Below are 144,179 nucleotides of genomic sequence, written 5' to 3'. Positions count from 1 at the left end.
CCCCAAACAAATTTCCGTCCTTTACCCGTAAGGAGATGCAAGGGCCTCGCAATCGTCGCAAACCCCGGCACAAATCTTCGGTAATACGAGGCAAATCCCAAAAACCGCCGAACATCCCCTACAGAGGCCGGAGTCGGCCAATCCCGGACACACGCCGTCTTTTCCGGGTCCGTGGACACCCCCTCTGCACTCACAATGTGCCCCAAATAACGGACGGACCGTTGCAGTAGGTGGCATTTCTTTGGTTTGAATTTCAAATTGGCAGAGCGCATCCTCGTGAACACTGTCTCCAGCCGCGTTAAATGTTCCTCAAATGTGCGGCTGAACACAATAATATCGTCCAAATATATAAGACACGTCTCCCACTGCAACCCCGTCAAAACGAGCTCCATCAATCTTTGAAATGTAGCAGGGGCCGCATTCAATCCCATCGGGAGGCAGTTGAATTGAAATAACCCCTGCGGCGTACGGAATGCGGTTTTCTCCCGTGAGGACTCGTCAAGGGGAAGCTGCCAAAATCCCGAAGAGAGGTCCAGTGTGGAAAAGAACTTAGCCCCCGACAATGCGTCAAGGGAGTCGTCCATACGCGGCAGGGGGTACGCATCTGCCACCGATATCTTATTCAATTTCCGGAAATCGACACAAAATCGCAAGTTGCCATCCTTTTTCTTAACCAAGACCACAGGAGCGCCCCATGGGCTGTTAGATGGCGATATAATGTCCGCAGCCAACATGTCTTCCACCGCCCCCCGAACGTGTTCTCGCTCCGCTGGACTCATCCGATGCGAATTTAACCGAATAGGGGCAGCGTCGCCCGTCTCAATGTGATGGGAAAGCAACGATGTGCGTCCCAAATCCAAATCGTCGGAGCTGAACACATCCGAATACATCAGCAACAATTTACGCAGCGCATCACGTTGGCCCACGGACAGGGAAGAATTTTCGTCACATAAGGTAGCGATCCAACGATTATCCGAACCCCTTGGCTCGGAAACACCAGCGACCACTCCCCGGCGATGCGGACAATCGTGCGTCGCAAACGCCGTAGTGGCATGTGCCACAACCGTACCGGCCGGAACACGGATGTTTTCCACCCCCGCATTAAGCACCTGTAAAACCGGTAATTGATCCGGCCGGACGATGGTCTGTGCCCCAACTAACGCCAATCCCGTTGTTATCGTGGCGGATGGTGACAACAAGACCCCTTGTGCTCCCAGCCGATTGGGCAGGGGCTTCCGATACCGCAAGGGTATAAGCATCTGTGAACCAGGTGGGATGTCCACAGATGCGACGGACAGCGCCTGCACCTGTACGGCCGAAGCAGGTCGCCCCCAGGGCGACGGCAGAAACGAGATTCGACGGCCCCCCGGCAATTCAATACAATTCTCATTGATTTTAATCAAAATGGGCATCTTAGCCAAAAAATCCGTGCCTAGTAAGCAAGGAACCGCCAAAGATCTCGATATTAACACAACGCCCGAAGCCGACACATCCCCTATAGATATCTTAGCATCCACCTGGCCCACGATACCCATACTACCCCCGTTCACAGCGACGCAAGACCCATAAACCGGACGCACAGCCCCCGGCGGAATGCCCAACAGATGGAAAATGACATCCGATATAATAGTCGCAGACGCTCCCGAGTCGACCAAAATGCGCACGTCCACACCTTGTATGGACCCCGGTACAGTGGACGAACCCGTAGCGGCCGCGACAACTCTCCGTGCCAATTTGCGCCACTGCGTAACTGAATGACAAGGCCCCGTCGATGGCCTTTCTTTAACAACAACAATAGGATCGCGCAACAAAGGTGGTGGGTGAGGTGTAAAGCCTTGCCGAGTGTCTGGTGCGTGCCGACATGCCTGTTTCGGAGGCTCCTTGGTCGGCTTGTCAGGTGTTGTGGGATCCTGCTGCGGCGGACCCGGGAAGCGGGCCCAGCAATCTTTGGCGTAATGGCCCCTACGGCCGCAGCGGAAGCAATCGGCCTCGTTGCGCCGAAGCGCAGGTCTTGCATCCCGGCGGCCCCGTCCCGATGGCGTAGCGCGCGGCCCCGGCCTTCCGCGTCCCGACCATGGAGAGGAGGCAGCCGTCAGCTCCTGTGGACCCCGCTCATCCGGCACATAGATCGCCCTTGTGGGGTCCCACCCCATCGCGCCTCCTTCCTTGACGGGCCCACCCGTCCATGCCGCCACTTGCTTCCAGCGACGGAGATTAAACTGCGCATCCAGACACTTTGCTGCCGCCCGGGACGTGAGCTTCTCATGCCCACACACAGGCATGGGGATCCCCAGATCCCGAGACAGCTCCAGCATTTTTCCCAATATGAGAGGCTCGAGCAGATCCTGTGGCGTGTCAGGATATGCTGCCATGGCCAGCTCCAACACCGCACCCCTGAACGCCACGGGCGATTCTTCGGGTGCTCGTTGTCGTTGAGCGAATCGCCGATGCGCGTCGTCAGGTGGCTCATAGGCGTCGGCCATTTCCTCAAAAACTCCACATAAAGTCTTCTTCTTATCGGCCGTTATGGAACGGAAAAATCGAACAGATTCGTCGTCCAGTAGAGTCGGCAACACTTCCAAGGCCTCCGCATCGGTCCATCTTGCTGAACGAACCGCCGCCAAAAATCGGCAGGCGAAAGCGCTCCAATCGCCCCCGATAGAGAATTCCTTAACTGTAGTAAGGTGGCGACTCCGACTCCTCTTTACGCCGTCTTCCAATGATGGTTGTTCTGGAGGCAAATTCAAAATGGCGTCGGCCCGCGGCGTGGCCAAGATGGCGGTTTGGCGCCGCGGAGCGCGCAAGATGGCGTCTTCTTGCCGCGTGGCCAATGGCGGCGGCAGGGCAGGCAACGTGGCGGCCCGTGGAGCACCTTCTCGTTCCATCGTCGTCCTTGGCGTAACGAGGTGACATAGATGCGCCAGGACGTCCTTGAGTGTCTCCAGTTGTTCTGCCACCTGTTGCCATCTTTGGTCAGCGTCCGATGTTGTTGACAGACCCGCCATCGCGCCGACATCTTCCACGCCCGTCCCCGTGCTCGCCTCAGCAGGGCTCTCCTCCACCACCCCAGCAGAATCCGTGGTCGGAGGGAATTCGTCGTCGTCGGACGAAGAAGCCGATGCTGGCGCCGGGGGAATTTTCTTCCTCACTTGCTTAGACATGCCGTTTCACTTCTGACCCCAGTGTAATAAAAGACTTGACCACGATCTCTGGCTCAGTGTCCTTTATTCGGTCCGTACTGCGTTCCCACACGGCTGTCTCTCTTATTCTCTCTGTGCTGGTTCCGATGTCACTCCAGTCCACATCAGCAGCCCCGCTGCTGTTCTTGTCGCTCTTGCAGCCCCACAGCAGCTCCGCTGCTGTACTCTCACACAGCTCCCTTGGCTGTTCCTGCTGCAGCTCTGACAGCCTCGTGCTGTCTCGCCTTCTCGTTGCTCCTGCGACTCTTGGCAGCCACCTCGCTGCCCCTCACACACAGCCTTACTGCCTATCTCTGTCTGCAGCTTTACACCTCCCAGTAGCTCCCTACTGTTCCCAGGGTTGGCTCCCGCTTCTGACGGTGCCCCCTCGGCTCGTACGCCCGCGTGGCCCCACACCTTTCCATTCACACCCCGACTGCCTTCTCCTTCCGGTTTACCCGCTTAAGGACCCCCTACCTTTCACCCACGTCACCTGGCTCCGCCTCCTCGTGACGTCACATCCGGAAGGTCGCTTTCGCCCGCATTACATAGGTAAGAGTAGGGGGAGGAGGCAAGGGGGGAGAGAGAGAGGGGGGGGTGTGGGGTAGGGGGGGGGTGTGGGGTAGGGGGAGGCAGGGGGGCCGCGTGAGCGCTAGGGGAAGAGGACGTGAGGCTGGGGGGGGGGGACGTTGGTGGGGCTAGCAGTATCCCGGCAGGTAATGATGGAAACAAAAACAACAAGTTAAGGCATTACCTGGTTGATAACATCCTTCCAATGATTGTTCAATTTGTATCCGTATCCATCTTCTCGGTTGAAGTTGTGTCTGTTTATATATCTGGATGGCTTCATGAACAAACCTTTGATAGTAGCCCAAAGGTTTGCAGAGTACCTTGGTCTCGGAAAAAACAATATCATGCGAGCCCACAGCGTTATGACAATGGCCAGCTATGGCAGAGGTATTGGTTCTGCCATGTTTCAGATCTGCCTTGTGTTCGCGAACACGGTCTGAGACATGTCGTTGGAAGGATGATATCAACCAGGTAATGCCTTAACTTGTTGTTTCCATCATTACCTGCCGGTTTACTGCTAGCCCCGCCCACGTCCCCCCCTAGCTTCACGTCCTCTTCCCCTAGCGCTCACGCCCCCTCTACCCCAACCCCCCTCTCTCTCTCCCCCTTTGCCTCCTCCCCCCTCTCTTACCTATATAACCTCTTGTCACAGCAGCTCTCCCGCCGACTTCAGGATTTTTTTTCTGTGATTGTCCCACCTGATGAAGATCGCTTGTGTTGCGATCAAAACGTCGTGATTTGTTTTATTTTATTTCTACCTACGTGACTTTACCGAAAGAACCAAAGAGTATGGATTCCTTATGTCACGAAAGCTTCAAATCAATACGTAACATGGTTGAGCAATTGGGAGCCATCCATTGACTGCACCGGGCATCGATCAGCCTCCCATTGTATCTGTACCAGATGGAAATTCCTCCAGTACAGCTATTGAAGGCTTCATGAACTACGTGGTCGAAATAGATGTTAAATAATGTTGGAGCCAGAGGACATCCCTGTCGCACCCCAAGATGTACAGGGAATGGTTCCGACTCCCGGCCATGTAGTTTTACCCAGGCCCGCTTACCATCATGAAGGTCCTTAATGATCGTGAGCAGAGGGTCAGGGACTCCGAAAGCACGAAGAACAACCCAGAGCCCTGGCCTACTGATGGTATCACAGGCCTTGACCAGGTCGTGTTGGAATTCCCTACACCTCTGCTGTAGCAGACGTACAGAAAATATGGCATCTGTGCAGGACCGCCCTTTCCTGAAACCGCATTGGGGCTCCGCAAGCCTCTCCTCAGCGTGCCTAGCAAGGTGATGTTGAATAATCCTTGCCAGGACCTTTCCCGGCACACTGAGGAGTGAGATGCCCCTGTAGTTATTACAGTCTGTGCGTTCCTCCTTCTTAAAGAGGGGGATCACCAGGGCATCCCTTCAGTCCTGCGGAACCCGTCCAGTATTCCAGACTGTTGTTATCATCTCATGTAGGGCAGTCTGTGCACAAACGGCACCCTCCCTCAACATTTTGCTTGGGAGATCATCTCTGCCCGGTGCCTTTCCTGGTCTCTGGATCGCCTTCAGTACTTCTGTAGTGATTTCCGACGTTATCTTGGGAGCGACACTATTTATTCCGCATTAACACGTAACACAACACGATCTACACTCGGGTCTCGAATGCCCATCTAACTACGATACGGCCGAACTAGTCACAGTTTTCTATCCCGGTTCGGACCACAAATGGGGTCCCGGACTGTGTGGCTAGAGGCATCTTCTCCTCGACGTCAATCTTGGTAACACCAGCACACGAAGAACCCCGAGCTCCGAACGGAGCCCTCGTTATATGCTCCTGGGCTGGGGCTGGCTATGCCCTTCGCCCCACCCACCTTCCAGGCCTCTCGAGCTCCTTCTCGAAGGTTCACGAGAGCTCCTTTTGACCACGTGACCACCCCACAGCCCCGGTTCACTGGTGGCCCCCCTTTAATATCGTCCGGTCACGTGACAGCAGGTCAACCAGCGTATCATGCCCCAAGATAACTCTGGCTGGCTGACGCTCCCTCACCGGGAGCCCGCACCGCACACTGCTCGCGGTGCCTCCGCGCTAACCAGCGCTCACCCAAACCCCGCTAGGGTTGGTACTGCATCCCGTAACCCGGGCTGCCCGTAATGACAACACATTACCGGCCGTGGCTTCGCAAGTCCCGGCACCATACAGTTACAAGCACAGTCACTACACTTCCTCAACAGATGGCACCTCAGCCAGCCACTCACAAGGGGTGACTTCTTCCAATATTTGAGGCACCGCAGCCTCGGCAGGGTCATACCCACTTTGTCCCACGTTATCTAGGCTAAGGGATGACAACACATTACCGGCCGTGGCTTCGCAAGTCCCGGCACCATACAGTGACAAGCACAGTCACTACACTTCCTCAACAGATGGCACCTCAGCCAGCCACTCACAAGGGGTGACTTCTTCCAATATTTGAGGCACCGCAGCCTCGGCAGGGTCATACCCACTTTGTCCCACGTTATCTAGGCTAAGGGATGACAACACATTACCGGCCGTGGCTTCGCAAGTCCCGGCACCATACAGTGACAAGCACAGTCACTACACTTCCTCAACAGATGGCACCTCAGCCAGCCACTCACAAGGGGTGACTTCTTCCAATATTTGAGGCACCGCAGCCTCGGCAGGGTCATACCCACTTTGTCCCACGTTATCTAGGCTAAGGGATGTCCCCTCCCCCAGGACCTCACAGAAATGCTCAGCAAATCAGCAAACCCGTTCCTGGGGGTCAGAGATTGGATCACTGTTCTTTCCCCTAATGATGGTAATATGTGTGGCGCTGCAGGTTACTTTTTTTATGGAATTAAAGAGCGATTTGTGATCGCGGGCCATTGAGGCAGAGTCCATCTCCTCAGCAACCCGCGACCACCACCCATCCTTGCAGCGGCTCACGGCTCTCCGAACCTCTGAGCGAAGGCTGCGGTAAGCCTCCTCATTCTCCGACATGGGATGCTGTAGCCGATGAGAGTGGACCTGTCGCTATTTCTCAGCCAGCTTGTACACCTCCTCTGTCAGCCAGGGTCTCTGGGGACGTCTGGACCGTGTACCCAAAGCAGCCATTGTAGCTGCATGAGCCACAGTCCTAAACCTCGCCCATTTCCCCTCGACATCAGGAGGAGTGGGGGACGATGCCAACCCCAGCTGCAAGCGATGATTCAATTTTCGCTTGGAACTTTCATCAGCTAGCTGAGACCATGCCACTAAGGGTTTGAATAGGGTCCTGGGTGTACACCCACCACTGGTGTGGAAGAATGGCAGGCGCATCTTACAAATGACAAGTCGATGGTCAGTGGGCAGATCAGCTCCACGGTAGGTCCTAGTCTTCTTGGTTCTTTCGGTAAAGTCACGTAGAAGGGAAGTAATAAAATAATAAAAATAAAACATAATTAAATAATTCTCACGACGTTTCGGCCACAACGCAAGCAGCCGTCCTCAGGTGAAGAACATGTCTGTCGATAAGACAGAGTCTAAATGACACGTCTTAGGCTTGGAGTGTCTATTTAAGCTGTGAGGGAGGAGGAAGAGAGCCTTGACAAAAGAATTTGCATTTGAAGAGGAATTTAGCATATTTATGGGAAATGCAGGAATGCGAATAGTGCTAATTGTGAAATGCGTGGGAGGTGGGCGGGGGGTTTTCAAAGTCATATTATGCCCATGCATTGTGCAGGATTAGCAGCATCAAAGGGAGGGGCAGGGGCAGGGGCAGCACCAACAAAGGGAAGGAATGTGAATAGTATGCAGTTGCAGCAACCAAACAACCACGTAAAAAACTAAAGTATAAACTTCATAGTATCATCAGTATACGAAATATACTCTCCAATAAGCTGAGCTACTAACAGTAAGTAATACATTACAATTCTATGTCGCAAAAAATATAATATGCTTCCAGCTAAACTTTTTTCCCTTACATCAAACAGGTCTACCCCGTACTATATGCTGCCATAGACAAACCCAACATTAAATTACATACTGTATTACTATACACCACCCTATACCTTATACATTGTTATATTACACTATGTATTATTCTACCCACCCTAATGTATATCACACTGCTATATATTCACTATACAATTACGATACTATATATTACTTTGTACATTGTATTAAGCATATAAATGTTATACTATTTGTTATTATACACTGTACCATTGACCATCGTGTGAAAGATACTAAGAGGCAGCAACGAAATATGACAATGGGAGAGTAGCAGAGCAAAGAATCCATTCCCTGCGGAGAATACAATGCCAGTGAGTGGAACGCGGTCTGAGAGTCACTGTAAACGTGAACACAATCAGTTAAGATCCGAAATGGTTTATTACGTCCTTCCAATGATTGCTAAGCCAGAATCCATCTTCTCGGTTGAAATTGTTTCTGTGTTTGTATATGTGGATCGCCTCATGAACGAATCTCTCATGATAGCCAGATGGCTTGCAGAGAACCTCTGTCTTGGAGAAGTCAATGTCATGTGAGCCCACTGAATTGTAACAGTGATCTGCCACGGCTGAGGTGTTTGTCCTACCGTGTTTCAGGTCTGCTTTATGTTCACGGATGCGGTCCGAGACATGTCGTTTGGTTTCTCCAATGTAACTGCTACCACAGAGGCAACTTAGTTTGTAGACGCCAGGGTACTGTATGTCTGGAACCACATCTTTTACAGACGGGACCAGATCACGGATTTTATGTACTGTGTTGAATCGGACCTGGATCTTGTGTTTAATCAGGATTTTGGAGATCTTTTTTGTGACCCCAGCAATGTAGGGTAAGGTGATGGTCTTGAAAGGCTCCTCAACAGGATCCTTCTTGATGGTTGGAGTGATGGCCTTGTGGATTGTGTAGTCGGAGTAACCATTAGCCTTAAGAGCTTGGCGTACGTGTTTGAGTTCACTGGCAATGTGTTCCTGGTCGGAAATGCATTGGGCTCTATGGTATAGAGTCTTGATGAGGGAATTCTTCTGGGATGGATGGTGGTGGGAATCCGGTTTTAGGTAAGCATCCGTATGGGTGGCTTTCCTGTAGACAGAGTGGCTCATTGAACCATCAGGTCTCCTTTTAATTAGGACATCTAAAAAGGGTAGCTTGCCATCTTTTTCGACTTTCATGGTGAATCTGATGGCTGGGTGTATGGAATTGATGTGGTCGAGAAATTGGTCTAGAGCAGGCCGGCCATGTGGCCAGATGACAAAGGTGTCGTCTACGTACCTCTTCCATAAGGTCGGGCGTAGAGTGGCAGTCTGGATGGCGTCAGTCTCAAATTTCTCCATGAAGATGTTGGCTACAACCGGAGATAGGGGGGAGCCCATTGGGGTGCCCTCAGTTTGCTTGTAGAAAGTTCCATTCCAGGTGAAGTATGTATTGGTTAAGCAGTGTCTCACCAGGGGGGGGTACCCCAGCATTCAGTCCTTGATGAACCAAGTCTTCAATGATTGCGATGGTGTCAGGTACAGGAACTTTGGTGAATAAGGAAACCATATCAAAACTGACAAGCAGGTCGTCTGGGGACAGGGCAATCCCCTTGATTGTCGATACCAGGTCAGTAGAGTTTAGTACCGCAGAGGTGGTTTTTCCAGTGAAAGGCCGTAGGATTTCAGACAAAAAACGAGCCAATTTATAGGTGGGCGAGTTGATAGTAGAGACAATGGGACGAAGAGGTGTATCTTCTTTATGTATCTTTGGCAAGCCGTATAATCTTGGTGGCCTGGCTGCAGAAGGTTTCAACGAGAACTGTTTGGTCTGATCAATTAATGCGGTTGAATCAGAAATGATTTGCTTGGTTTTAGAGACGAGGCTGTTGGTGGGGTCTCTTTTTATTTTTGTATAGCTGCCATCGTTGAGTAGTTCTTGGATTTTGTTGTTTTCTGTTTTGTCCATGATGACAGTGGCATTGCCTTTGTCGGCTGAGATGATGACAATGTCATCCCTCTTTTTTAATTGAGCTAATGTTGCTAGCTGGCATCTTAGCGTTTTTGAGGGTTGCAGAGATTTCAGATCTTGCTACGTCTGCAGCGATGTGACTCAGGCCCTTGAGAGCTACATCTACTCTAGCAATTATATCATTAACTGGTATGTGTCTAGGTGTGACTGCAAAGTTTAGTCCTTTAGCTAAAACGGATTTCAGACCTTCAGAAATAGAACTGTTACTGCGATTAATTACGACTTTGTTAACATCTAGCTTTTCAATGTGTGGGTCCGGTTTCTTGTTTGAGAGGCGGTTGAATTTGGAAATCAAGTTGTTCTTACATTTGGTCGACATAGCGTCAGCTGAAGAGGCAGTCATTTTATCTACATGTTCCCAATCCGATGTGGACATTGTTGCACTCAAAGATAAGTGTGATTTGTAGAGTGTCTTGTCTAACTGATCTAGTTCGGTGCGCGTAAGTTTGATTTTCTCTGAGATAAGAGCTAAGCTAGTTCTAGACAGAATTCGTTTCGCATTAGAAGAAGTTACAGCAGCAGATGTTAGTGTAAATGCGTTTGGTATTACCTTAGAGTCGCGGCATCTCTTCAGAAAGGTGAGAGACTCGATTAGCTGAGCCTTCTTATCCCGGAGCTTGTTGAAGGATCTCAAAGTTATGTGGAAACCCTCCCCGTAGAGGCGGTTAAATTTCGATTTAAAGCTTTCGTGACTGCAGGGATTCATCTTCTTGGTTCTTTCGGTAAAGTCACGTAGAAGGGAAGTAATAAAATAATAAAAATAAAACATAATAAAATAATTCTCACGACGTTTCGGCTACAACGCAAGCAGCCGTCCTCAGGTGAAGAACATGTCTGTCGATAAGACAGAGTCTAAATGACACGTCTTAGGCTTGGAGTGTCTATAGGCGCATCCACACATCATGGATGCATGCCGGGTCCAAGCAAGAACATCTGCTGGACTACATAGTGACGGATCAGCGGATGCGAGCCCATGTCCTTGACACCAGGACCTACCATGGAGCTGATCTGCCCTCTGACCATCGACTAGTTATCTGTAAGATGCGCCTGCCATTCTTCCACTCCGGTGGTGGGTGTACACCCAAGACCCGATTCCAACCTAAGGTGGTCTGGTCTGCTGATAAAAGTTGCAAGCGAGAATTTCATCATCACTTGCGGCTGGGGTTGGCATCGTCCCCCACTCCTGATGTCGAGGGTAAATGGGCGAGGTTTAGGACTGTGACTCATGCAGCTGCAATGGCTGCTTTGGGTACGCGGTCCAGACCTCCCCAGAGACCCTGGCTGACAGAGGAGGTGTTCAGGGTGGTTGAGAAAAAGCGACAGGCCCACTCTAATCGTCTACAGCATCCCACGTCAGAGAATGAGGAGGCTTACCGCAAGCCTTCGCTCGGAGATTCGGAGAGCCGTGACGCGCTGCAAGGATGCGTGGTGGTCGCGGGTTGCTGAGGAGATGGAGTCTGCCTCAGTGGCCCACGATCACAAATCCCTATTTAACTCCATAAAAAAAGTAACCTGCAGCGCCACACCTATTACCATCATTAGGGGGAAAAAACGGTGATCCAATCTCCGATCCCCCAGGAACAGGTTTGCAGATTTGCTGAGCATTTCTGTGGGGTCCTGGGGGAGGGCAAATCCCTCAGCCAGGAAAACATTGTGGCACAAAGTGGGGATGACCCTGCTGAGGCTGCGGTGCCTCAAATATTGGACGAAGGCGTCACCCCCTATGAGTGGCTGGCTGAGATGCCATCTATTGAGGAAGTACTGAAGGCGATCCAGAGTCTGAGACCAGGAAAGGCACCGGGCAGAGATGATCTCCCAAGCGAAATGCTGAGGGAGGGTGGCGTTTGTGCACAGACTGCCCTACATGACATCATAACAACAGTCTGGACCACTGGACGGGTTCCACAGGATTGGAAGGATGCCCTGGTGGTCCCCCTCTTTAAGAAGGGGACCGCACAGACTGTAACAACTACAGGGGCATCTCACTCCTCAGTGTGCCAGGAAAGGTCCTGGCAAGGATTATTACACATCGCCTTGCTAGGCACGCTGAGAAGAGGCTTGTGGAGCCCCAATGCGGTTTCAGGAATGGGTGGTGTTGTACAGATGCCATATATTCTGTCCGTCTGCTACAGCAGGTAGGGAATTCCAACAAGACCTACATCTCTGCTTTATTAACCTGGTCAATGCCTATGATACCATTAGTAGGCCTGGGCTCTGGGTTGTTCTTCGTGCTTTCGGAGTCCCTGACCCTCTGCTCACAATCACGAAGGACCTTCATGATGGTGAGCGGGCCCGGGTAAAACTACGTGGCCGGGAGTTGGAGCCATTCCCTGTACACCTTGGGGTGCGACAGGGATGTCATCTGGCTCCCACATTATTTAACATATATTTTGACCACGTAGTTCGTGAAGCCTTCAATAGCTGTACCGGGGGAATTTCCATTTGGTACAGATATAATGGGAGGCTGATCGAAGCCCGGGTGTGGTCAAGGGATGGCTCCCTATTGGTCAACCACGTTATGTATGCCGATGATTTGGTAACTGCTGCTCATTCAGAGTAGGCGTTAGAGACGCTTCTGCTGAAACTGGAGTGTGCCATTAAGAGGTGGGGCCTTACCATCAGCCCCACCAAAACTAAGCACCTGCCTGGGTATTTTGTGCCATCGGACACTCCACCCCCACGGCTCCCAATCGGTGATGAGGCAGTTGTGGAGGGAGTGGAGAGTTTCCCATACCTGGGCAGTGTGCTCATGACCGGCTCCGGTTTGGCAGCGGAGGTCTCACTCCGAATCAGTCGAGCGACAATATCTTTTGATCGGTTGCGTGACGCTGTGTGGAAGCTGCGCACAAAGCTTCAGGTCTTCTCGGCCACAGTCATCCCTCCCTTCTCTACACTTGCGTAACGTGGACCCCCTTAATGGAACATCTTTGCCGGTTATAATCATTTCGACTGGCCTGCCTACGATCCATCCTGGGTTTAACCAGGCTGGATTGTGTGAGGAGCTCACAAATCCTTGAAAAATCTGGGCAAAGTCCCATCGGTGAACTCCTCCGGCAGGCAAGGCTGCGTTGGCTAGGTCATGTAGCCCGCATGCCCAGCCACCGCATGCCTAAACAGATTTTGTTTGGCCGGATCGAGGGGGCTTAATGGGCTAAATGGGCGCAGCAATGGGCTAAAGAAGAGATGGAGTGATGTGGTACAGGAGGACGTGGAGCTGAGTGGACTTGCCGATGACTGGTACCAGCGGTGTCATGATAGGCCTCAGTGGAGGAGGTCGTGAAGGACGCTACTGGGCAGTTGGAGGCAGTCGCCCTTCAACAACAACGGAGGGCGAAGGAGCGACGCTCACAACAAGGAGCGGAGTGCCCGGTGGCTAAAGCACAGCAAGTTGGCACAGTAGGAGGCACAGGTGGTGCATCAGCCACTCATCTCCGTCATCTCAGTTCGTCGACCCGTGGCACATGGGTTTGCCCCGTGACCTCCTGCATTTGGCGTTCGACACTTCACGTGGCCTCAAGGTGTACATGGCTTGGCACAAGCGTCGTGGTGATGTCACCGCCACTTAGTGGCGAATGGTGGTTATTGTGTCTCTCTATGTGCTTGTCTCTTTTTGTGGGTCTCTCTCTCTGTGGTTGTTTCTCTGTGTGTGTCTCTGTGTGTGTCTTTGTGTGTGTCTCCCTCTATGTGGATGTCCCTCTCTGTTTGTGGGTTGTCCCTCTGTGTGTGTCTCTGTGTGTTTCTCTCTCTCTCTTTGTGTCTGTGTGTGCCTCTCTCTGTGTCTATCTGTGTGTAGGTGTCTCTCTGTGTGTGTTTCTCTCTATGTGCTTGTGTCTCTTTATGTGGGTCTCTCTCTCTGTGGTTGTCTCTGTGTGTGTGTCTCTGTGTGTGTCTTTGTGTGTCTCTCTCTATGTGGATGTCCCTCTCTGTTTGTGGGTTGTCGCTTTGTCTCTCTCTCTTTCTCTCTGTGTCTCTCTGTGTGTGTCTCTTTGTGTGTGTCTCTCTCTGTGGCTCCACTCCATGCTCGCTGGGGAGAAGCTGCTGCGGGACGTGCTCCGCACCATGAAGGAGCTGCGCCTGAAGCTGGAGGCACCGGGAGATGGTGGCAGCCCTCCCCCTCCTCCTCTTTCCGGAGTTGTGCTTCTCCTGCGCGCAGCCCCCCGGCCACAGCGACTCCCGCAAGCTACTGAAGCTCCGAGGCTGCAGGAACGTGCCCCTCAAGAGTGCCCCAAACATAGCGCTCTACATGTGCTGCGTAAAGGCACTGCATTCCCGGGACCTAACCAACCTACTAGACACCAAATGGAGAGACCATTTCTCTCCCCTCATTGCGGCCACCCCTCAGTGGAAACAAATGTACAAGTCTCCCGTAGCCAAACGCTGCGGTGACCTCCAGTGGAGGTTGGCACACTGCACGTAACCATCGGCCGTGTGGCTCAGCCGAATCTCGCCAGGGGTAACAGACTTGTGCTTTTCCTGCGGTGCCAGGGAGGATCTGCCCCACCAGTACTTACACTGCCAGCGGCTCAAACCAATGTTCCGCCTTTTGGGGGACATCTTCAGGAAACTGGGGGTACCCTTCTACAACAGCAGCTTCGTATATGGGGTGCCTTACCTGGCTAACAAGCGCCATAACCTCGCCAACTTTGCCTGTGCTCAAGCGAAGATGTACGGTGTACAGAACGAGAAAAAAGATGCTGGAAGGTGACACTGACAGCTGCTCTGTGCTTCCAGTGTTCAGAGGCCTGCTTAAGGCATGGCTCCGACTGGAGCACGCATACCACACACATGTTGGTGATGTGCACGTCTTCTTCGAACGCTGGGGAGCCGGAAAAGCCCTCTGTACCAGCATGGATGGCACCCTCATGTTTACCTTCTGAAGCGCTCGCTCGTCACCGTGGCGTGCGCGATGACCACCACAACCACGTGACTTTTCTTTCGTGTTGTGTGCGGTGCTTTTAGCGCCACAGCGCGTGAATTTGTAGCGTTTATTTTCATTTGTTTGCTGGTGACTGTGTATTTCATATCTAAATCGCCTCCAGTGCTTTTGCTGCTGGTTGCAATAAAAGTTGTTTAAAAGTCAAGTCTGTGTGTGTCTTTCTCTCCATTTGTATCTCTTGCTCTTGCGGGTTTTTTGTTCCTGTTTCCCGGCTCTCTGACATTGACATGCTAATCTTCTCATTGGCACACCCCCGGTTGCTGGAGCCGTTTCACATTGACATGCTAATCTCTTACATTTACGTACAAAGTCCTTGTCTAGCTTCGCCCACTTACCCTTGGGTTGGGCCCACCAAAAGCCTATATAACCTCTTGTTGCAGCAGCTCTTTCTCCTACGTTAGCAGTTCTCCTGCTGTTTTGTTTCACCTGATGACGGTTGCCTGTGTTGCGATTGAAACGTCGTGATCTATTCATTTTCTATCTACGTGACTTGACCGAAAGAACCAAAGAGTATGGATTCCTGCAGTCACAAAAAGTTGTAAGTCAAAAACCACTTACAGTTGTTATCATTGAAATAGGACGAAAACTTTCAGCTCAACCCCCGTTATAAGAACAAATTTTCCTGCTTCAGCCTTGAATTTAATCATCAGGCATCGTACAGAAATACAACTCTTGTAGCTGCTCCCGTTTTATTGCCACCACATTGCCATGTCACATATTTGAACCATGGTTGCTTGCAGCCACAACGCAGATTTATAACCACTATACGATATCGGCGAGTTACCCGACTTGTTGTGTGGCACTACTCCTGTCTGCATGCACAACGGTGCTCACAGCTTACAGCAGCACTGCAAAGCCTCACACATGATCAATCCCTGCTCATGCTCACACAGCGCTCTTTCTACGGCGTGGCTCCAGGCACCAGGGAAATACTTTCAGGTTAGGGGGAGAGGTGGGACCATTGTGGCCCAGGTGAAGCTAAACGGAATTATTTTTAAGGCTATAATTGTACTAGTATTACCATGAATTTACCTGATTAAGCAGCACGGATTCCAGTGAAAGACTAATGTGGAATCCACTTTGTGACTCTGGCATGAGGCTTACCGAGGGCTTTTGCCAGTGGGCCATGCGCTTGCCGTGATTGTATAGTGATTCGTACTCTGCGTTGTGGGTGCAGCAGTTATGGTTCAAATCCGAGTCTCGGCAGTGTGGCGATAATGATACGGCAGTGGCTCATTAACTTTTTTTTCCTGCAATCTGTATCTGAGTTTTTGTGTTCTTCTATTTAACGATGTTGGTTTGAAAAGTGCAACACCTTCTGAAACGTTTAGAAGTATCATTGTATTTAAATTAGTAATGAAACATATATATTGCTCGCATGTGTCCATCCATCTGATATCTGGATTAATGGTTAAACCATTGTCTTCAAGGAATGTCAAAGCCAGGAGGTACGATGTTTGGGTCTCGAATGAGGTACTTATTCTGGATGTCCACAATGTTCTGCTCTGTTCATAAGCATAACTGGGTGAGATTTTAGGTTAGTAACAGCGTAATCCCAGAATCTGACGCAATCTTGAATCAACGAGGTTGTCATTGGCAAGAAAATGCGTAAACTCCATTGTCGTTTGAATGTGGATATTTGGTAGCCTGTTCATTGGTGTGCGTTTCAGGGTTCTGATTATTATGCACATTGCATTATGGGCAGTCATCGACTTACGAACTGGTTCCGTTACTGAGGTCCGTTTGTAAGTCGAATTATTCGTAAGTCAGAACACAATAATGTACTCTATTTAAATGCACATACGGTCAGTATTCATAAATGTGTTATAGTTCAACAAAAAAGGGAAGCGTCGTTAAACTCATAAATAAAAATAAATATTGAACATTTGCATGTCATACTGTAATACATATTGTATAATAAATACAACATAAAATAACACACAATTGCACACACATGGAGGCACACGTGCATGAACACACACTAACGACAATGATCTCCCATATAGCCTTAACAGACTGTTAGGGCAAGTGCTCTTAGTGAGTACCTATGAAGGCCGGCCATGACACACTAGGTGGCAGTGGCTAGCACTACGCTGGTCGCCTTTGACTGCCAGTGGAATGTTAATACACCATAGCAGGTACTCATTTATGGCTGAGTTGACCTAGGGGAGGCCCAGGACCCATTCAGATAATCGTCAAACTTGGGTCGTTAGGTTGGTAGCGCAGCGCGTTAACCGTTGCACTACCGCTCCCCCCACACACACACGTGCGTGTACACACACATGCACACTCACTTTTTAACACACACGTGTGCGTGTATACATATGTAGTGGGTTCAACTGAGTCGCACACTTAGACTTGGAGCCAGCGCATTTATTTAGTTCCAACACACGGGGTAAACTTTCCCCTTAACATGATAACAACCTAGGGTGGTGACCACCCGGCTAACTACACTAGTTACCACGTAACTGTTAACTATGGACCCGGGACCAACAGCATACTACCCGGGTCCACGTGCTGGAAGACTCGTAGAAGGAGATCGTAGTCGAAGGGTTTCTTTCCCGGGATGAACAACAACCACGATCCCTCTCGAGACTCGGCTTATATTCTTTGCAGCGTGGCAGGCTCCGCCCTTGGCCATGCCCCCCTTCCAGAACCATCAGGAAAAACCTGGGTTCTGCCCACGTGATCCTCCTAGCCCCATCTTCGGGTCCCCCCTGTCATTCAACCTGGTCACGTGTCCTCCCGGGTCAACCAGAGTGCCATGGCTTCACACGACCTTCCCCTTTGATCGGCATACACACACAGCGTGCCCTCTAGGGCCGGCACTGCACTTACAGTATGGTGCTATCCAGCGATGTCACTCTAAGCACACCGTGCCCCTCTAGGGCCGGTACTGCACCCACAGCATGGTGACATCCAGCGATGTCACTACACATTTTCACAAACATTCGCTTCCAGTGGGAGGCTGACTCAGTACATCTGAAGTATTTGAATGACGGCAGGAAACTCCTTGACGGGTAACACACTTTTTATTAAATCTTGACTTGTCACTATACAACGAGTGGTCTCTATTTCTCGGACTACACCTACTTCACTCGACACGTGTAGTTACTATTTCTCCGGCTACACACACTTCACTTGACTCGTGTAGCTTCTATTCCTCCGGCTACACACACTTCCCTTGACCCCGTAACGTCCGTGGAGCCTACAGGCCCACCCCAGCTTGGGCGTGGGCCCCAACCTCTGAGTCCCACGAGCCGGCTCTCTCACGGACGTTCGGCCCCGGGTCCCAGGGTTCCGCCTCTTCCTCCGTCTTCCGTCTTCGCTGGTACTCTCCCCCCGTGCGCCTGTGCGCATCCCCTTATATAGTCCCCGCTCACGGGAGACGGAGTGTATGCGGACCTCGACGTGAGCATCGCTCCTTAGTTGACCAATCACGCCGCGCTGTTCCTACGATCCGTTTTCCCCAGCGCGTGTTACCACTACACAACCAATCACGCCGCGCTGCCACACGATCACTCCCTCTCAAGTGCGTCACCGGCACACAGCCAATCACCACCACACAACCCATGACCCCGCGCTGACCCCTGATCCCCCACCGTCAGCGCGCGTCACCAACACACACAGCCAATCACTACGCGCTGACACACGATCCCTACCCCAGCGCGTATCACCACTACATCACCCCCTCCCACATAGCTCGCAGCCGGCCCGGCTGCTAAACAACAACACAACACAACGTCAACACAAGAAAAACCCCACCCCCCAAGTGTGCCCCGTAACGCAACAACAACAACACAACAACAACTTATGTACAAATCGACAACCAACGCAATAAAAGTCAACAACAACACACACAACACCTAGATAAGAAGCTATGTACAGCCCGACGAACAACACAATAAAAGCGAATTCCAGAAAATGAACGCGTCCAGTGTCTCTGCGACTACATGCAGTGACGAGGCGCTCCGGCCGCCTCGACTCCTCAATCGGTAGATCATAACAAGTAGCGCGACCTAGCGCGAGTCCGCCTGGCCGGTCCGTCGTATGGGACGGGACGCTGACGACCGTCCGGTGGCTCCGGCTGCTCTGGACGGTGCGGATCGGGCCTGGAATGACCGGCCGCGCCGCGAAGATCCGGCCGCCGGTGGTCGGCAGCTGTCAGTTCCGAGACACCTGGGAGCGGATCAGGCGGAGACACGTGAGGATCAGGCAGAGACATTTCCCCCCTTGGGTCGTCGGTCACGTCACATGCTCGGCCCTCACGACACAAAAGGAGGCCATATGGAGGCGAGAACGGTTTCAGTCGGGAGGGGTGGACGTACCAACGACGCTTTCCCCATTTTATTTGAACGCACTGGGGGCGTGCAACCCGCACGACCTCCACGGGTCCCCGCCATGGCTTCAACAATTTAGGCGATGTAGCCAAAGGTGCCTGAGGGCAATGCAGCCAGGCCCTATCACCTGGTTTCCAGTCGTGCCCGGACACCTTCCGTGCACGCAACCGCTCGTTTGCAATTTGGCGAGCCCGCGAATTAAGCCGTGCGGCCTCCCTTGCCTCTGTCAGCTTATGGATATTAAGTTTAATATGTTCTGCCAATTTCGAATTTGTTCGTGGTGCGGACAGGCCCAGCCGCGTTTCCATGGGCGGGTCGGCTTCCCGACCGTACATCAGATAGAATGGGGAAAATCCCGTTGCTGAATGGGGGGCCATTCTATACGCGGCGAGGACCCCCGGGACCTGCAGGTCCCAATCAACATGTGCCTCACACACCTGCTGGCACAGTATAGAAGTCAAAGTCCTGTGGAGTCTCTCCACCATCCCGTCCGTCTGTGGGTGGTACGGGGAGGTACGCACCTTCTTAGTACCCAATAGGTCGCACACCTCTTGCAGCAATTTACTTGAAAAAATTTTCCCTTGGTCGGTCAGCAAGCGTTCGGGAGCCCCCTTGTCCAGGACGTAGCCCTGGACAAAGGCGTCCGTCACAGCCGCCGCCGACTGGTTGGCGAGTGGCCACGCCATAGGCCACCGGGTAAAATATTCGACACCCACCAACAGGTACTTATTACCCCTAGGCGTGACTGGAAAAGGCCCCAAAATATCGAGCGCAACGAGTTCGTTAGTGCGCGAGACCTGAATAGATTGCAGCGGTGGATTAGATGCCACGGGTGGTGGTTTCCGTCTGGCGCAATCAACACATCCCTTTAGAATATTTACCACGTCACTCCCCATCCCCGGCCAATAATAGTCACGCTGAAGCAGAGCAAGCGTTTTGTTTACTCCCAAATGCAAGAGGCGTTCATGTGCGGCCAGGACAACTTTCCCCCTCACAGCGGAAGGCACCACAAGTGCGTGCCGCCGGGACAAACTATCCCATCTCATTAATAGGCCTTGCTTAAGTACCCAGGAGCCAGTTCGCTCCCGGCCCTCCTCGCGACCCCCCACCCTGCGGCGCAATGCTAGCAGGGAGCTGTCTTCCATTTGGAGATGGCCCCACTCAATCAGCGACAGTGAGAGTAGCGAGTCCTCTCCCTCAGGGGTAGCGGGAACATCCCCGATTGGTGCACCCGCGGTCGCAGCCAACGCCCCCATACCTTCCCCAACTGTCGGTTTACAGCGCGCCGATCCCAATAAGCACGCACATTTGTGACAAGGCGACAATCGCGACAGGGCATCGGCGTTTGTGTGGCGCAACCCCTTACGGTATGTAGTCGTGAACTGATAGTCCTGGAGGACTTCCAACCACCGTGACAATTGGCCTGAGGGTTGGGCGACCCTCAATGAATACTGAAGCGCCGCGTGGTCCGTCCGGACCGTAAAGTGACGGCCATAGAGATACGGTCTAAACTGTTGTACAAAAAAAACAATAGCAAGCAGCTCGCGACGGGTGACGCAGTAGCGCTGCTCCGCCGGTGACAATACCCTGCTACCATAGGCGACCACCCTTTCGACTCCCCCAACGACTTGCGAGAGCACCCCCCCAATGCCCGTGTTGCTAGCATCCGTGTCTAGCAAGAAGGGACTCGCAAAGTCAGGATAACGCAAGGGTGGGGCACCCACCAAGGAGGGAGCAGAACGCGGCCTCCTCCTCCGGTCAACATCGGAACTTGATTCCTTTTGCCGTTAGAGCGTGCAAGGGTTTTGCAATGGTGGCGAAATGCTCAACGAATCGGCGGTAATAAGAAGCAAACCCGATGAAACTGCGCACGTCCGAAACTGACGTGGGCGTCGGCCCTGAACTGACACAGTCCGTCTTCGCGGGATCGGTAGAGATCCCCGAAGAGTCGACAATGTGGCCCAAGTATCTAACGGACTTACGAAGAAGGTGGCATTTGGCCGGTTTAAACTTTAAATTAGCCGATCGCATTCTCAAGAACACCCCTCTCAATCGCTGGAGGTGTTCCTCAAACGTCTTACTGAAAACAATGACATCGTCAAGGTAAATCAAGCACGTATCCCATTGCAAGCCCGACAAAACCAACTCCATAAGGCGCTGAAATGTCGCGGGAGCGGAGTGAAGTCCCATGGGTAACCGGTTAAACTGGAACAGGCCCCCTGGAGTCCGAAACGCTGTCTTAGGTTTAGACTCGTCGTCGAGTGGAAACTGCCAGAATCCCGATAATAAATCAAGAGTCGAAAAATATCGCGCACCAGACAATGCATCGAGGGACTCGTCCATTCTGGGGAGCGGATACGCGCCAGCCACAGAGATTTTATTCAGGCGACGGAAATCTATGCAAAAATCGCAAGGACCCGTCCTGCTTTTTAACCAGCACAATAGGTGCTCCCCAAGGACTGGAAGAAGGCAAAATAATGTCGGCTTCCAGCATATCGTTGAGGGCCGACTGAACGTGTTCCTTCTCAGCAGGACTCAGTCGGAAGGGATTTTGCCTGACCGGTGCCGCATCGCCCGTTTCAATATGGTGGCGTAACAGGTTCGTGCACCCAATGTCATACTTATGCTTACTAAACACATCAGAAAACTCTATCAGCAACGCCCGCAGCGCACCCAACTGTACCGTTGACAAATCGGTCGAGTCCGCGCACAGCGAATCGACCCATACAAGGTCCTCCCTCGCTGTAATGTTCCGCGTGGGGCTCGGATCAACCTGCGCAACCAGCCGCTCTTCCGCAGGGACCCGTGCCGCGTGAGCTAGCACGGTGCCCTGCTGAATAACGGCCGGCCGCGACCCAGCGTTTAAAACCATCACAAACGGGTCCTTGTCAGCCCGAACCAAAGTGTGAGCCACCGACAAATCGAGACCTCCGACAGCCCTATTTGAAGGACCCAACAGCATGCCTTGTTCCGAGGTCTCCCCCACCCACGGTTTCCGCAACCGGAGGGGAATTAACATCTGTGAACCCGGGGGCACGTGCACGGTCTGTGTCGCTAACGCTTGTATCGTAGCGCACGCCGTCCGAATTTCAGTAGGGTTCGTCAAAAATGAAATACGGCGACCCGATGGTAGTTCAATGCAACGCTGATCGATGAGAATTTTAATGGGCATTTTAGCCAAAAAATCTGTGCCCAATAGACAAGGAACCGCCAAGGAAGAAGAAACGAAAACGGGTCCCGACAATTTTATATCTCCAATGCAAATGGACGCCCTAATCTGACCGATAATGCCCAACGATCCCCCATTAGCGGCGTAAAATGGCACGTCCACTGGGAGCAGCGGTCGACATTGGACGGGGAGAATGTTGTAAATGAGGTCCGATATAATAGTCGCCGACGCCCCCGTGTCCACTAACACCCTGACCTCGACCCCATCAATGAATCCCGTAACGACGGATGATCCCGCCGAGGCAGCCACTATTCTGTGCCCCAACTCCGACCATTTAATGTCCCCCCGGTCCCGGCCGAACCCCCCTTGCCGAACCGAATTCCCGAACCCTAACCGGCTCTCCTCCGCCGCAACGCGACGGCCCATGTGTGTCGTGCACGTAGGCCGAGCATGTGAGGTGCCGCGACTTGCCGGGGTTAGTAGGGACGACTTGGGGCCTTGGTCGTCGTCCAGCCGAGGTCCCATGGCGCGCTGACGTGGAGCGCGGCAACCGGACGCCACGTGGCCCCGGAGGCCGCAGTTATAACACGTGATGAGGGTCGTCGGAGATCTCGGTTGCTCCAGCTTGCGGGCCGATCGCAGAGGCGAACGACCCCCCGACCTCCAGTCCCTCGGTCGTCCCGTGGTGAACGCCTCCTCTCGTGGGCTGACAACTTGGGGTTCGGTGACCACCGGGCCCAGAGCTGAGGCCACGGCAGCGTTGCAGACGACCCCCTGTTTACGTTGAAGGACCTCGTGCGCCTGTATACTTGTTGCGACTCGCAAGGAAGAAATATCGATCTCGTCGGCCGTGTTGATGGGGACCCCCAGGTCCTGCGCCAACTTGAGCAGTTGCTCCAAGACCATCGCGTCCTGGCCCTCCTCGTCCATACGAGGGAACGCGGCGTCGGCGAGAGCCAGCAACGCCGTCCGGTAGGCGAGCACGGTCTCCGTGTCCACCTTCCGCCTTGCGTAAAAATGATGGCGGCACGCCGAGGGAGGTCCGTAGACCTTGGCCATGAGACCCAACGCGGCCTTAAGCGTGGAGCGGTCCGACCTCCGTGCTGACGTGAAGGCCACGAGCGCGTTGTCGTCCAACATGGCAGGCAGTGCCCGCAGCGCCGTAGCGTCGGACCAGGCGGACATTTCCTGATGCGCCAGAAATCTGCGCTGGAATTGGCCCCAGTCCCCGCCATCCGCCTTGAAGGCTGACAATGTTGGAAGGCGCTGTTGAAAGATGAAGGCGTCCTCTGCCTCGTGGTTCCTCTCCGCCCCTCCGTCGGTGTGCGAGATGGCGGCCCCAATGGCGGGTGTCTGATGGCGGTCCGCAGCGCGCGTTGATGATGTAAGCGGGCGCGCTTGGAGAACCGCTGCCACGTGGTGCTCGCCGTTCCCGCCAAAAGATGGCCGCGCAGTAGAAAGGGCGGGAATCCCCCAGTCATTTTGGCGGGAATCCGCGGGGCGACCCTGTTGAATGTCCGCCGACGTCCCCGCTCCTCCCGACGTGCTGATCTCTGCCAGGATGGACGCGGCGGCGAGCAGCAGCTCCGCCAGACGGGAGTGCGCCTCGCGGAGCACGGCTTCGGTCCCCAATCGCTCGTCCGGCGCCCTCGGCGGATCCTGCGGCGTCGGCATTTCTTCTTCCTCACCCCCCAATGCCAGCTGGCCCGAGTCGTCAAGGTTATCCTCGCGGTCAATCTCGTGAGTCCGACGGGTCTTCCTTGTATCCATGCTTGGAAGACTGTTTCACTTTTGACGCCAGTTGAAGTATTTGAATGACGGCAGGAAACTCCTTGACGGGTAACACACTTTTTATTAAATCTTGACTTGTCACTATACAACGAGTGGTCTCTATTCCTCGGACTACACCCACTTCACTCGACACGTGTAGTTACTATTTCTCCGGCTACACACACTTCACTTGACTCGTGTAGCTTCTATTCCTCCGGCTACACACACTTCCCTTGACCCCGTAACGTCCGTGGAGCCTACAGGCCCACCCCAGCTTGGGCGTGGGCCCCAACCTCTGAGTCCCACGAGCCGGCTCTCTCACGGACGTTCGGCCCCGGGTCCCAGGGTTCCGCCTCTTCCTCCGTCTTCCGTCTTCGCTGGTACTCTCCCCCCGTGCGCCTGTGCGCATCCCCTTATATAGTCCCCGCTCACGGGAGACGGAGTGTATGCGGACCTCGACGTGAGCATCGCTCCTTAGTTGACCAATCACGCCGCACTGTTCCTACGATCCGTTTTCCCCAGCGCGTGTTACCACTACACAACCAATCACGCCGCGCTGCCACACGATCACTCCCTCTCAAGCGCGTCACCGGCACACAGCCAATCACCACCACACAACCCATGACCCCGCGCTGACCCCTGATCCCCCACCGTCAGCGCGCGTCACCAACACACACAGCCAATCACTACGCGCTGACACACGATCCCTACCCCAGCGCGTATCACCACTACACATCTTGCAGGTGGATCGCTCTGTTGAACAAAATAGTTCTGCAGTTCAGTTTGCGAGTGCGAGTTTTCGTTTGCAAGTTACAAAAATTATCATGGAAGCTGGTTCGTAAGTGCGGATGTTCGGAAGTCGGGTGTTCATAAGTGAAAGACTGCCTGTATTTGTGTATGCGCTCCCATACCAGGCTGGAGCATTCTACTCTGCCAACAATTAGATTAGTAATAGGGTGATAATTAGCAGCAAATCAGCTAAGGCACCCCAATTTGTTCCTGCATGTTTCTGTAGCAGGACGATTCTTGATTTGGTCTTTCCTCACATCTATTTTTACGTGGGGTTTGAAGGTCAGGCTTATAACCACAACCTCAAGATATCTTGAAGTGGGGTCATAGTGCATTGAGCGACCACAGAAGGGCACATCAAGGGTGTAATCTGATGCATGATGGTTTAGGCCATGGGTCGGCAAACCTCTGGCTTAAAGAACCACAGAGCCGCATACGGTGGCTCTTTAAGGACTGCAGTTTGACTCTTGAAATTCGAAAAAAATGGCTATTATTATTTTGGTTGCCGACCCCTGACCATGGAAGTGCAGCTCACCATGGAAGTCCGGTTTTCCTTGGAAGTCCAGTTTACCATCGAAGTCCAGTTTGCCATGGAAGTTCAGTTTGTCATGAAAGTCCAATTTACTGTGGATGTCCAGTTTACCAATGAAGTCCAGTTTACCATGGGCAGGGGTCAGCAAGCTGTGGCTCCAGAGCCGCATGCGGCTCATTAAGGACTGCTTTATGACCTTATTTATTAAGGATCCTCTCGTATTCATCACGTGCATTGCGGCTCTTGAAATATTGTTTTTTTTACCAAATTCGAAAAAATGGCTCTTGTTTAGGTGGAATGCGCTTGTGGTGGTCTTGGAGGAATTTGGTCGGAGTCTTCAGTGACAGCAATATGCCTCCAATAAAATATGACTCGAGATTTGTGCCCTGTGTCATCTACATACATGTGTCATCTACATACATGAACTTGCGAGATGATGTACATGACAGATGATTTTTACGTTCAATAGTGATGGTACTAGTACCGAGCCTTGAGGGAGGCCATTGTTCATTATTCAATTTTTACTGCAGTGACAACACAATGTGCACAATGAATACATCAATTTGCGTCAAATATTATAGAACTTTGCAAAAATTATCTACATTTGAATTTTAACAAGTGCATGTCTAATCTCGAGCAAAATTTATATTTCAATGCACACATTATGGTACAATTGAAATATTTAAATTATTACCGCTCTAAAGTGCAGTACATTTATTGGCACCAACTTGTACGGTGCAACATCTGACAGGCTTGTGCGTATGATAAAAACATAACTGGAAAGGGCGTGGCTAATTTCTGCGTGGCACCGCCAGGGAAAACGGAGTCGACGCTTCCTAATGAGCTTGTGATGTCACAGGATCACGGCTCTGTGCGCTGCAAATTCGGCACTTTTTTTTAAATAAGCGAACAAGAGTATCGCTGAAAAAATATAAGTGGAAAACGGGCTAAAGTATACTGCACCATTGTGATTTCAGGTGATTTTGTGGAAAATTAGCAACCTTGAGCCACCCCTTGACTCGGTCTTAGATGGGTGCCCAGTGTGGTGTGCACATTGGAATGTATTACTGCACACCTATAATTCAGTGCTTTGGAGGCAATGTTGAATCCCCAAAAGGTGGGGGCTAGCAGCTTCGCCAATGGTGACGTCATCATCACGATCTTTCACCGGCTTCTTTGTCTTCACAATTGTTATATTCATATGTATGTTGTCTTCATCATCATTGTTTTTAAGTAATGTGAAACTGCCTGTGGCTTAGCCCTACAATTTCACACTTCTGTGAAGGGTTCATGCAATAACCTGATTGGTCGACTTGGTATGCCAAGCGTGCCAAGCGTGCCGACATCATCACGCTGGACCTTCAGACGTTCCTCCCCTGGCTGCTAACTGGCTGTGAGAATTTGCGTGTAATGGGGCCTTATAAAAGTCATGCTGAGCCGGTGGAACCGGGCTGAGAGCATTTGAACTTGTCAATGAGGACCTCTCTTACCGGTAATTGCCGAAATGGCTGTGGCCTGACAAAATGGTTTACTGGTCGACATTAATTTTATTTAGAGAGGCATAGCGCTGTTGTTTTTTAAAAATATTGCACTCACTGCAGATAACTGTAGTGTCATAAGCACACTATATGATAGCTGGCGTCAAACTATACCACACGCTCTCCTGCATGGCCTTGTGGGAGCCTTGGTAAAGTTATTTCCGTTTAGTTTTCTTATAGTTCCGTTTTGATGATGTACACGTACGTTATCGGAATGGAATCAGAAGAAAAACTAATGACGTACGTCATCGGAAGGGCAAAGGGTTAAGCTGGATGCGTGGCATGCTTGTCATTTTGAAAAAATAAATCCGGAAACACCATTTAATGGCGATTAAATGGCGCTGGTGTGTTCGGAGCACACACTTATGAAATATATCAAATCAATAAGCAGACAATACGCCTCAACATATCTGTCCATCGATGTTAAAAGACAAGTTACACACGGCCTTCTGGGAGAGCATAATTTCAGCAGCACTTGTTCAACACATGCAAACTCTGGATCAGTTTTGACATTCAGTGTCTCCTCAGCTGTCAGGCTTGCTTTAGATAGGATAATCTTGATTTGAAACTTTCATGACTGCAGGACTTCATACTCTTTGGTTATTTCGGTAAAGTCACGTATATAGAAAAAATAACGAATAAATCACAACGTTTCGATGGCAACACAAGCCATCGTCTTCAGGTGATTTTTTTAAATAAACAACAGGCGGACTGATGAGGAGGAAATGTAGCGAGATAGCTACTACAAACAAGGGTTATATACGTAGGGTAAGTGGATGGGACTAGGGATGGTATTTGCAAGTGGTGAGTATCGGCTAATTTGAGGAGGGGGAGGGGGGAGCTATCGCAACAAGTGAGAGGGTGGGGGTGAAATTTACAGAGGGAAAAATTGGGGAGGATTTCCACACTACTCAGACATGACTTCAACCGAGAAGATGGATGCAAAATGTAGCAATCTTTGGAAGGACATTGATCAACCAGGTATGGTGTTGACTGTTGTGTTGGCCGACTCTCTGAGTTGCATTACATTTCTAAGTTTGCTAAGTTTGATATCTTTTTTCGTTTCTCTCTATCACCTTTTTCCCTCTGTAGTTTTCACCCCCATCCTCCCGCCCGTTGCGACAGCTCCCCCTCCCCCTCCTCTGATTAGATGACACTCACCCCTACCCTCTCTGCGGTTACATTTATGTAGGGATGTAAGTAGAATCCCTACGGGGTGTATGCTGTAAGCACCCACGATTTATGCGAGCGAGTGCACCTACCTTTGGAGGGAGTCGACGGAGACATTACGGGAAGCGGGCCCTGCTCGGCGGGGTCCCGTCGCTGGAAGAGAGAGGGGATGTGCCAGGGAGTTAAGGGGGCCTGGAAATAAGGGCCCGAGGACATGAGATGCTGGCTTCTATTCCATCTCGAGAGACCGAGCAGGTGGTGTGACCGAGGGCGGCACGAGGCCAGGCTCGGGGGAGAAGAGGAATGGGGGTGGAGTGGAGGACTCAGTCCAGCGTGGAAAGCGATCGGTGCGGCGGCGTGGGGAGCCCGGAGAATCGGCTATAGAGGGCTGAGTGATAAAGGGACTTCTTCCAAGGGGTCTAGCGAAATCCCCTCAAGTGTTGTGTCCAAGTGTTGGGGACCAAGAGACGACCGGGATCGGCGGACGAAGGCCTACTCCAGAAAGGGATTGTCCCCCGCCGTATGCTTCAAATGCGGCCATCCGGGTCACATCGCCAAGGGGTGCCGGACTAAGCGGGGATGGCCCTCTGGGACGTCGCCTTCCTCTGGTCGACCGTCATTCGTCCCACAGGGCCTTCAGGTGAGTCGGGCTACACTGCACACCCGGCCCTCACACTCACCTCACCCATCCGATTCACGCATCGCGGTCGGATCCGCCAGGGACGGCTGTCCGGTCAGTTTGCTTGGCGAGAAATGCAAGGTAGGGAGACAGATGGGTGGCAATGACGACCCAGTCAATGGTGGGCGTTAGGCCAACGTATTGTGGCCGCGGCCATGACATGTTAATTGATACGGGGACATCTGCCACCATCATATCCGAAAAGATTTTTGATTGCTTGCCGCCTAAATTGGCTATCCTCCGTCCGGTCGAGGTACGGTGTTGCGCGGCCAACGGCGGATCGTTGGGCATTAAGGAGCAAATGGCGGCGACCGTGACCATTGGTGACATTACATTATCTGGCACGGTACTGGTTTCAAAATCGCTGGCCGTACCTTGCCTCTTCTTCTTCTTGGTTCTTTCGGTAAAGTCACGTAAAATAATAAAAATAAAACATAATAAAATAATTATCACGACGTTTCGGCCACAATGCAAGCAGCCGTCCTCAGGTGAAGAACAGGTCTGTCAGAAAGACAGCGTCTGAATGAACACCACCAGGCTTGGCAGCGTATATTTAAGCTGGGTTGGAGGGGGAAGAGCGCCTTGACAAAGGAATTTGCATATCAAGAGGAATTTAGCATATTTATGGGAAATGTAGGTATGTGATTAGTACTACTTATGCCCGTGCATTATGCAGGATTAGCAGCATCAAAGGAGGGGATATGGGAAATGCAGGTATGTGATTAGTACTACTTATGCCCGTGCATTATGCAGGATTAGCAGCATCAAAGGGAGGGGATATGAGAAATGCAGGTATGTGATTAGTACTACTTATGCCCGTGCATTATGCAGGATTAACACCATCAAAGGGAGGGGATAGGGGTAGCATTAATAAAGGGAAGGAGTGTTAATAGTATGTAGCTGCAGTAACTAAAACCACCACGTACCTTGCCTGTTAGGTACGGATTTTCTGGGGAGAATGCCCATTAAAATCCTTGTTGACCAAGGGTGTCTCGAGTTTCCGTCGGGCCGTAGAATGGCCTTCTTGCCCTTTCCGACTCGGCTGGTGAAGGCTAACACTGTCATTCAGGCCCTCGCCCGGCAGACGGTTTTGATCCCTCCTGGAGCACAAATGCTAGTACCCTTGCATCTCAGGAGGCAACTTGATCGGAACGCCACTCATGGCGGTGTTTTTTAAATCCTTTATATTAAGTTCACTTGCTTGCTTGCTTGTGCGCTTACGACCGTGCAAATCTTTCGGTCGTTTTTTAACCCACTTTCCGTGATCCAATCGAGCTGACATTTTGCACACAGACTCGTTGTGCGTGACAATTGCTTTTCGTGAAAAAAATCCAAAATTTTACACTTTTTAGGATTTTTTTTTAATATTTAATTACCAATTGCTTAATGGTGGCAGGCAATCATATGACCCATAGGTGGCAGCCATCTCAAGCCAGAGGACGAGAGGACTCTAGCCGCCCGTTTCAAAGACCAATGTCCTTATATACGACTTTCCTTATATTTAATTTAAAATACCAATGTGATAAAAATGAAACTCTTACTCAAGAAAAACAGAAATTAATAATAAAATAAAACCGATGCCACGCATATAAAGGATTTATAGTGAAAAACTTTGTTTTTACGGGTTAATTTTTTTAACACCGGCCAACAAAGTCAGTCGAAGCCTTATGTTTGTGGGGGCTCAGACGATCGTCAGGGACGACCAGCAACCCTTTATTCAGATTTTGAACACGGGTCTGGGACCCACAATCATACAGGCGGGCACGGTTCTGGCTCACGCTTCGCCAGCGGATGAACATGTCTTGGGATTTAACTCTGAAAGATTAGTCGCAGCTGCGGAGCAGAGGGAGAGCTGCGATGACGCGTGGGTGGACGCTCTGTGCACCGAGAGCCCTGATCTGTCCGAGGATTAGAGGTCTGCATTACGTGCTCTCCTTCTTGAATTCTCGAACATCTTCAGTAAATCTAAATACGACATCGGCCGCACGTCCTTAGTGCACCATCATATTGAGACGGGCGATGCGGCCCCCATCCAGATGAACTCGTATAGGCTGAGCCCAACGGAGAAAGAGCATGTTCGCCAGATATTATCGCGCCTTCCACCAGTCCGTGGGGCGCGCCGATTGTCCTCGTGAAAAAACAGGATGGCTTCTTACGGTTTTGTGTGGATTTCCGGAAGTTGAACAAGGTATCGGTTGCCGACGCTTACCCACTCCCGCGGATGGATGATTCCTTGGATGTTCTGTCGGGGGCACGGTTCTTTTCAACCCTTGATTTGCGTTCCAGCTTTTAGCAGTTGCCCCTGGATGAAAGCTCAAAACCTAAGACGGCATTTCGTACCCCCCAAGGGTTGTTTGAGTTTAATCGGCTTCCCATGGGGCTCCACTCCAGCCCTGCTACTCACAAACAGCTTATTGAATTGGTTTTGGCGGGACTCCAGTGGGACTCATGTCTCATTTATCTCGATGACGTGATTGTCTTTTCACCTACGTTCGAGGAACACCTGCCACGGTTGAGGGCCGTCTTTCTTAAAACGCGTCAGCTAACTTGAAATGCGAAGCTTTGTCGGGTTTGCCTCCTATTACCGTCGATTCGTGCCCGGCTTTGCCACCTTGGCAAAACTGCTGCATGTCTTTACCGCGGAAGGCCGGAAATTCCACTGGGGGATGGAGGAGGAAGCAGCTTTTACCACGCTGCAGAAGGGGTTAGTCGATGCACCTCCTCTCTGTTATCCGGACTTTTCGTGGCCCTTTCTCCTCGACACAGACACCAGCAACACAGGAATTGGCGCAGTACTGTCCCAGGTGGTAGACGGAGTGGAGAGAGTCGTGGCCTATGGGAGTCGGGTATTGTCCCCTGCGGAACAGCGATACTGAGTGATGCGACAAGAATTATTGGCCATCATCTACTTCATCCAATTGTATCGTCCGTACTTCTACGGGAGGGCGTTTGAGGTATAGTTAGACCACGCGGCCCTCCAGTACGCGTTGCACATAGAACAACCATCCAGACAACTGTCACGATGGCTCGAGATCTTGCAAGATTATACTTTTAAAATCTCGTATAGGAAGAGCATCCATCATAACAATGCGGACGCGCTCTCTAGGTTGCCACCTTGTGACTCTTGTGCGTGCTTTTCGGGAGCGGGTCGCTGCAAACCTCGGGGGGGTGAAGTTTTGCAGGCCATGGCAGCTTCTGATGACAGGTTACCACAGGACACGAATCACCTGCGTGATAGAACGCTTGGTCTCACGCAGGAGGAATGGGGCCGACTCCAAATGGAGGATGCCTCGCTACTTAAGCTGCGGCGCCATGTCGGTAAGGCTGGGGGTCAGGTTAACGTTGAGGGGTTGCATCGGTTACCCTCGATGGGGGGTTGTTGATGAAATGGGATGAGGAAATCCCAGCGTTATGCCCTGGTGGTACCATCTGTTCTACGGGGAAAGGCCATAAGGGCAGAGGACGAGTGGCTAATGCACCTAGGTGTCCAGAAAACGTTGGCTACCCTGAAACTATAATTTTTCTGGCCAAGCATGGCCGACAATGTTTATAACGTGCTGCAAGGGTGCACGGATTGTGCTCGCCGAAGACCTCTGCTGAGAACAGATCGTTCGCCGCTAAAATCCATCTGCGTTTTCCGGGTGAATGAACTTGTCGCGCACGATGTCCTCGGTCCGTTTCCCACCACCCCAAGGGGGAATGAATATTTATTAGTAGGGGTGGAGTATTTGTTGCGTTTGCCTATGGCTTGACCGTTACCAAACCAATCGGTAGAGGCCATCACTACCGCGTTCCTTCATGGCTATGTACTCGATAAAGGCACCCCGGACCGTTTCTTGACGGAGCAAGGGAAAAAAATTCCTCTAAACTGCTGCAGGAAGTGTGCGATCATTTGGGTAGCAAGAAGGTAAAGTACATCGCCTTATCACCCCAAATGGACGGCATGGTCGAGAGATTACACAGGACCCTTTCGTTCATGTTGTGCCGACGTGTTAACGAAACCCAGTCCGACTGGGATTTGCATGTTCCGAGCGTCCTCGTGGCATACAGTTCCGCTCCGCATGCTTCTGCGGGGTTTTCCCCATTTTTAATGTATAGGAGGTAGCGTGACCCGCCAATCGACGTACAATTGAAACCCCTGGGAAAATGGACTAAGATTTCGAACCCTATGCGCATGGTCCTGCAGCATTTGGAGGAGGCTAGGGAGGTGTCCTGGGGAAACTCGGCCAACGAACGTCTGGTCAGGCCTCGCCGGCCCACTATGGTATTGGCGAAAGGTGACAAGGCGTGGCTCCATTGCCCTCATGTCCCACTGGGCACCTCGCCCAAACTGCACAAGCCATGGCAGGGACCAGTAGAGGTAGTAGAGGTGCGGAGTCCACAGTGTGTGTGGATCCAATATGGTCGTCGTCGCTGGTTTGTGTACCCGTCGCGACTGAAACGTTTTGTTCCACCGTACGTTGGTTCTTCATTCCCAATCCACGAGGGCCGGGGGTCCGGTAAGTCTGATGAGCTGGGGCGCGCGTCACCTGATGTCCTTCCTCAGAACAGTTCTGCTATTCTGCCTGCAGGGTCCGGGCGCCTAGAGGGACCGATGTCGCCAGTCAGTCTGGGACAAGGGGTGCAGGGGAACACGGAGCTGCCATCGCCTGACCCTGCCCCGCGGGGGGATCCTCGCTTCAGGAGGTGCCGCCATCTTCCGTACCCCCTTTGCTGGATGGACCAGCAATGAGAACTCTGGCTAAGACGGCTCGATTTAAATGACCATCCATCAGCAGTTGCTTATACCTACACCGGGGTCCACGTCTGCAACCTGAGCCAGATGAGCCGTTGGCTGAACCGAGCTCATCTCGTGTGCGGTATTGTATGGACGAGGTTTAGGGTTGGCCAGTCCGGGGGGTGGTTTACCCATTGTACATATGTTCTGACTGGTTTTGTTCCCTTCCTCAAATTTTTTATTTTTCTTGATTCTATATATAATGTACATATTGGCTTTTCCTCGTTCGGGTATATTTATTGTTGTTAATGGTTGTTCTTGTTTCGTTCTGTTGGAGGCCCACACTTGTGTTGCTTTTATGTTGGTCAGCCGGGACGGCTGAGTGATGTAGGGATGTAAGTAGCGTCCCTACGGGGTGTATGCTGTAAGCACTCACGATTTATGCGAGCGAGTGCACTTACCTCTTGAGGGAGTCGACGGAGACGTTGCGGGAAGCGGGCCCTGCTCGGCAGGGTCTCATCAGGGGAGTTAAAGAGGCCCGGAAATGAGGGCCCGAGGACATGTGATGCTGGCTCCTGATCCGTCTCGAGAGACCGAGCAGGGGGCGTGGCCGGGGGAGGCACGAGATCAGGCTCAAGAGAGGAGAAGAGGAACAGGGGCGGAGCGGAGGACGCAGTCCAGCATAGGAAGCCCGGGGAATCGGCTATAGGGGGCTGAGTGATAAGGGGACCTCTTCCAAGGGGTCTAGCCAAATTCCCCCAAGTGTTGTGTCCAAGTATTGTGTCCAAGTGTTGTGTTATACCTAGCCCTAGAAGTTATAATAAATTGTGGTGCCTCCAGATCTCTGCGTGTGCCTCGTCTGACACACTACATCTACTTACAATTCCATCCCTATTCCCACCCACTTACCCTTGGATTTTCAGACATGACTTCAACCGAGAAGATGGATGCAAAATTTAGCAATCTTTGGAAGGATGTTGATCAACCAGGTGTGGTGTTGACTGTTGTGTTGGCCGACTCTCTGAGTTGCATTACATTACTAAGTTGTTTCTGTCTGTAAATTTCACCCCCACCCTCTCACCGTTGCAACAGCTCCCCCCTCCTCGGATTAGCCGACACTCACCACTTGCAAATTTCATCCCTAGTCCTGCCCACTTACCATATATATATAGTGGCGCAACGCGCGTGTGTTTATAACGGCTACACGTACACGCTTGGCTGCCAGGGGAAGGCAGTTGGCGAGCATTGCCACGGGAATGGGAGCGCGACGCGGCTGGGTAACGTTGGGAGCAGCCGGGTGCGGGAAGTCCGTTGGTGTAATTAAAATAGGATAAGGACCGGAATTGAAGAGACCAGTACCTGTCAATCAGATAGAGGAATATTCTGGACAAAATGTTCTGGAAGGGTTGCGAGGGCTATATAAGACGAGCAAACGAGCTCGGAGGGACAGTGGGCTGAAGACAGAAGACAAGACAAATTGAAGCCGGACCTGCATGGGCTAGCTAGAGTTTCCCTGGGTGGGAGTAGTCCTGTGTGGGCTCGTATAGGCTAGGGATAGGGACGCTAGGGGCGTGAGCGCAGTCCGTACGTCGGCACACTTAACCCCCGGGGTTGCCATGGTATCAATCCGCTGAGACGGCGAGACACGGGACCCATATAGGCTAGGGGTAGAGACACTAAGGGAGTGAGCCCAGTCCGTACATCGGCATGCTTTAATGCCGTGGGTGCCATGGTATCGACCCGCTGAGACAGCGAGACATGGCAGCCGAAAGGGGCGAGGAAGGATTGTAGAGAGTGAAACCGGGAGGCGGCGAATGAGAGCGAACGAGCGGCGCACGGCAGAATCTCGCATGCTGCAACAAGTGCTGTAAAAGTGACATTGTGAATAAAGTGGCCTGGGAAGGAAAAGACAAGAGGTCGTCTGCCTCAAATCTACAACACTACACATATATAACCCTTGGTTGTAGTAGCTCTCTCGCTACATTTCCTCCTCTGCAGTCCGCCTGTTGTTTATAAAAAAAAATCACCTGAAGACGATGGCTTGTGTTGCTATCGAAACGTCGTGATTTATTAGTTATTTTTTCTATCTTCTTGACTTTCTGAAAGAACGAAAGAGTATGTTTAGATAGGATACTTGTTTTTTACGTGGAGAGACGGATATGTGGAGGTGTATTTTCAGCCTGGAGCCCCCCTTCTACTCGGTGGGCTCTAAGTTATGGCTGCATACCCCACGCGTAGGGGCCGGACAGGTGGGGAAGCTGCCCACCTACTGGCGCGGACCCTGGACCGTGGTGCGGCAGATCTCCCCCTACTGATCCAGGGCGGGGAGAGGGGCCGAGAAACGGTGGTCAATGTCCGCCGACTAAAACCGTGGAGGGCGGCCCCGGCGGGTGAGGCACCCACTCCTCGGGTGCCCCGAAACTCCAAAATCGCCGCACCCCCAGTACCCGACGGCTTCGCGCCGTACATGGGCCCCGCTGGGCCCCAGTTCCCAGCAGGCCCCGGCCCGACAAGGAGGCGCGGCAGCACTTAAACTCCTCCACCCCTGAGTTCGTTCCCCAGCCAGTGGACGCCGGAGGACGGGAGGCGCCTCTGGAATGGAGACGGAGACCACCGCCGGAGCCTCGGACAGCGGAGCCACCACCCATGAAACCGGCAACGAGGTCCGGGCGAGTCCCACGGACTCTGCGGCGCTACCTGGTTGGAGCGTCCTAGACGAGGTGCTCCAGTCAGCTCGGGATGGGGACGGACACCTCGGGGGGCTATGTGGTGCCACGACCACAGAGCAACTCCACAAGCGCTGCGACTCCCGCCCCCCACACTAAACACACACCCGCATGCAGTGCGCCCACGTAGTGTCCTGGCGGGGGGGTTGCCTGGCACATCGGGTTTTACTCCGAAAGGCCCCTAGGGGGAGAGTCCCACGGTTTCCCGGTGTCAGATTGGCCGACCCCCACAGGACAGCTTACATTGCAGTGCCCCTAAATTGGCTTAAAATTGTATGGGCGCAAAAAGAAAAGGTTCCCTGGGCCAACCGCAATGAGTTACACATATTGGGGGGAGGACGGAGGGTGGAATATTAGGCACCCTGAGCAAGGCACCCTGAGCAAGGAACCCTGAGCAAGGGACAATGGGTGGGGGCGTGATGGACGCTCCAGGTGGGGGCGGGGCATCAGTTGTAAATCGAAATGTAGGCACGTGATTGGCTGTGCGACACGATGCCCCCCGGGCCTTTGAAGTTTAGAGTATAAAGGTGGGCGTCCCGGGACGATTAGTTCAGTTTTCTACAACCTCTGGGCCATCCAGACCGACTCCCTGCCGTCCTGCCTCCTCGAGCCGCTCGCAGCATCCGCGTGATGCCAGCGAGTGCTGCTATGAGGCAGTGATAGGTTAGGTTTTCGCTCGTCCCTCTCCCTCTGACTCTCACAGCATTCGTGCGACGCCGGGAGTACAGCTACGAGGTATGTGGTAGAACACTTGAGTGACTGGGTTCATGGGCAGAGTTACACTAGGCTCTCCTCGCGAAATATTCCTCCTCCAGGCAGTGTGTATTGGCGCCATTAATAAACTGTAGTTCAGAATATCGGTGTAGTGTGATTTCTGTGTGTGTGGTTAGAACCTCGGCGTGGTGTCTGCAATTTGTATGTGGTGCGTCTGCGCGGGGGAATCGGGGTGCCTGAGAGAGCGAGCACTGGGATGCAGAGTGTCGGCGCGGGGTTGGTGATTTGAGCGTGTGTGAGGCACGTGTGTATTACAACATATACGTCTGCCATTGGTTGCGCGTGTTTACACGCGTGTGTGGAAAATGCGAACATTCAGCGCCGCGTGAGTGGGGCGGGGGCGGGGTGCGATACACCCGCTTGCTCACGCTCGCGCGTGTTCACAGCGCGTTTACACAGCGTGTCTAGACAGTAAAAAATTGACCCGTAAAAAACTAAGTTTTTCACTATAAATCCTTTATATGCGTGGCGGCTAGAGTCCTCTCGTCCTCTGGCTTGAGATGGCTGCCACCTATGGGTCAGATGATTGCCTGCCACCATTAAGCAATTGGTAATTAAATATAATTTATTTTTTCCTAAAAAGTGTAAAATTTTGGAAAAAAATGTTCACGAAAATAAATTGTCACGCACAACGAGTCTGTGTGCAAAATGTCAGCTCGATTGGATCACAGGAAGTGGGTTAAAAAACGACCGAAAAATTTGCAAGGTCGTAAGCGCGCAAGCAACCAAGCAAGTGAAATTAATATAAAGGATTTCAAAATAGCATTAACTGTGAGTCGTGCACCCATAGTCCTAGCGCCGCCGCTCCTTTCCCTTTAGCATTAGCCTTTCTTTACACGGCTGATTAAGGCTTAACCACTGGGGGGGGGCGTGCATATTTATACAGTCCTATAGCATTATCCTTTGTGTGCAAGCGGATTAGGGTTTAACCCCCTGAGGTGCACGCGCATATTCATACTGCCGTTTTGATTAGCGCCAGCCTTTGTGAGGGAAATACGCACCTGCAGGGGCGCGCGCGTGCACGCCTCTGCGTTCGTTTTTGTGTGGTGGGGTGCGTGTGCGTGGGGAAGATAACCCCGAGCGGTGGTGAGCCAGCCGAGTAGCGATGTCCCTCAAAGAGGGCGCTGGCGCGGAGGGCCGATCACCCGATCGGCGGGGGCGCGGCGAGAGGCGACCAAAGAGGAAGAGGGGGGAATGGATGGGGTGGACGTCACGCCCCGCCCGCTCATGGGGAGCAGGGAGGTGGACGTCAGCCCCCACAAAACTCCTAAAGTTTGCAAAATGATTTTTTTTTGTTATTTAGCAGTACGATCAAACACTTCTGAGATCTGATAATCTTTTGCCGATTTCTGGAGTCGTGTGGCTGATAACACCTAAAAATTTGCAATTTTACACAAACTGTTGCTGACATTAGTTGTTCTTGCGGTGGTGCGTAGCGGATTTCGGGATTCGCCAAAAGTGGCACCCCCACATCGATGCTGATTTTTGGAATTTCACTGCATCAACAAAAAAGGGAATATGCATTTTTTTAAATCGCTTTATTATAACACATTTCGATTTTTTAAGACTTATTTTGGTTGGGGGGGGGGGTGTAAATCAAAGCAAAGCCTTTTGTTGCCAAAACCAGCAAAAGTACTCTGCAGAAACATCGCCACCACTTATGTTCCACACCTGCATTACAATCGTATTAAGTGCAACACAAGTGAACACTATTTTCTGGTGGCCCCATTCCGCTGCTTGTGACGTCGGCACAGCGACTACTCGAAGAATGGACAGGTTGTCGACCGTGACGACACACAGAGACGTGGCTGCCATAACTGAGCACTGCCACCCAGTCAATTTGTTGGCTGCAAAAACTAAGCATTGCAAAGGCTTTGCTTTGCACGTGTGGAAGAGGAATGACTCATCGGCTGGTCAGCAAAGGGACAAGTCTGCACGTGTTGTGGCCCGCGCTTCAAGGATGGTGTCACCGATGATAGAAATTGATGATGCCGATGGCGAGGGATGACAATGATAATGAGGGTGATGACACGTTGAGGGGTGGTAGGGGATGATACAACTAAAACTTTTTATTTAATTAGGTCAGGCCCACTGAGCTAGATAGCTCGTTTCCATAAGCGACCTGGCCCCAAATGATATCTCAAAGAAGTGGCATATCACGTAGACATTTATAGCAGTTGAATACTCTATAAACGCACGTTTATGTGGAGGGGAAACCGAGAGAAGCCAGAGAAAAATCAATGTGACCACGGGGAGAACATACAAACTCCAAATACAGGCGTCAGGGTCGGGATTGAACCCACGACCTCCTGTATACCAGACGAGGTAGTTAATATCTCCTAGCCACCGTGGCGCCCGCGATATTTGGGATATGGGATGACTGTAATGATGGGGTAGAGGCGCATGCCATGCAAGCTGAAGAAGGGGTTCGGGATCAGAAGAGTTATTGTGGGGAAAGAAGGGAGGGAGGAGATTGGCAGGGGAGGTGGTGTAACGCAGATTGAGGTTGAAATGAGCAATGACAAATAAGAGAGGGACATGGGGTGACCAAGGATGTGGGACGAGTAAGGAGATAATAAAAATAATGGACTGAGGGATTTGAGTCAGTCTGGTCTGGTGGGGAAGCTGAACATAGAAGATGGGAGAGAGGCGTTCAAGGAATAGGATATTTAGCAGGAAAGGTGTTCGTGGTAGTGTTCACTATAGGATTTTGGTGGAAGGAAGTGTGGGAAATAGTGATGTACGTAAGACTTATTGAAACACTATGTTGGAATAAAAGTATGGTTTGGAACAACCGTGATGATGCCAGTGGAAGAGGAGTGTAAGCAAGTGAGCAAGTCTGGCAACCAGTCGACACGTAGGTTAAAAAAGAAAACAAATAAATTAAATCACGACGTTTCGGAGGCAATACAAGCTTCCGTCGATATTTAATGTATTTGTTTTATTTTTTAACCTACGTGACTTTACCGAAAAAACCAAAGAGTATGAATCATTGCAGTCACGAAAGCTTCAAATCTAGAACCAGTCGACAGTTACATCACGTGACTTTCAAATCAAGCAGCTGACTGACTGGAAGCATGTGTAAAGTACTCACTTGGAGCACAACTATAAAACCAGCCAGGTGTTAACAGCTAACGGTGGAGCCGCTCTCCCATTGGATAGGGACTGTTTATAAAAGAAGAACTCAGAGCACAAACAAGGCAGAGGATTTGGAGACACCAACAACAGTCCGGAGTGGAGGTGCCGCGCTACCAGCAACACCCGAAATAGTCTCACTGCTGCTGTGTGTGGTGAGCAGTGGACTCAACAGCACAATGGGGACTTATAAGCTTGACACCGTGATTACAATCCTGCATAACAGCGTGTTGTTTAATAGTTTAGCTTCATGTGCTGTACACCAGGGTCCTTGAGTCAAGACTGGAGTACGGTGAAGGTCGAGGCCAAGGTCAAATCAAGGGCAAGAACTGGTGCAGGGTGGGGCCGAGCAAAGAGAGCAGAACGCTGCCTTCCAGCGCCCGGCCTGTGGCAAGGGTGAGGCAGTGCAACTGACGTGGAACCCTTTTGCTGTGGACTAGGATGAAGAACTGAATTGTGCTTCCTGTCGGGCGTTGTGAATTGTTTGTGTGGTGCCTAGCATCGAGTGAATTGTGGTGAGGTTGGCGTGAGGCGCCATCTAGGAAATTGTGGAGGCAGTGTGTGCGAGGTCAGCTCGTGATGACGAGTGGGAGTGCTGTGTAGGGGTTGTGGTTGGAGGGGAGCGTGTGAAACCCCAGTGTAATCCAAATTATTTTGGCCGATGTGGGGAGAACTTCCGACGATCTTTTGTCAAGGCTCTCTTCCTCCTCCCTCACAGCTTAAATAGACACTCCAAGCCTAAGACGTGTCATTTAGACTCTGCCTTATCGACATACATGTTCTTCACATGAGGACGGCTGCTTGCGTTGTGGCCGAAACGTCGTGAGAATTATTTTATTGTTTTATTTTTATTATTTTATTACTTCCCTTCTACGTGACTTTACCGAAAGAATCAAGAAGATGATCTAGAAGGCTGTCATCAAATTAACCTTGGTGCCTAACGGTGGCGGAGTTAACATTACTTCATAGTGTGTGTGTGAGCTTGGGAATACGCTAAGGATGTAGACATGAGCCCCTGTGCTCGGGAGTAATTTCTTTTGAGTTTTTTGAAAATTCTACTGTTCTGCTCCCTGTATAAAACTGGACTTCCTGGTACAAACAAGTGTCAACACAAGCGAGAGTTAGTCTCACGCGCGTGCCACTCCAACCGTCGTACATGCACAAGTGACCTGGCTGACCAAATGACACTTGTGCCGTCGGTAACGGATCTAAGCTATTATTATGATCATTACTATGACCACTGTGGTTGGCCCAAGGATAAAATGCAAAAAAAATACTTAGGCCTTTTGCACTTTGCAATGTAACATTTGCCACCTCTATCTCCTTACGTTCTGCTTTAGTTTTCTGATGCGTTTTCACAGCACGAATGTACATGTGCGTCGCCAAACGAGTGCCGTCAATAGGTAGGGCCACCCCTCATCATGGCGCGTGGAGGTCGGGGATATCCAGGGAGCATGCCGCCGCCCCCCCACGGAGGGTACATCATGCTTGGGTGTGCGTAGGGCGGGTAACCGTACGGATACTGCGGGTGCGCGTAGCGGGGGTAAGGGTGGCGGGATCCACCTCCACGCCCACGCCCTGGCTGCGGGGGCCCCTGCGGAAAGTCCGATTCTCCCCGCGTGGCTCGTGCCCCGTTCGGCTGACTTTGACCTCTGCCTGCAGATGACAGGATGGGCAACGTCAGAGGTGCAGAAAACCACAGACGAGCTGGATGGCAGCCAGGCGGTGGTCCAGTGCCAATAATTGCCCAAGCTCTGGTCATCTGTATATTAACATGTTTCCTGTTGATTAATGAATGTTTACACACGAGAGGAAACCAGAGTACACAGAGAAAACCAATACCAACGAGGAGGGGGGGTTACACTATACACGTACAGATGGAAAACGGTGGCGATTAATTCATTTGTTGTACTGCCACGTCCTGGCAAGCCAGGGTATGGCTCCGATTAGCAGTTGGGTACGTACGGTGCGAAAGAAGTTCAACATACGTACATACGTACAACCTCGACGCCCATGCGAAGGGAATTTCATGACATGTGTGCAATCCACCAAACCTCGCTGTCTCCACGGTGCTGGGTTACAGGTGTGCGCTACCACCACCCAGCGTGTTGTTATAAAACTGCACGCATCATTCTTGTGATTAACAAAATTACGTGATTTAGATTTGCTCTCTTGTATTAAAAGTTAAGAGACAACAATCAAAAAGTATTTATCATCTCTTTTCATGGCCAAACCCACACATATTTCACAGTTGCAATGAACTGTCGTAAAGTTCAACACAAAACCACAATATCTCAGTACAAATCGATTCCTCCGACCCAACACACAAATTATGCAAATTCCTGTAATTTATGGGTCACACCTGGACAGGTGGCGACCCTATATGTGTTGGTCACTCACAATTGTTTCAGGTTGACTGACATAGAATTTATGAAGCACATTAATGTTGCCATAATTTCCACAATTACCACCACATTGTTGCTTCATCAATATGTTACACCTATTACATCCTCAGAAGACAACATTAATAACAGCTCACTGCTCTTCGAATGTGAAGTTGTACAATAACACTGCTACTTTTCATCACTATGCATCCGCCAGCTTGTGGTAATATCTGGAAAAGTATTGCACATATGTATGTTGAACTTTTTTGCACCACACGTAGCCAACAGCACTAATCAGAGGTGCAGGATAACTACAAGGATTGTAATTTTTACTTCACTCACAATAACCAAACGTATAGAATGAAGTGTTTCTTAGCAAGATAACCTCACATCTATATAAATTGGGTTAATTTTCGGCACGTGCATGATATATCCTGCAAGCATTCTTCAGACGTACCAAGCATTTACAGTAATATCCTACAGACATCACGCCCATGAACTGAAAATTCCCAGAATTAGCCTAGGCATCTTCTTGGTTCTTTCGGTAAAGTCACGTAGAAGGGAATAAAATAATAAAAATAAAACATAATAAAATAATTCTCACGACGTTTCGGCCACAACGCAAGCAGCCGTCCTCAGGTGAAGAACAGGTCTGTCGAGAAGACAGAGTCTGAATGACAACCCAAGGCTTGGCGCGTCTTTTTAAGCTGGGTTGGAGGGGGGGAAGAGCGCCTTGACAAAATAATTTGCATATCAAGAGGAATTTAGCATATTTATGGAAAATGCGTAGGAGGTGGGCTGGGGGGTTTCAAAGTCATATTATGCCCATGCATTATGCAGGATTAGCAGTATCAAAGGGAGGGGGTAGGGGGTAGCATTAACAAAGGGAGGGAATGTTAATAGTATGTAGAAGCAGGAGACCCGCAGCGGAGCAAATAATGCATTCCCTGTGGAGAACACAAGATACACAGTCAATGCCAGTGAGTGGACTGCGGTCTGCAAGTCACCGTAAACGTGAACAACAATCAGTTAAGATCCGAAATGGTTTATTACGTCCTTCCAATGATTGCTGAGCCAGAATCCATCTTCTCGGTTGAAATTGTCTCTGTGTTTGTATATGTGGATCGCCTCATGAACGAATCTCTCATGGTAGCCAGATGGCTTGCAGAGAACCTCCGTCTTGGAGAAGTCAATGTCATGTGAGCCCACTGAATTGTAACAGTGATCTGCCACGGCTGAGGTGTTTGTCCTACCGTGTTTCAGGTCTGCTTTGTGTTCACGGATGCGATCCGAGACATGTCGTTTGGTTTCTCCAATGTAACTGCTACCACAGAGGCAACTTAGTTTGTAGACGCCAGGGTACTGTATGTCTGGAACCACGTCTTTTACAGACGGGACCAGATCACGGATTTTATGTACTGTGTTGAATCGGACCTGGATCTTGTGTTTAATCAGGATTTTGGAGATCTTTTTTGTGACCCCAGCAATGTAGGGTAAGGTGATGGTTTTGATAGGCTCCTCAACAGGATCCTTCTTGATGGTTGGAGTGATGGCCTTGCGGATTGTGTAGTCGGAGTAACCATTAGCCTTAAGAGCTTGGCGTACGTGTTTGAGTTCACTGGCAATGTGTTCCTGGTCGGAGATGCATTGGGCTCTATGGTATAGAGTCTTGATGAGGGAGTTCTTCTGGGATGGATGGTGATGGGAATCCGGTTTTAGGTAAGCATCCGTGTGGGTGGCTTTCCTGTAGACAGAATGGCTCATTGAACCATCAGGTCTCCTTTTAATTAGGACATCCAAAAAGGGTAGCTTGCCATCTTTTTCGACTTCCATGGTGAATCTGATGGCTGGGTGTATGGAATTGATGTGGTCGAGGAATTGGTCTAGAGCAGGCCGGCCATGTGGCCAGATGACAAAAGTGTCATCTACGTACCTCTTCCATAAGGTCGGGCGTAGAGTGGCAGTCTGGATGGCGTCGGTCTCAAATTTCCTCTTGATTTGCAAATTATTTTGTCAAGGTGCTCTTCTTCCACCTCCAACCCAGCTTATATATATGCTAAATTCCTCTTGATATGCAAATTATTTTGTCAAGGCGCTCTTCCCCCCCTCCAACCCAGCTTAAAAAGACGCTCCAAGCCTGGGGTTGTCATTCAGACTCTGTCTTCTCGACATACCTGTTCTTCACCTGAGGACGGCTGCTTGCATTGTGGCCGAAACGTCGTGAGAATTATTTTATTATGTTTTATTTTGATTATTTAATTACTTCCCTTCTACGTGACTTTACCGAAAGAACCAAGAAGATGAATCCCTGCAGTCACGAAAGCTTTAAATCGAAATTTAGCCTAGGCATGCTCGAGCATGTGTAGTAGGTTCAAGGAGACTTGGATGACGTAGTCGGAGGCACACTTATTTATTAACCACAGTGTATATTACAGGCCGAGATATACAACACTCGAAGGGGTATCGGCCCCTTCACCCGTCTAACAGGGAGATCCCACAATCTCTGTCCCGGCTAGCCTACTCCTAGGTCCTCCACTACAGGGCTAGGGGAGGCTAGCTGACCCAGCTCTGGTTAATCTGGGATTATGGCACCCTGAGTCCCCAGACCGGCTCTTACAAGAACATCGGCTCTGGGCTCTCGGGGCCACGCCACTGGCTTGCCCTGGTCGGTCCTGAGAAGGACAGCAATCCAGGGGAGTCCCAGGGCCTATTTAGCCGGTCTTCTTGCTTCGCTGGTTTAAGCTGAACACTGAACCCCGAGCCCTCCGGCTCACCGCCTTATATAGCAACTCCCCCACTGAGGGGTGGGGCCGTGGGGGATCCCAGTGCCGTGTTAGCCCCCCAGGCTAAATGGTGCGGACGTGGATGTAAGCATCTCTTCGCGTACGGGCATAACCACGCCCAGTGTGTTTGTTTGCCCTCCCGTAACACCTCTACATCACCCCCCCTGTACAGCCCGCAGCCGTTCCGGCTGCAACAAAATCACAATAAAGATGCATCCCCCCAACCCCTTGTGTGCCTCGCGTAATTAACAACAACAGCAACAACAACAACAACCCGATGCACCCCCCCCCCCGAATAAATACCCCATCCCGTAAAAAAACAACATATATACAATTTCCAGGACCCCCCCCCCACCCCGCAACCCCCGCAAGGGCCGCACAAGCGGCCGATCTCACAAAAGTCTGCGCGTTTTGGCGCGCATTCTTGCAGCGGGGCCGTCACAAGGGGCAGCCCCGGTTGGCCCAGTGGTGGATGTCAACAGTCCGGGTGCGAGAGTGTCTGGCTTCGCCGATGAGCGACCCCCTACCCCCCCGGGAGGGGTTGGCGGTCGTGAGCACGTCAATCCTGGTGCACCTGGAGGTGGAACAGTCGGTGGCAAGTCAGGCGAAAGCAGCGAAGTCGGACTCCGGGAGTCGGTGGACCCCTCACATGTTTGGTCATGTGTGTGTGTGCTAGGAACATGGGGCGCAACGAACGGTTTCAACCTGGAGGGGTGCACGAACCACCGACGCTTCCCCCATCGGACACGTACACATTGTGGCCGCAAGACCTGCACCACTTCCACGGGCCCCCACCATGGCCGCACCAGCTTAGACGAGGTCGCCAGTGGTACTTGGGGACAGTGCAACCACGCCTTGTCACCTGGTTTCCACTGGAGCACATGTGCCCGACCCAGCCTGAGCCTCTCATTCGCCCTCTGGCGGAGTTCTGAATTCTGGATGGCCGCCTCCCGCGCCTCTGTCAATTTAGCGATGTTGAATTTGACATGGTCGGTCAATTTTGATTTAGCATGCGGCGTGGAGATCTGCAGCTGAGTCGCGACAGGTGGGCTAGCCTCGCGGCCGTACATTAAGAAGAAGGACGAAAATCCGATCGCCGCATGAGGAGCCATTCTGTAGGCCGCCAAAACCCCCGGAATATGAAGGTCCCAATCGGTCTGGGATTCAGAGACCTGTTGGGACAGCATGGACGTGATAGTCCGATGCAGACGCTCCACCATCCCGTCGGTTTGCGGATGATATGGGGAGGTACGCATTTTTTTCGTACCCAGGAGCTCGCACACTTCGTGTAGAAGTTTACCAGAAAATTTTTTACCCTGGTCGGTCAGCAGCCGCTCCGGAGCACCTTTGTCGAGGACGTAGCCCTGGACAAAGGCCTCCGCGATGGCTGCTGCCGACTGGTTGGCGAGGGGCCAGGCCATAGGCCATCACGTAAAATATTCTACCCCGGTCAATAGGTATTTATTTCCCCTAGGTGTAGCGGGGAATGGGCCCAGAATATCAAGTGCGACGAGCTCGTTAACCCGGGAAACTTTGATAGACTGCAATGGTGGGTTGGACCCCCTCGCTGGTGGCTTCCGTTGCGCGCACTGAGTACACGACCCTAAAAGATCATCCACGTCCCTTGCCATGCCCGGCCAAGAAAAATCCAGCTGGAGCATGGCAAGGGTTTTGCGAGTCCCCAGGTGAAGGAGTCGCTCGTGCGCAGGCCACACCACTCTACCCCTCAATGCGGAAGGCACCACCAGCCGGTGGCGGCGGGATCTCCCATCCCAATGCATCAAAAGACCCTGGAATAACCCCCACGAGTCGACATTTTCCGCCCCCCGACCAACTCCCCCGATGCGACGGGGCAAAGCGAGGAGGGAGGTGTCCTCCATTTGGAGGTGCCCCCACTCCGCAACAGACAACCCCAGCAAAGAATCCCTCCCTTCTTGCTCAATAGGACCCGCAATTGAAGGCGCATCAGCGGCGGCCGCAAGGACCGAATCAGAGATCACATTCGGAGGTCTGCAATGCCCCGAACCCAGGAGGCAAGCGCACTCGGAGGTGGGCGGTAAACGCGACAGAGCGTCTGCGTTCATGTGGGGAACGCCCTTACAATATGTAGTCTCAAAATCGAAATCTTGGAGAATCTCCAACCATTGAGACAATTGTCCCGATGTCTGTTGAACCCGCAAGGCGTACTGCAGCGCCGCATGATCTGTGCGGACGGTGAAATGTTGACCGTACAGATATGTTCTTTGGTTCTTTTCGGTTAAGTCACGTCTAAAAATAAAATAATAGATGTGACTTAACCGAAAAGAACCAAAGAATAATTCCTGCAGTCACGAAAGCTCCTAAATTAAGATCGTACAGATATGGGCGATATTGCTGAATGAAGTAAACGATTGCCAATAGTTCCCGATGGGTAACACAGTACCTTTGTTCCGCCGGAGACAACACCCGACTGCCGTACGCTACCACATGCTCTACGCCCCCAACAACCTGCGAAAGCACGCCCCCAATGCCCGTGTTGCTTGCGTCTGTATCGAGCAAGAAGGGTTTTGTAAAGTCAGGATAACTCAATGGCAGAGCCCCCACTAGGGTGTCCCGGAGAGAGCGAAAAGCAGCCTCCTCCTCCTGTCCCCAGTGAAACTTGACCCCCTTTGATGTCAAGGCATGTAAGGGTTTCGCAATTGTTGCGAAATCAGCGACAAACCATCGGTAATATGACGCGAATCCAATTAAATTCCTGACCTCCCCCACCGAGGTGGGAGTCGGCCAGGAGCTGACACATTGCGTTTTGGCGGGATTTGTGGCAATACCTGAGCGTCCGACAATGTGACCCAAATACCGCACCGATTCGCGGAGCAAATGACACTTCTGGGGCTTGAATTTCAAATTAGCAGCCCGCATTTTGAGGAAAACAGCACGCAACCTCTGGAGGTGTTCATCTAATGTTTTACTAAAGACGATGACATCGTCTAAGTAAATCAAACATGAATCCCATTGCAACCCAGCCAGGACCAATTCCATTAATCGCTGAAAAGTTGCCGGCGCTGAATGGAGCCCCATCGGCAAGCGGTTAAATTGGAAAAGGCTGTGCGGCGTACGGAAAGCAGTTTTAGGTTTAGATTCCTCAGCCAGAGGGAGCTGCCAGAACCCTGACAGTAAATCCAATGTGGAGAAGAACCGCGCCCACGCCAGGGCATCAAGCGATTCATCCATCCGAGGGAACGGGTGTGCGTCGGCTACGGAAATCTTGTTCAGCCGACGAAAATCGACACAAAACCGCAATGAGCCGTCGTGTTTTTTAACTAAGACAATCGGCGCACCCCAAGGGCTGGTAGAAGGGGATATAATATCCGCAGCTAGCATGTCGTCTACGGCCGATTTGACATGATCCTTTTCGGCGGGACTCAACCGAAAAGGATTTTGGCGGATTGGCACGCTGTCACCCGTGTCAATATGGTGTCGCAGCAGTTTAGTACAACCAATATCGTATTTGTGTTGACTAAAAACGTCGGAAAACTCGCGCAGGAGGATTCGAAGCCTCTCACGCTGTGAGTCGGACAGGTCCGATGATCCCGCACAAAGCGCATCCAGCCACCCCTCATCATGGTCCGAATGCGGTTGCGACGGAGGACCGGTGCTCACCTGACCAATGACCGGTTCCTCACAGGGTACCGGCGTCGCGTGCGCAAGCACAGTCCCTTGAGGAACCACAGCCGTTCGCGACCCCACATTGAGGACCGCTATGAAGGGGTCCCCGTCCCCTTTCACAATGGTCTGGGCCGCTATCAAATCAGGTCCGTTGACCCCGGCCCTAGATGGTCCCAACAGAACCCCCCGATCCCCAATCCCCTTAGCAAATGGTCGACGCAGCCTAAGAGGCACGAGCATCTGAGCTCCTGGCGGTACGCGTACTGTCCTCGCAACCAGCGCCTGTACCGTCGCAAATGCCGTACGGACAGTAGCGAGGGAGGACAAGAACATCATACGTCGGCCCGACGGGAGTTCGATGCAACCCTGGTCGATCAAGATACGAATTGGCATTTTGGCCAAGAAATCCGTCCCCAACAGGCACGGAACCGCCAGCGAGGAGGAGACCAATATCGGGCCGGATAATTTGATGTCCCCAATACAAATTTGCGCGCGGATCTGTCCGATAATGCCCAGCGAGCCCCCATTAGCAGCATAGCATGGAACATCAACGGGGAGCAAAGGACGGCTTTGAACGGGGAGAATGTTATGAATTAAATTGGACACAATAGTTGCCGATGCTCCCGTATCAACTAAGACCCGCACCTCAACCCCATCAATATGTCCCACAACGACCGACGACCCCGCCGACGCGGCAACAACGCGATGGGCCAACTCAGACCACTGGCCTGGTTGGAATGCCCTCCCCATCATGGAACATTTCGACGCAATGACAGGCGATTTTTGACCCCCGTTCATTGCAGTGAGTGAGTGTGTCACAGGTGTGTGCGTAGGCCAAACATGTGGGGTGCCACGACTCGCCGGAGTTTCCTGGTGAGGCTTGGGTAGAGGCGCGACGTCCGGCCACATGGCCCCGGAGGCCACAGTTGTAGCAGCGCGTGAGCGCCCCAGACGGCTTGGGCTGATCCTGGTGGCTCGGTCCGTCCCGAGCTGGTCGTCCCCCGGATCTCCACTCCATCGGGTGACCCACAGCACAGACCTCTTCCAATGGGAGGGTGGTTGCAGCCACGGTATGCCTGGCCGCCGCCTTGCTGGCCTTGCGACGCTGGGACAGCAAGTTTGCGTGGATGTGCCACGCGGCCCGCAGGGAACACATCTCCGTGTCATCTTGCGCCAAGACGACAATGTCCAAATCGTCCGCCAACAGCAATATCTTCTCTGCCACCATGGCGTCCACCCCTTCCTCGTCCATCCGCGGGAAAGCCGCCTTCGCCAGGGCCAGGAGAGCTGTGCGGTATGCCAGGGGCGATTCCTTGGTGCCCCGCTGGCGATCATAGAACAGCTGTCTGCAGTCAGAAGGTGGTCCGTAGACTGCAGACAGGAGTTGAAGCGCCATTTGCAGCATGGCGCACGCCATTCTTGGCGCCGAGGTGAGGGTAGCAAGGGCGTCACTGTCGAGCATCGCCGGTAGCGCGCCTAGTGCTTCGTCATCCGTCCATTGTGACATTTCTTGGTGAGCGAGGAACCGTCTTCAGAAGGCTACCCAGTCACTGTCTTCCCCCACAAACTCTTTGAGGGGCGGTAATCGCTGCTGGAACGCGGCGTCCGCAGCCGTAGATCGCGCCCCGTCGTTCCCGCCACTCCGCACAGTATCGGCGGGAAGGGCGGGCGCCATCGGCGGTCGCTCTGCTGGTGACGCGCTGGCCGCTATTGACGACGTGGCGGCTTCTGGTTGGCGAATGTCGGTCACCTGACATAGCCCGGCCCCGCCCTCAGCACCCACTGTACTGATGGCGGCAAATCCGACTTCCAGCCCCGTTGAAATGGCGGGAACCGGCGTCGCGTGTCGTCCGTCGTTGCCCCGTGCAGCTCCTCCAGCCCCCAGGTGAGTGATTTCCTCCAACGTGGCGGCTGCCGCGTAGAGTAGCTCCGCCAGGCGGGAGTGAGCCAGCCGTAGTCCGTCAGCCGACGGTCCCCACCCGTCCTGCCGTTGCGGTGTGGGTGGACTCGGCCCCGGTTGCTTGGATTCACCTTCAGCAATCTCGGGCTCTGAGTCGGCCGAGGTTTCCTCCTCCCCCGGTTCCCTGGTACGAGCCGTCTGTCTCGTATCCATCCTTAGAAGACCACTTCTGACGCCAGTTGTAGTAGGTTCAATGAGACTTGGATGACGTAGTCGGAGGCACACTTATTTATTAACCACAGTGTATATTCTTAATTTTGGAGCTTTGTGACTGCAGGAATTATTCTTTGGTTCTTTCGGTAAAGTCACGTATAAAGATAAAATAATAAATTAAATAATAGCATACGACGTTTTGATTGCAACACAAGCAATCATCATCGGGTATAATGAAATAGCGACACAAAATCTAACCAGAAAACCACAGACAGACATATAAGCAGACAGATATCACCAAGATACACAGAGAGAGCAACACAGGTACAGAGAGGGGTGATCGTCTCTGTGGGGTGGCCTTAAATAGACAGAGGGGGGCGGAGGCAGAGAGAGGGAGGGGTTAGAGAAAAAATGTACATGTCAATGAGTACGAAGAGACACGTAGTAAAGTACGCAGGCTTAGAGGGAGAAAGAACACACTAAATTAAACAACCTAGCAAAGTATCGAAATGTTATGTGTCGTTTTACATGTCAATGAGTACGAAGAGACGCGTAGTAAAGTACGCAGGCTAAGAGGGAGAAAGAACACACTAAATTAAACAACCTAGCCACTGGCTTGCCTTATATAGCATCTCCCCCACTGAGGGGTGGGGCCGTGGGGGATCCCAGCGCCGTATTAGCCCCCCAGGCTAAACGGTGCGGACGTGGATGTAAGCATCTCTTCGCGTACGGGCATAACCACGCCCAGTGTGTTTGTTTGCCCTCCCGTAACACCTCTACACATGTTACGCCATGGTCAGTGGAGAGGTCACAAACAGCAGTGAGAAAATAATGTATAGCTTAAAGTATCCACACACCTTTGTGAGCATGCCTGGAATTAAACATAGCAATCATTGCCCCCTACTGCTCGACTACTGCCCACTTGCAGGCCAGGTGCCGAGTTGCCTTGTGCCTCCTAGGGACAGCTGCCACTGGGGGTACCCTTTCAAATGTTTGAGATGTGATGCAAGTCACTTATCGCATGAACATCGCTCTGAGATGCAGTGGCACGAAGGGTACTCCATCAAAAACAAATCCTAGTCATTAATATACCGCTATAGATGTATTTATTTAGGAGTTGAAATGGAAATGCATAAATGCCGATATGAAACATATTTGTCAAGCAAACCATGTTCACTGCTGCTTTCAAAATTAAGAGGGATGTTTTCAATTAACATGTTTAGTGTTTTGAGAAGTGTGACAACTCGCTGTGCCTCTTTGTAAGAATACCCCAGTGTTCACTTCTTCGTCAGCATGCTTGTGTTTTGATTTAACAACACACGCAGGCGTGCAGCATTGAATGGACAAAAGCTCACAGCCTTTTCCACGCCATCGGCTCAAAATAACTGAATGCGTGGCGATGTTGTAATTTAGACCAACAAACTAAAATAGTTGAGAAAATGTGTTGTGGGAAGCGGTAGTGTAATGGTTAGTGCACTACGCTACGAACCCCGTTGCACAAGTTCGATTCCCGCTTACGGCCACCAACACCAGTGGCGATTATCTGAACCGGTCTTGGGCCTCCCCTTGGTCGACTCAGCCTCAACTAAGTACCTGGTGTGGTGTGTAAACATAGCCACCGGGGAGACAAAGACGGTCGGGTGTGGTGCTGGCCACCCACCCCCTTCATCTGCCATGCCGGCCTTCATAGGTTATCGCAAACACATACCTGTCAACCCATACGGTTTACCAATATTCTTCTACAGGGAAATTGGGGGTTTTCAGGTCCATACGGCATACAGCCATTTTAATATGGGCAAAACAAATAAATACGGCCAAATAAAAAAAGTCGTGGGACAGCATCAGCATGCAGGATCACAGACCAATTATCAAAATTAATACGTAAAACTGTTTTGTAACATAATTTGTGTCTATTTGTTTGTGTTTCTCCCTTGTGATGGGACTTTGTAGGATGAACGTTGACATTTATAATGGCACGGGGTGACCAACAAGGTCTGAATTGGTCTGTAATAAGGTAGGCACTGATAAGGGGTCGACAGGTATGCAAACAGCACTTGCCCCAAGTCTGTTAAGGCTATACGGGGCGTCTTTGTTGTTAAATCCACTTGTTTGCAGCGAGTGGGTTGGTCTCCACGCACGCACCTGCTACTGCTGCCTGTCCACTCTGCTGTCCCTGCGCCGCCGGCGGTCCCTCTTGAGCAGCCGCCCCGTGTTTGGCTCCCCTCTCCGCCTCTCCGCTCGCAGCCGCTGCCGCCGGTTTGTCACCACCTCCCTTTCCCGCTCCCATCGCAGCACCGCCCTCTGCCCCCTTCTTCACGTCCACGTTCGTCTGCTCCTCCTCGAAATCTTCCATGAGTCCCGCCGCCTTGCTCTTTTTGTTTTTCTCGTCGTCGCGTTGCTGAGACGTTACAACAGGAAGGGACGGAGGGCGTTGGGGGCGCACGAACCGCGGTGGTCAAAACAAAAATGATGTTCGGCGTCTCCTTGCTGCTCAAACGAGCATTAAAGCATTGGTGCTCATCTCCTGTTTACAGCTCTGAGCCAGTGTTGGAAATTCCCTTTTTCTATGATGGGGGCCACTCTCTCCAAAGGACTCATTTATGACGGGCAAAATCAACCCCCCCAACCGGGATTTGAACTCGCCACTTTTCAATTGCGAACCGTTCACTCACTACCGAGCCACCTGGCCTTACATCCACCACCCGGTGGTCGTTCAAATCAATTCCCTTTCACTCATTGATTTCTCTGCCCATGTTGAGACTCACCGTTTTATCTCACCCACACTCTTCTTCCACCACACTGAAGATCGCAACAGCTCACTAATTCACCCACCGGCTCACTACACTTCTCTTTCTGCGTTTTCTTCTCTCACAATCCCCGACTTCGGATTTCCCTCCCATCGTTTCCTTTCCCAAATTATTTTATAAAAAACATTGCCTTTGGGCTTGTGCTCAAACATGTTAAAACAGACAGTGTAAGAAATAATAGAGCAAGGAAAGTTCTTGGGACGTGAGATAATTATTGCATTAAACCAGGGGATTTTCGACATCTTCAGTTTTCGATTATTTTTGACTAGATTGGATTTGCTGTAGGCCTTCCAGTTCTGGAAATGGATTACAAGCCCCCAACCCATTATAGTCTCAACAGCCTGAAACCTATGCTTTTATATCGATCCCTGGCTTGTGGGAGCACCGGGCAAAATAATCATGCTCGTGGCATTATGTAATTGAATTTCAAGCCAAGAGGATAGTGGTAGCTCATGGGGAATTATGGATTCCCAGTGCTTTGCATGTGCTTGAATCGAAGTTTGAAGAAATCAGGAACGCGATGGCACTTAGAAAGTTGTGATGTATTGCCAAACGTGCAGAGTCCGTACCATTTGAAGTTTCTTCTTGAGCTCCAGGTTTGCATCTTTGTAAGATTGAGACACTGCCTGTAAATAGTACAGGGCTAGCCTGATGGGCGCAGGGCAAAGGGAACAGGCCATCACAAACGGCACAGCACATTTCCTCTCTGGTATTTTGCTACAGTTCGACCCATGTTACACACGGGCTATACATGAGCACTCTAACTTAAACATCTCATACTCTTTGGGTTTTTCGGTGAAGTCACGTAGATAGAAAAATGTTAAAATAGTAAAAAATCACGATGTTTCGATCGCAACAAGCAATCGTCTTCAGGTGAAAAAATACAGCAGGCGGACTGCTGAGGCAGGAAGAAATATAGCGCTGCTGAGGCAGGAAGAAATATAGCGCTATATTTCTTCCTGCCTCAGCAGTCCGCTTGCTGTATTTTTTCACCTGAAGACGAATGCTTGTGTTGCGATCGAAACGTCGTGATTTTATTTTATTTTATTATTTTTCTGTCTACATGACTTTACCAAAAGACCCAAAGAGTATGAATTTCTGCAGTCACGAACGCTTTAAGTCAAGATTTAAACATTTTACACGTAAGTTGATACAACAGTTCCTCTGGGGCTAAAGAGGGTAGAGTTTTGAATTAAGATTATAGCGTCATCCCTCGGTTAACGTTTTAAATCCGTTCCACGAAAACTGTTAACCGAAATAAATGTTAATCGAATTCACTTATAAGTTGAAAAATAAGTAAAAAATCATTGAGTCTGCAGGAGAGCTGTTTCCACCACCAAAACAGAAAGCGTTGTATGAACAAAGGCAGTCAAGGTCTAAACGCTCATGAATGGGCGTCGCTGATTGGCTGAGGCCATGGCTCAGCCCCACTTACTAGCAGTCAGATTGCCCGAAATTGGTGCTCGCGTGCATAACATAAACACATTACCAGTCAGAATGTTAGTGTTCGTCGAAACCATGGGGTCACTATGGGAGGCGAAACGTTAACCGAAAAAAGGTTAATCGATGTCACTGTTAACCGAGGGACTAATATAATTTGTTTCTGTTTGATGCAAATTAGACTTATACTGTATTACCAGCACATTGTGATATGCAGTGGGTGCAGAGACATCAATCTCGGAGATTAAGGAACTACTCTCTGGGATTTAACTCCAAGAGACCTTGTTTCCAGCATCCTATACACTTTCAGGAATAGTTTAATGAATGGCGACACGATAGTCCAGTGGTAGTACTTGTGGCTTACAGCATGAAGGTCCCGAGTTCGATTCCCAACTCGGGCGAATTTGTGTGTGGTTTGCATGTCATTTCCCTGTTATGCATGACAACAAAAAATGACATGCGATAGAACTAGTATTTGCCAAACATCCCAATGCTGAAAAGTGACCTGCAAATTACTCAATTGGGATTACACGCAGCAACGTTGTCCCCGACTGCGAAAAAATGGCAGGATCCTCCTCAAAAAGAGTATTTTATGTGTAAACAAGCATCAAAATAATAACTGTGAATGAAAACCTCAAAGTGATGGGTTCATCATCATTATGACAAAAGGGATGTGAGAAACAACATATCGAGGTGCTGATACAGTGAGGGATAGAAGTATTTGATCCCCTGCTGATTTTGTACGTTTGCCCACTGACAAAGAAATTATCAGACTATAATTTTAATGGTAGGTTTATTTGAACAGTGAGAGACAGAATAACAACAAAAAATCCAGAAAAACGCATGTCAAAAATGTTATAAATTGATTTGTATTTTAATGAGGGAAATATGTATTTGACCCCCTCTCAATCAGAAAGATTTCTGGCTCCCAGGTGTCTTTTATACAGGTAACGAGCTGAGATTAGGAGCATACTCTTAAAGGGAGTGCTCCTAATCTCAGCTTGTTACCTGAATAAAAGACACCTGTTCACAGAAGCAATCAATCAATCAGATTCCAAACTCTCCACCATGGCCAAGACCAAAGAGCTATCCAAGGATGTCAGGGACAAGATTGTAGACCTACACAAGGCTGGAATGGGCTACAAGACCATCGCCAAGCAGCTTTGGGAGGAAGGTGACAACAGTTGGTGCGATTATTCGCAAATGGAAGAAACAATAAGAACTGTCAATCTCCCTCGGCCTGGGGCTCCATGCAAGATCTCACCTCGTGGAGTTGCAATGATCATGAGAATGGTGAAAAATCAGCCCAGAACTACACGGGAGGATCTTGTCAATGATCTCAAGGCAGCTGGGACCATAGACACCAAGAAAACAGTTGGTAACACACTACGCCGTGAAGGACTGAAATCCTGCAGCGCCCGCAAGGTGCCCCTGCTCAAGAAAGCACATATACATGCCCATCTGAAGTTTGCCAGTGAACATCTGAATGATTCAGAGGACAACTGGGTGAAAGTGTTGTGGTCAGATGAGACCAAAATGAAGCTCTTTGGGATCAACTCAACTCGCCGTGTTTGGAGGAGGAGGAATGCTGCCTATGACCCCAAGAACACCATCCCCACCGTCAAACATGGAGGTGGAAACATTATGCTTTGGGGGTGTTTTTCTGCTAAGGGGACAGGACAACTTCACCGCATCAAAGGGACGATGGACGGGGCCATGTACCGTCAAATCTTGGGTGAGAACCTCCTTCCCTCAGCCAGGGCATTGAAAGTGGGTCGTGGATGGGTATTCCAGCATGACAATGACCCAAAACACACGGCCAAGGCAACAAAGGAGTGGCTCAAGAAGAAGCACATTAAGGTCCTGGAGTGGCCTAGCCAGTCTCCAGACCTTAATCCCATTGAAAATCTGTGGAGGGAGCTGAAGGTTCGAGTTGCCAAACGTCAGCCTCGAAACCTTAATGACTTGGAGAAGATCTGCAAAGAGGAGTGGGACAAAATCCCTCCTGAGATGTGTGCAAACCTGGTGGCCAACTGCAAGAAACGTCTGACCTCTGTGATTGCCAACAAGGGTTTTGCCACCAAGTACTAAGTCTTGTTTTGCAGAGGGGTCAAATACTTATTTCCCTCATTAAAATGCAAATCAATTTATAACATTTTTGACATGCGTTTTTCTGGATTTTGTTGTTGTTATTCTGTCTCTCACTGTTCAAATAAACCTACCATTAAAATTATAGACTGATCATTTCTTTGTCAGTGGGTAAACGTACAAAATCAGCAGGGGATCAAATACTGTTTTCCCTCACTGTATGATCAAACCGAGCTGCTTTACCCCTCCTACACTCATGTCGTAGTTTAGGCCATCAACTCTGAGAGTTGATAAAACGTGACCATCACATGAAAGCAAAGCCGTGAGGCTGGTGGTGCAAGACAGGAACAAGCAGATGTATTTCACTTGGCCCCATTGTCTCTCGAAGACAACAGAAGGGAACTAAAGCAGAATAAGATCTTATTTCAAGCCACGTGATGTATAAACAAAAGACTTGTAGTTCAATAACAAGCCATCCATTTTGAGGGAAATGCAACCCAAAAAATGAAACAATTCTCATAACGCTTACCTTTTGCAAAGAAAATGTAAGCTGGTAAAAGCAGCATGAATGTAAAATAAATAGACTTCACAGTAGGGCAGCATTATGGTGATGAAATTTCATCATTGCGCTTGAAATATGGGAATTATACTTTGGTTCTTTCGGTAAAGTCACGTATAAAGATAAAATAATAAATTTAAATGAAATACTAGCATACGACGTTTCGATTGCAACACAAGCAATCATCATCAGGTATAAATTAAATAGAAACACAAATCTAGTATACTTAGAAATGTAATGTAATACAACAGAGAGTCGGATAACATAACAGTCAACACCCTATCTGGTTGATTACGTTCTTCCTGAGAATGCTAAATTTGAGAGAGAGATTAAACACAGAACCAGAAACATAGACAGACACATAAGCAGACAGATATCACAGAGATGCATAGAGAGAGAGCAAACATAGGCTCTCTCTCTATGTATCTCTGTGATATCTGTCTGCTTATATGTCTGTCTATGTTTCTGGTTCTGTGTTTAATCTCTCTCTAAAATTTAGCATTCTCAGGAAGAACGTAATCAACCAGATAGGGTGTTGACTGTTATGTTATCCGACTCTCTGTTGTATTACATGTGTAGTGGTGATACGCGCTGGGGTAGGGATCGTGTGCCAGCGCGTAGTGATTGGCTGTGTGTGTTGGTGACGCGCGCTGACGGTGAAGGATCAGGGGTCAGCGCGGGGTCGGGGGTTATGAGGCAGTGATTGGTTGGGTATCAGTGACGCGCGCTGACAGCGATGGGATCCTGGGGCAAGCGCGCGGGGATTGGTCAACTAAGGGGGATGCTCACGTCGAGGTCCGCATACGCTCCGTCTCCCGTGAGCGGGGGCTATATAAGGTGGTGCGCACAGGCGCACGGGGAGCGAGTGACCAGCGAAGACTGAAGACGGAGGAGGAAGAGATAGGGCCCTGCGGTACCTAGTCCCGCTGTCCTGTAGGGGCCGGGGCTCTGTGTGACCCAGAGGCGGAACCCTGGAACCCGGGGCCGAGTGTCCGTGAGAGGGCCGGCCCTTGGGACTCAGAGGTTGTGGCCCACGCCCAAGCTGGGGTGGGCCTGTAGGCTCCACGGACGTTACGGGGCGGAGTGCAGTGTGAGCATGCAGTGTGAGCCATAGTAACTACACGTGTCAAGTGAAGTGTGTGTAGTCAGAGGCATAGTAACTACACGTGTCAAGTGAAGTGTGTGTAGTCAGAGGAATAGTGACCACACGTGTCAAGTGAAGTGTGTGTAGTCAGAGGAATAGTGACCACACGTTGTATCGTGACAAGTCAAGGTTTAATAAAAAGTGTGCTACCCGTCAAGTGGTTTCCTGCCGCCATTCCAATACTTCACATGTTTGCTCTCTCTCTATGCATCTCTGTGATATCTGTCTGCTTATATGTCTGTCTATGTTTCTGGTTCTGTCTTTAATCTCTCTCTCAAATTTAGCATTCTCAGGAAGAACGTAATCAACCAGATAGGGTGTTGACTGTTATGTTATCCGACTCTCTGTTGTATTACATTACATTTCTAAGTATACTAGATTTGTGTTTCTATTTAATTTATACCTGATGATGATTGCTTGTGTTGCAATCGAAACGTCGTATGCTAGTATTTAATTTAAATGTATTATTTTATCTTTATACGTGACTTTACCCACGTCCTTCTTCATTAACCACCACTCTTCTTACTTTCATCTTCCACTACATTTTTCTTATTATTTATTTCGTTTGATTATTTTCATTATTACTTTGGCGTCGCCCGAGTTCTGGGTGGTGGCAGATCCCTGCCTCCAACCCCGCCTGCCTTTGCATTCACTGCATACGCCTCGCGGCGCTACAACAGCTGGAAATGCCGGCTGCTGCAGTGTCACACAACCCGGCTTAACTGCCGCATCGCACAGCTGAGGGGCAGTGCGGGTAAACGAGGCCTGCTGCTCCGACTCACGAGGTTGGAGGACGCTGGCTGCATTGTTCAAGCAGTGCGGCTTAACAGCCGCCCTGGGTCCGGTTCCTGCCAGCAACGTCCTCACAAGGCACCTCTTCCGGCACTATCAGTGAGTGGGAGCTTGGCGTGCCCCAGCATCGCCAGCAAGTGGGAGCTCGACGTGCTCCATCCACTGTTCAACACCATCAGCGAGTGGGAACGTGAAGCAGACTGTCCTCTCCTCAACACGAGAGAGTTGGTTTGCCTGCTACCCAGCACCACCAGTGAACGGGAGCTCTGCGAAGTTCGTCCACCCTGCTGTATCATCAGCGAGCTGGAGCACAGCGTGTGGTCAGCCAATCCACTGGACCTCGTGTTCTTCTGGCTGCTCCATTGTATACCCCACCTGCGTGGTTGTGTCCCCCCGTGTACGCGCTCAACGAGTGTTTACACGGACGTGTATGCATCCGCTACGTATGGGGAAGTGCTTGCTGACGGCACGGAGCTTGGACAACGCTACCTCGACTTGTTGCTACCATTGGTACAGAATGGGCTGATATAATAGGGCTTCGACATGCACCATATCTTCATCACCTGCACCTGGAACCCGCGCTCCTGAGGGCGCTCTCTGGCCTCGGGCTTCTTCGAGGTAAATGTCAGAGACTGCATCGGCACCGTGGTTGCAGAGGTGGTAGGGGCCGCTGTTCACAGGTCAACATTCAACCAGCCATCTCCTCAAATCTCTCGACGCCTCGCCACTACAGATCTTCACATCCACCTTCACACATCCGCCTCGGCCTACTCAACTCAGGCTCCATTACCAACAAATCAGCCCTGGTTCACGATACCATCTCGGACCACCACATCGACCCTTTTGCTCATTATTGAGACCTGGTGCAGGCAAGACTCCCCGCCAGCCATCTTTCTGGAAGTCGTGCCCTCGGGATACAAGGTTCTTCATAAACCTCACGCAACTAACCAGCGGGATGGTGGCTTAGCGGTCGTTTACAATGCACAGTTGAAAATTAAAGAGCTCTATCTACTGATGGCTCCTGCCACCTTCGAGGTCCAGTCCGTATCCCTCACTACTAACGAGTGCTTTTCCATCATTTCCATCTATCGCCCTCCAGATGGCAGCATCACTACCTTCTTAAACAAGCTTTCGGAATTCCTTTACCTCATTCCTAACCCATCTCACAGGCTCGTGCTTACAGGATACTTTAATTGCCCCGGCAATACCCCTGCCTCCATTGATAGTCACCTTGAGTCAACCTTGGCCTGCCATAACCTAGTCATCACAAACTCAGGCCCCACCAGAGCTTCCTCAACAAATGTTGAGAGCATGCGCGACCTGGTTCTGGAACCTGACCAGCATCGACGCATCATTGCACTGGGAGATTTCCAAACTGGTTACTCCGACCACCGCCTCATACTTTTTTCCCTTCAAATTCCCAAGCCAATCACCATCAAATTCACCCGCCACTCCCGTAATTTCAAGGGTATCGAGTTTTCTGCTTTACACCACCTCCTCGCAAATTCGCCTGCAATGTTATCCCCATCATCGGATCCAACCGTCTGCGCTCTCCAACTAGAAGCTGACATGAGGGCGCCGCTGGACAAACTGGCTCCATTAAAATCACGAACCGCTAGGCAGTCTTCCCACGACACTCACTGGATAAGCAAACCAGGAGGCGCCTTGAAAGTATCGCGTCCTGCAGTGGTCTACCTGCTGATCGACTTGCCTACAGAGTTGCCTGCAGGAAAACTAACAAACGTATCCTTGTCTCACGTTCCTCCTGCATTGAAGAATGCATCAAAACAGCAACCAGAAAACCGCGCATTTTATGGAAAACCCTCAAGGATCTTCTACATCCTGGTAGCACCATGGTGCCTCACCTTAGCGATCCCCCGGCCTCACTGAAACTTGCCACCTCTTTTAATACTTACTTCACCAACAAGCTGATCACCATCACAAACTCCTGCACGTCTACCCACACATCGCACCATTGTACACCGCTCCAGTTTTCTGAAATTGTAAGCATTCACCCAGACACCTTTCTAACTATGCTCAAGCCGGTGTTTACAAATACGTTTTCTCTTTAATTGAATCACTTCAATTGAAGTAATCTCCACTCAACGTACTCCCAGCTTCCTTGTTCAAGCAATGTGGTCCGGAACTCGCCATCATGATCAGGAACATCGCAAATGCCTCATTCTCTATGGGGTGTTTTCCGTCCAACCTCAAATTTGGCCTGGTTTCCCCTTGTTAAAGAAACTAAGTCTCGACCAGGATGACCCATCTAGTTATCGTCCCATCACTAATCTCTCAAACCTCTCTAAACTCCTTGAACGACTAGCCCTCGCCCAGCTAAAACCGCACATCACTTCCTCCCCAAACTACTGCTGCTTCCAGTCAGCTTACCGTCAAAACTACTCCACAGAAACAGCACTCACTAGAGTGCTCGATAGTTCCGTACCTTACTGACCGGCAATCTTCAGTCAGGGTGGGCACGTCTACATTGCCTGAAACAAAAGCATTATGCGGGGTTCCCCAGGGCTCCATCCTAGGTCCCCTGCTCTTCACAGCCTACACTTCCCGGATCGGCCGGCTCATCGCAAGCTTCGGTGTTAAGCACTACTCATACGCGGATGACACTATTATATTCACAGCTATCTATTCTAGCAATGCATCTGGATTCGAGAGGCTCTCAGAATGTACCACCACCTTGCAACAGTCGTTCACTGCACACAACCTAGCCCTTAATCCGAAAAAGTCAGTGGCCATCATGTTAGGTACTAAGCAACGTATCAACTCATCAGCACTCCCAACACAATACAAATCTTTGATCACAGCATCTAGTTCACCGATCACTTCAGCTACCTCGGTGTCATCCTAGATTCAACTTTTTCCTTCGACCGTCAAACCAATCATATCATCAGTTCATGTAATTTTCACCTGAAGGCTTTCAGACACCTATGTCCTCTCATCTCCACTTAAATTGCCAAAACATTGGCATGTTGCATAGTTGGGTCTCGCCTCGACTATTGCAACTCCGGCCGAGTCCGGACCTCCACTGGCAACCTAAAAAAACTTCAAAGACTACAAAACAACCTAGCACGCATCGTCATTGGCCGCACTTATCCCCGTCTCGACTCACTTTCTTGTCTCCGTGCCCTTAACTGGCTACCCATTGCCAGTAGGGTCATATACAAGATCGCCTGCCTCTGCCACCATGCCTTCACATCTGCCTGCCTGCCGTACCTTTCTCCATTATTGACGACTTGCAGCTCAGCACATGGCAGATGCCTGCGCAGCGCGACTCACGACCTCCTCTTGATACCAAGATCCAGGATGGTCATGTCTATGTGCCACTTCTCGGTGGCAGCCCCAACAGTCTGGAACATTATCCCTCTGCACATTCGCAGCATCACCTCAATCGTCTCCTTCAAGAGACACTTAAAAACTCACCTCTATAACCATGCTTTCGAGCGACTCTGAGCTTGGCTCCGCGCCTCTGAGTTGCGGCTGTTATGTCCATAAATTTGCTCGCGTTATAAATTGCATTATTATTATTAGAGGGAAAGCCTATGGGAACTTCAATCTGAAGACATTCGGATCGCTCACAGCACGTGTACTCACTTAGTAATGCAGGTGCTTTCATTGTGCACATGGGTGACAGGCCATTCTTTTCCTCTGCTCCAAGATTGTGGAATGATTTATCTAAAGCTTTGAGACTCGGATACCAATTGGTATTTTAAAATCTCATCTCAAAACTCATTGTTATTAACTGGCCTTTATAAATCGATTGTTTTCTAGATTACATTGTCCGTCTTGTGACATTCATTATCGTTTTATCATTCTATTGTTTTGTATTGTACAAAGCAATGGGACATTTGTTTTGTGACAAACGCTACCCGCCACAAATATGCTCGTCTGGCCGATGGCAAAGGGAATGCATCTGGGATTCGAGATGAAAATTGCAGCACTGTGATGCAGCACTGTGGTGCGGCGCTGTGGAGTGGCGTGTGGTGCGTACACCATGAGGAGGATGAGCGGCAGGATGAGGCCCGGGTTGGCCGCGTAGCTGAACACGGTGCTGAACCAGGCTGGGAAGTCGGCTTCAATGGTCTCCTGGATGACCTCGTACATGCGCGTTTTTCCACTGGGGTCACAGGGTCAACAGGTAGGGGTTTGGATTGGGAGGGGTTTGCAATGATTGATCCAAACTCATTCACGGTTTGTTATTTTCAGTAATGTACGTACAATGCACACGCAATCGCTGGCAGGGAATAAGCTCTCTACGTAGATGTAAGCACAAAATTAACAAAATGTAATGCCACTACTCTGTCTGCAGAATAGATTGTAGCAGCCCCTGTCATGTAAAGTACATAATTAAAGGTTATATCCTATGTGTGTCCATATACTAAAACAATTTCATCCATTTACTAAGAAATTATGTCTTGGCCAATCCGGCCCGGTGTCTCAATGGTAGAGCCAACAGCTCACAATCGAAAGGTTGCGACTACAAAGCCTGGTTGGGGATTGACTCATCCCATCAATGCTCTGGGGTTAATAAAATGAGTGCCACATTGTGGGGAAGTCAAAAGTGAGTGTGTTATCAAAAGACTCGTCTCCACCCATAGGAATGTGGATTTTTCCACCACTGTAAATAGGAGCATCAATGCTTCATTGATAATTTTAGCAGGAAACCCCATTTTCAGGCCTGTATATGGGACCGGTAAAGAGCCTATGGTTCAACGATACCCTCAAGTCCTCCCTGATGAAGCGCGGAAACATCGGCCATATCCATCGGGATGCAACCCATTTCGAGACCCAACGTCACAATGGCGAAGCGGATCGCCGCCAAAAAAGAAAGGAAAAGGATGCTAACCCGGCACTGCGGATGCCACTCCATCTGGGACCGCATGCCATCTCAAGAGCCACCTCCAAATCTGATGGATGTCATCCTCGAACCCCGAGGGACTGTCGACGAGGTAGAGAGCCACTTACCTGCCCCACCGTGGCCTCCCAGGAAATCACTTTGATTTTACCCTGAGTATTAATTTATGGACGTTAAGAAGATTGGTCCAGCCTTTGTGTAGCACTGTAACTTGAGCGCCGTGTCCTCCTGTCGATGCTGGGGAACGGTTGAGTGGTTGGCCAGAACAAGTCGTGGGAGCATCGCCCACGCACCTAAAGGGACCGCAGTCGAATGAGGGCGGCAGGGACACGATGGTGTACGCTGTGGGCAGCAGGCTGAGGAAGAGGATGAAGAGGAGAATGGCCATGTAGAAGTTGTTGGAACGAGAGGCCTTGAAGACACGCTCATGCGGGACATTGCTGCTCATCACGGCCCAGCACTGCAGGTACATGGAGGCGAGAAGTCGCAGCACGTTGATGGCTGGGAGGCAGGGCGCGTAGAAAGAGCCCATCCTGGGGTAGGGTGGGGTGGCAAGGCAGTGTTGGCGAGCAGGTGGATGTATGTTATGCGATCTCTCCTCAAGCAAATGTGGCATCATCATTTAATTTCAAACCAAAGCAGAATTCCAATAACCTATTAATCCCTGTAATTCGAGGATTATTGGCAGTTTGCAACTGTTGTTATCGGTTGCGGAACATCGCAGGTGAAGAGAAAATGCTTCACAGCAATGCAAAACGTGATTCATATAATTGAGCAGCACTAATTTGGAGCTGCAGGAGCGGAGCTGCAGGGAGAGTGGATATAAGATGTGATTTTTTTAATAATTTAGGTTTACATTGCCCAGACTAGCTGTGCTGTCACTATTTATTTTGTGGAAAAGGATTTTTTTAGACTGATTACAAAGTAAAAGAAAAATCCCTAATCATAGACCCATGTGGCAGATTTTGGCCCTTTAGGTCAGAGAAATAATCATGAACTTATAATTTACCATTATAAGTTCATGATTATTTGAACAGCCCAGATGAACTCCCTCATCAAAACACTACACCATAGGGCCCGCTACATCTCCGACCAGCGCCACGTAGCCAGTGAACTGGAGCACGTACACCAAGCCCTCAAGATGAATGGATACTCAGACCGCACAATCCGCAAAGCTGTAGCCCCAGCCATGGGGAGACAAGCATCTGAGGACCCAATCAAAACCATCAGCTTGCCATACATAGCAGGTGTAACCAAAAAGATTTCCAAAATCTTAAACAAACACAAGATCCAGGTCCGATTCAATATAGTACACAAAATCCATGATTTGATCCCATCTGTGAAGGATGTCATTCCTGACATGCAATACCCTGGTGTCTACAAACTAAGTTGTGTCTTTGGCAGCAGTTACATTGGGGAAACGAAACGACATGTCTTGGACCATGTTCGTGAACACAAGGAAGATTTGAAACACGGCAGAACCAATACCTCTGCAGTGGCGCTGTTCATTGTTATAACGCAGTGGGCTCGCACGATATTGTTTTTTCCGGACCAAGGTACTCTGCAAACCTTCGGGCTACCATCAAAGATTTGTCCATGAAGCTATCCAGATATATAAACACAGACAATTTCAACCGAGAAGATGGGTAAAAGCTGAGCAATCATTGGAAGTACATTTATTAACCAAGCAAAGTCGTAACTTGATGTGGTGCTTCTATTCTTCCCTGCCGTTTGGCTATTATCTCCGACTCTCTGAATTGCATTACCCTGTTAGGTGCCTCTGCATTAACGGGCTGGGGTCTCACTAACATGGCCACCTCTGCTCCCTTAGCCTCGATGTACCGATGGTTCTGGCTGTGTGATGGGCTTTGTGTCTCACTGGCGCGACCACCATTGTGGTGGTTCTCTTGCGTGAACGTGCTTTGCCTCACAGTCGCGGTTGGCAGCGCTGCAGCTTTTGTTATACATAGACATGACATTAACTTACTAATCTCCCTGCCTAATCTCTCCCATCAACATAGTGCTAATCTCCCATTAACACTGCTGTTGTGCGCATATGTGGGGATGATACTCTGATGCGGCGACGGAAGCTCATCTCATGCTAATCTCTCTCCCTAATCTCTCTTTCCCTAATCTCCCCCATTAACACAACTGACGTGCTTCCGTCCGGGGATGGAATTCCTTTCCAGCTCACACCCCGCTTGCTTGCCCATCGCCACACAAATAACTCTTGTTGTAACAGCTCTCTCGCTGGTTCAGCAGTTTGGTTTTTCAGTTCCACTGCTGAACCAGCAGTGGAACTGAAGAACCAAAGAGTATTAATTTAGTAATTTGTCACATGCCGTGCTTCCCCAGTGGATTAACAGAATCCCGTGGCCAATTCCTCCCAAAATCCGCCACACAATATTCGTTTTTGTAGATTATAAGTCTAACCCCCGTGGTGTGTTGCGTATTACAAGATCCACGAAATGAGCACCCATATCAATACAGATCAATGGATTTCTGCCAATCGCTACTGTACGACAATATACATCAATAGTATAATATCTATACCTAAAGCTTTCGTGACCGCAGGAATACATATTCTATGGGCCTTTCGGTAAAGCCATGTAGATAAAACAATATATATCACGACGTTTCGATCGCAACACAAGCCATCGTTACCTGAAGACGTCACCTGAAGACGATTGCTTGTGTTGCGATCGAAACGTCGTGATATTATTTTTCTATCTACGTGGCTTTACTGAAAGACCCACAGAATATGATATCTATAATGACTGCGCAGGTCTCCATAAACTTGCAATTCCACGTGCTCCTATTCCAGAAGGTTGACAACCACTTCAGGCCACTTGGCCTTCTAAGCATAAGCTAGACAAAACAGTACTGTTTCCACGAACAAAATACTGCATTAAGTTTTCAGATGAAAACTAAACTCGTGAACATTTAAAGCAGAATCCGCTCTTCAGGGTAGCGATATGAGAAATAAAAAAAGAACAACACATGTGTGTATATAGACAAAGATCCCCCATAAAGTTTGAACAGACTGTTAGGGCAAGAGCACACAAATACAAGTACAAAGATTCCCCATATAGCCTAAACAGACTGTTGGGGCAAGTGCTCTTTGCAAGCATCTATAAAGGCCGGCACGGCACATGAAAGGGTGGGTGTCCAAACGCACACCCGGCCGCATTTATCTCTGCAGTGGCGATGTTTACACACCACACCAGGTACTCATTTGAGGCTGAGTCGACCTAGGGGAGGCCCAGGACCGGGTTTCCGGGTTCGTAGCACGGCGCGCTAAGCGCTGCACCACCGCTCCCCACATGTTTGTGTTTATACATATATACATACACGTAAGCAACCCTGTTGCATAAATGCACCATATCTTGTCGGTGTCAACTAATTGCTGTTAAAATGTACATTTATGGGAAGCAGAATTGTTCAAGAATAAACGGCCATTATTGGATTCGACCAAACATCCCAATGTAGGGCCGCAGAGCTTGGACAATTGTTGGTGCCAGCCCTGACTGCCTCCCCGCACGTGTGGTTTGCTGCACGTCTGAACCCAATGAAAACCCTGCAGTGCATTACACATTTGGGTATGAATTGATTCTTCATAATTTGTTATCGATACATTTCATATTGGGACCGAAAAGTTCCCCCATTATGACTCGTGTTTGTAAGACGACGTTCTCCATCCCCAGGAGTGCTTTAAGGCAGGGGTACTGTGTGATACTCACCAGATCATGCCCTGGTTGAAAATGAGTCCCAGAACATTCCCACTGATGTCGAACTCTGCATAGGAGGGCTATGTGTGAAAATTTAGTAAACACACACACAGACACAAGGTTTTGATACTGAAGCTGAACGCCGTCTTCTCTGAGACCACGAGAATGACTCAAATGCAGCATTTATACAATCGTGAGTGCAGTGTTGTATGTGTGCAAAGGACAGTGGTGCACAGCTGCAGATCAGCGCGTTGGAGGCAACAGTTGGTGGATCAAGTAGATTCATCACCTGTCAATCGTTTGGCTTTCTCCAGGTAGTCGTTTTCCTGCCACATGTAAAACACTTCTTTTAAGATATAACCAAACGCCCACATGCAGGGCCCTCCCAAAATGAGTTTTCAGACTCAGTGCAGCTTACCTGCTAAATTAATAAATAACATTTTTTCTTGTTTGTTTCATTGTCACTTGGTGGTGGTAGTGGTGTAAAAGACACATATCTCAAAGCCTCCCCCCCCAATGCTGCATCTTGATACGTTTGTAGTGACTGTTCTTGGCACTGTGTGGTGCCGGGACTCGCGAAGTCATGGCCGGTAATGTTGTCATTGCAGGTACCAACACTAGCGGTGGTTGGGTGAACGCTGGTTAGCGCGAAGGCACCGCTCGCAGTGTGCGGTGCCGGCTCCCAGTGAGGGAGCGAGAGAGAGCGTCGGCCAGCCAGGGTTACTCTGGGGCATGATACTCTGGCTGACCTGTTGTCACGTGACTGGACGATACTGGAGGGGGGCCACCGGTGGACGGGGGCCGAGGGGGGGTAAACGGGTCCCGGAGAGCTCTCGGGAACATTCGAGAAGGAGCTCGAGGAGCCTGGAAGGTGGGCGGGGCTGAGGGCGGAGCCAGCCCCAGCCCGGTGGCAAATAACGAGAGCTCCTTGAGGAGCTCGGGGTTCTTCACGTGTTGGTGTTCGAAGATCCACGTCGGGGAGAAGAAGTCTCTAGCCACGCGGTCCGGGACCCAGCGTGTGGTCCAGACCGGGATAGCGAACTGTGTCTAATTCTGCCGTAGCGTGGCTAGATGGGCATTCGAGACCCGAGCGTAGGTTATGTTATGTTGGTGCTGTTGTGTTGAATAGTGTTGCTCCCGAGTTAATGTCTGTGACTCAGTTGGACTCACTACATGTTAATTCTGGCGGTTTTTGCCCACACCTCACATTGACTTTGCAGGAGTGATTGTTACGCTTTTCTTTGACGTCTCTCTCCATCTGCGTCTCTGATAATGTTAGAACCGCCATTTTCCCCATGCTTACACGGAGGTTTTTTCAGCTAAGTCACTCCGAGGTGGATTCCTGACTCGTCTTTTTTCCCCAACGTCCAAAGCCCAATATAGATCAATCCCCAGCAGAAGGGGAAATATGGTTGGGCCCAGCTGTGAGCATAATCACCCCCGCTTAGAGAACTGTTCAGCCTCCTTTGTGACGTTGCAAGCACTCACATAGGGAAGAGGGGAGAGGGGAACGGGAGGGGGCTGCAGCGTGACACGTTCCCATTGTGTGTGTACTATATTGAACTTCTTTAACACCGTACGTAGACAACTGTGCTAATCAGAGGAAATGACCAACATTCAGAGAGCGTTTGCAATGGATATTAGAATTCTCGCATATCAGGGAAATTTAGTTCTGCCATCTTTTCCACAGACAAAACCCCGGACATATTTCTCAGTGACCCGAGGCTATAAAACTCTGGCAGGCTACCCTGGTTAATACTGCGAGTGTATTAGCCATGGAATTCGTGCCATCTGTTGTACAGTGGATGTTAAAGATTCTGTGAAATGTATGTATGTAGGTTCAACTTATTTTGCACCGTACGCAGCCCACCATGCGAATTCGAGGTGCAGGCGAAGGACAACAAACTAAACACAAAAAGCAGTTCTAAAGAAATTACTTTTCAATTTAGATTTAAAAGTGCACAGCTCCAGTGGCTTCCTAATATCGGAGAGCGTTCCGACGGCCGCAGAAGCGTGGATGAAAGTACGCACTAAGGTAACCGTCTTTATTCAATGGCCAGCCAAAAGCCGCTGTGAGGATGACCGGAGTTCGCTTGATGATTTATGCTCCTTGACGAGATCAGCAAGGTATTGGTCGAATCTTGCAGTACCCATTACGACATGTGCCAGAGAATTTTGTACACGCTGCAGCTTGGTGATGTTTTCGTCAGACGTGCTGTAGAGTAGACTAGCGATGACGGTGCGCTAAGCCGGCAGTCAGAGCCATCCCCTGTTCACGTTAGGGTGCGATAGGGATGTGCTCTAGCCGCAATGTTATCGACGAGTCGCGTGTGGTTGTACTGCATCGCTTCACACATTACCCAGCACCATGAAATGACCAACATTCATATTTGTGTGTGGGGTAACAAATTGGGGGTGCAAAGCCTTTTAATGTGGATGTACAGTTAGCACCTTGCCTCAATTCTAAGTACATATGTTGGCGCTGTATGCTGAGGACATGCGGTTAGCTTATGACGTACTGAAGACGTTATGCAGAGGATACAGAAGCCTTCTTGGTTTACTTGGCGAACTTTGGGATGTAGTGTGGTGCAGGATATAATGCAGATTAGGGTTGCTACCTTTTCCACAAACCAAACCCAGACATTTATCACTCAGCGTAGGTCCATCAATACTTTGCAGTAAACCGTGATAAAAAAAAGCATAACACAGGTGTTAGGTATCGGTACAAATCAATTCCTGCATCCGAACACAGAGGCGAATTCTCAGACTGTCCAATTCACACCAGGACAGTTGTCAACTCCCCAGTGCAGGTTTTCTTGCAGCGAGCTGCACGCTCGTTGTGTGGTGAGGTGCAGTGCCGGGCTGCTGCAAAGGCCCTTACAAAGCCGTACTCCAGGTCCCAGCACCAGCAGTGGTTGAAGAGGCGAACGAAGACGGCACGGCCAAAATCTCCAACGAGGATAGTGACGTAAGTAGTGAGGGTGTCCGACACGGTGAGTCGCACAAACTCCTGCACACATCCCGCACATTCAGACGTTTTTGGTTAATTGCTCACAAGCTTACCATTAGAAGCCGCATAACAATGACAGCTAACACGAAACAATTAGCACACAAGCTTGTTCATTCAAATCCAACACTCTGTAAATGCTGATGAAAATCCATCAGAACAGGAATATGCCAAAGAATAACTAAGCCAGATGTTTGGCTCTTTTGATCGAGATAAGGCAAAAAGCATTGCAATTGAAAGGTGGTGATCACATGACATGCATGTGTAGCGCTGTAAATAGGGCTATATACTTAATGGGTCGCGCTACTTACCTGCAGTTGCAGACGTGGTCCACCAGGGGCAATACCTCGGACCGCAATATGGGCCGCTAGATTCCCCAGCTCCGAGGCAAGGGTGTGCTGAGATCCCCCGGGACCCCCCTTGGAACTCTCTGAAAGGGAGGCGTGGCCGGGGGCGAGCACGCCTCCAGAGCTGTATAAAAGCCGGACCTCTGGACGGCTCGGGCAGCCAGTTGAAGACTGAAAACCAGCTAGCCAGGACCCTGGGACTCCCCTGACCCACCGTCCTTGTAAGGGCCGGGTCTGAGTGGGCTAGTGGTGCGACCCTGGAACCCTCGGGGCCTGACGTCCTTGTAAGGGCCGGGACCGAGCGGCCCAGTGGTCGGGATCTGTACCTTGGTTGGGTCAGGTCAGAATAGCCTCCCCTAGGTCACCCTTAGCCGGAGGACCCAGAGACCTTAGCCCCAGTAGTAGGGCACGTCAGTCCGGAGGCGGTACCTCCTTAGGCAGCGGGTGAAGGGGCCGTTACCCCTTCAAGTGTTAGGGTTCGCTACATGCTGTATCGTAGCCATTGTTAATAAACGTGTTGCCTCTAACCGTCCGTCTCCACTCCCGTAAAACCCACACTACACATATGTAGTAAGTATTCAGGAGGCTTGACGACGGGATCGGAGGCACACTTATTTATTAACACCAACTTGTGTACAGTAGCGGGTACACACAGTACCTAAGGGGTTAACGTCCCCTTTACTCAACTAACAGGGAGACACAACATCTAACCCCGCTAACCTAAGCCCAAGTCCTCCACTACGGAGCTAAGGGAGGCTACCTATCCCAGCCCTGGTCAAGCTGGGATCCCGGCACCCTGAGTCTGGGCTCTCGGGGCCACGCCACCGGCTTGCCCTGGTCGGCCCTGACAAGGACAGCGAGCCAGGGGAGCTCCGGGGCCTATGCTAGCTGGTCTTCGGTCTTCGCTGGTTAAAGCTGATACTCCGACCTCGAGCACTCCGGCTCACCACCTTTTATAGTACTCGGCCCCCGGGAGGGGCCCGTGGGGGATGCAGGTGTGGACGTCGGTGTGAGCACCTCCTCTGTGTACGGCCCTAACCACGCCCCTTGTGTTTGTTAGCCATCCACGCCCATACACAATTACACCTCTACATCACCCCCCCCCCCCCCCTGTACAGCTCGCAGCCGTCCCCGGCTGCAACAAAATCAGAATAAAAAGTGCATCCCTCCCCAAAACCGTGTGTGCCTCACGTAATTTTAACAAGAACAATGACAACCATAACAACAACAACAACAGGAAACAGGTAGAAGAAGAAAGAGAAAGAAAAAAAATAACCCGGCGCACCCCCCCGAATAAATACCCCATTCCGCAAAACCAACATATATACACGCTCTCTGGACGCCTCCCCCACTCGTCCGCAAAGGCCCCCCAACGGCCGACCTCACAATAGTCTGCGCGTTTTGGCGCGCGTTCTCGCGGCGGGCCCGTCACAAGGGCCCGTCCCGGCATGCTCAGTGGCGGTTGTTGACGGTCCGGGTGCGAGTCTGGTTTCGCTGCCGAGTGACCCCCAACCCCCCCGGGGGGGGTTGGTGGTCGTGGACCCGTTACTCCAGTTGCACCTGGAGATGAAACAGTTGATGTCAGGTTAGGCGAGAGCAGCGACGTCGGGGAGTCGGCGGACCCCTCACACGTTTGGCCATGCGTGTGTGTGTGCGAACCACGGGGCGGCGCAATGAACGGTTTCAACCTTGAGGGGTGCACGTACCACCGACACCTCCCCCATTTGACGCGTACACATTGCGGCCGCAAGACCTGTACGACCTCCACGGGCCCCCGCCACGGCCGTACCAACTTTGACGAGGTCGCCAGCCGCACCTGGGGACAGTGCAACCATGCCCTGTCCCCTGGTTTCCATTTGAACACATGTACCCGCCCCAGCCGAAGCCTCTCGTTCGCCTTCTGGCGGAGTTCAGAATTATGCACGGCCGCTTCCCGCGCCTCAGATAATTTGCCGATGTTAAATTTAACGTGTTCGAACAATGTAGACTTCGCCTGAGGCGCCGAGAGCTTCAGCTGGGTCGTCACAGGGGGGTTAGCCTCGCGGCCATACATTAAAAAGAAAGGGGAAAATCCGGTGGCCGCATGGGGAGCCATCCTGTAGGCTTGCAACACACCGGCAATGCGAAGGTCCCAATCTGTCTGGGATTCCGATACCTGCTGGGACAGCATGGACGTGATGGTCCGATGCAGCCGTTCCACCATCCCGTCAGTTTGTGGGTGATACGGGGAGGTCCGAATTTTCTCCGTACCCAAGAGGTCGCACACCTCGCGGAGGAGTTTCCCCGAAAAATTCTTACCCTGGTCAGTCAGCAGCCGTTCCGGAGCACCTTTGTCGAGGACATAGCCCTGCACAAAGGCCTCCGCGATGGCTGCTGCCGACTGGTTGGCCAGGGGCCAGGCCATAGGCCATCTCGTGAAGTATTCGACCCCTGTCAACAAATACCTATTTCCCCTGGGTGTAGCGGGAAATGGCCCGGGAATATCTAGAGCAACGAGCTCATTAACCCGGGAAACCTTTATGGACTGCAGCGGAGGGTTGGACTCCCTTGCTGGTGGCTTCCGCTGCGCGCATTGCGTGCACGACCCCAGGAGATCCCCCACGTCCTTTGCCATGCCCGGCCAAAAGAAATCGAGCTGGAGCGTGGCAAAGGTCTTGTGAACCCCCAAGTGCAGGAGCCGCTCATGAGCAGCCCATACTACCTTACCCCTTAATGCTGCAGGCACCACGAGCCGTTGGCGCAGGATTTTCCGTCCCAGTGCATTAAAAGACCCTGGAACAACCCCCACGAGTCAACGTTCGCCACCCCCTGACCAACCACCCCGGTGCGACAGCGCAGAGCGAGAAGGGAGGTGTCCTCCATTTGGAGGCGTCCCCACTCCGCGACCGACAACCCCAGCAACGAATCCCTCCCTTCTTGTTCGATAGGACCCGAAGCCGAAGGCGCATCGGCGGCGGCCACGAGGACCGAATCGGTGGTGACGTTCGGGGGCCTACAACGCCCCGAACCCAAGAGGCAAGCGCACTCCGAAGTGGGTGGCAACCGCGACAGGGCGTCAGCGTTCGTGTGGCGGACGCCCTTACGATATGTGGTGACAAAGTCGTAGTCCTGAAGAATCTCCAACCATCGAGACAACTGGCCCGATGGTTGTTGAACCCGCAGGGCGTACTGTAGAGCCGCATGGTCTGTACGGACGGTGAAACGCCGACCGTACAGATACGGGCGGTACTGCTGAATGAAATAAACAATTGCCAATAATTCCCGACGGGTAACGCAGTACCGTTGTTCCGCTGGAGACAGTACCCGACTACCGTAAGCCACCACATGCTCTACGCCCCCAATGAGCTGGGACAGCACGCCCCCAATGCCCGTGTTACTTGCGTCTGTATCGAGCAAGAAGGGTTGTGAGAAATCGGGGTAATTCAACGGCGGAGCCCCCACCAGGGCATTTCGGAGGGCGCAAAAAGCAGCCTCCTCCTCCGGCCCCCAATGAAACCTGACTCCCTTGGACGTCAAGGCATGCAATGGTTTCGCGATCGTAGCGAAGTCAGCCACAAACCGTCGGTAGTACGACGCGAACCCAATGAAACTCCTGACCTCTCCCACCGAGGTGGGAGTCGGCCAGGAGCTGACGCATTCCGTTTTGGTGGGATCAGTGGATATCCCCGAGTGCCCAACAATGTGACCCAAATACCGCACCGATTCGCAGAGCAAATGGCACTTCTGCGGTTTAAATTTCAAATTGGCAGCCCGCATTTTGAGAAAAACAGCACGCAACCTCTGGAGGTGTTCCTCGAAGGATTTGCTAAAGACGATGACATCGTCCAAGTAAATTAAACACGAATCCCATTGCAAGCCTGCCAAGACCAGTTCCATTAACCGCTGAAAAGTTGCCGGCGCAGAATGTAAGCCCATCGGCAAGCGGTTAAATTGGAAGAGGCCTTGCGGTGTACGAAAAGCAGTCTTAGGTTTTGATTCGTCATCCAGAGGAAGCTGCCAGAATCCAGAAAGTAAATCGAGGGTGGAAAAGAATCGCGCCCCCGCCAAGGCATCGAGCGACTCATCCATTCGAGGAAGCGGGTACGCATCTGCCACAGAAATTTTGTTCAATCGCCGAAAGTCGACACAAAACCGCAATGAGCCGTCGTGTTTTTTCACCAAAACGATCGGCGCGCCCCACGGGCTGTTGGAAGGGGAAATGATATCGGCGGCTAGCATGTCATCAACGGCCGATTTGACATGATCCTTTTCGGCGGGACTCAACCGAAAAGGATTTTGGCGGATTGGCGCGCTGTCATCCGTGTCAATATGGTGTCGCAGCAATTTAGTACAACCAATATCAAATTTGTGTTGACTAAAAACGTCGGCAAATTCTTACAGGAGAACTCGCAGCTGCGCACGCTGCGAGTCGGACAGGTCCACTGATCCCGCGCAAAGTGCATCCAGCCATCCGTCATCACAGTCCGAATGCGGTCGCGACGGAGGATCGGTGGTTACCTGACCAACGAGTGGTTCCTCATAGGGTGCCGGCGTTGCGTGTGCAAGCACGGTCCCTTGAGGAACCACGGCGGTTCGCGATCCTACATTAAGGACTGCAATGAAGGGGTTCCCCATCCCCTTTCACCATGGTCTGAGCCGCTAGCAAATCGGGGCCATTGACCCCGGCCCGAGATGGTCCCAACAAGACCCCCCGATCCGCAACCCCCTCAGCAAACGGCCGACGCAACCTAAGAGGGACGAGCATCTGAGCCCCCGGGGGTACGCGCACAGTTTTTGCCACGAGCGCCTGCACGGTTGCAAACGCCCGACGCCCCGTGGCGGGGAAAGACAAAAACGTTACGCGCCGACCCGACGGGAGCTCGATGCACTCCTGGTCAATCAAGATACGAATGGGCATTTTGGCCAAGAAATCCGTCCCCAACAGGCACGGAACAGCCAGTGAGGAGGAAACCAAAACAGGGCCGGATAATTTAATGTCTCCAATGGAAATTTTGGCGCGGATTTGGCCAATGATGCCTAGCGAGCCCCCGTTAGCAGCATAGCATGGCACGTCAACGGGGAGCAAGGGGCGACTTTGAACGGGAAGAATGTTATAGATCAAATCAGATATAATGGTCGCCGACGCTCCTGTGTCAATTAAAATCCGCACCTCTACCCCATCAATATGACCGACCACAACCGACGATCCCGCCGACGCTGCAATGACACGATGGGCGAGCTCCGACCACTGACCCGGTTGGAGTGCTCGCCGCATTTCAGAACAATCGGGCGCAACGGCCGTCGATTTGCGAGCCCTGTTCGGTTGAGCGCGTGAGTGTGTGTCGGATGTGTGCATGGGCCAAACGTGTGAGGTGCCATGACTCGCCGTATTTCTCTGCTGGAGCTTGGGTGGAGACGGCGCGGCGTCCTGACGAGGTGTCGCCCCGCGCTGGCGGGGAGCCCGGCACCCTGAAGCAACGTGGCCTTGAAGGCCACAGTTGTAGCAGCGTGTGAGCGCCCCAGATGGCCTGGGCTGCTCCTGGCGGCTCGGTCCATTCCGAGCCTGTGGTGCCGCCGATCTCCATTCCCCCCGCCGCTCCACCCCGCAGACCTCCTCCGATGGGAGGGTGGTGGCCGCCATGGCATAGCCGGCCACCCCCTTGGCGGCCTTGCGACGCAGGGACCGCAAGCCCCCGTGGATGTGGCGCGCAACCAGCAAGGACGACATCTCTGCGTCGTCTTGAGCCAAGACGGTGACGTCCAGCTCATCCGCGAGAAGCAGCAGCTTTTCAGCCACCATAGCGTCCACTCCCTCCTCGTCCATCCGCGGGAAAGCTGCCTTCGCCAGGGCCAGGAGAGCCGTCCGGAAGGCCAGGGGCGATTCGTTGGCGCCCCGATGACGATCGTGGAATAGCTGCCTGCAGTCCGAAGGCGGCCCATAGACAGCTGATAGCAGCCGCAGCGCCAATTGCAGCGTGGCGCGCTTTTCCTTAGGTGCCGAGGTGAGAGTAGCCAGGGCGTCGTTGTCCAGCATCGCCGGCAGCGTGCGTAGTGCTTCGGCGTCCGTCCAGTTCGCCATCTCTTGATGAGCGATGAACCGCCTTTTGAAGCCGCCCCAGTCTCCGTCCGCGCCCACAAATTCTTTGAGAGGCGGCAGTCGCTGCTGTAACGTGACGTCCGTGGCTGTGGATCGCGCTCCGTCGTTCCCAGCAGACGTTACAGTGTGGGCGGGCTGCGAGCATGGCATCGCCGGTCGCTCTGTTGTTGACGCGCTGGCCGGTGTTGATGATGTTACGGCTTGTGCTTGGCCCTCAGCAGTCACCTGACGCAGGCCGGCCCCGCCCTCTGCTCGCACTGTAGTGATGGCGGGAAATTTAACCGCGAGCCGCGTCGGGGTGGCGCGTCGGCTGCTGTCATCGTCCCGCGCAGCCCCTCCAGCCCCCAGCCGCGTGATCTCTTCCAACGCGGCGGCCGCAGCGTAGAGCAGCTCCGCCAGGCGGGAGTGAGCCAGCCGAAGTCCCTCGGCCGACGCATCCCCCCCTTCCTGTCGGAGCAGCGCGGGTGTACTCGGCCCTGGCTGCTCCGATCCGACCTCGGCCATCTCTGGTGGCGATTCGGCCACGGTGTCCTCCATCTCCGACTCCCTGGTACGTGTCGTCCCTCGTGTGTCCATCGTTGAACGTTTTACTTCTGACACCAGATGTAGTAAGTATTCAGGAGGCTTGACGACGGGATCGGAGGCACACTTATTTATTAACACCAACTTGTGTACAGTAGCGGGTACACACAGTACCTAAGGGGTTAACGTCCCCTTTACTCAACTAACAGGGAGACACAACATCTAACCCCGCTAACCTAAGCCCAAGTCCTCCACTACGGAGCTAAGGGAGGCTACCTATCCCAGCCCTGGTCAAGCTGGGATCCCGGCACCCTGAGTCTGGGCTCACGGGGCCACGCCACCGGCTTGCCCTGGTCGGCCCTGACAAGGACAGCGAGCCAGGGGAACTCCGGGGCCTATGCTAGCTGGTCTTCGGTCTTCGCTGGTTAAAGCTGATACTCCGACCTCGAGCACTCCGGCTCACCACCTTTTATAGTACTCGGCCCCCGGGAGGGGCCCGTGGGGGATGCAGGTGTGGACGTCGGTGTGAGCACCTCCTCTATGTACGGCCCTAACCACGCCCCTTGTGTTTGTTAGCCATCCACGCCCATACACAATTACACCTCTACACATGTGTAGTAAGATGCAGGAGGCTCGGACGACGTAGTTGGAGGCACACTTATTTATTAACACCAACTTATGTACCGAGACGGGGATACACAACACTTGAAGGGGTATCGGCCCCTTCACCCGTCTAACAGGGAGACCCAATGTCTAACCCGGCTAGCCTATGCCCAGGTCCTCCACTACGGAGCTAGGGGAGGCTATCTATCCCAGCCCTGGTCAGGCTGGGATCCCGGCACCCTCAGTCTGGGCTCTCGGGGCCACGCCACCGGCTTTCCCTGGTCGGTCCTGACAAGGACAGCGAGCCAGGGGAGTTCCGGGGCCTACTCTAGCTGGTCTTCACTCTTCGCTGGTTAAAGCTGACACTCGACCCCGAGCCCTCCGGCTCACCACCTTTTATCGCAATCGGCCTCCCGGGGGGGGCCGTGGGGGATGCAGGTGTGGACGTCGGTGTGAGCACCTTCTCTGTGTAGGGCCATAACCACGCCCTTGTGCTTGTTACCCATCCGTGCCCATACACCTTCACAATTACACCTCTACATCACCCCCCCTGTACAGCCCGCAGCCGTCCCCGGCTGCAACAAAATCCCAACACGATGCCTCCCCCCCCCGAAACTGCATGTGCCTCGCGTAACATCAACAATAACAATAACAACAACAACAACGAAGAGAGGAAAGAAATAAAAAATAAATAAAAAAAACCCGACTCGACGCACCCCCCCTGAATAAATACCCCATCCTGTAAAACCAACATATATACACGTACCCAGGACGCCCCCCCCCCCGCAAGGGCCCCCCAACGGCCGACCTCACAAAAGTCTGCGTGTTTTGGCGCGCGTTCTTGCGGCGGGCCCGTCACAAGGGGCAGCCCCGGCTTGCCCAGTGGCGGGTGTCGACAGTCCGGGTGTGAGAGTGTCTAGCGTCGCCGCTGAGCGACCCCCGACCCCCCCGGGAGGGGTTGGCGGTCGTGAGCACGTCACTCCTGGTGCACCTGGAGGTGGAACAGTCGGTGTCAAGTTAGGCAAAAGCAGCGAAGTCGGGGAGTCGGCGGACCCCTCACACGTTTGGCCACGCGTATGTGTGTGAGGAACATGGGGCGGCGTAATGAACGGTTTTAACCTGGAGGGGTGCACGTACCACCGACGCTTCCCCCACTTGACGCACACACATTGCGGCCGCAAGACCTGTATGACCTCCACGGGCCCCCGCCACGGCCGTACCAGCTTCGACGAGGTCGCCAGTGACACCTGGGGACAGCGCAACCATGCCCTGTCCCCCGGTTTCCATTGCAGCACATGTGCCCGCCCCAGCCTAAGCCTCTCATTCGCCCTCTGGCGGAGTTCAGAATTTTGTATGTCCGCTTCCCGCGCCTCCGTTAATTTCCCGATGTTAAATTTGATGTGGTCGGACAATTTAGAGTTCGCATGCGGCGTCGAGAGCTTCAGCTGAGTCGCACAGGCGGGTTAGCCTCGCGGCCATACATTAAGAAGAAAGGCGAAAATCCGGTGGCCGCATGGGGAGCCATCCTGTAGGCTTGCAAAACACCCACAATGTGAAGGTCCCAATCGGTCTGGGATTCAGATACCTGCTGGGACAGCATGGACGTGATAGTCCGATGCAGCCGTTCCACCATCCCGTCAGTTTGCGGGTGATATTGGGAGGTCCGAATTTTCTCCGTACCCAAGAGGTCGCACACCTCGCGTAGGAGGTTCCCCGAAAAATGTTTACCTTGGTCGGTCAGAAGCCGCTCCGGAGCACCTCTGTCGAGGACGTAGCCCTGGATAAAGGCCTCCGCGATGGCTGCTGCCGACTGGTTAGCCAGGGGCCAGGCCATAGGCCATCTCGTGAAGTATTCGACCCCTGTCAATAAGTACCTATTTCCCCTGGGTGTAGCGGGAAATGGCCCGAGAATATCTAGTGCGACGAGCTCCTTAATCCGGGAAACTTTTATCGACTGCAGCGGAGGGTTGGACCCCCTCGCCGGTGGTTTCCGCTGCGCGCATTGAGTGCACGACCCCAGGAGATCACCCACGTCCTTTGCCATGCCCGGCCAGGAGAAATCGAGCTGGAGCATGGCAAGGGTCTTGTGAGTCCCCAGGTGAAGGAGCCGCTCATACGCAGCCCACACCACTCTACCCCTCAATGCTGAAGGCACGACCAGCCGTTGGCGGCGGGATCTCCCATCCCAGTGCATTAAAAGCCCCTGGAACAACCCCCACGAGTCAACGTTCGCCGCCCCCTGACCAACCCCACCGATGCGACGGTGCAAAGCGAGGAGGGAGGTGTCCTCCATTTGGAGGCATCCCCACTCCGCCACGGACAACCCCAGCAAGGAATCCCTCCCTTCTTGCTCGATAGGACCCAAAGTTGAAGGTGCATCGGCGGCGGCCGCAAGGACCGAATCAGCGATCACATTCGGAGGTCTACAACGTCCCGAACCCAAGAGGCAAGCGCACTCTGAAGTGGGCGGCAACTGCGACAGAGCGTCAGCGTTCGTGTGGCGGACGCCCTTACGATATGTGGTGACAAAATCGTAGTCTTGGAGAATCTCCAACCATCGAGACAACTGTCCCGATGGTTGTTGAATCCGCAAGGCGTACTGCAGCGCCGCATGATCTGTACGGACGGTGAAACGTCGCCCGTACAGATATGGGCGGTACTGCTGAATGAAATAAACGATCGCCAATAGTTCACGACGGGTAACGCAGTACCGTTGTTCCGCCGGAGACAACACCCGACTACCGTAAGCCACCACATGCTCTACGCCACCAATGAGCTGCGAAAGCATGCCCCCAATGCCCGTGTTGCTTGCGTCTGTATCGAGCAAGAAGGGTTGTGAGAAATCCGGATAACTCAACGGCGGAGCCCCCACCAGGGCGTCCCGGAGGGAGCGAAAAGCAGCCTTCTCCTCTGGTCACCAACGAAACCTGACTCCCTTGGACGTCAAGGCATGCAAGGGTTTCGCGATTGTAGCGAAGTCAGCCACAAACCGTCGGTAGTACGACGCGAACCCAATGAAACTCCTGACCTCCCCCACCGAGGTGGGAGTCGGCCAGGAGCTGACACATTTCGTTTTGGCGGGATCAGTGGCTATCCCCGAGTGTCCAACAATGTGACCCAAATACCGCACCGATTCGCGGAGCAAATTACATTTCTGTGGTTTGAATTTCAAATTGGCAGCCCGCATTTTGAGGAAAACAGCACACAACCTCTGGAGGTGGTCATCGAATGTTTTGCTAAAGACGATGACATCGTCCAAGTAAATTAAACATGAATCCCACTGCAAGCCCGCCAAGACCAGTTCCATTAACCGCTGAAAAGTTGCCGGCGCAGAATGTAAGCCCATCGGCAAGAGGTTAAATTGGAAAAGGCCGTGCGGCGTACGGAAAGCAGTCTTAGGTTTAGATTCGTCATCCAGAGGAAGCTGCCAGAATCCAGAAAGTAAATCCAAGGTGGAAAAGAATCGCGCCCCCGCTAAGGCATCAAGCGACTCATCCATTTGAGGAAGCGGGTACGCGTCAGCTACTGAAATTTTGTTCAACTGCCGAAAGTCGACACAAAACCGCAGTGAGCCGTCGTGTTTTTTTACTAAAACGATCGGTGCGCCCCAAGGGCTGTTGGAAGGGGATATGATATCGGCGGCTAGCATGTCGTCAACGGCCGATTTGACATGATCCTTTTCGGCGGGACTCAACCGAAAAGGATTTTGGCGGATTGGCGCGCTGTCTCCCGTGTCAATGTGGTGTCGCAGCAATTTAGTACAGCCAATATCAAATTTGTGTTGACTAAAAACGTCGGCAAACTCCCGCAGGAGAACTCGCAGCCTCTCACGCTGTGAGTCGGACAGGTCCACTGATCCCGCGCAAAGCGCATCCAGCCATCCGTCATCACGGTCCGAATGCGGTCGCGACGGAGGATCGGTGCTCACCTGACCCACGAGCGGTTCCTCACAGGGTGCCGGCGTCGCGTGTGCAAGCACGGTCCCTTGAGGAACCACGGCCGTTCGCGATCCCACATTAAGGACTGCAATGAAGGGGTCCCTGTCCCCTTTTACCAAAGTCTGAGCCGCTAGCAAAATCGGGTCCATTGACCCCGGCTCGAGATGGTCCCAACAAGACCCCCTGCTCCGCAATCCCCTTAGCAAACGGCCGACGCAACCTAAGAGGGATGAGCATCTGAGCTCCCGGGGGTACGCGTACAGTCCTCGCCACGAGCGCCTGCACCGTCGCAAATGCCCGACGCTCCGTGGCGGGGGAAGACAAAAACATTATACGTCGGCCCGACGGGAGTTCGATGCACCCCTGGTCGATCAATATACGGATAGGCATTTTGGCCAAGAAATCCGTCCCCAACAGGCACGGAACCGCCAGCGAGGAGGAAACCAATACCGGCCCGGACAATTTGATGTCCCCAATGCAAATGTTCGCGCGGATCTGCCCAATGATGCCCAGCGAGCCCCCGTTAGCAGCATAGCATGGCACGTCAACGGGGAGCAAAGGACGGCTTTGAACGGGGAGGATGTTATAAATCAAATCAGATATAATGGTCGCCGATGCTCCCGTGTCAATTAAAACCCGCACCTCAACCCCATCAATGTGACCGACCACGACCGACGACCCCGCCGACGCGGCAACGACACGATGGGCGAGCTCTGACCACTGGCCCGGTTGGAGCGCTCGCCGCATTTCGGAACACTCCGACGCAACACCCGGCGATTTGCGAGCCCTGTTCGTTTCAGCGAGTGAGTGTGTGACAGATGTGTGCATAGGCCAAACGTGTGAGGTGCCACGACTCGCCGTATTTCTCTGCTGGAGCTTGGGTGGAGGCGGCGCGGCGTCCGGACGAGGTGTCGCTCCGCGCCATCGAGGAGCCCGGCATCCTGAAGCCACGTGGCCCTGAAGGCCACAGGTGTAGCAGCGTGTGAGCGCCCCAGATGGCCTGGGCTGCTCCTGGCGGCTCGGTCCGTTCCGAGCCTGTGGTCCCACAGATCTCCACTCCCCCGGCCGCTCCACCCCGCAGACCTCCTCCGATGGGAGGGTGGTAGCCGCCATGGCATGGCCGGCCACCCCCTTGCCGGCCTTGCGACGCAGGGACCGCAAGCCCGCGTGGATGTGGCGCGCAACCAGCAAGGAAGACATCTCTGTGTCGTCTTGTGCCAAGACGGCAACGTCCAACTCGTCCGCGAGTAGCAACAGCTTTTCCGCCACCATGGCGTCCACTCCCTCCTCGTCCATCCGCGGAAAAGCTGCCTTCGCCAGGGCCAGGAGAGCCGTCCGGAAAGCCAGAGGCGATTCGTTGGCGCCCCGATGGCGATCGTGGAACAGCTGCCTGCAGTCCGAAGGCGGGCCGTAGACAGCAGACAGAAGCTGCAGCGCCAACTGCAGCATGGCGCGCTTTTCCTTAGGCGCCGAGGTGAGGGTAGCCAGGGCGTCGTTGTCCAGCATCGCCGGCAGCACGCGTAGTGCTTCGTTGTCCGTCCAATTCGCCATCTCCTGATGAGCGAGGAACCGTCTCTTGAAGCCACCCCAGTCCCCGTCCGCGCCCACAAACTCTTTGAGAGGCGGTAGTCGCTGCTGTAATGCGACGTCCGTGGTCGTGTATCGCGCCCCGTCGTTCCCGGCACTCGGTACAGTGTGGGCGGGCCGAGCGCATGGCATCGCCGGTCGCTCCGTTGGCGACGCGCTGGCCGGTGTTGATGATGTTTCGGCTTCTGCTTGGCACTCGGCGGTCACCTGATGCAGGCCGGCCCCGCCCTCTGCTCCCACCGTAGCGATGGCGGGAAATTTGACCGCGAGCCGCGTCGAGGTGGCGGGAAACGGCGCTGCGTGTCGGCCGCCGTCACCCCGTGCAGCCTCTCCAGCCCCCAGCCGCGTGATCTCTTCCAACATGGCGGCCGCCGCGTAGAGCAGCTCCGCCAGGCGGGAGTGAGCCAGCCGAAGTCCCTCGGCCGACGCTCCCCACCCTTCCTGTCGTTGCGGTGCGGGTGTACTCGGCCCCGGCTGCTCGGATCCGACTTCGGCCATCTCTGGTCGAAGAGATGGCCGAGTCGTCCCTCGTGTGTCCATCGTTGAACGATCACTTCTGACCCCAGATGTAGTAAGATGCAGGAGGCTCGGACGACGTAGTTGGAGGCACACTTATTTATTAACACCAACTTATGTACCGAGACAGGGATACACAACACTTGAAGGGGTATCGGCCCCTTCACCCGTCTAACAGGGAGACCCAATGTCTAACCCGGCTAGCCTACGCCCAGGTCCTCCACTACGGAGCTAGGGGAGGCTATCTATCCCAGCCCTGGTCAAGCTGGGATCTCGGTACCCTGAGTCTCCAGACCGGCTCTTATAAGAGCGTCAGTCTGGGCTCTCGGGGCCACGCCACCGGCTTTCCCTGGTCGGTCCTGACAAGAACAGCGAGCCAGGGGAGTTCCGGGGCCTACTCTAGCTGGTCTTCACTCTTTGCTGGTTAAAACTAACACTCGACCCCGAGCCCTCCGGCTCACCACCTTTTATAGCAATCGGCCCCCCGGGGGGGGGGGGGGCCGTGGGGGATGCAGGTGCGGACGTCGGTGTGAGCACCTTCTCTGTGTACGGCCATAACCACGCCCCTTGTGTTTGTTACCCATCCGTGCCCATACACCTTCACAATTACACCTCTACACATGCAAGGCATGATGAGAGTTGAGATTTCCTGCTGTCTGTTAGTACACCCTTTGTGTGTTGTTAAATCTCACAGGCTCTCCACAATTCAAGTCGATGTCAAAAAGTGTCCTTACAGTGGCTTGCAAGAGTGGTACACGTATATATACTCTATTCCACAAGAAAACATGTAAACCAGTAAGTGTAAATTCTGGACACCTCATGACAATTCTTTCTTTGAATTGCCATAGTGTGCCTTCTGTTATTATCCAGTTCAGCATTTGGCTGTGGGTAAAGGGTCATTTAACCATCCAGATGGAATTAGCAGCAAAGTCAACGACTCACAATTGGAAGCTTGCAAGTTCAAATCCTGGTTGGGGGTTGACTAAGCCCACCAGTTGAACAATGCATCCTGCACAAAGTTTCCGTCGTCTGTTACACAGCACAAACATGCTGGGCCAACCGACAGATTTAGCTTCTGCTGTATCCGATCTGCCTCAAGTGGCCTCCAATCTCCGATTTGCCTTGTGACCTCCTCCTCGTTAAGCCCATTATCTCTGGAACCGGACAAGGTAACTTTCGGTTCTCTGTCACAACTGTGGTTGTCTGGAGTTCACTCCCTCCTCTTCTCTCACGGCGTCAGTGTCGACTTTTTGTCAGAATCTGAACACTTATCTCTATCTTTCATTTATTCTCCTGCGCCCCTGAATGTCCTTTTTGCGTTTAATTTGCGTGTGTTATAAATGTAATAATGAATGAATCATCCCTGCAAGGTTTATAAAAACGAGTACCACTTTGTGGAGTCAACACTGGTTGTGCTCTGGATAGACTGACCCACCACCATAGCAATGTGAAATTTCCACCATCGGCTCAAGGCTGTAAGCAAGCAGGAAATGAGCACCACCTCAACGCTCATTCGAGTGGGAAGTGATTAACCGACTTTTCCAAAAGTTAATGGAGGTCTGTATGTGGGGTCGGTAGATCACCGCTTTAACAAAAACATATTAAAAAAGTTGTATTTTACCAGGCAAGGCCCACTGAGCTTATATATCTCTTTTTCAGAAGCGACCTGGCCAAAAACGATAGCTCAACGAAGTGGCTTATCATCACGTGGAAATGTATAGCAGCCAAACACTCTAAACACATCTTCTTGGTTCTTTCGGTAAAGTCACGTAGAAGGGAAGTAATAAAATAATAAAAATAAAACATAATAAAATGAAATAATTCTCACGACGTTTCGGCTACAACGCAAGCAGCCGTCTTCAGGTGAAGAATGAGACACTACCAAGCTAGGAGCTTATATATAAACTGGGTTGGAGGTGGAAGAGCGCCTTAACAAAAAAGAATGTGCATATGAAGAGGAATTTAGCATATTCATGGAAAATGCGTAGGAGGTGGGCGGGGGGGGGGGGGTTTCAAAGGCATATTATGCCCATGCATTATGCAGGATCAACAGCACCAAGGGGGGGTGCAGGGAGTAGCATTAACAAAGGAAAGGAATGTTATTGATATGTAGCTGCAGTTACTAAACAACCACGTAGAAAACTAAAGTATAAACTACATAAAACACTAAAGTATAAACTGCATAGCACCATCAGTATACTTACTATACTCTACAATAAGCTGAGTTACTAACAGCAAGTAATACATTACAATTCTACGTCGTAAAAATTATATAATATGCTTCCATCTAAACTTTATTCTCTTACATCACACGAGCATATACCGTACTATATACTGCCATAGATAAACCCAACATTAAATTATATACTGTATTACTATAAACCACCCTATACCTTATACATTTCAACATAACACTATGTATTATTCTACCCACCCTAATGTGTATCGAAATGGTTTATTACGTCCTTCCAATGATTGCTAAGCCAGAATCCATCTTCTCGGTTAAAATTGTCTCTGTGTTTGTATATGTGGATCGCCTCATGAACGAATCTCTCATGATAGCCAGATGGCTTGCAGAGAACCTCTGTCTTGGAGAAGTCAATGTCATGTGAGCCCACTGAGTTGTAACAGTGATCTGCCACGGCTGAGGTGTTTGTCCTACCGTGTTTCAGGTCAGCTTTATGTTCACGGATGCGGTCCGAGACATGTCGTTTGGTTTCCCCAATGTAACTGCTACCACAGAGGCAACTTAGTTTGTAGACACCAGGGTACTGTATGTCTGGAACCACATCTTTTACAGACGGTACCAGATCACGGATTTTATGTACTGTATTGAATCGGACCTGGATCTTGTGTTTAATCAGGATTTTGGAGATCTTTTTTGTGACCCCAGCAATGTAGGGTAAGGTGATGGTCTTGAAAGGCTCCTCAACAGGATCCTTCTTGATGGTTGGAGTGATGGCTTTGCGGATTGTGTAGTCGGAGTAACCATTAGCCTTAAGAGCTTGGCGTACGTGTTTGAGTTCACTGGAAATGTGTTCATGGTCGGAGATGCATTGGGCTCTATGATATAGAGTCTTGATGAGAGAATTCTTCTGGGATGGATGGTGGTGGGAATCCGGTTTTAGATAAGCATCCGTATGGGTGGTTTTCCTGTAGACAGAGTGGCTCATTGAACCATCAGGTCTCCTTTTGATTAGGACATCCAAAAAGGGTAGCTTGCCATCATTTTCGACTTCCATGGTAAATCTGATGGCTGGGTGTATGGAATTGATGTGGTCGAGAAATTGGTCTAGAGCAGGCCGGCCATGTGGCCGGCCTGCTCTAGACCAAAAATAAACACATGACGTTGATTGTAAATTTGGAGGGAAAAACCTGAGGACCCAGAGAAACATCCACATGACCACGAGGAGAGAGAGAGCATGCAAACTAAACATATATAGCACGCGTTTTCAGGGGTCAGGATCTAACCCACGACTTCTTGTAGCTTACCTGCCCCACCATGGTCTCCCAGCAGGGCCCACGCGGAATGTCCATGGGATCCATGGGTATGAGCGGGGGCATCGTGGCGTTCTCTGCCAGCGTGCCGTTTAGCACCACGGGGTAGAATGGGTGCAAGATGAATTGCATTTGAGTCGAATTTCGAAGCTTGCTTTCCTCCACCAGCTGCTCGCAGAGGGAGAAAGACGCAATCGGTGAATTACTACACGTGGAATGTGCATCAGGGAGCTGGTAATGGAGTGTGTTGCACGTGCCACACATTCACATTTAGATCTGCAGGAAAGTGTGGAATCTGTCATCATCTTCATTCAACTGTCCCTGAACCATAGTGGTCATTGAGAGGGGGGTTCCACTGATGCCTCCTCGGCTGTCAATTCTCATATTTGCCAGTCGCCTGCAATCTATGTCAGGTGTTGAGCTGGCTTGTCAGTCCACGTTCCCACATTTGTCGTCCATTGATAGTGGGTTGTGTCCTCTCATTCTTTTCCCTTCTACCATGCCCTGTAAGAATGTGTTGGATAGACACCCCCTTTCGTGCCACGTGTTCAAATCATGGGAATTTCCTTTTCTTCGCGGTTGTGAACAGTGGTCTGTATTCTGTCACCGTTCCCAAGATTACAGCCACAGTGGATTTGTTTTTGCGTGGAATTCCATTCTAGTTCGATGTTTTTTTGGCGATACTACGTCATGTTGTACAATCCAAGGTCCACAATAAACATACCATCCGTTTAGCAAAATATTCATACCATAATTATTGTTTCTTATAAAAAAAATTCTAAACTATTTAATTTCCTGGCAAAATAATTATGAAATAATGATTAACTTGCATTATGATTAAAGTAAAAAAAAAGTTGATACCCATTAAATGAGCGCTTTGACGTCATAGGGATGATATGATGTCATAATTTTGTGACAGAGTGTACAATATAAGCATTACAGTGTACAATTGCAATGATTAGTCGACTATTGGCAGGCTAATTTTAGGTTAACTTACGTTAAATCACTAAAGATCAAAGTACAAAAACAAGACGATAAAAAAGTGCGAAATACAACGACAAACTTACGGAGAACTTATCGTGCAATAATCATTGTATTGTGAGATGTAACATTTGTATCATGAAATGTTACATTTCGGCGATCGTTCACCGAGGCTGCGTTTGTGTCACATTCATATCAATCAGCAAAGTGCTGCGCATGATGGCTTTGTTTGTTGTGTAAGTTCGTTGCTGGACCACGAGGGCTTCCATCTGTCTGGGTTACACTTGGACAGTCTGGTAAATGGGAATCTGTGTTTGTATGGCAGGAACTGATTTGTGCAGAAATGTGGTGCCATTTAATCTAATTGTATTGCAGGAGACTGCACCGTTGTGATAGACCTTGGCTGACTGTGAAATACATCCGGATTTGTTCTATAGTGCAAAAAGTGGCAACCCCATGTGCCAAGCCCTTACCTTGTTGTTGATTTCGTCCATGAGGGCGATGATGAAAGTGTACAGGTTGCCCATGAAGAGAGCGAAGATGCGGGCAAGTTGCCACCGCAGGGCTATACGGGGGTGGTAGTTTTCCAACTCCCCGATCATGTCAAAGAGCGCCGGGCAAAACATGCTCAAGAGCGACATGACCACGTTCACCTGCCCAACATTGGTACACATCACCACCGACTCAACAAGCCAGAATAACAGCCATCGTAATAAAAATATATATACGTATAACATTTGCATATTCAGGGCACTTGCTTAATTGCCTAAGAAACCCAAAGCGCCTGACGTCACATCTTATCTCAACGATTCAAAAGGGGACCCCAATAGTGGCAGCCGTCCCTGTGCGGCACGAGGTGACTCAGCATCGGCCTGCATAAACCATCACGCAAACTCTGGTCATGCTTGGAGTAGCTGTTGGCTAACCATCAAACAAAGAAGGTTACTACGTCGCGCACTTTCAGATGCGCTTCTGCGGATGTCTGGAACGCTCTTCCTTCCGATATAATGAAGCCACTTGAGCTATGCACTTTTAAATAATTATCTAGATTGAAATCTCATTTCTTTAGAACTGCTTTTTGTGTTTATTTTGTTGTTCTTCACTCGCATATTCGATTCGCACAGTTGACTACGTACGGTGTGAAAGAAGTTCAACATACATACAAGTCACGGAATCTTTATCATCCACTGTACAATAGGTGACACCAATTCCATGGTTAATACATTCGCAGTATTAATCAGGGTAGCCTGCCAGAGTTTGATAGCATCGGCTGAATGAGAAATATGCCTGGGTTTCGTCTGTAGAAAAGGTGGCAGAACTAAATTCCCCTGATATGCAATAATTCTAATATCACTAATAATTCTAATATCACTGCATTCTCTCTGAATGTTGGTAATTTCCAATGAATCCTAAAAATCCTAAACATGCCAGGTTAGTGTAAGTTGAGCTCACAAATAACGTCATCACATCTATCCCTCTATTTAAGGAACGGAACAAGAGGGTTTCTCCACAAATCTGGCTGTCGCCTGATGAAGCTAGTTGTTATTACTGGTGAAACGTCGTACTCAGGTTGTAAATGTTGTGGATTTGCTCACAAACACACCGGTGTGCTGTACTCGTGACGAAGTGCCATGTTTTATTTACGTGACAAATCTTACTAATTGGCTGTGTCGGGTGGTGGCGGGTTTAACGACATATTTATATTTACGCGATCTAACCCCAAAAAAACCCTATATTACTCGTGTAATTTGTTTAACCAGGTGAGAACTCAAAAGCACGTGACGACTTCACGTTCACGAACTAATAAGTGATCCATCAATCCCATCGTGTCTACCAACAGAGGCTATTGAGGTATCTCTTCTTGTAAAGTAAAATAAGGGTACAAAGTAGAGTTTCCACCTTTTACGCAGACTAAACCCGGACATACTTCTCAACCTATAGAAACTGTGCGATATACCGCAATAAAGTTCAACACGATACTGGTTCCGGACTTTGGTACAAATCTATTTTTGCCACCTAAGCACAGATGCAAATTCCCGGACTGCACAGAGGCATATCTAGAAATATCCAAAGGCAAGAGTGGCCCCAACATTTCAAGCTTTTTTATAGGGCTCTACATTATGCATAAAATAAAAGCATTTAATGAAATTTTTCTCGCAATTATAAATAAAAGTACTTTTCAGGGTCTGAAGGAGGAGGCATTGCCCCCATCACTTCCCCCCGCCAGTTCCACCACTAAGAATGTCGGAACCAAACCCAGAAAGATAACAACGGTTATGAATGTACAATATTAGAATGATGCTGCTGATGACGATGAGCTGATGTGTGCTCACTTCATTGCGCTCCCACCACCCGTAGTTGTCCCATCCATTGCGTGAGAACGTTTGTGCTCGCTTGACGACGTAGTAGATCAGGTAGCCGCTGCCCGCAAGTGACCAGGCGATGAGGAAGTTGGCCAGTACTCGCAGGAAGCGCTGGAGATGGACATTCTCTTCCTTGCGGTTCTCCTGCTCTTCCACTATCGATTCCTGCATGCGCACAAAGACAAATCTGCATAACACCTACATAGTGGCAAAGATAGAAAACAAGAACCGACAGTGTGGCCTACACAGCTTGTTGCACAAGTGCTGTTTGCGAACACCAGGTTAATGCCAGAACACAGCACAGGAGGGTGTAAGTGTCCTCCGCACCCAAGTGCTGATGTTTACTTGGGCATCCGGTGGAAATCTGACCAAGGAATTTGACCAAGGGCGCTATGGTGGCAAGATCTTAATTATCTCGCCTGGTATACAGGAGGCCGTGAGTTCAACCCCGACCCTGACTCCTGTATATTTGGAGTTTGCGTGTCTCTCTCCCTGTAGTCGCGTGGACTTTTCTCCGGGTGCTCCGGTTTTTCCCTCCACATTTAGAAACATGTGTTTAGAGTTTACACCATTGGAACCTCATTTGTCAGTAAACAATATGATAATTGTTTTTTTACCCTTCTATCTGGCAACAAAACTTACACCTTTTTTACAAGGAGTCATGTTTGCATAGACCAGGCATGTCGAAAGTCCGGCCCGCGGGGCAATCACGGCCCGCGGGGCAATCACGGCCCGCGGTCAGATTTCATACGACCCGCAGCTTCGGTCTTATAATGTGTTATTTATGGATTGCTATCTCTGTCAGAATAAATAAATCATATAACTTCCTCCTTCCGCCACACGGTGGCAGCACCATTCTAATGCCGTCTGGCTTTGCATACGTGCCACGAATCCTTCTCGAATTATTTCTGCCATGGCGACTGCAAAAAAAAAAGAGAAAAGTTGACAGTGAGGGCCGCCGCTTTCAGGAGCGGTGGGAATTACAATACTTCTTCACTGGAAATCGAGGCAATTGTGTTTGTCTAATTTGTAAAGAGACGGATGCCTTGTTTAAGGATTTCAACATAAAGAGACACTACAAAACTAAACATGCTACAACATACGACAAGCTAACAGGGAGTGACCACGCTGAAAAAGTTAAGCAACTCCGTGCTGCTCTGGCATCGCAACAGCGATTCTTCACGCGGGCCTGTGAGTCAAAGGAAAACATCACCAAAGCCAGCTACGAAGTGGCCATGTTAATAGCTAAACATGGCAAACCTTTTACTGAAGGTGCATTTATCAAAGACTGTGTCATGAAAATGGTGGAGAACATTTTCCCCGAGAAGAAGCAAGAATTTATGAATGTTTGCCTGGCACGCAACACTGTGGCACGGAGAGTTGAGGACATATCGTCAGATATTCAGAGACAACTGGGGGACAGGGGAGTGGCTTTTGATTATTTCTCATCAGCCTGCGATGAAAGCACCGATGCATCTGACACTGCACAACTAGTTATTTTTTTAAGAGGCGTTGATGACAACATGAACGTGACAGAGGAGCTGCTTGACCTCAAAAGCCTTAATGGGCAAACCAGAGGAACAGATTTTTTCGTTTCTGTTTGTGAAGCTGTTGATGATATGAAACTACCATGGAGTAAAGTTTCTGGGATCATTACCGATGGTGCACCTGCCATGGCTGGTGAGCGAAGTGGATTGTCCACACTGATCTGCAATAAAGTCAGCGAAGAAGCAGGTAACGCTTTTAAACTTCACTGTATCGTTCACCAGCAGGCTCTCTGCGCCAAACATCTCAAATATGACGACAGTTTCAGCAGTTCTTGCGTGACATCCAGGCTGAATACGGTGACGTAATATATCACAACAATGTGAGGTGGCTAAGTTGGGGGTCCGCACTGCAGCGATTTTTCTCTCAAAGAGGAAATTGGACATTTTTTGGGTGAGAAGGAACAACCAATGGAAGAACTGTCCGATCCTGTATTGTTGTCAAATCTGGCTTTTTTGGTTGACATAACGAAGCATCTGAATGCGCTGAATGTTAATCTTCAAGGAAAATATGCAGTGGTGAGCCAGCTATATGCTCACATCAAGGCCTTTGGAACCAAACTGAAACTTTTCCAAAGACACTTGTCCCAAACAGAGCCCTGCACCGCGCACTTCCCAGCTTTGAAAGAGGTCATTGACAGTTTCCCACAGGACAACATCGGTGTGCAAATGAAGAGTTATGCAACAGCTATGGCATCTCTTTCTGTGGAATTTAACAAACGCTTTCGGGACTTTGCAGTTATTGAAAAGGACATGTTGCTTTTCTCTTCTCCCTTCTCCGTGGACCCTGATGATGCTCCTCCACAGCTGCAGCTGGAGCTCATTGAGCTGCAGTGTGACGAAGAGTGCCGCGGAAAACACCAGCAGTGTTATCTTGTTGACTTTTACCGGCAGCTGGACAAAAGCAGGTTTCCAGAAATGCGGTCATTCGCTAAGAAAATGCTGAGCTTATTCGGCTCCACATATTTGTGTGAGCAAACATTCTCAGTCATGAACTTAAATAAGAACCGATTGAGGTCAAGGATGAGTGACTCCCACTTTCGTGGCATTTTACGCATCTCAACCACTGCCCTCAAGCCAGACCTGGTCTCTTTACTGAAATCTATATCTCAGTATCATCCTTCTCATTAGTATCAGCAAGTTATCTATTCCTTGATACATCTGAAATTGAGTGTTTTGAACGGTAACATCTGTCACTATTAACAGTGAAAAGCCTAAAGCACACTAATGCACTTGGACTTATGGCACTTGTTTTATTAAACTCTTGAATAAGATTTGGTTATAACTGTTGATGTTATGTACCTGTAGATGCGACACAAACTATTGCTTTCTGAAAGATCTTGTAAAAGGCAAGGGCAAAATTCACTCATTTAAAAGTTTAATGATAACAGACCACTTTGCATTACTTATAACTCCTGTTTAAAATGTTCATGAGGTAAAGATATTTAACTCATGGAAATGTAAGGTATTCTATACAGTTTGTTCAATGTTATCTAACTGAATGAAAGGCAGAATTGTGTTTTTAGAGTTGTTCACGTCTGCCTGAGTGACTTATATTTGGTTACATTGTCATTTGAAAAATAAAGGTAATTGTGACAATGAAAATTGTTTTATAACAGTGTGTGTTTTCACGTAACTTTTGTGGTAAAAAAATGTCGGAAGGAACTATTGGCCCCTGGGCATCTTCACTTTATCAAATTTGGCCCTCTTTGCAAAAAGTTTGGACACCCCTGGCATAGACCAATAAACCACAATACCTGCAGTCATAATGCAAACAAAAAACATAAAACATAACTCTGATAATGTATGCACTGTCCTTGAAGGACCAATCAACTTCAAGGACAGTGCAGACATTATCAGAGTTATGTTTTTTGTTTGCATTATGACTGCAGGTATTGTGGTTTATGCAAACATGACTCCTTGTAAAAAAAGGTGTCAGTTTTGTTGCCAGATAGAAGGGTTAAAAAACAATTATCATATTTTTTACTGGCAAATGAGGTTCCAATGGTGTAAATGCTTACTCGACCTCTCATACTCTGATGGTGCATTGTCTTTGAGTTGTGTGCCTTTTGGCGTCATCTGGTCCAACCCATGTGAGACTAGGCTCTAAGGAAAGCTGTCTCGGGTGTGGACCAATCAACTTCAAGGACAGTGCACACATTATCAGAGTTATGTTTTTTGTTTGCATTATGACTGCAGGTATTGTGGTCTATGCAAACATGACTCCTTGTAAAAAGGTGTCAGTTTTGTTGCCAGATAGAAGGGTAAAAAAACTATTATCATGATAAGCCACTTCATTTGTGCTATCATTTGTGGTCAGGTTGCTTCTGAAAAAAAGCTATATAGCTCATTGGGCCTTACCTGGTAAAATAAAATAAAAAAATTGAATTTAGTTTAAACGTTTCTGTTTTCTGAGCCTATCGCATGATGCAGCCGAGGAAATCTCGGAAAGAGCCATTCATTAGGATAAACTACAGGTGAACCTATACGGTAGTTCCAATTCTTACAAGTGTACAGAACAGAAGGCATATTTACGACCGTACAATTTCTTGTGCTGGTTTGTGCAAAAGACACATACGTAAAACTAAAAAAAAATATGGGAGAAAGACAAGGATGGAGATCACCAGTGCTGCCTAATTGGCCGAAATATTTTTTCTTTTAACATTGAAATAAATTGTATAAGAAAATCACCATCTGGCAATGAGGGGGTGCAATGTCGCCACTAGCAGATTAACATCGTAGGCGGACGGCATGCAAGGCCACGATTCACCGATCGCGTCAGTCCCACCACGCGCTCTGCTAGCCTGCGCACGCTCGCACGCTTCTTGGGCATTGTTTGAATAAATTAAGTTGCACAGGTTCCACCAATTGCATCAGTCCACAAGAGTGCTATCGCTACGTACCCGAAACACTGTGGTGGTGGACGCAATCTTGCTGTCGGCGGTCTCCGGGTTTCCGATTAGGTAGTCCCAGCTGGTGAACATCTTCCAGCTGAAGTTGAAGTTATCGTCGCCCTCTCCGCCCTGGCTTTCATGGACATTGCGCGCCATCCTGAAGCACGGCACACACCGCGCATCGTGGGCAGGAGCACAGCCACCCAACAGCACGCGAATCAACTTAAGAACATACGCGTACACGTCACGTGTGTAGTGATTACAGTGGCATGCAATCGCACGGCAGTGACACACGTACGGTGAGTCCTCACTTAATGCGTGTTCACGTAACGCGTTTTCGCGATAACGTACCTCTTCCATTCGGGAAACACTTTGCTCATAACGCAGAACATGCCCTGTCATAACGCGGAACGCACCCGTTGTGACCCCGTTTCTGAGCTGTCGACGACAAACTATTTTCTTGAGCTGTGTGACTGAGCGGTACGATATTGCACGTGGAGTGATACAGTAACACGGCGGCGTACCCTCATTTATTTGTCCTGCCATCTCGCTTTGTGTGCATACACCGTCGTATCTCGCCAAACTTTATCGTTACATTATTTTGGGGGAAATAATTTTCCTTTAACACGGAACTTTTCAGGAAATGTATCTACCCCGCTCAACGAGGACTTACTGTACAGCACTGCGATTACAGAAATGCACCTGCAGAATGGTGCACTGTACAGTGAGTAAAGATGCACAAACGTGGAATCGCTACAAGGGTGGCCACCATGCAATGCAAATGTTTGGTAGATATTTGTACCCCCAGATATTTGTACCCCCAGTTTTCTATCATGAACCGCCACATACTTAAGGACCTGGATAAGGAAGCTCATTCATGGGGGAGCTGAGCTTCTGTTAACACCTGATGATCTGTATGTAATTGCCCATGAAACAATCTTAATTTACGACCCCTCTCTTTGTGCCGATTTGTGTCCTCTCTCTCTGTGTGCCGTTGTGATGTCTGTCTGCTTGTATGTCTGTCTATAGTTTTCTAGTTAGATTTTTGTTGCTATTTCTTTTATACCTGATGATGATTGCTTGTGTTGCAATCGAAACGTCGTAATATGTTATTTTAATTTATTATTTTATTTTTAGACGTGACTTAACCGAAAAGAACCAAAGAATAATGCCCATGAAACGTCGTTAAAAATTGTAAAAATGTTGCCTGCTGTTCAACAATCTGGAGATTTCCTGAAATTTATATATTTGCCCACATGACAACTTGATTTGATTGGCTGTCAGGTGACCGAGGGTATAACTTTAAATTGGTATTATACCGACATGATCTAACTCAAAAGTAAATAATTACGACACATTAATGGAGTTGGCCAAACATCCCAATATAGGACCATAGAGTTTGGGCAATTGTTGGCACCGGTTCTGGCTGTTTTCCAGCTTGTATGTGGTTCCCATGCCTTTGAATCTCCCTCTCTCTAAGAGTGCATGAAAACTGCGTATTACTAATGATAAATAAATATATGTACGATTATTACTTGCACTTGTTGGCTACATATTCCGTATCATTTCACTCCAAAGTGAAGGATTCTTCTGTGTAGAGCACTGACACTGATGGGCTGGCGATGCCAGGGTGTTGTCGGCGCATTTCGGGGGTGGCTCTCGGCGGCTCTTACGTGCGAATGAGCACCATGAAGCTGTAGGCGAAGCAGCCGAGCCCCACTAAGAAGTACGCGAGCGGCAGGCGGTACTTGAGCCAGCCCACTTGGCGCTGGTTGTCGTAGTAACCGCAGAACAGCACCGAGTACTGCGCTAGACCCTGCGAAACGGACGCGTCGTATCATTAATTGCGGGAACCGATTTACACACCCGGTCATGAATTTACACCGAGTGTAGAGAAATTCACTCAACACTCCGGGATTCATCTGGTGCGAGTGTACGCACCTGGTGTTTAACAACAACAACCGCGCTCGTAAACATTGATCCAAGCGACCACACATACACACACGCCCAGAACAGAGAACAACACCCCACACAAAGCAGAACACACGGGCTTGCAATATATCAGAATGCACTAGGTGCACACACAAAACAAATATTACTGTGAGATTTAATTAATGTAATTGTGGTGTCTGACAAATTGAATTGTTGATTGTAACTTCAAATTTACACACGTAACAAAACATAGCGTACATCAGGGCCGGGCGACGTGGGTGCTGGGATAGACCCTGCACCACCAAGTGTAATTTTGGCTCAACCCAGGCCACTCTCCTGGGTGGTGAACCACCGTTATGGTTGCCCACACAACCCAGCCTTCCTGCCCCCCCCCCCACTACCGATCCGAGAGAAGCTGCAGCCGGGCCTCACTGCACAAGGCATGTGAAATTATGGTGATCTAAAAAGGAAAACTCCGCTTGGGCCAGACACGGGAAAATGGAAAACAAAAAGAGCAACTATCTTTAAAACTAAACTACTTTTTATTTTATCATGTAAGGCACTCTGAGCTATGTAGCTCGTTTTCAGCAGCGACCCGGCCAAAAATGATTGCTCAACGAAGTAGCTAATTGTGTGGACATTTATAGCAGACACATACTCTCAATGCATGTTGATTCTAAATGTGGAGGAAAAAACACTCTAGGACAAGGCGAGAGAAAATTATGATGGGGCCCCGCACCCACAGGGACACGTTAGCGGTTAGCCCATCGGAGCCCTAGCAATATTCCACAGTGACCGCACAAACTTCCAATAAAATAACCGGCACAATAGTATGGCACAATTATGTGCATGTAAACCATGCACCATGCGCCCTTAACAACAACAGCCGAATTCAGAGATTGTCCACTAATTGACTATTAAAACCAACGAGATCTCACTCACTTGCTGCACAGGTTAACCAGTACAGACACGGGCATGACACACACACACACGACACTCCAAAATTCACATACCATAAAATTCCACAGGGTGGCAAAGTTCATGGCGGTTGCAGAGTCGTTTCGGGGAACGGCCTTGCGTGGCATGCTGCCATAAGGTCGGCCCATCAATGCCTACATGCACCAAACAGAGTACATACACGCATGATGAGACTGAATGTTGAAACCGGTCCAGAGATTGCTTGTATTAAACAAATGCTGCTGGAGAAAAAAACACTCTCAGATGTCCATGGGGATGATGAGATGAGTCAAAAATACCTTGTTTTAAGTGCCGAGAAATATATGGACAGTAGGTATATAGTCTGCTAGTTATATTATAACAGTACTTTAGGCCTCCATAGAACACACACACTACACACAAAGCAGATCACATGCATACAATGTATAAGAATTAAAATTATATACATAACATAGCAATAGCCCATTATACGTACCTCGGGCACCATAACCAAGCCAAAGGTCAAACCAAAGAGAACCATGTTTATGCCGTACATCCAGCGCAGGAAGATGAAATAGGATGCAACCGATGAGCCGAAATGACCTTCCAGAGCACACACACACGCAGATGCACACACTCAAGCATGAACACAAACATATATTGTATATGGGCCTGACAAGATTGTGCACACATTCACCTGTGTTGTTTAATTGTTCTTAAGGCAGCATGCAGGGCAATGTTTTAGTTTTCATCGTGTTATGGATACACAAAAATGTATAGTGTTGAGCCCAGAGGTGTTGAGAGAAGCTGTGCACGATGTGTTTTCACTCACTCTCAATCTCCTTGATCTTCATCTCCCAAGGAATGCAAGCCGTACGAAAATTCTCAAAATCCCGTTTGAATTTCATCCATTTCTGTGGAACGACGGTGCCAGCAAACACGTGATCGGTTAAGTCTAGTTTCAACATCAAGACGTCGTCGAGGCCAAAGCCGTTGATGTCATTGCAACTCGGTACCAACGCTCTCCACCCTCCGCCAGATCTGCTGCACAGGAGACGCACATCGACCTCCAAGATTTACCCTGACATCTATGATAACTTTTTGCCAGTATCAAAAATGATGAAAATAAGAATAGGTTTTAACATGTCTGACAATAAAACAGGTAAAAAATCTTAACACCTATTTTATTACCAGAAAGGGTAAAACCTATTCTTATTTTTCATCATTTACTCTGGCAGTTTCCCACCCTCTGCTCTTAGGTCTTCTCTTCCACTTGGTCATAGGACTCATGGAGCCTACGACAATGCCTGTCTCGGCAATTGGGCCCTCCCAACCTGCACACACGGCTCACCCAGCGTAGCTCGTTTTGGCTAATTAGTTCTCCACCAATGACCTGCCACGGGTCTCTTCTGGACTCTTGCGTTGTGTATCCTGTCTCACCACAGAATTCTTAATATAAATCACAAACACCTGTGCTCAAATGCCAGAAACTTTATTTCAAGTTGCTTAGTTAAGTATCCATCTCTATTATCCATACAGCAATAAAAGATAGCACTTCTGTCTCAAATGCCCTTTTAAAAAATCGGTCTGGTTCATGATGAGGATAACTTGTTCTATTAAAATATTTCACTTGCTCATCTCACCAGATTGATTCCGAATATTATCTCCCAAACACATCCTTATTCTCACCATCAGCCACGTACCCCTCACTTACACTCACCCTTCACAGCCATGCTCCGCACGCATCAATACCCGGTGTGAAATATCGTTAATGATATATAACATGCTGCTCATAATAATACCCGGTCTAGGTGTTAAGTAACCACACGGCGATGAATGTCGGTCATTTTCCAGTTCTCTTTAAATGTGGGTGAATGTTTTAGGCACAAAGCCAATGTCAGTCTTCAGTGAATTGGACAAACCCCAACAATACCCGATTCATAACTCAGTTTAGGTTGGGCCACATAATGATCTGGCTACATTTTTGTCACGAATCCCCACAACACCCGATATAACCAAATAAATGAAATTGTCATATGCACAAGTGTTTACACGGCGATCATTGTCAAGCTTCTACACACGATAACTGAAATTATTGGACTACGTTGAGGGGTGGAGAGTTTTACAACTAGTCCTAAAAGGCCAGATCACTACGTGGCTTAACCTCAACGAGTAAATAAAGAATCATAATATCGGGTGCGAATACCTGTGTGTTAAGATAACAACACCTGTAACAGCCATGCCGCCATAAAAAACCGGACCTGGTCTTTGTAAGAGAGGAATGCAACAAACACAAACGCAGTGCATTCCTTACGCCACATCACATGCTGGACCTGCCACAGAATTGCCACTGCGAGACAACTTGCAGTAATATGCTCTTCACAAACATTTCACTCCACACCTGTCAACCAGGAAAATTCAGCCAGCTGCTCATATTAAACCAGCGAGCACATACACCGTATGCCCAGGCTGTGCATTCCTTATCAAACAACTACAATTCGAGGGCAAGCTTGAAATTTGTATTTTTTATGAAGCCAGGTGTCATTGCAGTTATGTCAGTTACATCACTTCGTGAAATGTCAACAGTGGTTGTTCTATGGATAAAATGGCCCCTCCCATATGGATGTGGAATTTCCACAGCTAATTCTGAGCAGTCAGCAGATATATGTGATGCGCCAATGTTTGAGCGTGGGGAAACGTAGATTAGAGCAGAACTCCAATAATAATATAAATAATCAGTCCGATAATATGAATCTTTGTAATTCGCGGATTGTTGGCAGTCCATGACTGCTCCCGTATACTCCCATGCTGCAGGAGCGGAGCAGTGCTGACATTATTTGATTAGAGAACATTGTTTTGCATGTATTAGACTTGGATATCACATTCAAAAATGCAAATATCCTTAAATAGACACATATGACAGGTTTCCACCATTTTGGGTCTTAGAAAAAAACATGTATTTTGGATTAATTTATCTGCTAGTCATGTGTCGCGTTTGCCCTATAATCCGCAAATCTTTTGTGGAATCACCTGGGTCTATTTCTGCCCTTAATCCGTGGCACACCACGCCAGCGTAAATAAAACATTGCCATGGATTGTTTGGGTTGCACTTCTGCGGTGTGATGCAGATCATAGGTTCTGCCATGTAGTCCCCACATACCAACACGGGGTATCGGAGTTCTATGGTATTTATAAGTGTTTTAAGAGTTGTGATGTGATGAAAAACGCGACATCAAAGCAAATAGTATGACGTTTGTTGTTTGAATAACACACCTTGGTCATGAGCACCTTGTAGGCGTAGAGTTTCCGTCCTCGTCCCTTGCCCAGGGCTCCCTCGAACTTTTCCACAAACGTCTGTGCCTCCCTGCAACACAGCCAGCACGGAACTCACTACAACGTCACAGCACACACAATACACACACCGCACACCCCACACACAACACCAACAACCGCCATTCGCCACTAAGTGGTGGTGACGTCACCATGACGCTTGTGCCAGGCCATGTGCACCTTGAGGCCACGTGAAGTGTCGAACGCCCGCTGGCAGGATGTCACGGGGCAGACCCAGGTGCCACGGGTCAACTGACCGAGATGACTGGCTGATGCACCACCTGTGCCACCTACTGTGCCAACTTTCTGTGCTTTAGCCACCCGGCGCTCCGCTCGTTGTTGTGAGTGTCGCTCCTCTGCCCTCCGTTGTTGTTGGAGGGCGACTGCCTCCAACTGCCCAGTAGCATCCTTCACGAGCCTCCTCCACAGAGGCCGATCTTGACACTACTGGTACCAGTCATCGGCAAGTCCACTTAGCTCCACGTCCTCCGGTATCACGTCACTCCATCTCTTCTCTAGCCCGTGCCGCGCCCGTTTAGCCCCCTCGATCCGGCCAAACAAAAGATGTTTAGGCATGCGGTGGCTGGGCATGCGGGCTACATGGCCCAGCCAACGCAGCCTTGCCTGCCGGAGGAGCTCACCGATGGGACTTTGCCCAGATTGATCGTAGGCAGGCAAGCCTAAATGTTTCTAACCAGCTAAGATGTTCCATTAGGGGAGTCCACGTTTCGCAAGCGTAGAGAAGGGAGGGAATGACCGTGGCCGAGAAGACCTGAAGCTTCGTGCGGAGCGACAGACCAGGTAGCTTCCACACAGCGTTACGCAACCGATGAAAATATATTGCCGCTCGACTGATTCGGAGTGAGACCTCTGCTGTTAAACCGGAGCCGGTCATGAGCACACTGCCCAGGTATGGGAAACTCTCCACTCTCTCCACAACTGCCTCATCACCGATTGGGAGTTGTGGGGGTGGAGTGTCCGATGGTACAAAATACCCAGGCAGGTGCTTAGTTTTGGTGGGGCTGATGGTAAGGCCCCACCTCTTAGTGGCATGCTCCAGTTTCAGCAGCAGTGTCTCCAACTCCTCCTCTGAATGAGCAGCAATTACCAAATCATCGGCATTCATAACGTGGTTGACCAATAGGGAGCCATCCCTTGACCGCACCTGGGCATCGATCAGCCTCCCATTGTATCTGTACCAAATGGAAATTCCACCGGTACAGCTATTGAAGGCTTCATGAAGTACGTGGTCAAAATAAATGTTAAATAATGTGGGAGCCAGAGGACATCCCTGTCACACCCCAAGGTGTACAGGGAATGGCTCTGACTCCCGGTCACATAGTTTTACCCCGGCCCGCTCACCATCATGAAGGTCCTTAATGATCGTGCAACACAGCCAGCATGGAACCCACTACAGTGTTACACACCACCCAACAACACAGCCAGCATGGAACTCACTCGAAAGTCACACCCCACAGAGCACACCACCCAACAACACAGCCATCATAGCGGCCGTTTGTGAGATCACACTCATTGCAGATGAAAAACAACGTATACTGCACAATATACATGTCACAAGGTCATTTCAATGATGCCACTGATGCCACCACATCGCAGGTCCTCAACTGTATCTGACCCACACACACAGTTGGGGTGTTTTAGGCATGAGCAGTTATTGGTCCAAATCATGTCACTCCTAATTATAAATAATAATTTTCTGCGATCTTACATTGACATGCTAATCTTTCACAATAAAATGGCCACCTCCGGGACCTCGTCGTGGAGGTAGCGCTCTGATCTTACATTTACATGCAAATTTCTCACTTTTACATCACTAGCCCCGCCCACTTCGTTTATTACCCTTGGGCTACACCCATTTCAAACCTTTTAAACAGCCTGCCTCAGCAGCTTTTCCCCTCTTTTTTCTCCTGATGACGATTGCTTGTGTTGTGATTGAAACGTCGTAGTTTTCTGTTATTTTTGATTATTTTCTTTGAACCTATCTACGTGACTTTACCGAAAGACCCAAGAATATGAATTCCTGCAGTCACGAAAGCTTTAAGTCAATAATTTTCTGCTTTATTTGTAATTTAGTTTGACTATATAGTCATGTTTGAGATGTTACGATGTTTTTCACAGACTTTAAAATTATTATTTTCAACAATATGAAAAGCACATCTTCATTCGACCATTGTCCCCACAGCAGCAATGCAATGAGCATCACTCTGTACGAACTCAACAGTGGTTGTCATAAACTGACTTCTGACATATGAATGTGGAATTTCCATTACTGGCTCAGGGCTGCCAATGGATATTACTCCCACCGCACACTCATGTAAGCAGAGAGACACTTGGACTCTTATCTTCACTGGCGGAGCAAGTGGGGGTGGGTTGGCACATGCCCCCCCAATGATCCGATCGAAATCCCTAATTTCGATCAGATCATTGGGGTTTATTAGTAATAAATCGGCATTTGCGACCCCAACTGCCACTGTGTAGCATATTATTACATGTCAGGGACTCTATGAGATGATAGGACAATAGTCTGAGTCCATAATTGGCAATAAGTAACGGCAAAGCAGTTTAAGTGACTCGCAGAATTGTGGACAGTTGCGTATACATTACACGACTTCCCTGAAGGTAAACACCTTCAGCAAGCGCGATGCCGATCACACGCGGTTCGAATTCGACCCTAGATCGATAGCTGCGCCATCGCCGCACACGCGTCGAATAAAAAGCAAGGGACAAGTCCTTACTTACTAACAACTCCTATCATTTTTCATTGCCGGAGGGGTTGCCCACCCTACCTGAAAATCCTGTCTCCGCCATTGCTTTTCTTTATATACCTTCCTCCTGCAATGTTTCTGTAATTGCACGTGCATCTCCGATGCATTGTGTACTCCATGAGGATAATACTAGATTTAAAGCTTTCGTGATTGCAGGGATTCATCTTCTTGGTTCTTTCGGTAAAGTCACGTAGAAGGAAAGTAATAAAATAATAAAAATAAAACATAATAAAATAATTCTCACGACGTTTGGGCCACAACGCAAGCAGCCGTCCTCAGGTGAAGAACATGTCTGTCGATAAGACAGAGTCTGAATGACACGTCCTAGGCCTGGAGCGGCTATTTAAGCTGGGAGGGAGGAGGAAGAGCGCCTTGACAAAATAATTTGCATATGAAGAGGAATTTAGCATATTTATGGGAAATGCAGGAATGCGACTAGTGCTACTTGTGAAATGCGTAGGTGGTGGGCGGGGGGTTTTCAAAGTCATATTATGCCCATGCATTATGCAGGATTAGCAGCATCAAAGGGAGGGGGTAGGGGTAGCATTAATAAAGGGAAGGAATGTTAATAGTATGTAGCTGCAGTAACTAAACAACCACGTAAAAAGCTAAAGTATAAACGACATAGTATCATTAGTATGCTAAATATACTCTCAATAAGCTGAGCTACTAACCGTAAGTAATACATTACAATTCTAGGTCGCAAAAAAAATAATATGCTTCCAGCTAAACTTTTTAAAACGTTTTCCTTACATCACACGGGTCTATCCCGTACTATATGCTGCCATAGACAAACCCAACATTAAATTGTATACTGTATTACTATACACTACCCTATGTCTTAGAATAATACATAGTGTAATATTACACTATGTATTATTCTACCCACCCAACTGTATACCACACTGCTGTAAATTCACTATACAATTACGATACTATATATTACCTTATACATTGTATTAAACATTACACTTTAATACTATTTATTATTATACAATATGCTATACACTATACCATTGACCGTCGCGTGAAAGGTACTAAGAGGAAGCAACGAAATATGTCAATGGGAGAGTGGTGGTAGGAAGCTTGCAGCGGAGCAAAGAATCCATTCCCTGCAGAGAATACAAGATATATAGTCAATGTCAGTGAGTGGAACGCGGTCTGAAAGTCTCCGTAAACGTGGACACAATCAGTTAAGATCCGAAATGGTTTATTACGTCCTTCCAATGATTGCTAAGCCGGAATCCATCTTCTCGGTTGAAATTGTCTCTGTGTTTGTATATGTGGATCGCCTCATGAACGAATCTCTCATGGTAGCCAGATGGCTTGCAGAGAACCTCTGTCTTGGAGAAGTCAATATCATGTGAACCCACTGAATTGTAACAATGATCTGCCACGGCTGAGGTGTTTGTCCTACCGTGTTTCAAGTCTGCTTTATGTTCACGGATGCGGTCCGAGACATGTCGTTTGGTTTCTCCAATGTAACTGCTACCACAGAGGCAACTTAGTTTGTAGACATCAGGGTACTACTGTATGTCTGGAACCACATCTTTTACAGACGGGACCAGATCACGGATTTTATGTACTGTGTTGAATCGGACCTGGATCTTGTGTTTAATCAAGATTTTGGAGATCTTTTTTGTGACCCCAGCAATGTAGGGTAAGGTGATGGTCTTGAGAGGCTCCTCAACAGGATCCTTCTTGATGGTTGGAGTGATGGCTTTGCGGATTGTGTAGTCGGAGTAACCATTAGCCTTAAGAGCTTGGCGTACTTGTTTGAGTTCACTGGCAATGTGTTCCTGGTCGGAAATGCATTGGGCTCTATGGTATAGAGTCTTGATGAGGTAATTCTTCTGGGATGGATGGTGGTGGGAATCCGGTTTTAGGTAAGCATCCGTATGGGTGGCTTTCCGGTAGACAGAGTGGCTCATTGAACCATCAGGTCTCCTTTTAATTAGGACATCCAAAAAGGGTAGCTTGCCATCTTTTTCGACTTCCATGGTGAATCTGATGGCTGGGTGTATGGAATTGATCTGGTCGAGAAATTGGTCTAGAGCAGGCCGGCCATGTGGCCAGATGACAAAAGTGTCATCTACGTACCTCTTCCATAAGGTCGGGCGTAGAGTGGCAGTCTGGATGGCGTCAGTCTCAAATTTCTCCATGAAGACGTTGGCTACAACCGGAGATAGAGGGGAGCCCATTGGGGTGCCCTCAGTTTGCTTGTAGAAAGTACCATTCCAGGTGAAGTATGTATTGGTTAAGCAGTGTCTCACCAGGGGGGGTACCCCAGCATTCAGTCCTTGATGAACTAAGTCTTCAATGATTGCGATGGTGTCAGGTACAGGAACTTTGGTGAATAAGAAAACCACATCAAAACTGACAAGCAGGTCGTCTGGGGACAGGGAAATCCCCTTGATTGTCGATACCAGGTCAGTAGAGTTTAGTACCGCAGAGGTGGTTTTTCCAGTGAAAGGCAGTAGGATTTCAGACAAAAAACGAGCCAGTTTGTATGTGGGGGAGTTGATCGTAGAGACAATGGGACGAAGAGGTGTATCTTCTTTATGTATCTTTGGCAAGCCGTATAATCTTAGTGGCCTGGCTGCAGAAGGTTTCAACGAGAACTGTTTGGTCTGATCAATTAATGCAGTTGAATCAGAAATGATTTGGTTGGTTTTAGAGACGAGGCTGTTGGTGGGGTCTCTTTTTATTTTTGTATAGCTGCCATCGTTGAGTAGTTCTTGAATTTTGTTGTTGTATTTTATGTTGTCCATGATGACAGTGGCATTGCCTTTGTCAGCTGAGAGGATGACAATGTCATCCCTCTTTTTTAATTGAGCTAATTCAAAACGCTCATCTTTGCTGATGTTGCTAGCTGGCATCTTAGCGTTTTTGAGGGTTGCAGAGATTTCAGATCTTGCTACGTCTGCAGAGATGTGACTCAGGCCCTTGAGAGCTACATCTACTCTAGCAATTATATCATTAACTGGTATGTGTCTAGGTGTGACTGCAAAGTTTAGTCCTTTAGCTAAAACGGATTTCAGACCTTCAGAAATAGAACTGTTACTGCGATTAATTACGACTTTGTTAACGTCTAGTTTTTCAATGTGTGGGTCCGGTCTCTTGTTTGAGAGGCGGTTGAATTTGGAAATCAAGTTGCTCTTACATTTGGTCGACATAGCGGCAGCTGAAGAGGCAGTCATTTTGTCTACATGTTCCCAATCCGATGTGGACATTGTTGCACTCAAAGATAAGTGTGATTTGTAGAGTGTTTTGTCTAACTGATCTAGATCGGTGCGCGTAAGTCTGATTTTCTCTGAGATAACAGCTAAGCTAGTTCTAGACAGAATTCGTTTAGCATTAGAAGAAGTTACAGCAACAGATGTTAGTGTAAATGCGTTTGGTATTACCTTAGAGTCGCGGGATCTCTTCAGAAAGGTGAGAGACTCGATTAGCTGAGCCTTCTTATCACGGAGCGTGTTGAAGGATCTCAAAGTTACGTGGAATCCCTCCCCGTAGAGGCGGTTGACATATTTCGTTGCTTCCTCTTAGTACCTTTCACGCGACGGTCAATGGTATAGTGTATTGCATATTGTATAATAATAAATAGTATTAAAGTGTAATGTTAAATACAATGTATAAGGTCATACATAGTGTAATAAACGACTGGACCACGATGTCTGGCTCAGTGTCCTTTATTCGGTTCGTGCTGTACACCCACACGGCTGTCTTTACTCTGTAGCTTCTCCACGGTGCTGACTCCAATGTCGGCCCGATCCACAACAGCAGCTCCGCTGCTGTTTCTCTCACACAGCCCCCCTTGGCTGTACTCGCTGCAACTCCTCTCCCTCCGCAGCTCTGACAGCCTCTTGCTGTCTCTCTCTCTCTCCGCAGCTCCTCCTGGCAGCCACACCGCTGCCTCTAACACGCAGCCCTTCTGGCTGTCTCCTCTGCAGCTGCACACCACTCCGCAGCTTCCTCTTATCTTCGGGGTTGGCTCCCGATGGCCGTCGGCGCCCCCCCCTCTCCACACTCGCCCGCGTGGCCTCACTCTTTTCCGCTCACACCCCGACTGCCTTCCCCTTCCGGTTTACCCGCTTAAGGACCCGAACCTTCCACCCACGTCACATGACTCCACCCCCCGTGACGTCACATCCGGAAGGTCGCTTACGCCCGCATTACACCACCCTCCCCCGTAGAAAAATCCCAGCCGACCTCGGCTGACCAATAGCAAATCGTAATGCGGCGAACCGAGCTTCCCCCCCTAAAGGACACTAAGCATACAATGTAACAGCAAGAACAACAACAACAACGCAATTAACATCAACGAACGTACAAAAAGCATGCAATAAATACAACTGTAAGAAAAAAATAACAAGACAACAACAATCAACGAAACGTAAGCGATTTGGAACGTGTGCGGGTCGCCGGCCCGTCCCGGACGGTCGGCGGCCCACTCGCAGAACGGGAACGCGATGAAAGTCGAGGAATGACAGGGGGTAATCCCCCTGTCGCAGCTGGAAGTCCATCGCCGTCCCGTGTCCCTAAAGAGTTAGTCTTGGGCTTGTCCTGTGACCGTGCCCGCAGCTGGGTCGGAAGGGCTGCAGGGCTCGAAGGTCCCGCAGACCCGGCAGGCGTCCTCCGAGCAGGGCCCCTCGTCCCCCGCAATGTCACGGCCGGCCTGTCTGGAACAGGTACGACAGGCGCTCTAGCAAGATCAATGGACGCAGGCAGGGGAGAGTCAGCAGCAACAGACCCCGGCAAGGCAACATTGGGGGATGACGCATCATGTAAGGGAGCAACATATGGTTTCAAGCGCGACGTATGCACAACCCAGCGACGAGACCCAATCTGGACGCGTGCTGACTGTGGGTTGGGAACCGCAATGAGGCGTACGGGACCATGCCAGGGTTTGTGCAATTTCGGCGAGGTCCCCGGACGTACCTGTGGACAATGAAGCCAGGCTAAGTCCCCAACCTTCCAAGGGCACTCCCCCTCAGACCGTCGCGCATATCGCTCGTTCCGGGCCTGGGCTTTGGCCGTAGCCACGCGGGCATTCTCCCGCGCCTCCGTGACTCAGCGAACCGTGTCCTGAATGTATTCAGGAAGTGGTTTACGAGGTCCCTTCACCCCAGTTCCCAATTGCACATCCACCGGCGGCACGTTTCCCCGACCATACATAAGGTAAAACGGCGAATATCCTGTAGCCGCATGAGGCGTCATCCTGTACGCCGAAAGCACCCCGGGGATGTGCAGATCCCAATCTGATTGTTGTTCACTCACGGTATGGCAAAGCATGGCAGACAATGTCCTGTTCAGCCGTTCAACCATACCATCCGTCTGCGGATGGTATGGGGATGTCCGTACTTTCTTAGTCCCAAGGCCCGCGCACACTTCCGCCAATAATTTAGAAGAGAAATTCCTGCCCTGGTCCGTGAGGAGTCTCTCAGGCGCCCCCTTATCCATAATATACCCAAACAAAAAGGCGTCGGTAATGGCCGCGGCCGACTGATCAGGCAACGGCCAGGCCATCGGCCAACGGGAGAGGTACTCAACCCCTACCAGCAAATATTTATTACCCCTCGCCGATGGTGGAAAAGGTCCCAATATGTCCAGTGCCACCAATTCATTGACTCGAGACACCTGAATCGACTGGAGAGGCGGCACGTAAGGATGTTTCGGCGGCTTACGTCGTGCACACGCAGGGCACGCGCGCACGTGCCCTACGACATCTGTCGCCATGCCGTGCCAAAAATAATGACGTTGCAACGTCAACAAGGTCTTCTGCACCCCTAAATGTAAGAGAGTGTCACAATGGAGGGTTCTAATCAACTCGAATCGCAAGGACGTTGGTACCACCAGGCGCCAACGTTCCTGGAACCCCTCCCGCCACATAAGCAGACCATCTCGGAGAGCGGTTTGCGGCCCCATAGCCGTACTCGGACTCCCATTGTCCCTAGCAGACCGCTTCCGCAAGGACACCAATGACTCATCCATCATCTGTTCCCGGATCCAGACAGACCGCGGCAGATTCAAAACCCCGTCAGCCGGTCCCGGTTCCATCGGAGTGTCCGACTTCTCGACGGCCAACGTAAGCGGCTGAGGGGGGTCTGGAATCGGCGAACACCTATGCGTCCCCGACTCACATTTACAAGGGGCGCGCCGCGGTAATCTGGAAAGTGCGTCAGCGTTCGCATGGCGCACTCCCTTCCGATGTTGAATTTGGAAGGAAAATTCCTGCAGCGTGTCCAACCAACGTGCCAACTGTCCGGATGGCTGGTCAATTTTAAGGGCATATTGCAAGGCCGCATGATCCGTACGCACAATAAAAGAACGACCGTAGAGGTATGGTCGAAATTGCCGTAGGAAAAAAACAACCGCCAATAGTTCTCTGCGAGTGACACAGTAGCGGGTTTCCGCAGGAGACAAGACTCGGCTACCATACGCCACGACACGCTCTACACCCCCTTTAGACTGTGATAACACCGCCCCAATACCTGTGTCACTCGCGTCCGTATCAAGAATGAATGGGTGATCGAAATCGGGATAATCCAATGTTGGGGCCGTGGCCAATAGATCACGCAGACTCCGAAAGGCCGCCTCCTCCGGCTGTCCCCAAACAAACTTCCGTCCTTTACCCGTAAGGAGATGCAAGGGCCTCGCAATCGTCGCAAAACCCGGCACAAATCTTCGGTAATACGAGGCAAACCCCAAAAACCGCCGAACATCCCCCACGGTGGCCGGAGTCGGCCAATCCCGGACGCACGCCGTCTTTTCCGGATCCGTGGACACTCCCTCGGCACTCACAATGTGCCCCAAATAGCGGACGGACCGTTGCAGTAGGTGACATTTCTTTGGTTTGAATTTCAATGTGGCAGAACGCATCCTCGTGAACACTGTCTCCAGCCGCGTCAAATGTTCATCAAATGTGCGGCTGAAGACAATAATATCGTCCAAATATATAAGACACGTCTCCCACTGCAACCCCGTCAAAACGAGCTCCATCAATCTTTGAAATGTAGCAGGAGCCGCATTCAATCCCATCGGGAGACAGTTGAATTGAAATAACCCCTGCGGCGTACGGAATGCGGTTTTCTCCCGTGAGGACTCGTCAAGGGGAAGCTGCCAAAATCCCGAAGAGAGGTCCAGTGTGGAAAAGAACTTAGCCCCCGACAATGCGTCGAGGGAGTCATCCATACGCGGCAGGGGGTACGCATCTGCCACCGATATCTTATTCAATTTGCGGAAATCAACACAAAATCGCAATTTGCCATCCTTCTTCTTAACCAAGACGACTGGAGCGCCCCATGGGCTGTTAGATGGCGATATAATGTCCGCAGCCAACATGTCTTCCACTGCCCCCCGTACGTGTTCTCGCTCCGCAGGACTCATCCGATGCGAATTTAATCGAATAGGGGCAGCATCGCCCGTCTCAATGTGATGGTAAAGCAACGAAGTGCGGCCCAAATCCAAATCATCGGAGCTGAACACATCGGAATATGTCAACAACAATTTACGCAGCGCACCACGTTGCTCCATGGACAGGGAAGAATTTTCGTCACATAAATGAGCAACCCAACGATCATCCGAACTCCTTGGCTCGGAAACCCCAGCAACAACTCCCCGGCTATGTGGACAATCATGGGTCGCAAACGCCGTAGTGGCATGTGCCACAACCGTACCGGCCGGGACACGGACATTTTCTCCCCCCGCATTAAGCACCTGTAAAAACGGTAATTGATCCGGCCGGACGATGGTCTGTGCCCCCACTAATGCCAACCCGGTTGTTATCGTGGCGGACGGTGACAACAAGACCCCTACTGCTCCTAGCCGATCAGGCAGGGGCTTCCGATACTGCAAGGGTATAAGCATCTGCGTACCAGGTGGGATGTCCACAGATGCGACGGACAGCGCCTGCACTTGTACGGCCGAAGCAGGTCGCCCCCAGGGCGACGGCAGAAACGAGATTTGACGGCCCCCCGGCAGTTCAATACAATTCTCATTGATTTTGATCAAAATGGGCATCTTAGCCAAAAAATCGGTGCCTAACAAACAAGGAACCGCCAAAGATCTCGATATCAACACAACACCCGAGGCCGACACATCCCCAATAGATATCTTAGCATCCACCTGACCCACGATACCCATGCTACCCCCGTTCGCAGCGACGCACGACCCATAAACCGGACGCACAGCCCCCGGCGGGATGCCCAACAGATGAAAAATGACATCCGAAATAATAGTCGCAGACGCGCCGGAGTCGACCAAAATGCGTACGTCCACCCCGTGTATAGACCCCGGTACAGTGGACGAGCCCGTAGCGGCCGCGACGACTCTCCGTGCCAACTTGCGCCATTGCGTGACCGAGCGACAAGGCCCCGTCGAAGGGCATGCTTTAACCACAACGTTAGGATGGCGCAACGACGGTGATGGGTGAGGTGTAAAGCCTTGCCGAGTGTCTGGTGCGTGCCGACATGCCTGTTTCGGAGGATCTTTAGCCGACTTGACCGGTGCCGAGGCCTCCTGCTGCGGCGGAGCCGGGAAGCGGGCCCAGCAGTCTCTGGCGTAGTGGCCCCTACGCCCGCAGCGGAAACATTCGGCGTCGTTGCGCCGAAGCGCAGGCCTCGCCTCCTGACGGCCCCGTTCTGGTAGCGCCGCGCGCGGTCTCGGCCCGCCGCGTCCCGTCCATGGAGCGGAGACGGCCGTCAGTTGTTGAGGGCCCCGGTCATCCGGAACATAGACAGCCTGCGCAGGGTTCCAACCCAGCGCATCCCCTTCTTTGACGGGCCCCCCCGTCCACGCCGTCACTTGTTTCCAGCGACGGAGGTTGAATTGCGCATCGAGACACTTAGCAGCCGTCCGGGAAGTTAGCTTCTCATGCCCACACACAGGCATGGGGATCCCTAGATCCCGAGACAGCTCCAACATTTTCCCTAATATGAGAGGCTCGAGCAGGTCCTGTGGCGTCTCAGGATAAGCTGCCATGGCCAGCTCCAGCACCGCACCCCTGAACGCCACGGGCGACTCCTCTGGTGCTCGTTGTCGTTGAGCGAATCGCCGATGCGCATCATCTGGTGGCTCATAAGCATCGGCCATTTCTTGAAAAACACCACATAAAGTTGCCTTCTTATCGGTCGTTATGGAACGGAAGAATCGGACAGATTCGTCGTCCAGGAGAGTCGGCAACACCTCCAAAGCCTCCGCATCGGTCCATCTTGCTGTGCGTACCGCCGCCAAGAAGCGGCAGGCGAACGCGCTCCAGTCCCCACCGACGGAAAATTCTTTAACCGTTGTAAGGTGGCGACTCCGACTCCTCTTCCCGCCGTCTTCCAATGGTGGTGGTTGTGATGGCAAATTCAAAATGGCGTCGGCCCGCGGCGTGGCCAAGATGGCGGTTTGGCGCCACGGAGCGCGCAAAATGGCGGCCTCTTGCCGCGTGGGCAATGGCGGCGGCAGGACAGGCAACGTGGCGGCCCGCGGAGCACCACTTGCATCATCCATCGTCCCTGGCGCGACGAGATGGCATAGATGCGCCAGGACGTCCTTAAGTGCCTCCAGTTGTACCGCCATCGCTTGCCATCGTTGATCCGCGTCTGATGATGTCGACGGACCCGCCACCGCGCCAACATCCTCCACTCCCGTTCCCGTGGTCGCCTCAGCCGGGCTCTCCTCCACCACCCCAACAGGATCCGTGGTTGGAGGGAGTTCGTCGTCGTCGGACGAAGAAGCCGATGCAGGCGCCGGATTAACTTTCTTCCTCACTTGTTTCGACATGCCGTTGCACTTCCGACACCAGTGTAATAAACGACTGGACCACGATGTCTGGCTCAGTGTCCTTTATTCGGTTCGTGCTGTACACCCACACGGCTGTCTTTACTCTGTAGCTTCTCCACGGTGCTGACTCCAATGTCGGCCCGATCCACAACAGCAGCTCCGCTGCTGTTTCTCTCACACAGCCCCCCTTGGCTGTACTCGCTGCAACTCCTCTCCCTCCGCAGCTCTGACAGCCTCTTGCTGTCTCTCTCTCTCTCCGCAGCTCCTCCTGGCAGCCACACCGCTGCCTCTAACACGCAGCCCTTCTGGCTGTCTCCTCTGCAGCTGCACACCACTCCGCAGCTTCCTCTTATCTTCGGGGTTGGCTCCCGATGGCCGTCGGCGCCCCCCCCTCTCCACACTCGCCCGCGTGGCCTCACTCTTTTCCGCTCACACCCCGACTGCCTTCCCCTTCCGGTTTACCCGCTTAAGGACCCGAACCTTCCACCCACGTCACATGACTCCACCCCCCGTGACGTCACATCCGGAAGGTCGCTTACGCCCGCATTACAATAGTATCGTAATTGTATAGTGAATATACAGCATTGTGGCATACAGTTGGGTGGGTAGAATAATACATAGAATAATACATAGTGTAATATTACACTAAGACATAGGGTAGTGTATAGTAATACAGTATACAATTTAATGTTGGGTTTGTCCATGGCAGCATACAGTACGGGATAGACCCGTGTGATGTAAGGAAAACTTTTTAAAAAGTTTAGCTGGAAGCATATTATATTTTTTGCGACCTAGAATTGTAATGTATTACTTACGGTTAGTAGCTCAGCTTATTGAGAGTATATTTAGCATACTGATGATACTATGTAGTTTATACTTTAGCTTTTTACGTGGTTGTTTAGTTACTGCAGCTACATACTATTAACATTCCTTCCCTTTATTAATGCTACCCCTACCCCCTCCCTTTGATGCTGCTAATCCTGCATAATGCATGGGCACAATATGACTTTGAAAACCCCCCGCCCACCTCCTACGCATTTCACAAGTAGCACTAGTCGCATTCCTGCATTTCCCATAAATATGCTAAATTCCTCTTCATATGCAAATTCTTTTGTCAAGGCGCTCTTCCTCCTCCCTCCCAGCTTAAATAGACGCTCCAAGCCGTGTCATTCAGACTCTGTCTTATCGACAGACATGTTCTTCACCTGAGGACGGCTGCTTGCGTTGTGGCCGAAACGTCGTGATAATTATTTTATTATGTTTTATTTTTATTATTTTATTACTTCCCTTCTACGTGACTTTACCGAAAGAACCAAGAAGAGGATAATACTGTGCGCACTCTAGCATAATTAGTGCATTGGCAAGTATAGATTGGGATAAGGAACGAGTATCCAGGTATTTTCACCGGGCTTGAGAGCACTGGTGTGTTTTGGGCAATTCCAAAGTGGAGCAGTACGAGGGAAAAAGCAGAAAGCAGAAAAGATTGTGAGCTGCAGTGTTCTAAGTGAGTGAGTGATTGGGTGGGTGTTAAGTGAGTGGGTGTGTTGTTGTGACCTGCAGTGTGGTGAGTGATTGAGTAATTAGTGAGTGTATTATGACCTGCAGTGTAGTGAGTGAGTGATTGAGTGGTAAGTGATTTGGTGTGTTGTTGTGACCTGTAGTGTGGTGGCCTCAAGGTGCACATGGCCTGGCACAATCGTCGTGGTGACGTCACCGCCACTTAGTGGCGAATGGCGGTTGTTGTTGTTGTAGTGTGGTGGATGAGACAAAACAGCCTGATAGACCGAGTCCATATCAAAACCCATCTCTTCTCCCTTGCCTATCCTATTGCTACTCCCTGTCCCGGCCCGCCCAGCTACGACCAGGCCTACCCCAACCCCAATCACTAACCCATCACTATCCCAACCCCTATCACTACCCCAACTTCTGTCACTACCCCAACCCCTATCACTACCCCAACTCTTGTCACTACCCCAATCCCAATCACTACCCTTATCACTACCCAACCCCTATCACTACCCCGACCCCTATCACTACCCTTATCACTACCCCAACCCCTATCACTACCCCAACCTCTATAACTACCCCAACCTCTATCACTACCCCAACCCCTATCACAACCCCAACCCCTATCACTACCCAACCCCTATCACTATCCCAACCCCTATCACTACCCCAACTCCTATCACTACCCAACCCCTATCACTACACCAACCCCTATCACTACACCAACCCCTATCACTACACCAACCCCTATCACTACACAACCCCTATCACTACCCCAAACCCTATCACTACCCCAACTCCTCCTTGCTGTCACCATAGCTACACCACCGCTTTTAATAACCCCACTCTTTATGTGAACCGCTATCATCTAATGTACAATTTTATAATTCTTTTAAAGTGCCTTTTACAAAGGCGCTCTCTATATATACGATTAGGTGGAGGTTACACGTGAACAGTAACCATGATACTGTCGTAGCGGTTGAAGAGTGACAAGGAGGCGACTGACTGCCAGTGAATCGGTGAGTGGAGTGAATCAGCGAGTGGAGTGACTCAGTGAGAACTGGATCATCAATCACTCCGACTGCTATACGTTGAATATAAATCACAGCGAGGTAGGAGCTGGGTGCTCCACCCATGGGCGCAGCCACCTGTGGGTGCCCTCCTTTCTCCAGACTCACTTTTATAGAAATAGCTAGGAATGTTTTTTGTAGGCTACCACTAAAGATGTTATTTTAGTTGCACCGTGTATTGGGTTTAGAGGAAGACAGTCTCACAGTGACAGTTATTAATTTAAAAAAATGTTTAAAGGTACAATACGACTCATAATTAAGTTATCGTGCGTCTTGCTTTCATGCCGGCCCCATCGGTCTTGGATATCCTCAAAGGGGGTGGATCGCGCAACTTCACGTTGCTCTGTTAACACGATAGCCAGATGCGTTAGTTGGGCTTGGTCCATGGTAGACCGCAGGTCATTTTTAAAGAACACATTTTAATAATTACTTATTTTTCTTGACATGTTTGTACTTGTGTTATTCGGGGACCTCTTGTGGTTGACTGGGCCCCTATGTGTCGCATACCGCTGCTGCACACCCCCAAGCGTAGCTGCGTCCCTGGCTCCATCCACCCTAACACGCAGTGAAATGACACCCTTGGGCACTTGATGCGGAGAGGCACCTTAGTGTTTGTAGACGCCGTTTCATCCGCCAGGGTTTGTTCCGTAGCGTGCTGATGAGCTTCTTTTGCTCTTCCACCTGTTCCATCAGCTTCTCCAGCTCCTCCGCTGACAGAGATATCTCACTCTCTGAGCCGCTGTCACTAACATCGGGAATGCAACGGAGTCACGGCTCAGAACAGTAACGCGAGGGATAGCGCAACACAAGTTCACCGCAAAGGGAAACCGGAATAAGGGATAGCGGTGTCTCGAATGAGTTTCAATTAAGAGAGAAATTATACAAATTACGAGAACCACTGTGTGAACACATAGGTGGCCTGATTCACGTACAAGTTGGTTGTATGGCTTTGTGTAATGATAATTATACCAACATTATAGCGCTGTTAAAGTCTACGTTTAGTTGCTGTTGTCAATGTTGTATCCTCCCGAGAGATATGTACAAATGATGATGTACAAGTACCAAATATAACATGGGATGAACCATTGTACTCCAAGGAGGTTATTCTAATGTACGTGCCGAGGCTCTACTGAAACCTGACATTGTGTGTGTGCTTTAACTCTCACTTGGAAGCGTCTTTATTTTTCTTCTTGCCCTTCTCTTTCTTGCTGCCCTTCTTCCCTCGCTGCTTGCCACCCGTGCTGTCCTCATCCTCACTCTGCTCCTCCTCCTCTTCCTCCGAGTCGTCTTCGTCGTCACTCTGCTGCTGTCGCCTCTGCCTCGCTTTGCTGCCCCTGCCCCTGTCGCGACCCTGCCCTCTCCTGCCCTTGCGCTGGGCCCTCGCGTCCTTGCGCGGCGGCGGCGGCCGCTTCCGTCGTTTACGGGGAGCGTCCTCGCTCTCGCTGCTGCGCTCCTCCCCGTCGACGGCTCCGTCTTCTTGCTCCGCGTCGCTCTCGTCATCCTCCTCCTCCTCGCTGTCGGAGCCCTGCTCATTCGCGTCAACCTCAATGCTCACTTCCGGACACAGCGCAACATCAACAAGTCATTTCGTTCGTCGAAGCGTATGGCAAAGCAGCTTCTTGGGTGTTTTATTGGCGTGGTGACATGGTCCAGCGGTAGTGTGTTGCAGAGGTTCGTGGTTCGATTCTGGCAGACTGCCCTGGTTATTACTGTGGGGTGAACTGACCATAGAAAATGTACCGTCTGCTTCAGAGTGGATGTTAACAATCCACTGATGTAATTTGAAAGGAGTAAGCCATTTTCTGCTGGGCATCTGTGAAAACTGCTGAATATCTGTGAAAAACAGCTTCACAGCTCATCGGATTTCTACAGGATAAAGATTCTGATTTTGAAATTCGAAAACTACCAATACATTACTCAATTGTGTTAAAAATTTCAATCATCGCTCCCGACTGGCAGACTCATGTCCGATTGCAGGCCAGGTAATGAGTCAACGTGTGCCTACTTATACGTGACTTTACCGAAAGAACCAAGAAGATGAATCCCTGCAGTCACGAAAGCTTTAAATCGAAATAAATTAGTATATTTAGTAGTAATATGTTTGATTATTGACGGGGTTTTGTATGTTACTCAATAGCTACGTTTAGGTAACCATTCATATGCCATAATAAACGTTTTTGGGTTAGATCGCGTTATTTATAAATGTGTCATAACTCTCCACCACCCGACACGGCCAATCAGCAAAAAAGTGTCATGTTGACAAAAGACTAATAGTTCACTACTTTAGCCCACCGGTGTGTTGAAGTGTGAAACCACAACATTTTCAATTTTTGAGTACGCTGTTTCGCTGGTAATTGTGATTTAAAGTTTTTATTCACTTCTCAGCGGAAATAACAAAGAAACCCAAAGAAAGCAACACTTGGAGTAACATTTCATCCCGGACGTCTCGACAGGCCCCTTCCGATCTTCGTTCCATCCGCGGGTGCCCCCACCTACAATACGACAAAGGCCTGCCACCTCAACACCCACCGCCCCGCTCCCCTTTCCCCACCATCGTCACCATTCACCCTCGCAATGCTCCTTCGCATCGCCCTCCCCCCCTTCCCTTCAAACTTCTCACATTCACAGACGCCATGGTAAGTTCAATGTCGGGATGTGTCTCAGTCCGACTCCGCCCTCTCCGCTCGCCCTCCGTAACAGCTTTCGTTCACCAGCTCCCGCAGCTTCATCTTGCCCCTTGCTCTCAGAGGTTTTCCCTTGCGCCGGCTCCCCACCATTTCCTCCATCCCCTCCCTCGAGGCCTCCATGTCTGGCGAAGAGTCCGAGGGTTCAGTGCTGCCTGAAGGGGTGACTTTTTTGGAGCTCTCTGTAGCTTCCTTTTCCTTCCAGTTGGTCCCTCCCATGTCTCGCTGCCGCCTTCCCCCTGCTGTCGTTCCCCTTTTCCTTCATCCTCCTCTACCGCCTCCGCCCAGTCTTCCACGGTCGTCTCGGAGATACTGCCCATGCCGTCGCTCCCCTCCCCCGCCAGCCCCCCCTCCTGCTCGCTCGATGTCGATTCCTCTCTTTCCGCGGGCCTCTCTCCTACTCCCGCTCCGCCCGTCGCCGGTGGCCGCTGCTCGGCCACCTCCCCTCGCTCTTCCCTCTCCAATTCCCTATCCGGCCCCAGTCTGGTCCCGCCCCCCTCCTCATCCCCCGCCCCCCATACGCCCTAACCCTGTTGGCATACGATTCCGGACAGTTTCTGTACAGATGTTCTCTGCTACCGCAGAGATTATATTGTGCCGAGACACTGCATTCTTCCACCACGTGGTCCAGTGCCTTGCATCTATAGCAGACCCTCGCCTCGCATGCTGTGGCCAGGTGTCCGCGTCCCCCACACCTCCTACACAGTTTGGGCTGTCCCGCATATACAACATATCCCCGGCTGCCTCCTATATTTAGGGCACTCGGGATGTGGCTCAGGGCCCCCCCCCCCTGTCTTCAGCCGCACCCTCCATTGTCTAGCCCCTGTTGGCTCTATTTGTAACAAGCCCATCACTATTGACCGTACAAAGGTCGCCCGGTCGATGGTCACCTCCTCCGCCACCTCATCCTTCGTCGCCACTCTGACGCTGTTATGTCGTCTGATGTGAGGTGGTGTTAGGCTCGCCCCTGCCCCGCCTCGCCACCCCCCCCACGCTCGTTCCCGGGGCCTCCCAGCCCCCACCAGTCCAGCGTCCACTGCCACCTTCTCCCCCCGGGCCTCCCACAGCCCCAGGGTTGCTGGCGTCTCCCTGGCCTCGTGCCCCACCCTCCGCTCTGGGGCACCCGCCCCTCTGCCCCCTGGCACCATACCTCTTCCTCCTCGGCCCCCCTCGCCCACCCCATCAACTCCCGCCCTCCCCTCCATTTCCGCCACCTGCCCCCTCTGCCGTGCCTCTGCCACCCTCCTCTCAACCCCTCGCCGTGCCTCCCCCTCACCTCCCCCTGCCGCCGGCAGGTCAGCCTGGTTGCTCCAGTCCCCCCCGGCGCCACAGGTGGTGTCGGTGGCCCTCTGCTCTCTCCGCATCTCCGTCTTGCCTCCTGCAATCGCAATCTGGCCGACTCGGTCGTCCCGGGCTCCCTCAACAGTGCAGGTGGCGTCCATTGCTCTTGGCGCTCACCCTGCCTCCTTTTCGTCTGCTGCGACCGCTAGCTGGGCGGCTCGGTCGGCCCGGTCTCCCTCGGCAACTCGGGTGGCACCCGTGGCCCTCGACTCTCGCCATGTCCCCTCCTCGTCCGCTGCGATTTCCATCTCGACGCTCCAGCAGTCCCAGCCTCTTGGCAGCGTGGTCATCCCTGGCCCCACGGCCAGGGCCCTCGCAGGCCTCGGAGCTGGTGGCTAAGTCTCGCGGGTGATCACTGTGACGAAAGCAGCTTGAGGTCCGGACGGGCTGGAAGGATCACCTAAGTGCTCCTGGTGTCTCCCCTGGCAAGCCAGGATAGTTGCACCCCTCCTCATCGGGCAATTCGCCAGAATGGTGAGGCTCTGCTCTTGCTCCCGGTCTTAAATATAGCAGCAGCAGGGTGACGTCATCATTTAACTCATCAGGTGCAACGATTTGAGGCGGAGGGGGGGGGTTATCGTAATTATATACTAGATTGGTAATCAGGCAATTGCTACGATGTGAGTTGTAGATTAGTAATCAGTTGCAATGTGTGTTATTGTAATTATATGCTACGTTAGTAATCAGTTAATTAGTATGTGTTTTCCCTATAAGGAATTGTAATATGTATTATTTAATAATACGCTTCCAGGCCGCACTAAGCCTGTAGCTGTCTGAGCGATTAAAGTTATTTCTGTTTCTCTCAATTTCAATGGATTCTCTAATTAGTCTTTGCCAGTAGTAATTCGTTTTACACAACACTTCAACGTTATCAAAATCAATTGAGTGTCCCTGTTGGTAAGCATGTTCTGCCACTGCCGACAGTTGTGTTTGAGATAATTTAATATTTCTTTGGTATTCTTTTAGCCTTACACTTGTAATATGAAGAGATGCACCTGGGGGGTAACTGGGCCATAGTGATAGGCTCTGCCGGCCTCAGCCCGCAGCCAATGGGACGTCGAGCCAGGGGCGTAGCCTGTGGCTCCATGGCAACATCTGGAAGGTTCCAGGGGGCGAGGCTGATGATTGGCTGCGTGGTATCACGTGGGCCAGGTGTTATAAGGGGTGGAGAGAGACAGCTCTGGGTCAGTGTGGAGAGAGGCTGAGGAGGAACCACGTCTGTGTCACCGGCACGCCAGCGACCACGTGGCGGGCCGGAGGTTGTCTCCGACACACACCGTCAACCAGCGGTGTGGGGAAGTGAGGCAGCGAGAGGACGCCACGCTCGGGGAATGGAGTAACAGGGAAAAGAGGAACCCAGCGTGTGAGGGGGCTGTGAATGAGGAACGAATAAAGAAAAGACACGGTCTCGTCTGGAGCGGATTTATTACATTGGTGTCAGAAGTGACTTTTGAGACCGCTTGGGCCAAGAACAACGATGTCCAGGCACCTCAAGAAGAAGAACCCACCGGATCCGCTGATGGATGACGACGATGACTCCCTCGACCAGAGCTTGCTGCATCACGGGGCGACGGCCCCGCTGGCGGCGACCGCTGCTGCGTCGGGCGCCGCGCTGCACGGAGAGGCTGGCGCGGATGCGACTATGGCTGCGGATGAGGGTTGGCGGCGGGTGGCGGAGCAGATTGAATCTCTCCGCATGGTGCTGCTGAACCTCGTCACTTTGGTCGCGTCGTCTGCTGCCCCGGGACGGCCTTGGGATGTGGTGCCGAGTGCGGACGACCAGGGCCTCCCTCGGTGGGTCTCGGAGGAGACGGCCGCCATTACGCCCGCCGCGTGGAGTGAGCCCGCCATCTTGGGTGCGGTCGCAGGCGCGCCGCCTGTGGCCGCCATTTTAATAGCGCCACGTGCCGCGCGGGTGGCGGGAGCGGGCACGCCCAGAGACGACGACGGTGGACGCAGCCATCGCCTCCCCAACATTAAGGAATTTGTTGCCGGTGGTGACTGGACCGCCTTTACTTGGCGGTTTGAGTCCGCTTATTGATCGGTGCCGTGGACGGAGGCCGAGGCGTTGGACGCTTTGCCCACACTGCTGGACGACGTGTCGTTGGCGGTGTTCCACTCCATCCTGGCCGACAAGAAGAAGACACTGAAGGACGCGTTGTCTGAGATGGCGGAGGTTTACGAGCCGCCTTCGGCCGCTCACAGGAAATTTATGCAACGGCGTCGGGGCCCCGAAGAAACGCCTCTGGCGTATCGCGGTGCACTGTTGGCGCTCGTGATGGCCGCCTACCCCGATTCCTCCGCCGACCTTCTCGATCCTCTCATCCTTACGAGGATGGTCGAACTGTCGCAAGAAATGGGGATCTCGCTGCCCGTGTATGGCCATGGGCTGCTGACGTCCCGCTGGGCGGCTCGGTGTTTGGACGCCAAGTTCAACTTGCGCCGTTGGGAGCAGATGGCTGCGTGGACGGGGGACCCGGACAAGGATGGCGAACCGCTGGGATGGGCCCCGTCTCGTGTCTTTCACATTCCGGACGGGTCCAGCGACGACGACTTGGCGGCCGCCGCTTCTCGCTGGGTGCCGCAGCGCCAGTCGGGGTTGTGACGTGACGGTGCCGGGATGCCGCGGGCCCGAAGGCCGGCCGCGTCGGCACCGGCCGGCGGCATCTTCATGCTTTAAGTGTGGCCGCTTGGGCCACTTCGCTCGAGATTGTCGGCGCTGTTCCAGTCATCCGCTGCCTCCATCGACTCTCCCTCCATCCTCTCCCCCGGAGGCGGATCGCAATTCTGCTTGGGCAAGTCGGCATGCATCAGACACCTGGCATATCCCAACACCTCATGCATCCCTTCACACCGCGGGGGGCCTATCTGATGATAATTGTGGATACGTAGATTCGGCGCGCACACTATTACCCAGTGGAAGAAATTGGCTCGGCGGGTGGTCGTAGCTGCGTCGGGGTCTTCTACGGTGCCGGGCATCATTCAAAGGGTGGACGTTCGTATTTTGGTAGACACCGGCGCATCGGCCACCATCATTTCCTATGTTATTTTTCACCTGCTGTCCATCCCTGCTGCGCGGGTTCAGCCGGCTTTTGACGAATGTATTGCCGCGAAAGGGGGTAGCATGGGTATCATTGGGCGGGTGGAGGTCCATATTGCCATATAGAACATTGCCGCGTCAGGTTCGGTCCTTATCTCGTGGTCATTAGCGGTTCCCTGTCTGTTGGGCACCGATTTTCTTCGTCGGATGCCTGTTAAGATCCTTGTGGATCAGGGCTGTTTAAAAATGCCTGAAGGACGTAAACTGTGGTTCCTACCGTCCCTGTTGGGCCGCCCACCTCCAGAACCCGCCGTTCACGCGCTTGCCGATGTCGCAGTAGAGATCCCTCCTGGTACGCAGATGCTCATCTCATTGCGTTACCGTAAATGGCTGGAGGTTGCGGATGGAACGGCAGGTGTTTTGCTATCCCCGTCGAATTCCTTGGCTAAGGCTTTCTCTCTTGTCGCGGCTCAAACCATTGTTCGGGCCGGACAAGCCCCATTCTTGCAAGTGTTGAATGGGGGCCCAGAACGGGTAGTCGTTCCGGCAGGTGCGGTTTTGGCCCATGCCACTACCGCCTTTACTGGCCTCGACGGGGACCGCCCGCGTGGGTTGGCTGCGGGCGTATCTCGTACTGTTGATTCGGACGATAGATGGATCGCCGAATTGTGCCGGGAGAATTCGTCCCTGTCCCTTCCGCAGCGTGACGTGCTGCACTCACTGCTGTCGCAGTACGCGGACGTCTTTAGCAAAGATGATTTTGACTTGGGTCGTACCTCGCTCTTGTTACACCACATTGACACTGGTGCGGCAGGTCCAATACGTATGAACTCACACCGCATGAGTTCTGCGGAAAGGGAGCATGTGCGTGGCGTGGTGGATGACATGTTGACGGCTGACATTATATCGCCGTCCAACAGCCCTTGGGGCGCCTCGGTTGTGTTAGTTAAAAAGGACGGCGGACTTCGGTTCTGCATTGATTTTTGCCGGTTGAATAAAATATCCGTGGCAGATGCTTACCCCCTGCCATGGATGGACGATTCTTTGGACGCCTTGTCGGGGGCTAAATTTTTCTCTACCCTGGACTTCTCGTCGGGCTTTTGACAGCTTCCCCTCGATGATGCGTCGAAGCCAAAAACGGCGTTTCGCACGCCGCAAGGCTTGTTCGAATTTAACTGCCTTCCCATGGGCTTGAATGCCGCGCCCGCGACGTTCCAACGCCTGATGGAGTTGGTATTGGCAGGACTACAGTGGGATGCGTGCCTAATATACTTGGATGCCGTTATTGTCTTTAGTCGCACTTTCGAAGAACACCTTCAATGGTTGAAGACTGTTTTTCAAAGAATGTGTTCCGCGGATCTCAAGTTTAAGCCCAAAAAGTGTCATTTGTTACAGCATTCTGTCCGTTACCTTGGCCATATCGTCAGCTCTGGCGGTGTCTCCACTGACCCGGACAAGACTTCTTGTGTCCGTGAGTGGCCGACGCCCACTTCCATAGGTGACGTGCGACGGTTCATTGGCTTTGCGTCTTATTATCGTCGGTTCGTTCAGAATTTCGCCACGCTGGCGAAGCCTCTGCATGTCTTGACGGGCAAGAAACAGGGGTTCAGATGGGGATCGGAGGAGGAACTGGCCTTCCAGTCCCTCCGGGATAAATTGGCTACCGCAACGATGCTTGACTACCTGGATTTCTCGCAGCCTTTCATCCTTGACACAGACGCTAGCGACACCGGAATCGGTGCTGTTCTGTCTCAACGTAAAAACGGCGTTGAACGGGTTGTGGCGTATGGCAGCAGAGTGTTATCCCCCACTGAAACTCGTTATTGCGTTACTTGCCAGGAGTTGCTGGCGATCGTCCATTGTGTTCGCCAGTACCGGCCCTATGTTTACGGTAGAAAATTCCTCGTGCGCACTGACCATGCGGCCCTGCAATACTCGTTGAAATTGGAACAACCGTCTGGACAGCTGTCACGATGGTTGGAGTTGTTGCAGGAATTTTCTTTTGACATAACCTACCGTAAGGGTACCTGCCATGGGAATGCAGGCGCACTTTCCAGGTTGCCCCTGGGTCCTCCTTGTGCCTGTTCGATGGGCATGCATCGCTGCGCAGCACCGCCCTCCCCGCCCCGCCCTGTTATGAGTGCTGTGCCGAAGGTTGACGGGCAGGCCGCGCCGGTTGGGGCTGATAGCACGCTGCATCTGCCATGCTCGGTGTGGCAGCGTGAGCAGATGGCCGACACCTCGTTTGCTCCTCTGCGAGATCGGGTCGGAGGGTCGGGATCTCATTCGTCCTGCGGGAATTCGCAGCTGATTACCAACCAGGATGGGTTGCTTATGTGCAGAGATGGCTTGTTGGGCTGTTCGCTGCTTGTGGTACCGACATCACTCCGTTGTGATCTTATCCGCACGCTGCATGCCGACAAGTTGATGCATCTCGGTGTGCAGAAAACCTTGCTCACGATGCAGCGGGATTTCTTTTGGCCCGGTATGACGGCGGATGTCATCAAGGCTATCCAGGCATGCCAGGAATGTGCGAGGCGGAAACCGCCGCGTGAGAAATATATTCCGCCCTTGAAATCGATTGAAGTGTTGCGGATTAATGAGCTAGTTGCTCTGGATATCCTTGGGCCATTCCCCCCTTCAGCAAGGGGTAACAAATTCCTCTTGGTCGGGGTTGAATATTTTTCTCGCTGGCCGATGGCCTGGCCCCTGCCCGACCAATTGGCTTCCTCCATCACCGAAGCATTCCTGAATGGCTACGTGATGGACAAAGGGGCTCCGGAAAGATTACTCACGGACCAGGGCCGTAACTTCTCCTCTAAATTGCTCCGGGATGTATGCACAGCTTTGGGCACAAAGAAGATTCGCACTTCCCCTTACCACCCGCAGACGGATGGTATGGTGGAACGGTTTAACCATACCCTGTCGGCCATGCTTTGTCACACGGTGAGTGCAAAGCAGACCGACTGGGACTTGCACAAACCTGGCGTTCTGTCTGACTACTGCATGGTCTCGCACGCTTCTACGGGATACTCGCCATTTTTCCTTATGTACGGGCGGGAGAACGTGCCTCCCATTGAAGTGCAACTGGCTACGCCCACGAAGGAACCTCCCCTGTCCTTGCCTGAACACGTCCGCGAGTCGCTTTGTCGTGTCACGGAGGCACGGGAGGCCGCCAGGCTAGCTACGGCCCGGACACAGGCCCGGAACGAGCGATATGCTCGTCGGTCGCGACGCAACATGCCATGGGCGGTGGGCGACGCGGCTTGGCTCCGCAGGTGCCTGTGGGTACATCCCCTTAACTGCACAGGCCTTGGGAAGGGCCCGTTAAATTGATAGAAGTTCACAATCCCCAATGTGTTCGCATCCAGTCGGGGTTGCGTCACTGGTATGTACACTCGTCGCGGCTGAAACCTTATTTTGCACCACGCACTGGCCCTTCATCCCCACTTGCTGACCTGCCGGGGTCTGATGTGCCCAACATGCTACCTGGCTTGCCGATTGATCCCCAGGGGGGACCTGTTCTGCTCCCCACAGACACACAGGCTTTAAAGGACACCGCGCCCCCTGACGAGCGGCCTCCTGCCGGACCTGTTCCTTCCACGAAGGATGCTGGGCCTGCTCCGGCACCGCTGCCCCCTTCTGCTGGGCAGTCAGCAAGACGACCACGTTCCATGGGGGGAGACGGACCGGCGTCGCGCACGCGCTCTAAATCACTTCCATTCCGTTAAAAGTTGATTGTTGTGTTGCGCCTTCCCTTCCGATGCCGCTTTTGGTGTTCTTTATCTTAAGTCACGCGTTGTTCGGTGCACTAATGTTCATTCGTGTTGGCGTTCCTTATCTTCAGTCGCGCATTGTTGGCGCCCTAAATGCTCATTCGTGGGTTTACACATCTCGGTGGGTCGTTACGGTGCATCACCCTTTTCCCAGCCGAGATGGCTGACTTTTCACACCGGGGCGGGGGGGGGAGGGGGGGGTGATGTAATATGAAGAGATGCACCTGGGGGGTAAATGGGCCATAATACATAATAATAGGCTCTGCCGGCCTCAGCCCGAGCCAGGGGCGTAGCCTGTGGCTGCATGGCAACATCTGGAAGGTTCCAGGGGGCGAGGCTGATGATTGGCTGCATGGTATCATGTGGGCCAGGTGTTAAAAGGGGTGGAGAGAGACAGCTCCGGGTGAGTGTGGAGAGGGGCTGAGGAGGAACCACATCTGTGTCACCGGCACGCCAGTGACCACGTGGCGGGCCGGAGGCTGTCTCCGACACACACCGTCAACCAGCGGTGTGGGGAAGCGAGGCAGCTCGGGGAACGGAGTAACAGGGAAAAGAGGAACCCAGCATGTGAGGGAGCTGTAAACGAGGAACGAATAAAGAAAAGACAAAAGACACGGTCTCGTCTGGAGCGGATTTATTACACACTGATGTTACGCCCCGTCTGCCCAATATAGCATCTGCCACATGCTATATTGGACATACGGGGCGTAACATCATCAGTGTAAGACTAAAAGAACACCAAAGAAATATTAAATTACCTCAAACACAACTGTCGGCAGTGGCAGAACATGCTTACCAACAGGGACACTCAATTGATTTTGATAACGTTGAAGTGTTGTGTAAAATTAATTACTACTGGCAAAGACTAATTAGAGAATCCATTGAAATTGAGAAAAACAGAAATAACTTTAATCGCTCAGACAGCTACAGGCTTAGTGCGGCCTGGAAGCATATTATTAAACAATACATATTACAATTCCTTATAGGGGAAACACATACTAATTAATTGATTACTAACGTAGCATATAATTACAATAACACACATTACAACTAATTACTAATCTACAACTCACATCGTAACAATTGCCTGATTACCAATCTAGTATATAATTACAATAACCCCCCCCCCCTGCCTCAAATCGTTGCACCTGATGAATTAAATGATGACGTCACCCTGCTGCTGCTCTATTTAAGACCGGGAGCAAGAGCAGAGCCTCACCATTCTGGCGAATTGCCCGATGATGCTGGATGCTATTACCAGCGAAATGTCGTACTCAAAAATTTTAAATGTTGTGGTTTCACTCTTCAACACACCGGTGGGCTAAAGTAGTGAACTATTTGTCTTTTGTCAACGTGACACTTTTTTTTTTGGTTACGACACATTTATAAATAACGCGATCTAACCCAAAAACTGTATTATGAATAAAATGTGTCGCCAAAGCCTACGTGTTAAACTGATTCATATGCCAGTTTAAAAACATTTTAAATATGTAGTTATTCTCAAAGCTCCATTGTGTAAAGTGCAGCCTCCAACTCTTATCATTATCCACTCTATCTCTCTATTAATGTGCTATGAAGAAGGGCTATTGCCTGAAACGTCACCTGTTTTATATATATACACATATTTCCTTTCAAGGCCACGGCGTTATTGACAAATGTTTTATTTTGTTAAATGTACTTTGTGCGCCCCTTGCCAACACAGCATCACCAAATATATCGTGTGATACTCATTTGACAGCTTAGCATCACACGATCACGTATCGAATGCTCTCAGAATGTAGGAGTTTGTATTCGGATTTGGCTCTAACATACATGGCTGTGATTATGAGTCACGTACAGAACAAAATTGCGAGTAGGAATAAGTAGTTGTAAGGCTGCCTCGGCGTTGCATCACACAAGGCGGGGTGCTGTTGGATGCTGCTAGATGCTACCCACGCACCTCAGTTTTTGTTCAGCATGCGTACATATCGCATGTGTTATCGCGGACTGTGCTTTACGCTATATTATTCATTATAACGCGATTTTTCCAAAACGCGGTGTTCTTCAGGAACGCAACTACTACCGCGTTATAGGAGAACACGACTGTATTGTGTTACGATGAGGGGAAACGGCAGTGAAAATGGACTGCAGGGTGAATCGGTTTCACACCAGGACTCTTGCCCAGCTCCAGCTCCTCGAGGATTAGTGGGGCACATTAGGAATGGACCACTCATTTTAATAAGTCCTTATGTACTGTGCAGTACAACAATGCACGTGTGTACACCACCATGTGATGACTGGGTTGGGCCTGTGGTGGGGCTGGCAGGGTTAATGATTAACCGGACGTGTACACCAGTCACATGGTTAATGGTGACTCGGTGAAGATTGCTGTGTGTGACACACGTGCTGTTGTATTTTACAGATAAAGGACGCAAAGGTTGTTTTTGATCATTATATAAATGTTCTAGACTTGTTCTAGACTTCAAGCTTGGCTTTGATTTGTTAGTTTGTGATTTATTAAATTGGAGGGGTTTTAGCACTGTGCATTGTAAAGGATGACGTACTGCAGTTATACTTGTAATTCTTAATTCTCTAGCCCTAATACTGTTCATTCAATAACCATGCCCATGCACCCAGAGTATGACTACTTGCAATGCTATTGAGAATAGAATACATGTAAAGTAGTAAGTTGTACAATGATGACAAATACAGTACGTATACTGTACACATACAGTACAGATAATGGGTGTAAGTGGATGGTATAGACATACAGCTTAGGATTAAAGTAATATTCGAATAGTGAAGTGCAAATGTTATTGTCAAAGACAAAGATGGTTTATCAGTAGTAGAAGTGGATTTAAGAGAAAACTGTTAATGAGTAACCGGACGTTTACACCGGTCACGTGGTTAATGGCGACTCGGTGAAGATTGCTGTGTGTGACACGTGCTGTTGTATTCTACAGATTAACCACAATAAATGTGTTTGCCCTCGATTTGGAGCACCTGCCCAACGTCCTTTATTTCGAGTGTGCAACATTAGGCTACTGGGTGGGCCACCATAACGATGATTCGCCGCCAAGGGTAGTGAATCTGGCTGGGCCAAAATGGACATTTGGTGGTTGGATGCCCGCCCCAGCAGTGCCCCAGTGCCAATGTCGACCACAGCCCAGCAGCAGCACGGCTTACCGTCACTCTCGTTTATGGCAAGGCGCTTGTGCCTCGGCATGACTGTGGGCTCGGTGTAACGGTGGAATTGCACAAAGTGGCGGTGCCTCGCAAGCCCCGGCACAGCGTGGGATACGTCGTACTACGTGCACACACCATAGACAACGGAGGTATCACACGTTTTTTGGTGTCGAGGGTAAAATAAACAGTGTTACATTATCACGCAATGGGTAAAAATTATGATTAGTAAAACGACGACCAGTAAACCGGTATGTGAGTGATGAGTGCACCGATTGGTAGGCGCGAACACACAAACCGGACGGCGGTCGAATTCACTACGTGCTACATTTAGCCCTCATTTTTTCAATAACAGGAGTCAATCCCAATTCAAGTGTATTTGTGTCACCAGGTGGTAAGATCTCGACAGACCAGGGATATACGGATTTGCAAGAATGACCAGAGGATACCGAAATTACAAAGAAAAGCTAATAAAGTGCAGCGATAATAAATTGCAGTGCAGCAGTAAGTGTAGCGTTACCACCTTGCCATCGCCTTCTCACACATGGAGCTCTGGAGCAGCGGCTTCTCAATCTTTTGTTGGCGGATATACCCTATCTCCCTTGTTTAAATTTATTTCAACCGAGTACAACCCCTTGCCTGACCCAACATGGCACTGAGGAATAAATGTATGAATAATGAACATTAATATTTAACCAATTGTCCATTTTGTGAGGTACCCTAACAAGCGAGTAACTGCAAGCGAATAAATAAAATTAAACGGACGCCCTGCACGCATAACGTAATTTGGTCACGCTTGCTGGTTACTCTTGGAAACCCGCATTGTTTACCGATCCATGAGTTTATTAAGGTCTTTATATCGTTCAATGTTACCATATGGATTTAAAATGTATCGTTATTTTATATTGGCAGATTCATATGTGATTATTCACTAATGACTCTCATGTATGATATAATTTCACACATTTATGAATCACCTCACGTACCTCTTGGGACATTGCCACGTTCCCCCCCCCCCCCCCCGGGGTCTGCGTACCCCTGGTTGAGAACCACTGCTCTGGAAGATATTTGGTCTATCCTTCTGCTCCGGCCAAACGTCGTTGAAGAATTACGTGGGAGAATCTCCAGTTTACCTCACCACAAGCTATCTGCCAATTTCGATCGATTGTGGTGTAGCCATGCCTTGCCACTGGGTATACTGAGATTTAAGGAACTTGAAGCACCATTTGTTTCAACTACCGTGCCGGGAGATGGAATAAAATCGGCAACCTCTGGTCCAGTGTGCTACCCTTTACACCACTGTGACAGCTCCCTTTGTTTCTCAGTTAAACTGGTAATACGGTAACCGGTTTTTACCAGGTTTTTTTTGTTCATTCGGTTACCAAGAATGCATAAGAACGATTCTAACCACCATTTTAATAAAGGCATGAACACACACAGTGGAGCACGTGACAAATACGAAGCTGCTAAAGTACCGACAGCAGGTTTTACAGAACTAAACTAATAAACAAGCCCTGGCGCAGGAAGGATGCGACGCACCTGGTCGCAGAGGAGTCCCACGGAAGAGCAGGCCAGGCCAGCAGCACGCTCACAGCAAGAACTCACTCCGCAGACGCCACTTGGAGAGGACGCACACACACACAAGGCACAGGGGCCCCGGTGAGTCACGGTTTGTATACGCCCAATGTAATACAATAAGGCTCACGGTGCATTAAACATTCACAAGGGCGAACATAACCCGGTCCCTGCGCACGGCACCTGCACGCTATTCGCTTACGTACGCCAAAGCATCGGGTATGAGCGTGGCCGCCCAACCATGGCACAAGGGGAATGACATATCGCCTGGTTAAACAAGTGGGTTTCACGCAAGTAAATTGCACTTGTTTCAAATGAAGGGCATTTTTTTTCTAGTCAAAAACCTCAAGAGTGAAGTTTAGAAAGTAAATTGCGGAGCTCTTGTCTATGACAGGGCATTTCACTACTGTACTGTGGTGTGCAGTGGTCAAAATGTGCCGGTATACGATGGTATGCCATACGGGCACTTCTCAGAACACCACACATATATATAACGGTTCCTATTGCGATACGGCAGTGGTTCTCTTCGTGTGCTTCCCGGACCACCGGTGGTCTGTGACGGTCCTCAGGTGGTCCGCGGTGACTGTAATGCAAACGCAGGTTCATCCGGAAAAATAATGGCAACATTTATACCTTTTGTTTCGGGCATTGATATTGATTTCTGTCGAGATTAATCTGTCGTGGGGGTGTGGTGTGGGTTTTGTTGGCCCGGGCAACGCCGGTTATATAAGCTAGTATATATATGAATTTGCAACATGACCATATATTTTGTATACAATTTGCAAGTGTCACTATCCTCTGCAATTAATATAGTCATTTAAAAATCAAGAATATTTTAGGAGACTCTACACAAGTTCGTAGAACGGTATATTAATGCAAGTAGAAACAAAGCACTGTCCAGAACTCGTATTTTCCGCTGCCCTTTTTTCCACAACTCCTATTATCTGTGACAACTGTAGGATCCGTGAAAACTCCTATTATCCCCGATCCTATAATAAAACATACACTGTAAATATTTTTTTTATCTCATCGTGACCACAAATCGTGATAATTAATCAAATCGTGGGGGTGTGGTATGGGTTGGACCAGTGGACGACGCTCTCATTGGCTGAGCGAATGTAAACAAGGACGGCGGCGGGTACATTTTCTCACTCGTAGGTGCTTTTTTGCTTTTTAGATTTTCTTTTTTTGTAAAAAAAATCTCCAAGACAAAGAGCGCTATCGCGAATCAGTGTTCTACAGGGTCGCGCTAAGTGACGTCTGCTTGTAATCAATAACGGATTGCCTGTGACATCCTGTACGCACACTGCAATATACACACATTAAACTCAACTATGTGATGGAGGTGTCAGTCACCCCCTTTTATTCCATCTCAAACACTCACACGGTCTATCTGGTGCTCACCCCGGATAAAATACGGAGATCAAGCATGGCAAAACCGCAACTACATTTGTCGAGTGTCAGTGGGGAATCCCTAATCCTAAATGGCATGGTGCATCACCCACAATGCAAACAAAACAGTGCAAATATAACATGAGAGCAAGTGACGCCGGGAAAAGTTCGGGACTCACATGTAGCAACCGCTGTTTACCACTAAGTGGCAGTGATGCCACTACGGCGCTTGTGCCATGCTCTGTGCACTTTAAGGCCACGTGAAGTATCGAGGGCCCGCAGGCAGGTCGGGGAACCGGCTCAGGTGTCATGGGTTGGTGGCAGTTTCCTTCCTGAGTGGAGAACTGTCCACTCCTCATGGTGACTGGAGCCAGAACCAGTCCACCAAACCTTTTCTGCGTAATTTGCACTTACAAGAAGGTCGTTTGGCTGATGGGTTGTATAAAAAATTTTTGCATTATTTTATGTGGAGAGCCATATGTGTGAAGGAAAAGGGAAATAATAAAATAATAAAAATCAAACATAATAAATAATTCTCACGACGTTTCGAACCAAGAAGATGAATCCCTGCAGTCACGAAAGCTTTAAATCGATATATAAAAATAGTAAAAAAATTGTCTGTATGTCGGTTTGTGGCTTTGTGTGTTCGCGCACTTGTGAAGGATTTGGCTCTCCAACGGTGGGGTTTACATTAAATAAAAAAATAACCCGTAAAAACAAAGTTTTTCACTATAGATCCTTTATATGCGTGGCATCGGTTTTCTATTTATTATTCATTTCTGTTTTTTTTGAGTAAAAGTTTCATTTTTATCACATTGGTATTTAAATTAAATATAAGGAAAGTCGTATATAAGGATTATAAGGTTTTCAGTTTTTGCATGATTGTTTATATTGTACATTTTTGTTGTTTTCTTGAATAATTTTCTGTTTAGGAAAAATATATGATTGTGTTAGTAAAATTTTTTTTTTCCTAAAAAGTGTAAAATTTTGGAAAAACATTTTCACGAAAATAAATTGTCACGCACAACGAGTCTGTGTGCAAAATGTCAGCTCGATTGTATCACGGGAAGTGGGTTAAAAAACGACCGAAAGATTTGCACGGTCGTAAGCGCGCAAGCAAGCAAGCAAGTGAACTTAATATAAAGGATTTAATAAGTATAACCAGTAAAAACAAAGTTTTTCACTATAAATCCTTTATATGCGTGGCGGCTAGAGTCCTCTGTCCTCTGGCTTGAGATGGCTGCCACCTATGGGTCAGATGATTGCATTGCACCATTAAGCAATTGGTAATTAAATATATTTTTGTCCTAAAAAGTGTAAAAAATTTGAAAAAAAATTTCACGAACATTAATTGTCACGCACAACGAGTCTGTGTGGAAAATGTCAGCTCGATTGGATCACGGGAAGTGGGTTAAAAAACGACCAAAAGATTTGCACGGTCCTAAGCAAGCAAGCGAACTTAATATAAAGGATTTAAAAATAGCCAAGTACCACGCTGTAAGCCCCGCCGTGAGCAACTGCTATTCCTTTTTCATATCCGTCAACTTTTAATAAATTTAATTAGCGATTTAGTGCGATTTTTTTGCGCTATCTCTTTATTTATTTATGACGCGTGCACGACCATACCAACTGACGCGCCTTTGGTGGGGGGACGGCCCATGCCAAGTCGCACGCCATCGGTGGGAGTGAGGGGGACATTTTCTTTTGCGTTAAAAATACTTTAAAAATACATTAAACGCTGAGCTTAAATCTTCACTGTGTGATGTCCCCCCCACCCCGATGCGTGCAGTTACTAATATATACAGTCGCTAGATGCTACCACTATAGGCCGTAGATATTACTGCAGAGCAGCCGGGGAGATCGTGGCTGGGGGGGGGTGTCAGGGGTAGCAGCCCAGCCCCAGCCTGCCAAGGTGCCACCTCGGCTGGCTGGACAATCTAGGCGAGTCCAGAGGCTCTGCACTGGACTAGGCCTAACCACGGCACTGTCAGGTGAGTACTTTGTGCTATAGAGTCGATAAATCCTGCTATAGAGTCAGCATGTACTACTGTTGTGATAGCAGGTACCACCACAGTCGGTAGGCACTGCTGTAATCATAGCAGGTACCACCACAGTCAGTCCGCACTGCTGTTAGATTTTTAAGAGTAGTTTTGAAATGTGTTTTTGGCCCGGGCAACGCCGGGTATATAAGCTAGTTTGTTATATTACTCAGGTACTCGGCGACATTCTGCCTCACTTGGCCCACCCGTGACCTTTCTCTCTTGCTTTGTTGGCCTGCGGGGCTCTACCTTACCCCACGCCTCCACATAACTCTGCGAACCACGAAGTCCAACAGTCGCAGTCGAGGAGGAAGTCATACCCTGGCTCGCCAGGAGAAGGCAGTACAGCAACAATGTGAAGTTCACCTGCTCAGTCTGTTTGGGATAAAGTGTTGCCCCGTTGTACGCGTGTGTTTTCTCCATGTGCTCCGGTTTCTTCCCACATGTAAACACTCGTGAATTCACCGATAACACTTTCATAATCAGAGGCGTAGCTAGGAGGGGGCAGGGGGGTACATATGTCCCTGGGCGCCAAGGTAAAGGGGCGCCAAAATGAGGCTGACAACGTTACATTAGAACTTATTGCGGCGGGCGCGGCAGCCTGAAACTACTGCACAAATCTACACCTCAACCTAAAAGTTTATATATCCCGCCACACACAGCCTACATGTCATGTAATTACATTTTGGTACGCGCACCTATTAAGAACCTACATGGAAGAACGTCCCAAACAACAGACAGGCACAGTCTTTCAGCCCTAGTCACTGGCCTGTTTTTTGGTGGCGGAAACTACGACATGATGATGAACTTGTTAACAGTAACGGGGAATATGAGATAGAAGAATCTTCTGAGGTTTCAGGTTTCACGATGTTGGCTACTTAGAATTTGATAAAACGACAAAGCTATCGAAAATATCACAGCCTCTTCGCAATGAAATGATTACTCTCGGATCCTTGCCTTTTCAGCACAGAGACAATCTATCATCAGTATCCAGAGAACGTTCAATTACACCAGCATGGTTTAAACGTCGACTAGCGAACGGAGGGGAAGTGAATCGTTCGTGGCTATTATATTCACCAATCAATAATGCTGCTTACTGTTTCTGTTGTCTATTATTTACATCATCGAGTTCAAACTCACGAGCTTCGTTTGAGTTAACAAACGGTTTCAACAAGTGGAGAAAGCCAGAAAAAACTAAATTCTCATGAAAACAATCCTAGCCACCGCATACAGCTTTTACTACATTGAAGTAAGCCAAACGAAGAATAACACTGGTCACACTTTTTCTGGCATAAGGTATTCCAACGGTTTTAAGGTAATTTTGGGGTGCTGATTGCAAATCTGGCATCAGTTTTTGTATATCACATCAGGTTTTTTGAGATATCAAATATTGCATTTTCAATAAAAACTGCAGAAGAAAAATATTAAATAAATGTGGATATCTACATAAAATTATATTATAAACGCACTATCCTAAAAATACAGCACCATATTTTAACACTAAAGCAGTCACTGACTCGCAACAACTTGCAATCATAAGTGACAAAGTTAATTTCTGGTAAAATCAATGAAAATGGGGTATGCCGATAGCATAAAAATGATGTGATAGAGCAAATCTGAGATCAGATTTGGAATCAGCACCCTGAAATTAGTCTAAAAAAGCTGCAAAAGTCCAGGCCAGAAAAAATGTTTTTTTTTATTGACCAGTGTAATTGATGGTACTGGAATTAACGCAGTGGTTCAAGCTCAGATTCATTTGGAAAAACAACGTTGGCGAGATATATTGCAAAGAATACTCACCTATATTCAGTTTCTGGTTTCACAAAATTTGGCACCACGTGGCCATGAGGAAAATTTGAATGCGGATGAGGATAAAAATGTTGGAAACTTTCTCGCGCTGATCAAACTCGTTGCTCAGTATGACCCATTGTTAGCAAAACACGTACAGCACGCAGGAGAAAATCCGGGATCAGTTTCTTATTTGTCACCGGAAATCCAGAATGAATTTATCCACATACTTGCGTCGACTGTAAATAACCAATTGTTGAGTGATATCAGGAAAAACAGGTACTACGGTATCTTACTTGACTCAACTCCTGATCGAGGACATCGGGAACAGCTTTCTCAGGTCATAAGATTTGTGGATGTGGATTTTCAAACTAAAAAAGTAACTATCAAAGAATCATTTTTAGGTTATATCGAGATACATGCAAACGATGCAGCAAGCCTAGAAAGAGTCATCGTCGAGAGACTGAAATCTGACAACATACCTCTAGCCGACTGTCGGGCACAATGTTATGACAATGCTGCTGTGATGACTGGGCATATATCCGGCCTTCAACAACGAATGTGACAAAAATCACAGAGCATTGTTTGTCAACTGACAACCACAGCTTAAACTTGGCAGGAGTACACTCAGCTAAACAGGATCCACTTGTCGTCATTTTTTGGAACAGTTGAAAGTATATATTTGTTTTTCTCTCGTTCAACAGTTCGTTGGGAAGAGTAAAAAAAAGCTGTGCCCATCACAGTAAAGCGTGAGTCTGAAACACGCTTGAGTGCACGATCAGAAGCTGTTAAAGCTATCTATGAAGGACTGGATGAACTAGTAGGGCTGCTAGACAAATGATCGGAGGACGTAACTATGACGCCTGAAACCAGAAGTGATGCAGAACAGTTACATTTCTGGAATGTCATTCTTGGAAAAATTTATCGTGTTCAGAAGCGCTTACAGGATCCTACTATGAATTTCAAGGAAGCAGCAACTGATCTTGAATCTTTGGAGCATGAATTTGTCAAGCTTCGTGATGATTTGAGCCAAATTACTGTAGAAAACGCTAAAACAAGATGCACAGCCTGGGGGATCGATGTGGACAGAAGAATTAGGCGACGTCGGAAGATGCCAGGAGAACTGGCAAGAGATGCAGGAGTTTCAGCAGAAGAAGAAATTGTGCGCGTTATGAAGAGCGTATTTTATCGACTTCAACAGATGTCAACACGGTTTTTACGACTAAAAGACCTGAACACAAAATTTGTATTTCTGCTGGACGTCAAAACTCTTCTATCCGACACAGATGTCGATGCAATTCGTCGAAATTGCACAGATTTTGGAAATTTCTATGACACCGACATTAATGGCCATGAACTTTTCACAGAAATTGGAGATTGCAAAATGCTGCTCAGTAACCGGAATGAAGTTCTACCAGAAACTCCTTTGGATCTGCTTGGTTTTATTGTGTTTTATGGAGACGACATATTTCCGAATTTCACTGCAAATGTTATTAACAATAGCAGTTTCAATTGCAAGCTGTGAGCGGTCGTTCAGCAAATTGAAACTTATTTTGTCGTATTTGCGTGCTTCAATGGGACAAGATCGTCTCAGCGATCTTGCTCTTCTTAGCGTTGAAAGAGAAACATTAGAAAAAACAGATTTTGATTACGTGATTGACCAGTTTGCGACAGTGAAATCAAGAGAAATGTATCTATTGTAGACTATGTCAACCAGTCTACGAGAGTGACTGAGTGAGCCATGTAATATAATTTCTATAAATTTGCTTCTTTAAATACAATGTTTCATTAAATTTTTTGTTATTCCTTATTCGATGTAATAGCAAAATGTGATTCAACGGGGGGGGGGGGGGGGCGCCAATTTTATAGTTCGTCCCCGGAAGCAAAATATCCTAGCTACGCCTTTGCTTTCATTTATAGAAGACCTAGTTTGGGAAATTGGTGGTGCCCGCTCATCACGCGGCTGTTCCCCGTGTCTCCGAATCGTTCCGTCCCTATGAGAGTGAGTGAATACTGTGTGCGCGTTACAAGTTGAAATATATTATTTATACGCAGCGTCATCTCCTTTAGCCGCAGCGCACCTAATTACTCACCATCCTCCACGACATCATCGTCACCTTCTGCATCCCCAACCTTCCAATGGCACAGCGTCGCAACACACAAATACATTTTATACAAATCGGACTCGAATGTACAGAATAAAACTTTGATGAATACCAAGAAAATAATATGCAACTATCAGTGGTCATGGTGTTAATATTTTTCGGTTCATGGGGACCGTTTATGATGTTGGAGCATAGGATACACACATTTTAGGGTAAAAAAACTTCAGTGCGTCAAATTCCTGCAGCCACTTTGGCCATCATTCCGACACATTTGGGCAGCACGGTGGCCGTCTTCATATAATTTTGGGGAAAATCTCCCCAGTTATGCACGAACGCACAAAACCCTGTATCCACCACTCCCTTTGCCAGTCGCAGAAAGGCCCAGAGTGGTCTTGGGGTGGCAGGGAAGAGTGGAACAGTGGTTAGAGCAATGTGTGTGGGGGTGGTGGTGGCGGTGGTGGGGGGGGGTCTTTGTCTGAGCAGTGCGGATGGAGGGAGGAAAGCGGCTGCGTGACGTCACCGTCTCCAAGGCGCCGCGTCAACTCCACTCCGGCTCCACACGCTGTTGCCACCCTTCGACTGCTTATACCAACGTATACGAACTTATACTAACTTATACGAACTATAACGACACCCACTACTACATACATTGGCCAAGACACTGTCCCGTACACTGCGATGGTGTACACACGATACAAAGCTGTAAGGACGCGTACACAGTAACACCGATGCACTTACACTTACCACGCTGTAGCATCACCTGAGATTAGCGCGGATGGCTACGTACGGTGCGAAATAAGTTCAACATACATACTCGACACGATAGTGAACGCCTCTATTACACAACGCTTGACGGCATACACGATACACCTCCATAGGACCAGTCCACTACAACACCAGTGTAGAGTAACGCCGCTAGGCCACTCTACGTCTACAATCGCCGACATTCTACCCCACCAGCACACGACACACCGCATACATCGCTCTAGCAGTGTACAAACACGATACACATTTACCCCGACCACACAACCCTCCCCACACCACACGTACCGCTGCGCACACTCTTCAGCCCCACCTGCACGCTGCAGTCTAAAAGACCCCCCCCCACCCCGTATAGCAAACGCTCCAAGTGTTACACCTCGCACACACGCCACGCACTCACACCACGCACTCACATTACGCACACCTCGCACACACACCACGCACTCACACCACGCACACACACCACGCACTCACACCACGCACACGCAACTCGCACACGCACCACGCACTCGCACCACGAACTCACACCACGCACACACACTACGCACTCACACCACGCACACACACCACGCACACACGGCCACTCTTCACGACCCCCACTCCGCAGCAGCAGCAGCAGCGCCCGGGTTCCACGGCCTCGCACTTCCTTCTCAGGGAGCTCCCGGCACGTGGAGCGAAACTTCGGACACCGCGAAATCCGATGCAGTGGTATGTACAGGCTGGTCCAGATGTCTTCTGACCCCCAATTAATTGACTCCTAATGTTTTTTTCCTTTCCATGTTCATTTCTGTTTAAAACACATTCCTGCGGAGGGAGCTGGTAGGAACGTTGGGTTGATCGGTCAATGGCCAGGGTCAACGGCGGCGTGGTGTATTCCGCAAATATGCCCGACTGTGAGGGTGGGCACAATCCGGCGTGAGTAGGTTAAACGTTGAGTTTTATAAGGGCACCACGGGGTGACCAGCCCCTCCCCACCCAGCCCAACTCCTCCCATCCCCCACCCAGCCCCACCCTCCCCACCCAGCCCCTCCCCACCCTCCCCTCTCCACCCAGCCCCACCCCTCCCATTTTTGGATTCACGACGGACGGACGGACACAATCCCCTGTGGGCTGGTGTAACCAGGAGGTTCCTACCAGTATATAAACCTTACTCGTACTCAAAATTGTAAATGTTGTGGGTTTACTCTCCAACACACCGGCGTGCTGAACTAGTAACGAATTGGCACGTTTTGTTTACGACACGTTTATATTTATGCAATCAAACCCAACAACCTCTATTATGGGCCCCCTTTGACTACCACCATGACATACGTTTATAACAACAACAATGTAACGTTCTTGAAAACGCGGTTTACATTTATTTTTGTATCAAAATTCTTTCATTTACGTTCCACGTTTTGTCTTCATTTAATTAGAGCAGTAACGTTTAACAACCGTGCGAGACAAATCACAACATTGGGCCCCCACCTGACCCATTGCCGCACCCCCTGAGCTGATAATGTCCTTAACCGCAGTCACTGTTTGAGACAGATAATTGCGTTCAGCGCCCAACTTTCTTGTTACACTTTTACTTTTACGTTTGCTCAGGTAATCCTCACCGACTCTCAAGGCTCTTTGGTAGGAGGGTCCTGCCAAGTTGTTGGAGGAGGGGGTGACGTTGATGCTACTGTGTGCACCGTACTCCCAATTGAGTAATTTGCAGGTAATTGTTTAGCAATGTTATATTGGACCGATATCGGTTACATCGCATGTGTTTTTTTATAGCTGTGGGAGGAAACCGGCAAACCACGATGAAACCCTCATGCAGAACAGGGGGGGGAACACACTTCACACAGAAAGCCACCCTAGTTAGGAGTCGAACCCAGACAGTTGATGCTATAAGTCACAAGTGTCACCATTATGCCACGCTTTCACCCAAATACTGTAGCTAGTTCGTGAGCCCAGACAAAAAAGAAAAAAATTTACCAGGCAAGGCCCACCGCTCTTTTTCAGAAGCAACCTGGCCACAAATGATAGTTCAATGAAGTGGCTCATGTGGAAATTTATAGCAGCTAAATACTCTAATCACATTTGGGGGGGGGGGAGGGTAAACCAGAAGAACCGGAGAAAAATCCACACGACCACGGGAAGAACATGCAAACCCACGACCTCCTGCACACCAGGCGAGGGAGTTAACATCTCACCACCACTTGTCGGCACCACCTGAGGTGACGTAACTTTAGTGGTTACAATTTATATATGTGATAACAGTAATTATGTGATGTTTAATTGAAATGAGTGGGTTATCAAATAATGCATAGTTACGTAGAATTATTAGCCTGAGAAATTATTTTGTACTCCTAGGTGGCATCAATTTTTGCTCTGGCCCATGGAAGAATAATCCTACTTTGTACCCCTGTGTCAAGGTTATGGATCACAAGTGCTCTATTGGTTCGGAAAAAGCGAGAACCGAACAATTGGTATGGAAAAAAAATTAGGCTTTCGCAACCAATATTATCCATAATAGAGGTTTTTTGGGTTAGATCGCGTCAATATAAATGTATTGTAATTACCGACAAAACATCGAACTCCAATTGTACATGTTGTGGGTTTACTCTCCAACACACTGGTGTGGTGAACTACTAACGAATTGGAAGTTTTTGTTTCCATGACAAACCATACTAATTGACTGCGTTGGGTGGTGGCGGATTTAACGACACATTTATATTAAGGAATCTAACCCACTAAAAACCTTGTAAAAAATATAACTATACACTCAAAGCAAATTGAGCAACCTTTTCACACGTAAATTTGGAAAATTATTTTAAAAATAAAGTATTCAAGGAAAGATTACTTCCAAAAATATAATGGGATACATATATTTGGAAGAGGGGAGCATTGTGTGGCACTGCATAACTCTAGACACACCCGGTACAGTGTCTGCCTCTGCACCAAAGGGTGATTGGTGGTGCA

At 50.2% G+C, this 144,179-nt stretch overlaps 1 protein-coding gene across 1 annotated transcript; it reads right to left on the bottom strand.

Moving 5' to 3' along the window:
- Nucleotides 1-41,399: 41,399 nt before the first annotated feature.
- Nucleotides 41,400-133,179, bottom strand: LOC144938121 (transmembrane channel-like protein 1). The gene is made up of 20 exons (XM_078865828.1): nt 133,106-133,179; nt 131,570-131,690; nt 118,730-119,117; nt 118,168-118,308; nt 102,374-102,464; nt 99,933-100,014; nt 99,597-99,703; nt 99,178-99,276; nt 97,906-98,048; nt 96,242-96,389; nt 91,765-91,959; nt 89,905-90,084; nt 88,445-88,618; nt 71,238-71,366; nt 68,369-68,436; nt 64,922-65,161; nt 63,765-63,890; nt 54,305-54,383; nt 53,071-53,326; nt 41,400-41,659 (listed from the first exon to the last, which is right to left on the bottom strand). Exons 2-20 carry the CDS (start codon nt 131,607-131,609, stop codon nt 41,400-41,402), a joined length of 2,946 nt encoding a protein of 981 aa, XP_078721954.1. The 5' UTR covers nt 131,610-131,690; nt 133,106-133,179.
- Between the last annotated feature and the right edge of the window lie 11,000 nt (nt 133,180-144,179).

Source organism: Lampetra fluviatilis, chromosome 21, assembly GCF_964198595.1.
Source record: "Lampetra fluviatilis chromosome 21, kcLamFluv1.1, whole genome shotgun sequence".
Lineage (NCBI taxonomy): Eukaryota > Metazoa > Chordata > Hyperoartia > Petromyzontiformes > Petromyzontidae > Lampetra > Lampetra fluviatilis.
This window is presented reverse-complemented; position numbering and strand designations above follow the sequence as displayed.

Excerpts from the sequence above, each read along its gene's own strand:
- LOC144938121 (XM_078865828.1), bottom strand. The coding sequence starts at position 131,609 with ATGCCGAGGCACAAGCGCCTTGCCATAAACGAGAGTGACG. Across the intron at positions 100,015-102,373 it reads ACAAGGTGCTCATGACCAAG|AAATGGATGAAATTCAAACG; the intron begins GTGTGTTATTCA and ends GTCGTTCCACAG. Across the intron at positions 63,891-64,921 it reads TTCGACTGCGGTCCCTTTAG|TGGAAAAACGCGCATGTACG; the intron begins GTGCGTGGGCGA and ends CTGTGACCCCAG.